The sequence below is a fragment of the Coenobita brevimanus genome, chromosome 25 (genome assembly GCF_032717465.1).
Source record: "Coenobita brevimanus isolate Jiangsu-jjx chromosome 25, ASM3271746v2, whole genome shotgun sequence".
Taxonomy (NCBI): Eukaryota; Metazoa; Arthropoda; class Malacostraca; order Decapoda; family Coenobitidae; genus Coenobita; species Coenobita brevimanus.
In genome coordinates, this window is record NC_136978.1 from 12020839 (window position 1) to 12142734 (window position 121896).

The 121896-nt window shown below is 41.7% G+C and overlaps 1 protein-coding gene and 1 non-coding gene across 2 annotated transcripts; both read right to left on the bottom strand.

Moving 5' to 3' along the window:
- Positions 1-37024: 37024 nt before the first annotated feature.
- Pdss2 (Decaprenyl diphosphate synthase subunit 2) lies at positions 37025-119981 on the bottom strand. Its single transcript, XM_080267918.1, has 9 exons — positions 119799-119981; positions 114868-115065; positions 114446-114574; positions 104680-104878; positions 73866-74004; positions 64794-64903; positions 52193-52357; positions 51312-51498; positions 37025-38232 (listed from the first exon to the last, which is right to left on the bottom strand). Exons 1-8 carry the CDS (start codon positions 119939-119941, stop codon positions 51340-51342), a joined length of 1242 nt encoding a protein of 413 aa, XP_080124044.1. The 5' UTR covers positions 119942-119981; the 3' UTR covers positions 37025-38232; positions 51312-51339.
- Positions 102477-102595, bottom strand: LOC145393932 (5S ribosomal RNA). The gene has a single exon (XR_013896283.1). It is a non-coding gene; the product is annotated as a 5S ribosomal RNA (ribosomal RNA).
- Positions 119982-121896: the final 1915 nt, after the last annotated feature.

The following is a 121896-nucleotide window of genomic DNA, read 5'->3' on the forward strand; positions in this document are numbered from 1 at the left end:
ATTTAAGGTGGCACAGGAAGCTTTATAGTGCTTTGTAGGCCCTGACAATATCCCTAATCAGTTCATAATGCACCTAACTATAAACAAAAATCAGATTAATATTCCAATCTTGCTATTACCAGATTATTTTACTCACCTTAGGACAGACCTCTAGTAATGAAGACACTAATGGAGGCTATATCTACCTATTCCAGCTTTGAAAGTCACCTATAAGGTGAATAAAAATGTCTGCTAGCGGCAAGAGTGAAGTAAAAAATACAACCGACTGAAAAGTTAAGCCTATATAATGATAGCTGGCAGTACAGTGTGCTCCCCTCAAGTTGGAGGTCACCCTACTGCTCTTCACAGAGCCAGCTAAGGCTAGTATTTTACAGTGGCATGGAAGGCTTCATGGCACGTTTAACTTAGTGAATTTCTCAGCATACTAAACATTAACATTATTGTGTATATTACTGATATAATTTTAATACTGACGTTGCAGGTGAGGGATGCCTTCATCTTCATGTAGTGGCACTGATATCAGGTGGTCCCAGTGTCTGGTTATAAGAACATCCCTCGATTCCCTTCTTATTACCCAAAAAAGAGGAAGGTGGACTGTAAGAAAAAGGTAATTTATGCCTGCAGTTTACTGTGTTCACATTCAGATAATCCTGGGGTTGCAACTAGGCTACTACTACTACAACTACTACTACTATTAAAGTGATCCCTCCGATTAGTTGGGTTCTATTTGCAATTTTCGCCCTTTACAAGGAGAGAGAAACCCTTTCTTGATTCCTATTACAGTATGTGGGAAAGAATCTGGTTTGTACGGGGAAATCCTAGAAATCGAACCCCCCCCACCCCCAACCCAAACATGGTCTGTTAAACACTGGCAGTCGAAAGTCCCTCGCGGTGATGTGTCAACACGGCCGCCAAACAGGCACATTCTTGTGTCCTCTTCCCTCTCCCTTTCTCTCCTCCTCTAAGGGACAGAGAGGCTCCTCATTTTCGGATATACCCCACCCTGACACCAAAGCACTGCTCAATCCCCCATCAAGGCAACTGATCACCGCTTATTTACCACTTTGTACACTCTAATTAACCCTTGTTACGTCAGGGAGGGGGGGGGGAGGATTTCAACGCCAAAAGAGGGAATTTGGGAAAATTTCTGGATTTCATCATACCAAATACTCCTAAAACACAGGCTTCTATGGTAATATTTGTGTGACTCGATTTCCATGGAAAAATTCCATGATTTATTTGTCACATAACTGGAGGGGTCACTGTATTACTATGTCTAACCATTCTCTTCTTTTCCTGTCACTTTTAATTACTCTTCTTTTCACTTCAGGTGGTTCTACATTAAACGAAAAGCCTAATGTTTTCCCGGAACCCAAGAAACCATTTACAATGCTGGTGGTGACCATATAACCAGATAATGGGGTGATGTGGAGCCTGCTATAACACCCCTGTTAACTGGGTGGAGACACAAATGTGGTGTCCATCTGGAAACTAAATCACACTTTTCCCCACACCTCACTGTTGTGGGGTGATGTCAATCGCAAAGGGAACAGCACTTAGCTGCATGGGATGACCATGCAGGGGTGTTCTGGTGCCGGACATCGTTTCCATGATGAGTTGTAGTCTCACACTTGTTTCTCATTTCCCATTTTTAAAGGCTCCAACATGCTTGCATGTGTCGGCCTTGGTCACCTAATAGAAGCTCTCCACGCTGCACGATCCATTGCAGCCTCCCTGTTCAGTCCCTTAACCCTGAGGTCACACTTAATGACCCTGTCCCATGTCTTTCTCGGTCTACCCCTCATAACCCCACCCCCAATATTAACACTTCTCACCTTCCTCACCCAATTATCATCCCCCATCCTCTCCACATGTCCAAACCATCTCAATCTACCTCTCCTCATCACAACACCAATACACTCCAGTCCCATCCTACCTCTCAACTCTTCCATCGTAAACCCAGCCCCTCCAGGCCTTGGACGCAGGGATGCACTGCACATCCACCTAATCATTGTCATTTCTGTACATCTGAGCCGGCGAATATCTTCCTCCTTCACTGCCCAGGTCTCACTACCATACAACATTACACTCCTAACACATGCTGCATACAAAGACCCCTTAGCACGTAGGGAGAGTCCTCTCAATGTCAGGAGAGGCAAGAGCTCCCTGAACTTCCTTCAACCACTTCTCACCCTAGCCACAGAGCTAGCTCCAGCCCCACCTCCAGCACACAACATGTCTCCCAAATAACAAAACTCTTCCACACCCTCAAGAGATTCACTAGCAAGTTCATTCTTTTCACGTCTGACAATCTCCACCTGCTCACCCTGACATGCCGTACACATAAAATCAGCATTATCTCGCAGTCTACCTATGATACCACTACATCTCTTATGCAACCATTTATCACAAACACCACACAAGATGGGATTACTTCCCACGCCCTTGTGGCAAACTGCACATGGCCACTCTCCCTCGTCTTTGACAGTACTGCCACCAACCCTAGATATCATCACTTTTGTTTTACCTGCATTTACCCTCAAGCCCTTGTGACCCATACCATCTCTCCACTTCCTTAACCTTTCCGCCGCCTCCCTTTCGTTCTCTGCAATCAACACCAAATCATCAGCATACAACAACTCCCACGGGAGTCCGTTTCTAAAGTCACGTGAAAGGGCTTCAAATACCATGATAAACAACATGGGACTCAAGACTGACCCCTGATGCACACCAACATTCATGGAAAACTCATCACTCAAATCTCCATTCACTCTTACCTGGGTGTAAGCACCCACATACGTAGCTATAACCACCCTAACCAGCCACTCCTTCAAGCCAAGCTTTCTCATTGCCCACTTCACCACCTCTCTAGGGACTCTGTCAAAGGCCTTTTCCAAATCAACAAAAACAAAATAAAGATCCCTTCTCCTACCAATATATTTTTCCTGAAGCTGTCGAACAATGAATATAGCATCAGTGGTCCCCCTACCTGGCATAAACCCAAACTGCATCTCATCAATATTCACTCTTTCTCTAATCATACCTTCTAAAACTCTCTCCATTACCTTCATTATCTGATCTAAAAGCTTTATACCTCTATAATTTCCTCTTTCCAGGGCATCACCCTTCCCTTTATACACATTTACAATTACACTCTTCAGCCAATCATCTGGGACAACACACTCATAAATAATCCTATTTATCAGGTCAGTAACTAACCTCACCCCTATATCGTCTGAGGCCTTCAACATTTCGGCAGTCCACCCAGACACACCTGCTGCCTTCCCCACCTTCATCCTGCCTATTGCTTCACTCACAGTAGCAGCATCAATCAAAGGCCAAGGGCCAGACACCGTATCTGCTGGCTCCAAACCTTCCCTGTCCCAGTCAAACTCCTCAATCAACAACCGGTTATAATGCTCCCTCCATGCATCTTTAATATCCTCACTGTTCACCACTACCCTTCCTTCATCATTCTTCACACACTGCTCACCTATAATATCTCGACTGTCCCTCTTCACCTGACCTGCCACCCTAAATATCATATTTTTCCTTTCCCCATGATTTAGGTTATCAAGTAATAGTCTCTGTGACTCAGACTATGCCCTGTATACCTCTCTTCTAGCCCTCCGCTTGGCAGCCAAATATTCCTCATTGCTATCATCCTTCTTCCATTCTCGGAAAAGCCTTCTTTTCTCCTTAACTGCAGCTTCTACACCCTCATCCCACCACCAAGTTACTTTATGTCTTGGTGGTCCTCTTGTCCAACCGCATGTTAGATCAGTAACTCTCAAGAAATTGTTTTTGAGGGCTCTGTACTGTTCATTAACGCCTCTGTCTACAGCTCCCTGTTCAACCACCACTCTTCTCAACTCGCTATAGAAAGCATCCCTTACTACTTGGTTTTTCAGCTTCCATACTGTCCTCCTAGGTACATAAGTCCTCTTTTTCATCACTTGTTCTTTAAGCACCATATCATAAATCTATAGTTTGTGCTGCTGCACACACTCCTCACTTCCTATAACTTTAACATCCCTCACTAACCTCCTATCGGCCTTCCTAACCAGAAAATAAGAGTTTGTGCTGCTGCACACACTCCTCACTTCCTATCACTTTAACATCCCTCACTAACCTCCTCTCGGCCCTCCTAACCAGAAAATAATCTATCTGACTGCTACTTCCCCCAGACTCATACGTAATTAACCTACTGTCTCTTTTCCTAAAATATGTGTTGCACACAATAATGTCTGTCACACTATTTTTACATATTACATACAAAGTGTTTAAACATAATTAACAAGTGTGTAATAAAGTGTGATGATAATCAACCAAACACCATCTTACTATAAGTGTGGCATGGGAAGGATGAGCGATCAAGACTTGCAGAGCCCAGCATTTTCTATTATAAACAGCGAGGGTAAAGGGAAGGCGATAGAGAAATGTGAACTGTATATATGTTTAAAGTCTTGGGGAAATATTTACCTTGTTGGTATACTTTACTGTAATCAATACTACTTTACTCAGGTGTATAATGTGCATTGTAAAGTTGTGAAGCTTCTTTTCGTGTATAAATCCCAGTTGTCTGAGGGTTTTGGCACCGCTGAATATGTTGACCTCATCGCCACTCCCAGAGGAGAAACCAGCCAGCTAGGGCAGAACACACTTACCATTCAAATGAGAGGGATGTATTAACTCAGCTCTCTGTGTCGCAGTTTTATCTTTCTGTGGCCAATAAAGAGAGAAAAATCTGCTCAGTTTTCAGTTCACCTGCACACGCTACCTACCTCTACAATTCCTTCAACAGGATCTACATCGATTTCCACCATTTCCAGTGTGTGAGAAAGACATTTGGTGGAGAATTTCAGCCGGAGTGACTTCGAGCAGGCGGAATGTAATTAACCTTGCTTGGAACAGCAGTCACGTCTAAGCTGACATATAAATTGGTGATCAGCTGTGGGGTTCCAATAAGCTGATATATTAGTAACCAGTTGAGGAATTCATACAAGCCGACACATAATACTGGTGTTCAGTGCTGGGATACGAAAAGGTGCTAAAGTGATTTGTGCAGTGAAAAACCCTTGCAACCGCTCATGATACTGCAGGTGAAACAGAAAATCTTACCCTCCTGTTGCAATGGGACTAATTGCGAAGCGAGTAAGTGGAGCAGATATATCAGAGTAATTAATCTCGTTCTCTCTCTATCTCTGCCTGAGAGAGATATCTCTACCTTCAAGCACGAACTGGCAATTATCTCGCTCTAGTGTGCGAGATATTGGCTCACCGAGGCCAGTGTGGTGAAGGGTGGTATCATCTAGACACATCTGGCAACTCTGGGCACGGAGGCTGGAGTGAGGCAGGGTGAGTGTGTGGTGTGTGGTGGGCCGTGTGGCGCAGTGCGGCGTCTCGCAGTTGCCCGAGGACCAGCGTGGGGAAAGGATCGTCGTGTGGTTGGAGAAGAAACCTTGCGGAGTGTGTGGACTTGCTGTACGAATCTACCAGGAACTTCAGCATCATATGACACCTAGGTAGTGTACATGCACAGTGAACCTTCAGACACACTTTTTAAGCAGCACATGTTAGTTAGGTAATGTCTGTAAAAAAAATAAAGGTTTCTCAGTTCCCCTCAATAGATACACTTTCTGTATGTCTTGTCTGTGTCCCATTCACTATTGCTAAAAGCCATAACTAATCTATTTGTGTCACTTTAATTTTTCCTGTGACTGGGAAGGGAATAAATTCTGACAAGGTTAGATGGATACAGTGAAGAAGTGGGGATGAAAATTAAAGGGAGATTCAAACCAACCACGACAGAAAGTGAATCAGACTCAGTATTGTGTGAGTGCATCGAAACTCTGGACAAGGGCATCCAAACTTTACGTAGTGAAGGACATATTGGGGCTGAAGATAGTCAGGACACTTCTGAGGAACTGGATAGTGCGGACTTTACATCTGCGTTCTGGTCATTCTCATTCTACAGTTCCTGAAAGTTCAGTTAGGTCCAAAATGGCCACTAGTCTTGCTAATGAGGGTACTCCTATACTCTTTTTTTTTCATCGAGGCAAAGATGCACTTGACAGATTGGTGATTATTGGTTGAATGCAACATTGCTTCTTAATCTAGCATTATTAACTGACAACAAATATCTGAGGGGGAAATTTGGGTTAGTAAATATTTTTTGGACATATTGCATTCAGCCAATCATCATCAACCTGTCAAGTGCATCTTCGTCACAATAAAAAAAACGGAGTATAGTGAAGAGACTGTGGATGTTGAACAGGCTACAACAGCACCCATGGTCACTCAGGATACTCAAGGTCCAATAATCTCTGCTAGCTATGCAACCACTCACACACCCACTTACACCTCAGGCATGTTCAGTACACCATTAACCTTAGGACAGCAAGGACAAGACCATTTATTTGCTAATGTTCCTTATGCTAATCCAGGGGGCATGAATACTAACAGTATTGGCATGCAAACCCAGGATCTTAATGCTACTCCATGAGGCATGAATACTAACAGTACTGGGATGCTAACTCAGGTGAATCATCCTTCTGCATGGCATGAACCTAATATGGCAACCACTTATCTTAACCAGGCCAAGGCTAAAAAGCCAAAGGTACAACGATGGTGTGTTATCCATGGGCGGTGTCCTCATTCTTCGGACTATTGCCCAATTGTTCTTGCCAATCTGGAAACACTAGGTAACCAAGCTAGTTTGGGGAAAGCTCAGGGCCACACGCAAATGTAAATAAAGTCGTACACACGTATGAAGCCTCATGAGCGGAGATGATGGCAAAACAACACAAAGGTAGTCAAGAAAAGACGTTGGAGATAGGACAGAAGGTTATGATCAACAACCATGAGAGAACTTCCAAGCTCAAACCTAAGTTCCGCAGACCATATACCATTGTGGAAAACATGCGTGGACATACTTATCAAATGAGGGATGATGCTAATGGAACTCAGGAGGCAGTACATGCTGACAGGATCAAACCAGTAAGTCAAGAGCTAGGCCTAACTAACCAATCGTCTGATGTGTTGTCCCCTCTGTCTTCGTTGCAGTCTATGTTGTCGTCCGTACCTGTCCCTAACCAAGAGTATTGCAGCAAGCTATGATCCCACAGTAAAAGCGATTAAGGGAGTGTCTTCTCTTACAGACAAGTGGCTCGCACTTGGACTCTTCTTGGGTTGCTTGGAGTGGACCTATGGAACGACGTCGGACACAGACATGACTGTGTTGATGCCAGGAGCACTGAAGAGCCCATTTGGAGAGGTAGTGGTAGTAGAGGATGCAGTATGCGTCTACTATCCAATGGAAGGATATCTCCAAGCTCCAGATATTGTTAAAGAGGTCTCCAAGGGCTTGTTTCACCTCAAACAGCAACTGTTGGAACTCGGCAAGTTATTTAACTGACACCCACAATTGATGACCTCGGACAGTGAAGCTTTGGTACAAACCTTGCATGGTATAACCGAGCTTCACACTGGACATATAGATAGGCTCACAGACAGGATCACAAAATTGCATGTCGCTTTACCTAATGCAAATTCTGATCTTTCCATGCATGTCCATGCATGTACTAAGAGAGGACTTGTGGATCTCCTAGGTATCCTGTCTCAAAAGCTCTTTGGTACAGCGCTAGACAAGGACATAGTGCAATTGGGTAGGCAGACGCATGATTTGGCATTGGCAGCTAAGACAAATAACAGGCTAATCGTACACATGTATGAACAGTCAGGTGAGTTCACTAACAAAGCTAACGAGATAATTAAGACTACCAACCATCTCACAGGAGTTGTGAACAATATCCAAACCATATTACCAACCCTGAAACTTAGAGTTAATTGCTGAGTACTTATATGCTCTCGATGAGTCAACCACTGCTCTGGAGTCGCATGCAGCCAATATGGTGGACGGCTTAATCAATGCAAGTTTGAATAGGGTTAACGCTTTATTGCTTCCTACTCACCTTTTAATCAATGCTCGATGTAACTATGGTGAAGCATGGATTTACGCCACTTTTTGGTATGAGTCAACTGGATTTTATTACCCATTGTTAGAGGCCCAACTGACCCATGATGGCATCCTGATATTGGTACCTATAAGGAATGCTGTAACATACCATGCATGGTGGTTCATTCCTTTCCCTTTTGCTACTACTAACAATACATTTGTCATTCTGAATGAGGGACCAGAGGTGCTAGTTGTGTCGGATGAAATGACTGTGAATGAATCTGAGAAGTGTATGGCCTCATTTCTTGATCTCCATGTATGTCCTGCTTTCCATTTTGTCTTCATTCCGTCAGGGGTAGAGAAATGTAATATGACCTTGTTGGACACAAACTCTTCCTCTGCACTGCAACATTGCACTTTCCAACCCATTCAACTGAAGTCAGTTTTCCATGCTCATGTACATGCGAAACAATACTTCTTTCCTGAGACAGAGGACGTAACACTCACATGTGTCTCACAAAACCAGTTCCTTACAGTAGAGGGTTACTATGTTCCACCCGATTATTGTGAGTTGCACAGTAAAGCGGTAGCAGTTCTACCTACCAAGCACCATCTAGCCTTGTCAGTGAACTTTTTTACCTTCATTCAATGTTTCTACCTTGAATGTGAAGAGGCTGTCTCATGTGCTCAAAGAGATACAGTTCCTCGCTCACCTGAACAAGACTGATTTAGAACCATATGTACTATCCTAACTCCCTTCATACCTTTCTCCTTCCTATTTTGGTCCTGGCGCTGGTCTTCTACTTATTGTGGTCTTGTCCTATGTTTGTGTTTGGGGCTACTATCTACGAGGCCAAATGAGAAACCCACTAAAACCATAGGTCCGTCCTCGCGGATCGCAAGTGGACTTGCCTGAATAGTTAGCTACCCTACACATTGGTTAGGCTACACGGTAGTTAAACAACAATGTCGACGGGGACGTCGAAAAGGTGTGGCCGAGCAATGTTCTGGTGCCGGACATCATTTCCATGATGAGTTATAGTCTCACACTATTTTTACATATTACATAGAAAGTGTTTAAATATAATTAACAAGTGTGTGATAAAGTGTGATGATAATCAACCAAACACCATCTTACTATAGGTGTGGCATGGGAAGGATGAGCAATCAGGACTTGCAGAGCCCAGCATTTTCTATTATAAACAGCGAGGATAAAGGGAAGGCGATAGAGAAATATGAACTGTATATATGTTTAAAGTCTTGGGGAAATATTTACCTTATTGGTATACTTTAATGTAATCAATACTACTTTATTGAGGTGTATAATGTGCATGGTAAAGTTGTGAAGCTTCTATTCATGTATAAATCCCAGCTGTCTGCGGGGTTTGGCACCTCTGAATATGTTGACCTCAGCGCCACTCTCAGAGGGGAAACCGGCCAGCTAGGGCAGAACGCACTTATCATTCAAACGAGAGGAACGTATTAACTCTGAGCTCTCGGTGTCGCAGTTGTATCTTCCTGTGGCCAATAAAGAGAGAAAAATCTGCTCAGTTTTCAATTCACCTGCACATGCTTCCTACCTCCACAATTCCTTCAACAGGATCTACACCGATTCCCACCATCTCCAGTGTGTGAGAATGACATTTGGTGGAGTGTTTCAGCGGGAAGTGACTTCGACCAGGCGGAATGTAATTAACCTTGCTTGGAACAGCAGTCATGTCTAAGCTGACATATAAACTGGTGATCAGCTGTGGGGATCCAATAAGCTGATATATTAGTGACAAGTTGAGGAATTCTTACAAGCCAACACGGGAGGGGGGAGGGGGGGGTGCCTGCCTACAGCTGATGGGTCTGCTCTACCAAACAGACCAGAGCTGATCAAAAACAACTATATACAATCACTACTATCAACTTTAAATCAAAACCATGCAAGAGGGTATTTGGTGTAACGTGCAGAATAAATCACTATGGAAGAGACATTATGAAATCTCCATGGCCACTTAGAATATGATCCTAAGCCTCAACTCCACCAATGCAGCTTCACATCCACTGCACCTTTTGTCCTCCACACTCAAGCTGATGCAGCGATGCTATGCCAATCTGTGTTATGGATGTGACTGAGAAGAGATTTTGTGGGGTTTGCAAGGCCATTGAAACCCCACAACTAGAGAGTTTCTTGCATTAAACAGTTGCAGCTGTCTTTTGTGGATGCAAAGACCGGCCTGTCATTAAAGTACAGTAATCACTCCAATATCCGACGTAATAGAGCCATAGGTAGATCCGGATAGTGGTTCTGTCCGGATATTGGGCCCCAGCTTATGGACTTGTACTTATGGACCCTAACTCAGAGAAACACCTATACAACTCCCTCTGGACATGCATAGCACCTATTTAAGACCCAAATCACACCAATGAGGCACATAAATGACTGAAATAAATGCAAAAGAAACATATAATGAGAGTTTAGAAGTAGGTTCATACAATAATAAACTTTCTGGTGACTGGCTCCTGGACTGGTACTTATGGACCCTAACCTGGCCTAACTCAGAAAAACACCTTCCTACTGCACATGCATAGCTCCTAACACCCTATTCACACCAATAAAGGACATTAAAGAGTGAAATGAGGTAAGTATAGTATGGAAAAAAGTACAGTATGAAACATTCTGCCTACTTACAGCAAGTCCATGGCCACCTCGATGAATAACCGCCTCCTCTCGGACTCTGACAGTAAGAAGGATTTCCTGAAGCACTTGCAGTACACTGTTCCTGAAGTCTTGCACTGAACTTAGTCAATCGCACACAGAAGCCCGTTCTCTTCACAGTGTGCACTCTTGTCTAACTAATGCTCCATCGTAACTAACTAAGTGTTGCACTTTAACTTTTCCCATTCTTCTAATAATTTTCCAAAGCCAAAACAAACAAGTCTATTTACGTTAAATTTTGTTTCAATTGAGTCTTTTCTCTCACAACTGTAAATCCTTAACACAACACACTGTTTTTTTCACTGCACAACACTCTAAATTCCCGTGTGGTCTAGTGGAGAAGTTCTTGCAATTTATTCACTGTCAGGGTCCGAGAGTTTCACTGGCAGGTGACCTAGGGGTGCATCGCTGGGTCGTGGTGATGGCGTACCCACTGCAGACGACTCTGAAGACAGCTGCAAACTCACGTCGAGCGGTGACTCCACCGTGGCTGATGTGCTGGGCTGTGACTCGGAGCATGAGGGCCTGTCTTGGGGAGGCAACGGAGTGGAGCCAGGGCTGGGCACAGCGGGGGTCACGGGCCTGAAAAAAACTGTCAATGGTTGATTGACACAATGACTGACGATTCTGACGATTGATGATGCGCTGCCTGAAAGCACGCACTTCCTCCACGAGTCCCAAGGGCCCCATCTTCCTGTCGCAGTCCGGGTGTTCCAGGTAGTCTAGGACAAACTCTAGATGTTCCCGGAGTGCGCTCAGCTTGGGGATGGCTGGAGTAGTGTCCTGCTGTGAGGAGTTCGCATCATTGTCGCCTTCCTCGTCGGAATCTTCAAGTTCGGTACTGACACCTGCAACTGAAGCGATCTCGATATCAGACAACGTCTGATACCCAGGATCGCCCTCGTCGTCATCCAACCACTCACGAACATCGTCCACATCAACATCGTCGCCGTGCGTACATAGCCATGCATGGAAGTCATCCACGTCAAAGCCTAGAAAATCGTACTCCACATCCGTTCCGAGAAGCAGACGAGACCAACCATTTTCCAGAGTCTTCACAGGGACTTCCTTCCATGCACTAGCCCAGTTGTACAGCGCAGACTTGATGTTGTAGCGGTGAAGGTTTTCCAAAGTCCGCTTGCCTCGTGTGTCCTGTCCCTCCCTGCACTCGTCCTCATCCTCAAGAACAACCATCACCTCGTCCAGGAACTTCTGACGGTATAGGCGCTTTGTTGCCACGATCACTCCTTGGTCCATTGGTTGGATGAGAGCAGTCGTATTAGGTGGCAGAAACATGCACCTAATCCGGCCATTTTCAGCAACCAAGTCCTTGTCGCACAGGTGGGTAGGTGCACTGTCGAGAAGAAGGAGGGCCTTTACCTGGTCGCGTGGGATTCCCAACGTCTTCGTCTGGTAATGGATGACCTCCTTGACGAAGTGGCGGTGGAACCAGTCTTTGAAGATCACAGCTGTAAACCATGCCTTCAAAGAATGGTACCAGACAATAGGAAGGACATCCATCACCCCACAAAGGCACTGAGGCTGCTTTGCGTGGCCAACAACAATGGGCTTAAGCCAGTGCATGCCATTAGCATTGGCACAACACAAAGCAGATATCCGTTCCTTGGAGAGCTTGCGGCCAGGTACACGCTTCTCCGTCTCCTTGGCTAGAGTGTTCGTTGGCAGCGAGTGATAGAATAGGCCAGTTTCGTCTGCGTTGTAGACTTGACCGAGAGTGAGGCCCTCCCTGTCGATCAAGCCCTTCACCTTGTGCCAAAACTCGCCAACTCCATCCTCGTTAGCGTCCAATGCTTCGCCATGAGCTTTACGGTTGGTAAGACCATGCCATAACTTGAACGCAAAGAGCCAACCCTCGGATGCCTTGAAGTCTACAGTACTCGTCAGAAGTATTCAGCGTTGTCCGCCAGGCGCGCAATACTTATGGCCCAAAAAGGATCACCCATTTTGGGGGGTAAGAATTGAGCCACAAGTTTGAGCTCCGAGCATGACGTCACGGTAGCCTGAGGCCTTCCGACGCGCTGGTTGGTTCCCGCCTCAGTCGCCCACGGGCTGCCTGAGAGAGAGGAACTCCGCCGAGTGTCCCTCTCAAATTGCGCCATTTTTTACCGAGTGTCCCGCAGTGTTCTGGCCTTCACAACTTTGTTATGGCACCTACCCGTGAACTATCGAGTGAAATCATATCCCAGATCATTGCTCTAAAGGAGGCAGGCCACCAGACAAAGGAAATTAGTGAACTGGTTGGTGTGGCACGATCGACAGTGCGTCGTTGGTGCGCACGGTTTCGGGAGGAAAACAGTGGTGCAGTTCCCACAAAGAAACCGCGGTCTGGTAGGCCTAGGAAAACTTCCCCAAGGTCTGTTAATGTTTTAAAACATGCAGTGGAGTTTAATCCTCGTGTGAGTGCAAGGAAAATTAAGGAGAGCAACCCGGAAGTGTTTGGTGAGGTGTCAGTGAGAACAGTGTCTCGTAGGGTGCATGAGCTTGGTTACACAAGTCACAGGCCTGTGAAAAAGCCTCTTCTCACCAAGAGTCAGAGAATTCGTAGGCTTGCCTTTGCTAATAAATATCTAACCTGGAGTGAGGAGCAATGGTTGTCAGTGCTGTGGTCTGATGAGGCAACGTTTAGTGTTACCTGTAACAGAGGAGCACGTGTGTATCGACGCAAAGGTAGTGACCCACTTGACCCACGGTATGTTGAAAGCACAGTTAAACATCCTGATTCACTCATGGTATGGGGTTGTTTCTCAGGGAAGGGTTTGGGGAAGCTTGTTGTACTTCCCAAGAACCTCAGAGTGAATCAGGATGTTTACCTGGAGCTTCTGTGTGATCATTTACCAGACTCCTTCGAGCTAACAGGTGCACGAGTGTTTCAGCAGGACGGTGCACCTGCTCACAAGGCCAAATCGGTCACCAATTGGCTTCGTGACTGCGAGGTATCATTCATGACAGACTGGCCAGGAAACAGCCCAGACCTCAACCCCATTGAAAACCTCTGGTACCTCGTAAAGAAGAGTCTCCAAGGGAACGACGTGAGCTCTCTGCCTAAGTTGGAAGCCGCCATTCGTGACTCCTGGGACAAAATACCCCTCCAGCACCTCAGGAGCCTCGCCCTTTCACTTCCAAGACGTCTCAGGTCCATGAAGAAACGTAAAGGCTACCCTACGAAGCACTAAAGGTAAATAAAATGCATTATTTATATGTTTTTTCAATGATGAAAGGTTTGTTTCTCAGGAGGGACGCAGGGTGCTCTATACTTCTGACGAGCACTGTAGGGCGTCGTGAAGCCTGGCGAACTTCTCAGCAGCAGCCTTCAGCTCCGTTCCACGTACCATCACACCAGCAGCACGTTGTTGTCGATACCAAATCAACGTGGATCGGTCGATTTCTGCAAACTTGGGGGTAAACATAACCTTCCTCTCCACGCTGCGTTTGCTTCTCGACGAGAAGTCAGCCGTGTACTGCATGAGTTTGTCTCGGGATCTCTTAATATCGAACAAAGTAGACCGGACCAGGTTAAACTCGCGGAGAATGCGGGAAGAAGACCACCCCGCATCTACTTTCTCCAATATCTCCCGTTTCTTCTCCAGAGTCAACACCACTCTCTTCCTTTTCTCAAGTGGCAGGGCCATCATCATGCACACTAACAGGAGGCCTGAGAGCAGCAGGAGTGCCTGCAGCAGGTAAGGCACCACCACAAAAGCGATCACGTGGGCAGCCATAATGACGAGCGTGCACTCGCGGCGAGAGACAGGCGGAAAGTGGGGAGGATGCAGCGGCGCTCTATCGGACGTCGGAGGAATGACGCGCCACAACAGTGCTCTCCCGCGCCGCATGCGGCAAGTTCAAATTACGGGCGGGAAAAATTCTTTTTTTATTTTTATTTTTTGGGGTTTTCGGACCATTTTGGGAATATTGGATCCCAGGACGATTATGTCTGGTTAGTGGGGATGTTCGGATATTGGGCATCCGGATATTAGAGTGATCACTGTACATAAATAGTTCTATCCTTTTTACTGGCTGTGTTGTTCTGCACAATTACTGTCAATTTTGTGGAGATTATATAGGTAATGTGGCAAAACAGCATTACAGTGAACTGGTATTTGTCACTCCTCACTGTAAAAGACATGTAGTTTTGGAGTCTGGGTGTAGACAAAGACATGCCAACAAGCATCCTTCAGGTCTACTGTTGTTAGCCAAATGAACAGATCTTCAATTTTGCTCTCTGCTATCTTGTTTCTGTTTTTTCTTGGATGTAACAATTTGCAGGCTCCTGGCCTTTGGTTCCTTCTTCCTTGCATTAAAAAAAAAATGCATAAGGATACCTAAGTGGTCATGTAAAATTTTTAGTATTTGATGAATTAGCAAAGGGGACCGGGGCAGGATAAGGCACTTCCTTCTAGACACTATTATGTCTCTTTAAAACAGAAACAACAAATGGTTGGGGACATCCTGAGATCGCTCACTGAATGACTTGTGCTTCCAAGTCTCCATGCAGACCTGGAGGAGTGGTGCTGGTGGGTGCAAATTAATGCATGACTGACACGGTGGGGTGCTATACTTCCTAAACATCATACAACATTTTAGCAATAGGAACACCCATTTGTGTCTCTAATGATGCCACCCCAGAAGCCATTACAGGTGCCTGTCACCTGGAGGCTAAATTTCCTCATTTGTTGCTGGGGTAGACTTCGTAGCAAGTGGCACACCACAAAGACAGTCTCATTTCAACTTAATCCTTTAGCTTTAGCTGTGCAGAGAATCGTTTTGGCTGGATATAATAGTTCGATGGTGTTCAGAATGTAACACTCTGAAATGCAAGGATTACAAAGATAGCTTTTAACTCTTAGTGCCATGGGGATTCTCTCAACTGAACAAAATTATCAAAGGCTAGCTAAAAGACAAGAGCTAAGTGAAATGTGGGTGAGAAAAGATCAAAAGTACGCAATTATTGCATGTAACACTGCTCATGATGCAGACAACACTGAAATGCAGACGGAGTGTTTTACATGTGCACCTGGGTATGATGATGGTGATTCTTTCCCATTTTTGTTTTACAAGTACTTATTTTTTACTGCTGCGACCATCATACCGACTGCCAATTATTCTTGACAGTCAGAAATGTAGAAACTAAATAGCTGTAATGAAACCAAGGAGTGACTGGCTTAATGAAATCCAAAACCCCATTATTATCCTTGCTTATATTAACCCGCCCCGTCCCGTCAACGTATGGGTACGTTGCAACGATTTGCATTTGCCAGTCCTGGCGACGTACCGGTACGTCGTGCAATTGCAAGGTCCCTAATTTTCACAATTTTCAATTTTCGCGCGTGATTTTTCGTACATATACACGGGACACCTTCCTCTATTCCTCTACAAGATGCCAAGCAGGGACAATGCCTTACACCGCATAACCTCCCCCCTCCCCCCCTCACTCCATTGTCTCGGCAATTCACCTGTTACCAGTGACCTGGTCAGTAAAGATATTCAGGGCCAGAGTGATTCCCCAATCGATGACAATGTGAAGGACAAAGTTTACATAGCATCAGAGGAAGAAACAGTCAGAAATGATGATCAGGTAATGTGGGAAAAAAAGGTCATGAATCGTGATGAGTTAGTGAGTGAAACAATGCTTATAATGCCTATATTACTGTTTAAAAACCAAAATACTCTTGTACTACATATAAATTCGTACCAAGTAAATAAACAAATACTGTTTATGAGTGGATAAAATAGTTACCCTCCCAAAGAACTCGTTTTCTTTGGTGCCAGCATGTTAGAAAACCCAGTCAGGTAAGGAGGAACTCCTACCTGGATTGAGTATTTTAAACCTCAGGTGAGCGATTTCTCTATGAATTTTCGATGTTTCTCACCAAAAGCGAAGGTTTTAGCCAAAAAAAAAAAAAAAAAAAATTGAAAATACCTCGAGATTGGGGGATGTCGGAGGTGCGGAAAACCTCAGGATGTGACGGGTTAATTTTTTCACAGTAACATTACTTGCATGTGTATGGCTTGCTACCATTCTTCTTTTCCCCTCATTTTCTCTTAAGTTCTCTTCTCCTCTCCCTCAGTTACTCACTTCTCCCCTTGCTTTCTTCTTTTCTCCCTCTCTCTCTCTCTCTCTCTCTCTCTCTCTCATCTTTCGTCCATTTTTTCCCTCAAGTTTCTTCTATTCTCCATCCCTCTAAAATGCACAGCTAAACAAGTCAGGCCGACATGTTAAGATTACATTACAGTACCTGCATCCTGATGACTGAAGGGCTTTCGAGGGTATGTGCTGTGTTCCACGGGGGCGTGAGTTGAACTGTACGTGTGGGAGCTCCTGATAGTAATAACTTTGGTGACACGGGTGAGGTTTCTGCACACCATAATGGACCTTACTTGTTGAAAGTGCTGCAGTTCTAACAGTAAAATCCTTTGCTTTTAACCTGAAACCGAAAAAGGACTGTCAATCTGTAGGTAGTAATAATTTCCCTTACTCTGTATCAAAATTTTGCTAATCTCACATTATCCTTTATCTATAAAGACCTCAACAAAATTTCAAAATATTATTAACTTCATATTTTCTCTTATCTTCAAAGCACTCCAAAGTTTTCTAATTCTGAAATGTTATTACCCCCACATTTTCCCTGATCTTAGCACTATCCACTTTTGCTTGGGTTAAAGAATATTTAGACAACAAGGGTATGTGGTGCTTCACCCTCATCTTAAAATAAAATAAATATAAACGAATAAATAAATAATAATAATCTATCTATTGCCAGGCGCCTTAACCCGCCAACTCCTGTTGACGTGTATATACGTCCGAATGTTTTGTCACTGTGACTCCCGGTGACGTATATAAACACGCCGCAATTGTGAGGTCTGTCATTTGCACATTTTTCAAATTTTGGCGTGATTTTTGGTACGTACACACAGGACACCTTCCTCTACCAGATGCCAGGCAGGGACAATGCCTTACCCCGCATGACCTCCCCCCCCACACGCCACTGTCTCGGCAATTCATCTGTTATCTGTGACCTGACCAGTAAAGACATGTCACGCCATGGTACGAAATTCAAGGCCAGAATTATTTCCCAATGGATCACAATGTGGAGGACAAAGTTTACGTAGCATTAGAAGAAGAAACAGTCAGAAACGATGATCAGGTACTGTTGTCAAAGAAGGTGAGGTATGTTGATGTGTTTGGTGAGTGAAACAATGTTTATATTGCCTATATTACTGCGTGAAAAACAATATATTATTGTACTACATATAAATTCGTACCAAATAAAAAAATAAATACCATTTATGAGTGGTGTGGAACAGTTACCCCTCCCACAGAACTCGTTTTCTCTGGAGCCTGCCTCATAGAAAACACATGTAAGGTAAGGGGTACTGTTACCTGTATCCAGTACTTTAAACCTCAGGTGAGCGATTTCTCTATGAATTTTTGATGTTTCTCACCAAAAGTGGAGGTTTGTAAAAAAAAAAAAAAATAAAAAAAAAAAAATAAAAAAAATGCCGGGATTGGGAGGAGTCAGTGGTGGAAAATCGGTTGGGACGGGGCCACAAACATCTCGCCTCCTGCCGTCCAGTCCCCCGCCATTTCACTGTCCTGCTCCCAGCTCACACACCCCTGTCATATACCTCTCCACTCCATCCCTTCATCTCATCCTTGGCCTCCTCCTCTCTCTCCCCCCTTCCACCTCACTCATATACACTCTCCTTGTTACTCTCTCTCTCTTCATATGGCCAAACCACCCCAATGTATTATAATAATAAAAATAAATAATAATAATAATAATAATAATAATGTTGGAAGGACACAAGTCAAGAGTGAGAGCAGTGGAAATGAGTTATCTAAGAGGAGCCTGTGGAGTCACATGGAGAGACAGGCTGACAAATGAGGATATAAAGGAGCGTTGTGGTGTTGATGTGGATGTGATAGGAAGCGTTATGAGGAACACATTGAGGTGGTTTGGCCATATGGAGAGGATGGAGGGTGAAAGACTGGCGAAGAGAGTGTATGTGAGTGAGGTGGAGGGGGGAAGAGGGAGGAGGAGGCCGAGGATGAGATGGAGGGATGGGGTGGAGAGGTATATGAGAGAGGGGGGTGTTAGTTGCGAGCAGGGCAGTGAAATGGCGGGGGACAGGGCGACTTGGAGGCGATTTGTTTGTGGCCACCCCAAACGGGATTGAGGCGTCTGGCAATAGATAATAATAATAATAATAATAATAATAATAATAATGAACAACCTGAAACCGTAAAACTATGCAGTATCACTACACTGGAAAATAAACTGATCTATATAGCCAGACACCATAGTCTCGTAAGAGGTGGTCGTCTGACTTTGAGTTAGGCTACTTGTTTTACAGAAAGGGGCACTGACCCTCCACCAACCCACACGCTGACACGCAAGGATCATGTTATGGACTGGTTATATAGTTACCATCCAGCACAGTAAATGGTTTCCTGGCTTATGGGAAACCATTAGGCTTGTCACTCAATGTAAAGCCACCTGAAATGAAAAGAAGAGTAATAAAAACTGACGGGAAAGAAGCCAGAAAGAAGAGGGGAGGGCAGACACAGAAAAAGAATTTTTAAAATGAAGGAAGAAGTAGGCAGCACTACATCATGTGAATGGATGATGGTCACCATCACCTACCACCAGATACATACAAATTCCCGGTGTGAGAATTATAATAAAAGTTGAATAAATACTCTAAAGGCTTACAAAGATTACTAAATGACTACATATATGCTTTAATATTTACCTTCACCAATGAGGTCATGTTTTTGCCAGTTTGTTTGTCTGTCTGTTAGCAACTTAAAAAGTTATAAACAGATTTTGATTAAATTTTGTGAAAGAGTGGGCCATAGGCCAAGGAAGAGAGGATCAAATTTGAGGGCTGATCCGGATCCAGAGTATCCCGCACAAAATCTTCAAAAGTTCTCAGTGAATGAAATTTTGTGGAAAGGTGGGCCACAGACCAAGAAAGAAAGGACCGGAGGGGAGGCGGTAACTGAATCGGTAGAGGCGGCCTGCGGTCTTAATGGATCCAGGATCTAATCCCGGCTGAGGCAGGGAACAGTTTAAGGATTTGAATTTCCTAAAAAAAAAGCAGACCTTCCTGATCTACCAGATGACCCGCCGACACGTCGTAAAAATACCCCGCTAATACCAATACACCAATCCTGTATAAGACAGCCCTAGCATGTATTCAATATGGATGGTGGGTGTTAGTGCCAAAGTGGTGACATGTGGAGATGTAGGAGGGCTACTGGGCCTCGGAATGGGTCACTGCCCCCGAGATATAGGCCCTGAAGCCTTTGCCCATAGCCGGACACGTATAAAAAAAAAAAAGATGAACACTGTGTGTGTGTGTGCGCCGTGCGAACATGCACCTCACTTTCCACATCAATTTAATGCTGTATCCACGGATCTGGATCCTTTTTAATGGCAAGGGCACTGGCGTAGGTATGCGTTCCCTGCGTGCTTTCTACAGTAGTTTGATGTTATTTTCATAAGCTGAGGACAAAATTACTTAGAGGAGAAAGATAACAAGGGCAAAGGTTGTGAAGGTCGGAAGGAAGAAGAGGCAGGTGAAATTGAGGGAAGGAAAGCAGGAATGGTGAGATGGAAGGAAGGAGGTTGTGAACAGGAAGAAAGGGGGGTAGGAGGGGTAAAAGAAATAAGGTTCTGAAAAGAATGAACAATGAAAGGAAGAAAGGACGCTGTGACAGAAAGAAGGCTGTATTAATGGATGGAAATGAAATGTGTAAGAAAAGGAGAGAAGAGGGAATGGTGCAAGGAGGAATGAAGATGTTAATAAAATGAACAGGAACTACGAAATACGGTAGAAAATAAATAAATCAGGAAGGAAAGAAGGAAGGATGGAGCAATACCAAGAAGAAATCACGAAAGAAATGAAGGGAAAAAAGTGTGACAAAAGCAAAAGAGGGTAAGCAGAGAAAAAAAAAAAATGGAAGGAGGGATGGAATGAAGCTATAAACGAAGCAATATGAAACAAAATGGAGGAAAACGGTGCTGTACGTAATAAGGCGGATAGTTTACCCCACAACAACTGTAACTTGGGCTCACCTTCCCTTAATTACGTGAAATTATCCCCATCTACCCACCCTTGCTGAAAGATTACACAACAACTGCTTAGGTTAAACAGGTCAGCAGTATTTACCATAGCTTACATTCATTAAAATGGAACCTTATACAGTAGAATCACTGAAAGACACCCGTAACAGCCACCCACCATACAGAAAATCATGCTAGGAATCCAACCCAACTGCTAGTTTCAAACCCCTAACTCATGTATCAAAATAGTAACATACCGTACATCACAATATTCACATTTCCCTTATACCACATGCAATAAATACCTCACTTGTATACGCCCAATAATATAGTCACATACCCACACTACAGGATTTTTGTACCACAAAGAACGGAAAATATGGCAAAGTTTACGCTTCAAATTAATACTGATGACCGTTTTCTCTCACCACTCGGTTTTGTTTACACTACGGAATGATGACATTTCTTGTATAGCAGTCCCCCCAGCTTACATAACGCATTAGTCACTATTTACTCGGCTCCCCAGTCATCTCCTGTGCCTGCCGAGTACCCAGAACCAACACCTAGAACCGCCAACCCCCCACCCCCTCCAACGGGCGGTTCCTTGTCCCGACACCGCCGCGCTGGACCAGTCTCTTAGACAAAAACACCCACATATCATCATTAACAACGTAACTCACTACCCTCAATCAATGCTAGAATGTCTCAAAATACTTACAAGCTAGGTTTCTCTTCAAATAAATCAACATACCTGCTTAAAATTGGCAAGAATCCACAGGCCGACACAACAGCTCAGCTTCTAGAGTATTCTCAACTTTCGGCAGGCAAGGGTGCGCGGTTTAAAACTTAACCCATTTCCCTTACATGTAGGGTACAATCCCAGTAAATCACATGCAGGGCAAGGCTGAAGAGAAACATGCAACACCAGCATGTAACTGCCAATCCCACATGGGTTGTGTTTGGTCTAGGCTGGATACAAGCTATGTTGAGGCCACACCACCGCCTACACACCCTCCCGTCCTCCATGTTGATACTTCTAATATGGGACCTCTCTAATGCAGATCGCCCTCATATTTCTGTAAAATTAATAAAGTACGTTACATACTATAATTTATAAAACGTCCTATTTTATCATATTATAGCCTATTCTCAAGTTCCAGTAAAGTCATCACGTTCATCCAACATTGATTCTGGTTGCTTAATTTTATTATTATAAATTTTGCCACAATTTTAGTGATTTCTGAAGCAATATGCTATTGCTTTTTTTTTTTTTTTTTTAACTAGATATAATGTACATTAATGTTAGGCCCAAGTGCTACAAAAATGCAATGATAAACAAGCTGTCGTCGGCAGTCAAATTTTTATACGGCCTACCACTGCAACTTTAATATTTATTTATTCATTTTGCAAGGGCCCCAGTACATGTAGAGAAAAACATTTCTTATATCTGCACCATGAATATTATCAAGTAATGAAAACACGCTAAACAAATGGTTAATTAACTAACTGACTTAGTGAATTCCCATACGGAGCAAATTGTTTCATACTTGTAGCAGAGGGACATAAAAACCAATGCAACCTCAAAAACACATTTCACAAATAACCCTTGCAGTTGTAGATGTACTCGCAATTTCTCTTGCGATATACTTGTTTCCAAAGAGCTAAGATCCCTAGTTGATAATCAAAATGTCTTTCCAAATTTCTATAAAGTTTAACCACATCAAAATGGTAGTCACGTGCAAAACAAAATCGTGTGAACAAAACTCAAACAGCCGAAGCTGATTATGTCGGAATGAGAGCTTACTGTAAGGATACCCAACAAAAATTTCTTAGCCTCACTGAGGTTCGCAGCCTACAGTACAGCCGGAAAACCAGTTACAATCTATTTTTGCACTGCAGCTCGTACGTAGGTACTCAAAATTTACGAAACTCATTTTGCTGACTACCACCACATTCCACACCAATAGTACCACCAACCACCCTATCTTCGACAGAATACGTCTGCCTTGCTGTAGCTAAGAAGTGTGTGCATCCCAGTGATAGAGTGGAGCTATATTAGGTGCAACAATATTAGGCAGCTCCACTGTTAGGGATCAGACGTACAGTGTTCTCCCAATGCTCCTTCTGGTCACTATTTTACATATAGGGCTAGCAGACTATATTTCATCACGTTGACTGGGAGGAAATTGTGGTCCTTTTGCAGCTTATTTCTTGTAGCTCAGAGGCAGAATACAATAGCATGGAACATTTTTCCGTAGAGTCTCACATAGTGTTATATTCGTCAATCTTTTGCTCTATCTCAGCATTCAAGATGGAGACTGCAACAGTGGTGGCTTCTGCGATAGGCAAATCAGTCAAATGCCCAAAGCCCCTCAAATTTGGATTATATCAATATTGATGAAAGATATATTAATACGAGTTAACTTTCTTTTAATTAACATCACAGTTAAGCAGAAAAACTGTACAACCTGGACTGTTCTGCTGCAAAGTTACTGGTATATAAACGTCATTCTCAATTAACACTTTACTGATATTACGATATAATGAACATGCAAGTGAATGTCAAGAGTAATATGTAAAATAAACCGCTTAGTATGAGGTGCAACGAATATGGGTCTCTCGCGTCGAAAGGACACCCCCGAGCAAAATAAAATCGTCTGGTGGATGAGGTATAAAACGGCTGAAATTTGTCATCGACTGAACCTTACTGGAGAGCTTTACCTTTTTAAGCCAGTGTCGCTATTTTCAGTCGATCTTTAATAAAGGTGGTTTGTTTTCACTTGACATAACTGTGCCACTACCATAACATTAAAACTAACCGTGGTGACTGAATGAAATACAATACCGTAAGTCTTGGTTATAAGCTTCGAATGTCTCCTTGGTTACTAGACAAATCAACCCTTAAGTCTGAAAGTAATTAGCCATCAACCGGATACAGCTCATTCCGTCACCAATCCGTTTCGTCACTACACTTTTAACCCGTTTCGTAACCCCAATTTTACCCATTACATCACCAAGTTTTGCCTGTTTCGTCACAAATATCCTCCCTATCGCTCTCTCGGGATAAGAATCATTTCAAACATGTACTATACCTTGAGGGATTCATACACTCACGTGCGCGCACACACACGCATGAACACGCGCGAGCGCACACACTAGGAAAAACAAGAGGACATGAATTCAGACTGAAGAAGAGTCGATGCCTCAGTGATGTAAAGAAATTTGGTTTTCCAAACAGAACTACAAACAACTGGAATGATCTAGAGGAAGAGGAGGTGCAAGCAGGGAGCATCCATGTGTTTAAATCTAGATTGGATAATAAATATTTGTAGAAAAGAGATGGGACAAAACGAGCTTAGCTCAAACCCTGACCGTTAAACACACACACACACACACAGTAACCAATTGCTCAGGATGTCGTACTGAAAGGGTTGGACTACTTCCCAGCAATAGTTCTCGAAAGAGGGTTGCACAGTCAACATGTTGTACTTTACTAAGCAACAATTTTTAAAACAACTGTATTAATATTAACAATGAACGTCAGTCATATATCACAACACAAATATTCATTAAAAATTTAAAATCATACTTTGCCTGCCTCCGTCGCCTCCAAGGACGTCCGCCCCTGTCAAGTCTAGCTGGTAACTGAGATGACCGTTGCGGGGTTCAGGGATTCAGACGGTTCGAAGAGGGTGAACTTGGTCATGAAGATTTCGAATGGCTCCATGCGTAGGCCCGTTGTATTACTGATCCTCTGGTTGAAGTCAGGTTCTGTGAGAAACGAAAATAATATTAATAATACGCTGTAGTTTAATGTGAGATACAATTCGAAATTCTGTATTCTAGACCAGAAATATCATCGTGAGAGTTTAGAACATTTTTGGCAGTCTAAGCTTCTCCCGATCATGGTACAATTGTCTTACCAACAACAGTGAGTATTTCGGAGTTAAAGGTTCGAATGTGGAGGGTGAATCCAGCTGAGGGGCTTTCCGAATGGCGGAGAGAGGCAGAATCTTCTATTGTCTCGCTCACCAAAAACGTATCTTAGCTGTGCGTGAAAAATTATCATGACCTTAATTTCTTTAGTTTTACTACGCTAGACATGGAAAGGGAATTGCAGCAACTTCCCATGATTTATGACTGGTTCTTCCTCCAAACGAAAACAACACACACACACACACAAACATCTCCTATACTTCTACACCCTATCCCTACATCTCATCCTCCCTCTCCCCCCCTCTCCACCTCACTCATACATTCTTCTCATTAGTCTATCTCCATTCTCTCTCTCCACATGGCCAAACCACCTCAGCATTTTTCCTAACGCTTTCTATCACATCCACATCACAACGCTCTTTCACCTCCTTATTTGTCTTCCTGTCTCTCCTTGTAACTCCACATACTCCTCTCCAATAACTCATTTCCACTGCTCTCTTAATCCTTCGAACAAGGTCCAAGCTTCACTTCCATATGTTAGAGGGGGTATCACAATACTATCATGTAGGGACTTTTATATTTCCATTCTCACTTCCCTACTTCATATCACAGCTTTCAAAGAACCAGAAACCTTTCTTTTCTGTTGTACCCTATCAAGCATTTCGTTCTATAAACTCCCATCCTTACCCATCACACCACCCAAGTACTTAAATGCACTCACATTTTCCATTTCCTCACCATCCAGCCTCACTGCATTCAGTGACTTCATTTCTGTTGAAGACCATAACTTTACTCTTCCCTATAGTCACCTTTACATTCCGTTTCTTACACTCTCCCAAACTCATTTACCAAGCCTTGCAGTTCCCCTTTAGTTCAGTATCATCTGCAAAACAAACAGAACTGGAAGTATCCAAACGCTGCCCTATTACATTAGGGCCACTCCAACATCCACTGCCCTACATTGTATCTCTCCATCCACATACAAATTGAACAACCATGGAGATATGACACATCCCTGTTTCAATCCAACATTCAGACAGAAAAGTTCATTCAGTCCACCATCCACATGCACTGCAACCCTCGTGCCCTCATACCCGTACATACTCTTCATGACATTCAGCACATTCCCATTTACCCTATTTATTCTTAATATTTCCCCCATTCCTTGCCTATCCACTGTCATAATTATGCTTTCTCCACATCAATGCATACTTCTTTCCCTTCTCTAGAAACTTTTCCACTAAACACCTTGGATGAGTATCTGATCTACACAAGCTCTTCCCTTCCTAAAACCTCCCTGCTCTTCAACTAATTCCTCCGTTATTTCCCTAACTGTCAATAAGTACCCTACCATATATTATTCCTGTTACACTAAGAAAACCAATGCCCCTATGATCGTCACTCACTTTTATTCCACCCTTTCCTTTGTACAGGGGTATAGTCATACCTGATGTCCAAACCTCTAGGACTCACCCTTCTCCCAGGCCAATCTGCACATCTTCCATATCCATTTTACTACCATCTCTCCCTCGTGCTTCAGCATTTCACCACATACTCAGTCACTTCTTGGGGCTGTCCTCATTTTGACTTTTCTTCATTGCTTCCACTACTATCCTACTGACCTCTCCACCTCCCAGCTATTCCTGTCACTTATACTCGTGTTACATTCATTCCCAGTGTTTCAAGTTCCTTAAAATGTTCTCTCTACCTGCCCACTTCTTCTCCCTTCACCACGAGCAATCTGCCATTTTTATTTTACTTCCCTATTACCATCTTTATCACCCTGTCTCTCTCTCTTTACCTCCGTCCAAAACAATTTCTTTTACATTCTCTCCACATTACACTCAAATTCCTTTCAAACTCCTCATCCATTCTGAAGTCTCTCTTACTGATTTTTTCATCTCTCTCATCTTCTCTACATATAGCTCTCTATTCTGTCTCTTAACTTCCTCCATGCCTCTGCTTCCCACCCACTCACTATATGTTTTCTTCTTTTGCGCCACAGCTTGTCTCACCTCATTCCATCAAGCTGTTCCTTGCACCACCTTTTGTCTTCTCTTCACATGTTGTACAGATTTCCTCTGTGAATATCATGTACACACCTTTCACCTCCAACATCTACTCGAAATCATATTTACCCAATAGCTACCCCACATCTCTCTTATGTTCTGCCTCTTTTTCATCCTCTTGCAACCTTTCTACCCTCTTTGTATGGACTGCTTCCTTCTGTCCTTCCCTCCTGTTTATCCATCGTATTTGTATCTTGATATCTTGACTTTCATCACTAAGTGGTGGTCAGTGAGTCCCCAACCTCTGTATACTTTTGCATCAAACTCGTATCTTCTCAGTCTCTCATCCATTCACACATAATCAGTCATTGCCATTTGTTCATTCAGTTCACCGCCCTCCCTTCTCATCACTCGCCATGTATGCCTATGGATCATTTTGTGCCTAAAGAGGGTATTGGCTATCATCAACACCCTTCCCACACAAATGTCCTGCAGAGCACTACCATATTCATCCACTTCTGCAGGCACACCCCACTCACCAACTACTCCACTCACTTTCATAAGCCGTACTTTTTCATTCATATCTCCAGTCAAAAACACTCTCTCACTCCTCTCTAACTTTTCTATGCATGCTTCCACATTTGCCCAGAACTTTTCTTTCACTCTGCTCACAAGGTCTTTTGTTGGCTCGTATACACACACACAACTACCCACGCTTATATTCCTTCATTTAATCTTACCCACACAATCCATGTAACAATTGATCCATACTCTTATATTCTCCTTCCATCTCTTGCACACAATACATACACCCTCCTTTGTCCTCTCATTCTCACCTACTCCCGCACATACTGTATACCCAATCCACATCCCCTCCCTCACCTCTCCATTTTGTCTCAGTCAATCCACATATGTCCACTTATGCATCCTCAAGCATAACAGTCTCTTTCTCTTTCACCTCATCATTCGCACCCCTCCCATTCCACAATGAAATCCACTCCATATACTTGTCCGGTCATTGGTCGTCATCTGAGGGTCAGTCCTGGTCTGAGGCATTTTGTATCATTTTTGTTAGTTCATTTTCCTGGGTGGGGCATTAACCTTCAGCCAACCCACTTGTTCACATATAGGGAACACATATGGCTTGGTTATAAGGTTACCACCCAGCATATTAAATAATTTCCTGGCTTACAGGAAATTATTTGGCTTTTCACTCAATGCAGGGTCACCCTGGAGTACAGTAGTACAGTACTACACTGAGTGAATGATGGGCGCTCCCACAGAACATGTATACATAGGTGTTTCACATACCAAATTCTACCCGAAATATTGGTATTTGTTTTGTTACATTTTTATGCCAAATTTTTTGTAATATTACCAGTGCATATTTATTATTGCCATGTCATAATGATGTACTGAACAGCATGCCACAGGAAAAATCATACACCTCTAGTCCTTGTTCTGTACGATTTTAATATGCAGCAAGTCAGTTCTGGAAAGGTCTTCTTCACTCTCTACTGTATTTCTCCCTCTGTCTATGACCTCCAGTCTTTTAAATGCAATGTATGCAGAGATCTCAAAATTAATACAGTATACCTTAATTCTGGCTCTTTTATTTCTATTTCTTGGAGGGAGCAACACTCCCAGCTTCCAGCCTTTGGCTCCTCCTCCTCTGCATTTAAGGAAAAGATAATACTGTCCTGAATAGCACCATGAAATTATGGAATACTGTACTGAACATCCTTAACTAATGTCCCTTCATTTATGTCAAAAATGTGTATCTTGAGTTTGCTTCCCTTCATTTATATCAAAGATTAACGAGTATCAAGTTGCTTCCCTTCATTTCTGTCAAAGATTAATGAACATCCTGAGGTGTTTCCCTTCATTTATAAGAGCATCCATCATTAATATAGTTTCGTTTTCATTCTTGAAGGCTCCAACATGCTTGCATGCATCGGCCTTGTCACCTAATGGTGGCTCTCCATGCTGCTCTATCTCTGACAGCTTCCCTAAGTGGGCCCTTATCCCTGAGGTCACACTCAATAACCTCATCCCAGGTCTTTTTTGGTCTACCTCATGCTACCCTACCCCCAACAATAACACTTCTCACTTTCTCTGCCAAATTATTATCATCCATCCTCTCCACATGGACAAACCATCTCAATCTACCCCTTCTCATCACAACAACAATACACTCCAGTCCCATCCCACCTCTCAACTCTTCCATCATAAACCTAGCCCCTCCAGGCCTCGCGCTCAGGGACGCACTGCACATCCACCTAATCATCGTCATTTTTGTACATTTAAGCCTGCAAATATCCTCTTCATGTACTGCCCAGGTCTCACTACAATACAGCATTACACTCCTAACACATGTCGCATACAAAGATCCCTTAGCATGGAGGGACAGCCCACTCAGTGCCAGAAGAGGCAACAACTCCCTGAACTTCTTCCAACCACTCCTCACTCCAGCCACAGAGCTAGCTCCAGACCCACTTCCAGTACATAACATGTCTCCTAAATCACAAAACTCTTCCACACACTCAAGAGACTCGCCAGCAAGTTCAATCATTTCACACCTGGCAATCTCCATATGCTCTCCCCAACACACCACACACATGAAATCAGCATTATCTCAAATTTTACCTCTACCACCACTACATCTCTTAGGCACCTACTTATCACAAACACTGCACAAGATGGCATTACTTCCCACACCTTTGTGGCAAATAGTACATGGCCACTCCCCCTCTTCTTTGACAGTATCCCCCCAGCCCTAGATACCATCACTTTTGTTTTATTTGCATTTACTCTTAAGCCCTTGTGCCCCATACCATCTCTCCATTTCCTAAATCCTCCCTCCGCCTCCCTTTCATTCCCTGCAATCAACACCAAATCATCAGCATACATCTCCCACGGGAGTCCATTTCTGAAGTCACGTGAGAGGGCTTCAAGTACCATAATAAACAACACGGGGCTCAAGACTGACCTCTGATGCACACCAACATTCATGGTAAACTCCATTCATCCTTACCAGGGTGCATGCACCCACATACATGGCCATAACCACCGAAACCAGCCACTCTTCGATCCCATGCTTTCTCACTGTCCACTTCACCACCTCTCTCAGGACTCTGTCAAAGGCCTTCTCCAAATCAACAAAAACAAAGTATAGTTCCCTTTTCTTTCCTATATATTTTTCCTGAAGCTGTCGAGCAATGATTATGGCATCAGTGGTCCCTTTGCCTGGCATAAACCCAAACTGCATCTCATCAATATTCACTCTTTCTCTAATCATACCTTCTAGAACTCTCTCCATTATGCTTTTATTTTTTCCTGTGGATGACTACATTTATTTATACTGTGATACGGGTAGTTTTTCTTTGTTATTTTTTAATTTCTATTGATTTATACTGTAGTCAGTCTGTGTTGACCAGACAGAGATTCAAACTACATAGCTTGGTTGATGGCCAAGTGCAGTCAGACAGGAGAGTTAATTTCACTAGTAACCAAGGAAGCTTATTCCTGGCTCATTACAAAGGCTTACTGAATTTTATGCACCCTTTAAGTAGTATTCAATTTTTAAAAGTTGCCTGGTTCTGTCAGATGAAAGCAAACCAACTATACAGTAGTTGTGCGTGTATGTTTTTATATATTACTGACCTGTAATATGATTTTTTCTACATTTATAATCCTGTTCAAATGGAATTCAGTACTTCCTCAGTTATCCAATGCCAGATCAACTGACAAACATCATTATACGACAAGCAAAATCTGGCTGAATTAAAGGAATATTCGTTTTTTTAAAATGGTATTAACTAACAGCATGCCACTAACAACACGAGAAAAATCAACAAAGACTTATATTTTACAGTGTGGTGAGTACAGTATACAGCAGCTGTATATTTTGCTGTAAAATACTGCACTGTTTATCAGAAAAACTATATGAGATTGTTTTATGTCTGAATAGTTATGCAGTACAATATAAGGTTTTTGTAGGGACAATGCTTCCCCACAAAGAAGGACTTTGGCTGAATTATGACAGATAACTAGAGATTATTGTATTCCTATAGCATTGTAATACTGTATGTCTGTCATTTTTACATTTCTATTCTTACTGGTTTGTAATATGGAAAAATGTGCCTAGGTTTTGTAATCTTCACCATGTTAAATTCTTAACTGATCTTGTGGTGCTTCACTGGACTGAAATATTTTCTTAAACTGTTGAGTTTCTAATCACAATCACCCGTACTGACAGTTCCCCCTTCCTTCCAGTTGAAGCTGAAATATTAAATTTTACAATACATTTTATTCTTTGTGTGTGAATTGATGATGAACATCTTATATCAAGATCATGCAGTTTTGGTAATATTTACCACATACTAGTAAATCTTGGCTTGGATTGTGGGTCTCCTCTGGGTTCAGCTTCTGGTGTTTTGACACCATTAACATCCCCCTCTCTTGGGCCCTGGATGAAAATACATGTAAACTGGTTGATGATGGTGGTCACAACTCCAGGTTCATCTAGACATAATCCCAGTGGACTTACTACATAAAACCTGGCAGCCCCAAAGAGTATGTTGAAGGATTGTCTGCTGCAATACTGTACATGTGGTGTGTGTGTTGTGGTGTGGGAGGAAGGATGCATTACAGTGTGGGCATGGTGGACTGTTTGTGAGCTGTATTTTGTGTTGGCACTGAATTAGAGAAAGATGACGGCTGTGTTGGAGTCTGGTTATCATTTTGTTTAATTTTTGAAGGCTCCAACATGCATGCCTGCGTCGGCCTTGGTCACCCAATGGCGGCTCTCCATGCTACTCGAACTCTGGCAGCCTCTCTGTTCAGTCTCTCAACCCTGAGGTCACACTTAATGATCTCGTCCCAGGTCTTTTTTGCTCTACCCCTCGCTACCCCACCCCTAATATTGAAGCTTCTCATTTTCTGCACCCAATTATCATCCCCCACCCTCTCCACATGCCCAGACCACCTCAATCTACTCATTTGAGTCTAACTCGGTACATATTTTTATGTTTTTGTAGTTTATTTTCACGTTGCTAAATGGAAGAAACAGAAAATATTACAGATGTACATTCTTTCCATAGCATCCTGCCCATCACAACCTTCTCTCCGATCATCAGTATGGGTTCCATCAGGAATGCTCCACTAGCGATCTCACCTTCCTTTCAAACTCCAGGTCATCCTCCTTTTGGAACTTTGGCAAAAGCTTTGCCATTGCATTTAACATCTCAATGGTTTTTGATCAAGTCTGGCATAAATATTTAATTTCCAAACTGCCCTCTTGTGGTTTCTATCATCCTGTCTGTGCCCTCATCACTGGCATCCTGTATAGTCATTCTATAGCTGCTGCTGTAAATGGTCACCATCCTGACCTTAGAGCTGTACATCTAACCCTACCCACTCATGAGCTGATGACTACACCCTTCACCTTTCCATTTGCTTTTCACACCATCCACCTCAACACTTACTTCAACAAACAAGGGATGAGGCTAAGGCACACCTAATGTCTGACTTGGTTTATATCTCTGATTCAGGTAAAAGTAAGCTTACTGCATTCGATGCATAAAAAACTTGGTTCTTACATCTTTCAACCCATCAAAATCTTACACAGGAGTATCCTCTCATTATCAGCTATATCCAACTCAACTTTGCATCAACTTTGAACATACTCGGGGTTTCATTATCTCGGGATTAATCTTGGATAGATCACATTACCTCTCTTGCAAAATCTGCTTCCAAGAGATTAGGTGTACTAAGCAGACTCTGTGCCTTCTTTATCCCAGCACATCTGGACTTTCTACAGGGGTTTTATTTGTCCATGTGGTGTATAACTCGTGTGTAGTGAGGCTCTCTGCATACTGCTCTTGTCAACAAGGTGGAGTCCAAGGCTTTTTGTCTCATTAAGTCTCCTCCTCTTGCTGGCTCCCTTCAACCACTGTCTCTTCACTGCAATGTAGCATCTTTAACGTTTTTCTATCACTACTTCCATGGTCACTGTTCCTTTGAACTGTCTGCTTGCATCCTTCCACCAGTACAGCAGGCGCATAGCACCCATCCAGCAGCAAACACTCAACTCTCTAATGAAAGAGTTAAACATTACTCCCAGTCCTTCATGTACACAACAGGTCAACTCTGGAACTGTATTCCCTACCACCTATGACCTCCAGTCTTTCCAGTGCAGTGAGTCCTGGCATCTAAAAATTAATAGAGCTTGAATCTGGCTCTCAATATTCTTGTTTTTTCTTTCTTCTTGGAGGGAACAATCCTGCAGACTACTAACCCCTGGTTCCTTCTTTCTTATAAAAAAAAAAAAAAAAAAAAAAAAAAAAAAAAAAAAAAAGGGCCAGAAAATTGGTGTTGTACCTGTGTCTATATATCTATATACAGTAAAATGTCAATATAATGGACTTCAATAGACCAGAATAGTCCTGGCATCTCAAAATTAATAGTGCTTGAATCTGGCTCTCAATAATCTTGTTTTTTCATTTTTCTTGGAGGGAACAATCCTGCAGACTACTAACCCTTGGTTCCTTCTTTAAAAAAAAAAAAAAAAATTGTGTTTCACTTGTAGATGTATGTATCTATCTATATACAGTAAAACGTCAATATAACGGACTTCAATAGGCTGGAATTCGCTTTAATCAGAATCGAGGAGCTACTGGACTAAATTCTTATACTGTATATCAGAAAACGTACAATAAAGCACGAAGCACTCCGGACTGCCTGACCACTTCAGCTATGTTCATCAGAAGGTAAATAAAAGACATGTTTATTTGCGTACAGTACAGTATTATTATATATATTATACTATTTGATTATTGGGGTGAATGTACAATACAGTACAGTACAGTACAGCAATGGTAGTGAAAACAGTTTAAAAACTGTTGGTGAGATCCGGACTAATGTCTGATACAACAGAAAAAGTCTGGGTTAGCAGGGGGATATCCGGATGTCGGTTTTAACAGAATTTCACTTTTTCGGAATGGCTTGGGCCCCAACTAGTCCGTTATAGGGAGGTTTTAATGTACTACACACACACACACACACACACACACACACACACATATATATATATATATATATATATATATATACTGTATATATATCCATCCATCATCCAATCCTACATTGCCCCATGAGGAGTGTAGAAGCCAGGGGCTAGGCAGTTGGTCCTGACATTTAAGATCATTCATTCAATTCACATTTAAGATATATATAAAATAAAACAGTCAACCAGCATCACATCTGTAACTCATATTTGCTAAACAAACTGTTATGTCTATACATGACAGGGAATCGTCCAAACGGCAAATAATCCTGAAGGGGAATTGTTCCAGAATTTCCTTTTTTTTTTTTTTTTTTTCTTTGGGTACACTTAGTCACCCAGTCGTACTGACAACGAAAAGTTCAGCAATAAATGACCTGGCAATGTTGCACCTTCGCTCGGGAACAGATGAAACAATTCAACAAATCAAACCAAAAAAATCATCAGAAATTAATCTAACGTTAATCAACCATAATAACTTATTTTGTCTGAGGGATGATGAAGGTGTGTTGTTGCACAGTCTTTTCTCATGGGACTTGATCTGACACTGCCAATATGACTGGATGACCAATTATCATCATCATCATCATCCAATCCTAAGTTGCCACATGAGCAGCGTAGAAGCCTGGGGCTAGGCAAGTTGGTCCTGAAATTTAAGATGAGAGTAACCAGCCTCACTCATCCAAGTGGCATTACATGAGCAATGATTCCAACCACCCCTTGGATATAAACCTTCACCAGCTCAATCCAACTGGAGTGCTGCAATTACCCACTAAACCACATGACGCCATAATTTGGTTATATGGTTACCACCCAGCATAGTAAATGGTTTCCTGGTGTACAGGAAACCATTCATCTTGTCACTCAGTGTAGAGTTGCCCAAAGGCAGAAGGAACACGAAAGACTGAAGGAAAAGACACACAAAAGAAGTCAACCGTAGGCAGAAGGACAAGGAAAGAATGAAGTAAAGAAAGACAGAAGAGGAAGGAAGGAGAGGAATGAACAGACACCTAAGAGTGGCACTACATTGAGTGAGTGGATGGATGACCAATTATAGTCAAGAAAAAAAAATGCGTCCCAGAACCCTCCATGATACACTTCAGTGAGGAGAAGGAGCAGCAGAAGGAGCAGCAGCAGCAGCAGCAGCAGCAGTAGTAGTAGTAGTAGTAGTAGTAATTGTTGCAGTAGTAGTAGTAGTAGTAGTAGTAGTAGCAGCAGTAGTAGTAGTAGTAGTAGTAGCAGCAGCAGTAGTAGTAGTAGTAGCAGCAGTAGTAGTAGTAGTAGTAGTAGTAGTAGTAGTAGTAGTAGTAGCAGCAGTAGTAGTAGTAGTAGTAGTAGTAGTAGTAGTAGCAGCAGAGCAGTCAGCAGATGGGAGGCCATTCGTCAACATGCACTAAGATACGAGTGATATCTACCCTCCTCTTATTTCATATCTTTTACAAGTTTTGGAAGGGGGGTTGCCCCCCCCCCTACAAATAAAGAAAGATTTTATATAGCGGGAGATATTATATATACTGTATATATATATAAAAGACAACTGACCCGAAAAGTTTCAGTAAAATCCATGTGCTCACATTCCTCATTTCTGTTCGTTTTTATTTTTGGGTAGGGGGTGGACCCCAAAGAATAGATGGGGGGTCACACTCCTCGAGTACCACATCACTGATGAAAGCCTGTTGTACAACATGTGCTAATATTATCAGTCATATCTGCTCTCCTATCACTATTTGAGAATTTTATGATGAGGGAGGCTGATCCCCCCTAAAAATCAAGGTTGGAAAATTGTATATAGTGGAATCCCTTTGGAATAACCTGATGAAATCATCTAGAAGTTTAATTCAAATCCATCACATAACCTAGGAGGAGTTAAGGCACAGACAGGCTAAATTTCGTGCAACAATATACATATAGGGCGAGTTGCCAAAATTACAACATTAAGCTTTGCAGCAATGATAAATGGTAGATAAAAGCTTACCAGCATGGGGCCAAATATAAGATTAGCAGATTTAAAGAATCTTGTACTATATCCTATTGTGCACAGATAACCTTGAAGATCCTGCTAAAGGTTGGGTCATTTGGAAGGCTACAAACTAGAATTAATTGCACAGCCAGGCCAAACAGTCCATGTCGACCAAAGCTGTCACACAATGTGGCTGGAAAGCAACCTAACAAACAAGCACAAATCAGAGCTACAGATATCTAAATCCTACAATTAACTTCCTGCATGAGTAAATTAAAAACAATGTAAATGAGTATGCCAAGCAGAATGCTGCCTACAATAGTTTAGGTAAATATACACCCTCATGTGGGCCACTGATGCTGTGTAATACCATTTCCAGCAAATGTCATAAATACTTGTCCTTGATCTGCCTTGAGATACTGGAAAGAACAAATTAACAGGCTCTCCAAGTTAGACAAACAGATGAGGATACAAACGTTGAGTTAGGAACAAACATATCAGTCAAATGAATTTAGCAAATGTGGTATATGAGAGAGGGGGGTGTGAGCTGGGAGCAGGGCAGTGAAATGGCGGGGGACAGGGTGACGTGGAGGCGATTTGTTTGTGGCCACCCCAAACGGGATTGAGGCGTCTGGCAATAGATAGATAGATAGATAGAGGTAAACAACCTTCCTAGCTGACTTAAAGAAAGAAATAAATAAATAAAATAAAAAACTTCAAGAGGGGGTGAGGTTTACAACAATGGCAGAAGTAGAGGTCAAATAACTGAGTGCAATGGATAAAAATAACTGACAGCACACAGACAGGGTTCATCATTATCTCTACTAATGGGCCCCTAACAGGTACAGTAATTGTATGAAGCTAGACCACACTGAATAATCTGCATCCCAATTGGATTACATTACTAGTGCAGTGATTTTCAAACTTTAAAACTTGGGCTGTGAAACTAACTGATTCAAATTTTGATGAATTTCAGATGTTATGAAGTGTAGGAGAAACATGGGGCACTGATAATGTTCAAAACTGTCACAACTATCAATGTGGCAGGGAACACAGATCTCTAGCTTACAGTGGATGATCATATTCAGCACACACAGTCACTGCAACTTTCATGTACATGCTCTACACATCACACTGGAGTAATACCATTTGTCTTTTACTATGGTTGTGCCAAAATTATTTCCCATACCCTAGTACGTTAGGTGTGGTGAGACAAGACTGTACAATCATTTTCCTAAAAGGTGAAAGATCACCGCTAGGAGCCGCAAAGTTTCTTAAAAATATAATGAAATGAATGAGGAACATATTTAAGAACATTTTATTAAACAAGTTCATAATAACCACTGGTAACAATCTGAATTTCAGAAAAATAGTTTTATTACAATAATTCCCCAATATACATATAACATTACCATCTACCATGCACAGACGCTCACAAAAGACCTAACATCCTAGCGAAGACCAGTGGTAACACTCTGAAAAATTGTCTTAATACAATATATTCCCCAATATACATACCGGTATAACATTACCATCTACCATGCACAGACTCTCACAAAAGACCTGACATCCTAATGAAGACCAGTGTACTATTCCTCTCCCTAGGTTATACAAAGTCCTTGTTATGTGTCAGTAATCTCTCAAAATATCACATATTTTTCCATAAAACCAATACCGTATATTGGGGGAAAATGGCCGATTAGCTATATGGGTAGCAGCAAAATTTTAAGAGGCAATTTTCATCCATCCATCCATTATCCAATCCTACATTTGCCCCATGACGGGCGTAGAAGCCCGGGCCTAGGCAAGTTGGTCTTGACATTTAAGATGAGATATTATTGTGGATACGATGGTAAATGGTGACATAAAATGGGGACAATTCATACTTCACACACAACCCTCCATCTCTCTGGTGAGTATATTCGATGGAAGAATGAAATAAATTTCAATACAGGTATACCAGATTTACTTGCGAAATACTCTGTCTGACATGAGATTACTTAATAATGTAGCTATATCTGACAACTACACAATCTAGTATATGGGGAAAACATCCAATGCAACCATGAAGTCTGAGATTTTAAGGTTGTTGTTGTTGTTGCTGCTCTACCCTGGTCTGTCTGGCCAAGTAAATCCACCAACCACAAACAAGCAAACATCAACTTGTGGCAGGCTACACCTCACCAGGATTAGAATGAGGTCCTTCCACATGGCCAAATGCAGAGAAAAAGACAAGTTACCCCCCTAGGGGATGAACTGTGTAAATGAGACATGTATGAACAGCCTAGCAGTCTCAGCCCAGACTTTGATTACATGTACTTGGTGAATGTGGGTAGGTTCCTAGCTTGGGAGTGTTGCGCACGCTCAGCTATTGGGCCTTGGCCCTTTGTCAGATCCATGGTAATACCTCTTGGGACGATGGTAACCATCCACCTACTACCTTTTTGGTGTGTCAACAGGTAATACAACTTGCACAATGGTGACCCTCAGCCAGGTACTGTACATGCTCCACCTGCATACCCAAAGAAACTAGGGCAAAATGTCTATGCTGGGCACAAAGATAATAATCATTATCGTGGTGCAGTGGCAGTATCATGACTTATGACGTAAATCTGAAGTGTACTGTTGCATGCAGCTCGACCATCTGTTCTGCCACTTGTTATTGGGAAAAGTTACTGTATGAGGGGGGACCTAAAAACTCCCGGAATCGTTAACATAAAACTTCATTACAAAACTTAAGAGCAAATCCATTTTAGTTCCCTTCAAAATACTCCCCTTGAGAAGCTATACACTCTTCCCATTCCTGGAAACATTTCCCGTAGTTGTCTTGTCACCCTGTCCAGATAATCTTGCATTTTCTCCTGGATTTCTTCCAAACCATCAAATCTTCAGCTTTCCAGTTCTAACTTAATCTTAGGAAGCAAGAAAAAAATCAGAGGAAGCGAGCTCTGGCGAGAATGGGGATAGTGGAGCAACAACATTGTTTTTGGCCAAAAATTACTGAACTAATAACATGATGTGTGATGGGTCACTGTCGTGATGCAAGAACCATTTTTGGGTCACTTCTCTGGACATTGCACCTGATACTTTCCCATAGATGCCTCAACACTGTAAAGTACAACTGTTAGTTCACAGTCTCTACGGGGAACAAATTCTTTATGGACAACTTCCTCAATGTTAAAAAACAAGATCAACATTGTCTTGATATTGGACTTACCTGATGCACTTTTTTTTTTCAGCATCAGAGATGTTGATGTCTTCCACTGACTGGACCGTTGCTTGGTTTCGGGGTCATACCAGTAAATCTAGGTCTTGTCACCAGTAATGACACCTGAAGGAAATTCTGGGTCATTTCTCAACTGTTCTTTCAAATCTTGACATATGTTCACATGATCTGATTTTTGATCCTCCAATAGAAGAAGGGGGATGAATCTTGCTGAGACTCGGTGCATCCCACAATTCTGTATCAAAATCCACCGGACTGAACTCCAAGAAACGCCTGTGGCCTCCAATAGTTCATCAATAGTGAGACAACAATCTTCCAGATTTCCTATTGAATTTTCTCGATGGTTTTGTCTGTTTGAGAGGTTGAAAGATGGTCAGGACACGAAGAGTCTTAGACTGAGAAGTTGCCTTCTTAAAACGCACATACCATTCGTAGACTCGTGATTTTCTCGTAGCCTGCTCCTTAAAACCTTACTCAAGCAATGTCACGGTCTCAGTCGTGACTTTCCCGAGCAAAAAACAAAATTTAATGCACACTCTTGCACACTCAAATCTGCCACTGTGGTTTGAGAATGAAAATCATAAAAGTCACATGCATGAACAAAGAAGAAGAAAAACTGCTAGAAATACGGATTCAACTGTCTCAGTGCGATGCCACATGGCAGAATGATTCACCAGACTGCATGCAAGTGGTACCTACTAATGCAAGGGAAAACTATTTCTTTTTCCTGTGCTCTCGATATATTCTAGAAAGTTTTGGGTCTCCTCTCAAATTAGCTACTAACTATCCCTACTCTTATCTGTAAGAGGTATGGTTGCCTATCACCAGCTTCATGTGGTATACACTGTTAGTTCACTTTGTGTCTGTGCAAGTGGAACCAATGAGGTTGTTGCTTAACATCCAGCTCCCCCCCCCCCCCCCCAAGATCAGTGCTGCCTGGGTAATCCCAGGCAGCTCTTTGGGCTAAACAGGGCTGATAAGACTTGATGGCCAGGATGCAGAAAGTGTTGCAAAGTCAGCCAATGTGCAGAAATGTTGGCACTGTGGTAACTGGTATCAGGTCACATGTGTAGACCTTGAGGATAGTGTGAATCTGACAGTACAGTACTGTGGTTGCTGTGATACCAGTACTACCAGAGAAGATATGAAGACTGACAATACGAAAAGGGTACATGTGCTTCTGAGAGGTACAACTGACAGCTTTATGATGGATATATCTTCAAGGCTGAAAGCTTTGGAGGATAAAAATCAATGTTGCTGAGGCAACTCCTCAGGAACCCTCGACATCATCTGCTGATATCTTGAAGCAAGAATCGAAGAAGCTGCAGAGTGAAAAGGACAAAACCACCAACAATCCGACACCTGACAAGACAGAACACAGTCAACATGTACTGGTGTTGAAACCAAAGGATGACACTGAGAATAATATGGCTTGTCTGACTGCAGCTAATGGGGATATGGAGCGGGCACTGAAGACTATTCCAGTTAACAGCTGTATGGAAACAAGATCAGGAGACCTTATTGTCATGCTGCTCACAGAAAGAGCTAACATAAATTAAATCACAATCTGATTCTAATACAATTTACCAATACCTAAGCCAAAGAAAATACTGTCAAAGGTGACCATGATAGGTTTTCTCTTTCCTTGGATGACACTGATGTCATTCCAAGCATTTTAGAAAAGAACAGCAAAATTAAGATGCTCATGGAAAGTGGATGTTCTCTCAACCTTCTCTTTACAAGAACTTAGAATGATACTAAAAGTGCAATCTTGAAGATGTCTCCTGAAATGCAATCCTCCATTGCAGAACAGGGCAATTATATCTTTGTAGGTCTTACAAGATGTCATGCCTTCAACAGATTTTGGGTTATGCAGTATCACCACTGCCAGGGTTCTGGTCACATGTCGGAATTATCCTAGAAACAGCATTGAACCCAAATGTGTTTTTTGCACTAGAGTCCATAAATCTAAAGACTGTGGTAACTAAGATTCTCCCAAATGTATAAAGTGCTCTTCTGTAGGACATCGGGAAAATGATGTCGATTCTCAGCCAGTGATTCAATTTGCATCTGGTAGAGTGCGTCTACTTATTATTTCCCACAGGAATAGAATAAATGAAAACATTCACAAAACTGACAGCTCCCCTTTAAGCCAGTAAAATTGTCTTCTTAACATTCATTTTATTAGAAATGAAACAGATTATATTAGTGAACTTTTAAATCAACCTAGCTTGACATTTTGTGCTTGATTTAAACTTGTTTGAGCAAAACTGATATTAATAATGTTCACAGTGCTTTGCTTAGATACATTCTATAAGTGTTCCCAGGCCTGCTGCTACCATCCAAGTGGAGATGTAGCACTCATGTATTTCATAACACACAAATATTTCTAACGTCTGACTTTATTCCACTTTCGTTTCATTTATGGACGAATTATTGTAAAAAATTTCAATCAGCAAATTATTAGAACTGCAACTGTTTATCAGCCAGGCCATCCTGGCACAAACTGAGGATTTATGGAGGAATTTGGCCAGTTTCCAGAAAGCATTTTCCCATAAATCTGGTGAGCTGATCACTTGCGGCGATTTTGGTTATTGGATTCACAACCCAAAGTTAAAACCCCTTTCTTCAGAATTTCTTGAACAGATTGACGAAAATAGTGTTTTCAATCATGTGTATCAATCGACTCATCTTGGGATGTGTCATCAATCTGATCTAAGCCCCTGCTGATTGCAGTCATATACTGGATGCATTAGATGTACAGCTTGATTCAATTCAGCCCATCATCTCTAACCATGCTTTGATTACTTTTGAGTGTGAAATCCCAAAACCACCTTCTTATAAAAGGATTACCATATTCAAAATTACAGGAATAATGATGCATTGTGAAGCTGATGATCAGCACATAAATAACACTGATTCTTCTAATCTCTCTTCCGATGATTTGGAGAATATCCCCTAGAGGTGTAGCACTCATGTATTTCATAACACACAAATATTTCTAATGTCTGACTTTATTCCACTTTTGTTTCATTTATGGGCGTATTATCGTAACAAATTTCAATTAGCAAATTATTAGAACTGCAACTGTTTCCCAGCCAGGCCATCCTGGCACAAACTGAGAAGCTTTGATTTATCTTCAACCATCATTGTCCTGAAGTAGAAATGACAATCACTTTAAGTGATAATTCTCACTATCATCCATCTATCAATTATTTGCACAGAAAACGTAGGAAAGCAGAACGCAAATGGAACTTGCAGCTGACTGAACAGATTCATTTGCGTTTTGCAATGATGAAAAGGGCTGTCATCCAAACTATAAAAACCCAAAAGGCTAAGTATTATCAAGATAAAGTTGACTCATGGTATACAGTATATCATCATCATCATCATCATAGCCATTTCAGTGTCCACTGCAGGGCTGGCCTACCCCAACCGAAGTGGGGACAATACAGCCGATGTATTCTCTACCAAGTAGCTTAGGCCGTCTGGTAGAGAATGTATGTACGGTGAGAAGTGTTTGTAAGTGTGACTGTAGTGTTGGAGTGGCTTTGGATGTGTGTGTAGTCTATGAAACAAGTGTAATCGGCCCGCGGAAGCCGATTGGGTCCAAGCATACTTTATAGTACGCAACACTGGTTCAACCACAGCACCCTTTATGTCCGCCAAAGTAGTACATAGCTGGAAGAACACTCCCAAAGTTTATTACTATGGTGGGGCGCAAACCCTCGTTCACCCATGTACGAAAACGCACACTCTACCACTGTACCACAGAGGTTCTAATATATATGAGGTGCTCCCTACAGAAGTGAGGCAAGTGAACCGGAGGTCGAAACTGAGTTATCACTTGCACCGGCCTGGAACTGGTGTACAGAGTCTCTCTGTGTAAAAATTTGCCTCGAAATGAAACCAGAAAGGTCTTTAAGGACTATATTCCTGGGGGGGGGGGGATCAGTAAGATGTAACATTATCTATCTATCTATTGCCAGACGCCATAATCCCGTATGGGGTGGCCATTTGACTCTGAGTTATTTGTTTTACAGGGAGGGGCACTAACTCTCCACCAACCCAATTAACACATAGGAAGCACGTATGGTTTGGTTATATGGTTACCACCCAGCGTTGTAAATGGTTTCTTGGCTTACAGGAAACCATTTGGCTTGTCACTCACAGTAAAGCCACCTGTAACGGAAAGAAAAGCATTAAGTAGTGACAGGAACATTATGACCAAAGCAAGTGACAGCCTAGAAAACAGTGGTTGACAACAGAGTGTATCCCAGTGTCTTGAGTGACTTGATGCAGTAGTGAGGCAAGGGTTGACCCAGACTCTGAGATACCCAAAAGTTCAACTGCTGTTTTCTCGGTTTTTTGTTGGTGTCACCTGCCTCACTTCTGCAGGGGATGCCTCATATATATGTATATATACAGTATATATCATCTAATAATCCAATTCCATGCTGCCCCCCTGAGGAGCATAAGAGCCCCGGGCTAGGCAAATTGGTCCTGACATTTAAGATGAGTGAATATTTTATATATATATATATATATATATATATATATATATATATATATATACAGTTACCTCTCAACTAACACGAGTTTAAAAAACGCGTTTTCGTTTTAACACGAGCAAATATATAAGGAGGTATGTTTAACTAACAGGGGTTTCTCGATTGAACACGACTTTACACGTACGTGATGGTTTCAGATTAGCCGCGTGCACCTTGGACAGTCCCGAGCTGATACACCGTGTGTGGCAGTTTATGCATAAATACAATTTTTTATTTGTCTGTTGCTTAAACTGGTTTTATTCGAACTATAATATTCGAAAATGAAGTTTGGCCCCATCTGAGCAATTTGGCTCATTTCCGGACAAATTTTGTCCAAGAAAGTGATGGTAGATCTAAATTGTTACAACTTGATGCTGCAGAACAGAAAGAAGGAAACCACTCAGACCAAGATAGAGCAGTTCTTTATGAAGAAGACAGAAAACTATTATCTTCATCACCAGTAGCACGGGAGTCAGAGGAAGAAGAAGGACAGCAGAGCGAGAAGGGACAACAAATTTAGGGTGGGGAGCAGCAAGAGGTGGGGTAGAGGGGTAAGGAGGGACAGCGGCAGACGACGAGTGATGCATAGATGAAGTGAGGCTGTGTTGTTACTGTTTGTGACCTACTTAGTGTAATGCAAATGTTGCTTTTACTGAAGTGTTTTTATGACCTAGTAATGCATTAATAATGTTGAGGAACTTTCACAATGCTGCAAATGAAGCAGAATTGAAAGAGAATCCACGTAAAAAATGAAAACAGTATGTATTTGGGGAGAAGCAAACAACACTTCGACCCAACTAGGGCTAAAATGTTGTTTATTTCTCCCAAGATATACTGTTTTTGTTTTTTTACATGGATTTTCCTTCAAATTAATATTGTTGCTTTTAAGTTTTGAGTAGCATAACTCCCCAAATAGGTAGACTTCCCAGAGTCCAGGAATGTAACCCCCAGTATTACCATTGTTTCCTATGGGAAAATTGTTAAAAAACGAGTTTTTAACTAACGCAACCTCTCCAGGAACCTAACCCTCGCGTTATTTGAGAGGTTACTGCATATATACAATATATATATATATAAATGCAGCCATGACTACGTACGCTGATCAATCAAGAATTTGATAAACCAACTTCTGTATCTGATACCAAATTGTTCCTCCCCCCCCCCAACCAAGCCTCACATGTGAAATGAATTAGACAAATGCTACTTTCAGTAAGGAATTCTCAACTGAATTTCAACCACGGTGCAAAATAAGCCATGTGTTTTCATCATTCCATCCACTGGATGTTAACAAAGCTAAATATTACATTAGAGCTGCCAAATGTGTATGAACATGCAGAGTAAAAGAGTAAACAGATGCCTCTTAGAAAGTAGCACTGTGCAGTCTGAGAAATGTGCCTTGCTCTGGCCCCTACTTATGATGCCGGGTCTTGATGTTAAGAGTATGTTAATATATCGTCCTATCTTAAACTTACCATTCTAGTCCAAGATTACTGAGCAGGCTATACTAGATCAACTCATGCCATTACAGGAATGGAACTGAGTTGTTCTACCTGTTCAACAGGCATATTGGAAATATCACTCACCTAAAACTGCACTAACGAAGAATGATGTTGACTTGGTTCTGCTGGATCTGTCTGTGACTTATGACACAGTAGATTATGAACTACTGCTAAATAAACTGCACTTTTATGGTGTTTGTGATGATGCTCTTCTGCTCCTCAGGTTGTATCTGTCTGACAGATCTAAGAGAGTAGTTTTGGGCAACACTTACCTAGTGCTCAATTCCCCTTCTTTTTGGAGTTCCTCAAGGATCTGTTTTACATCCAGTTCTGTTCACAGTTTATACATGTACTGTACGGTACTTTACAGTCAGGTCTTCCTATTCGACTGGGTTGTGTCAAGTGAAAACCTCTAATATAACAATTCATTGAATAGCGAGGCTGATGCAATATGGGTTCAACAGATCAGGGAGAGTGCCCTTCACCGCAAAACCTAAAATCTAAAAAACTTTACCCTTTTAGGTGTGTCCTTGGTATCCCTCGGTAGCACCATGCTTTCCACTTGGGATAGCAAACTTGCCAGACATGATTTCCAAATCACAAGTTTCAGTATCTCACAATTAAGTTATCACTTCCTTTAATTTTGCACAGGCACAATTTGTTATGCACCTGCACTGTTATCTGGTGATGGCAATAGTGTTTCACTGGCCTTTCATGCATAAAAAGGAACAAAAGACAGACAATAACAGCAAATGTAAATACTAGGCAGCAATCTTGACTCAATTAGCTGACTGGGAGGCTCAATCATCAGCTGATTGAGGAGGCTGTGTATGTATGGTTGACAGGATTTCCAAGTCACAAGTTTCAGTATTTAACACACAAAATGTTATCACTTCACTTATTACCACACACTGCACTACCGTATTTGTCAAGCACTTGCACTGTTATTTGGTGATAGCAATGGTGTTTCAATGGTCTTTCTTGCATAAAACTGAATGAAAGGCATATGACCACAGTGAATATAAACACTTGGTGGTCATGTTGGCTCAGACAGTTGACTGTCAGAGTGAGAGCCATCGCATCTGCATGAGATTCTCAGAGGTGGCCATCAGAATTATCATTCTAGTAAAACAGGGCAATTTCTTATCGTTGTCCTGAAAACGGGTAGGTGGTGGCGACCATCATCCACTCACTTGATGCAGTGCTGCCTGTTTCTTCCCTCACTTTTATCATTCTTCTTCAGTGTCTCCCCTCCTCTCTTCCTATTTCTTCCATCTTTGCTGTAACTTTTTACTACTCTTCTTTCCTTTTCAGGTACCTTTACATACTGTATAGTGACAAGGCTAATAATTTCTTTTAATCCACAAACCATTTACAATGCTGAGTGGTAACCACGTAACCAACTCATATGTGTTCCCTGCATGTTAACCCTCTCCCGTAAAGGAGTGAGCGTAAATTCTGGCTGTGGAGCGTAACTCTTGCTTGAGAGCTTTCAGAACAGTCGTGTAGAGATATTTTACTTCTGACACTCATAGGAAAATTAATATTCATCACAGAAAGGTCACTTTGGTCTCACTTTGAAGATGAAGACTTTTGCTCTGTCGTACATTGTTCAGAAAGACATTATATACAAAATGCAAAGAAAGTGAGTAGAGGTTAGCTGACATGCTAAAGAGTTACACTCCTTTTAAAAAATATTCGCCCCCCAAAAACTATTCAAGAAGTAATAATATTTTTTGCTTCAATACATAGCAGAATAAATTTCCTTTCCAATAATGCATCATTTGTTGTATTTTCTTAAATAATAACGCGAAATACATACGTGAGAAAAAGGAGCATAAGTGTTTGGGGGGAAGTCAAGAGGTGTACATCCTACCTGTGAGGAACCTCACACCACACTGAGCCAAGCAAACCAAGTGAGCATGCACGCACCAGCTGTGGCAGGCTTAGCTCCACCCACTTTTGCCCGTCATCCAACAAAAATGACGACTCCCTAAATATTTCTTTAGAGTTTACATCAGATGACGGGCAAAGTCATCATACTGATGTCAGAGGTTAACAAATGCATGACAACCCAGGTCATCATTGGTAAGTCTAAGGGTTAACAAATGGGTTGGCAGAAGGTTAGTGTCCCTCCACGTAAAAAACTCAAAGGCAAACGGCCACCCTTTGCGGGATTGTGGCGTCTGATTATAGACAGAATGATATTCCAAAAAAAGGGTATAACTCATGAATTACCACTGCGGCGATTATAACATACAGTAGCTACGGTAAGTCATATAATGAGACGATAATATTGTCTCTACTTGATGCACATCATGATTCCTATCATTTTTATGCTGAAGACACTCAGAATTTTGTTAAGATGGCAGATATTAATGATACCATGAATAAACTGGAATGTACCGGTAACACTTCATCCTGCTGATATTTATGTATGTTGCTGTAATTAATTACAGTGTTAAGTTCAGCAGTCCCTTTTCTGTCCAGTGGGAAGATGCAAGTATGTAAACCAGGGCCTGAGGTAATTACCAACCCCTAGATACAAACATTCTTACAGCCAAAGTTATGGACAAGAGAAATTCTCTATGGTGGTACTTTCTTACCGTTTTTAGGTCTTTGTGGGCTATGGATTATCATGGGCTGAGATTAATAGCAATGTCATCACAGACCTCCGTGCCCGGTCACCATATCGATTTAATCCGAGACGTGTGGAAGGACCCTGGAAACAACCAATCACCAAACACTTGATGGGGTGACTGGCTTGTTTATGTATGGATCAAAGAAAGGTCCTTTATACTAAATGAAAGTGACATGGTTGCCTTGATTCTTGTCTAATGTATGATATTACAACTATAATTTATCAACTACAAACACTATAGTACTTTGGCTGTTAGTAAACTGAGTACCTAAAGTGAGCCTAAATAGAATAAAGTATGGCTTACTGAGGGAGGATCTGACAGCTCGTCAATCCCTGTGTCTATGTGCCTCCAACCAAGCCACACATCTTTTCACTTGTCTCAATTTACCAGCCACAGTTCTTCACAGGCTAAAAAAAGTATCTGTTGCAGAAATCTGGGAAAAACTTGAATTTTTGTAACAAATTTATGCAGGAATTAAGTGGTTAATCAGAATGTATGGGTATATCAAGCATGATCTAGGTTAAATTTTCTGTATATATTTGTTAATTCTAATGACAGTATACAAAGGCCTATTATCCAGTTTTGCTTAAATAGTTAGCATCTCAGAAACTGTTGATCATTCCTTTCAAATAGATGGGGAATATCTCTGAATGCCAATTCATAGCAAAAAAGCAATCATAAGGGAAAGTGACCAAACTCATGCATATCACCTGCAGGCTTCACATATATATATTCCTTCTTGAAACCTCAAATGGTATTAATGGACAAATATAACAATAGATATATAGCTTTAACAACCATATGACTTGAACCCAAAGGGGCCACATTCAGTTGGAGCATCTTAACTCTGTACTTACCAACCAATGTAGCAAATGGTTTCCCCAATAAACTTCAAGAACTAAAACAATACAGCTATGTTTTGATTACTCTTAAATGTTTTCATCTATACTGGACCATAACTTAAAAAAAAGCAGTTTGCCCTTAAATGACAACAAAGACCATTGCACTGAAAGATGAGATTGTGTATAAAAAGAATAAACTGATAATACAGCCATCACAATAAATGCAGATCCTGTAAGCATGCTTTGCTTGTGAGTACTGTACTGTACTGTACACAAATGCATTCACTGAAATCCACTGAGAGACTAAGTTAAACTCAGGTGCTGGGAGGAGTTATTTATATGAGCTGTAACCCCCATCTCAGGAATGGGTGATAGGCTACTCCCAAAAAGAGTTTTACTGTAGTCACTGCACATCTTGGAAATATTTTGCTGCAGCTGATGGGTTAAACCTGTCATGGTTAGTGAAACTTAAAATTTGTTTGTGGTCAGAGTTGTAGAGTTATGTACTGTTACATCTCAGTAAACCAGTGGGGTGAGGAACAGTACTAACTCTTCATAGGAGTGCAATAATTCTTTCTTACATATTCATATATTGATTCTTCTGCTAAACATTCACTCTCTCAACATTACAAAAAATACTGAGATTCACTACAACAACCAAACCTCATACTCTTTAGAACCATATCACCAGCACTTAACCCGTTAACTGCGCATGGCGGTTTTTTGGAGGTGTCCATGGTGCACAGACACAGGTGTAAAAATGAAATTTCCCAAAGTCCAAATTTTGTCTTAGGAATTGAAAGAACACATGCCAAAGAATATAGTAACAAAATATTAGCTCAATATTTACCCTGGTAAAGCCATGGATGAACATCGAGGTGTCTGATTTCCTACCGGAATGTATGATTTTCGTTTTCTTTTTCGGTTTTGGTTTTGGTTTTGGTTTTGAAGACTCAAACATGCCTGCATGGGTCGGCCTTGGTCACCATGACACTATATTCCAAATTCACCTGCGCAGCCAGGGCTGTATTGAGCAGTCGCACTCGGAACAGACCAGACTGTACAGAGCAGATAACAGGTTCATTATATACCATTTGTATGTTAGACTGACATTGCCCTTCAAGAGGCTCACCAGTTCTACATCACTAAATCTGGGAGGTCATACAAGAAATTTTCAACCTGTGTTGATGCAAATCTGTTAATTTTACCCACAGATTCTTAATGAAACAGAAAGCAAGCTTCACCTGACAATGTAAACCTACAAATACGGTCGTGTACTTTGCTTCACATATATTAATGATCAACTTTTGTGCCCTCTGTTCATATCACACTATGACTAAGTAGCATTAGTCATTAAACTATTACTCTGAAAACACTTTAATGAACAATTTCCATTCAAAATTCATTTGAACAAACTGAATTTTAAACTTTCAATAACAATTCAATATCAAAATTTATATACACTGACTATGTCAAATTTTACAATATTAGTCCTGCAGTCTACCAGAAACAGTTTACTGAATACAGTAAGACAATTTTTAATGACTTCTTAGCATATCATGCATCACCACTAATATACACAGTCATCCATATTAATACTAATAATTCATATATGTACTCTCATTTTACGCAAGGACTCTGAAAACATATCAGTCACTCTACCTACAAGTGTGTGTCCTTTATATGAACTAATATACCCGACCCGTGTGCATTTCTAGGTTGTCATCTAATAAATGAATGAGTGAATAACTGAATATTTACACTTCAATTTACACAACCATCTTCATCACTACTGTTAAATTAATGTAACATTTTTAAGACCATATAGCAAATCTTCATCCACTGGAAGAATCATGTGCCCTGTTATCATGTAGAGGAAAAATTTTGTGACGAACATTTGTATTATCATCATCCCAACCACTATAGTCCCATTACGAAAGGTCTCCACTCATCCGGCACATATGCTGAGCTGATCAGCCATTTGCAGCAGTTGGCCCTAGATGTTGTGCTTTTCATAATAACTGAAGCCAATAAATATTACATTTTCTTCTATATCTAGCGTGTTTTAAAGCTGAGCTTAGCGCTTTTGAAGATTTCTACTTGCCAACACTACATGCGCCATCAGCCATCATCACTCCTGAGTGCCTGGCTTTGAAACCTTTCAAAAGTTCTGAAACTTTGTCGTGCTATTTTACGGTCATCCTCTCGTTCTCTTGATGCGCTATGACCTCTACTAGTGGAAAGCCTACTGGTTGTGTGAATAAACGCACCCGCAAGGTGCTGACTATTGCTAAAGAGTTTGAATAATTGAAAAAACTGGAGGCGGGTGTTCCTAAGAAAAAGATGCTGGAAGATTTCAGTGTGAGCTCTTCCACTATATACAACCTTAAGAAACAGAAGGCTGATTTAGTGCTTAGGGTTGACCAACAATACTTGCCAGCCACTATGATTGCACTGGGGTGACCAATCATGATTTCTAGAAGTTTTTTGGCAGGTTTTCCCGGTCATTCAGCAGTTTCTGCTCTTTTGGCACCTGCTTCATCCCAAAGATGCTGAATGAGTGGACTTTTACAGTAATTACAAGTCCTGTAATACAAACTAACTGCAGAATGATAACAGCATACCTAGCGAGCATCTGAGGCACTGTTGGCGATAATTAACAGCTCATTTATTATCTGTTCAATGTGTCAAATTCAAATCACCCATCTTAAAATCTACACAGGAGTGAAATAAACATGCATCAGAAAAGAGGTAATATGGATTGGCTGTTAAGTATTCCCTCAAATATAACTGGAATCAAATTCACGAATCCTGCACTGGGGAAGGACTTACTTTTTGCTTCACCTCTATGTCTGAAATTCTAGTAGATCCTAAGAGCATTCACGATGTTTTCAAGTGCAGTGCGGGCATCTGAAGGCTCAAAGACTTCCTGCAGGACATTTAAAGCAGACTGGGCATGAGACTGAACTAGTTCCTTGGCAGCATCCACACCATGCCCACCCATAATAAGCTGATGGATCTGCTCATGGATAAAGAAGGAACTGGAGTGAGAGGGACATCTCAATAATATCTCAGTGGGATTTAAAAAAAAAAAAAAAAAAAAAAAAAAAAATCATCCATATATATACTGTATATATTCTCTAAAATGAAAAAGAAAAACTGAGTTACATCTAGAGAAGTAAGAACAACAATTTAGTGCATCCACAGTATTCAAAGTTAGGTTGTAGAGACATATACAGTACAGGTATTTGTTAACTGTCAAACTTTTATCATCACAGAAGACAATGAACCAGAAAAGATGAAGTCACTATCCACTTCACCTTATGTCAGAGCTGTGAGGCTGGTTGCAATATGTGAGGGGAGGTGGGGGTGACATATATCCCTCTGTCATTGTAAGTAGGTAGAGGGTGATTGTTCAGCCCCTATTCCTACTGATGACAGACTAGGAATTCATGAGACATTCTGTCTTCTCTACCAAAAGCAAATACTACAACATAAGCTACAGTATCAATAAACAAAAGATAGAATACTATAACAAAGGAATGACAACAGTAAGAATAAATGTGAATGGTTACATCATCCTTGGTACCGGTATACTTTACATCATCCGGACCTCCTTTTCCACCCTAGGACAGGGATACTTTACAACAGAGGAATTTAAAAAAGGATGACAAAGTATATCACAACAGATGGGCACATGCTTATTACCTTACCTTCTTAAAATCACAGTTCTCCATTGAGTCCCCAGCAGCAGCAACAATATCCAGCAGTGAGGGGTCACACTGCAGATGCAGGATCACAGGGGCAGAGGTCAGGTCAATGGAGGTGCCAGGGGGGTGGCGGTATAGATCAGTGAATGGTTGCAGGTCACTATATGCCTGGGAAGGACAAACTACAGTGAGAGCAGGCATATATCTATTAATCATTATCATGTAGGAGTATGTGAGGCATATCTACAAAGAAAAAATAAAAATAAAATACAGTATGTGACAGTGCTTGGGCATGTGAAGTAGTATCTCCATTTCACTGGGCAAGCTGTTGATAGTACTCCCTCTTTCATGCGTTCTCTTTCCTTGTTTTCTAAATCTACCTCACCCCATCCTTAGGTAGATAAAGAGGTCAGGATGATGATGATGACCATTATACCACACTGTGAAGAACAATGTATTTCTGCTTTTAATAAGATGCATCAGACAGTCATTCTATGCATGGAAGCATTCCATACTGGTACTGGCACTTTCACAGTTTTCTTTGGGGACCCCATTCTCTATGATGGTAGTGGTACTGAAACTGCAATACTGCATTTGCCTTGTGTAGGATATGTGCCGTACGAGATGTTCAGCAGGCAGCGCTTGCAGACGCAGGCATAACGGGCCTAATGGCTCGGCAGTCAGTCTATTGCTAGTGTAATAAAGAGGTACACACCATAGAGGTCAGCTTACCCTACACCAAACTGGCTAGCAACCCAACATGGCAAAGTGAATTTGTGAAACGGGCTCACCCCAGGGACTCGATCGTCATGCCTGACTCCAGCAAGACGTCTCCGGTGCCTCCCTGAGGACATCAGTCTCATGCAGCAGCAAGGCCCAGACATCTTTGCGCTTCGCTGTCCCAGGCTCAGAGTTTGTTGTCCTCTCAGCAGATGGCCATACAGTTCCTTCAGGCAGACCTCGCTGTGGCTTCTGGGAGGGACCAAGGTGACCCACAGCCCCGTGTCCCTACCCTGGCAGTTCCCAAGAGAAGCGAAATGATGTCCTCTGCCACCTTCAGGTCATGGCGTTGGTCCATGGCATGCTGGTTGAAGCTCTGCAGACTCACGTAATCGGACGCCACCTAGCATATCCGCCTCCAGTTTGTGCCGGCTTTTCAAAGGGTGCTGGGTACCAGATATACCGCTGCCCAGTGGGAGGCTCTATTTACGAAGAAGGTCCTGGACAAAGTGGGCGCCCTCGTACTTCGTTCACCAAACCAAGCAATGCAGTGGGCAGAGCTCTTCAATGTAGTGCAAGGTCAAGGAGAATCCATTAGTAAGTACCGTATTTCGCTGCATGTAAGACGCAGCATTGTGAAAGACGCACCCTAATTCTGGCAGGGCAGTTCTGTGAAAAAAAAAAGTTTGCCCCAACCAAGACTGCAGTAAGGTTTCTTGATAAGAGCCATTACCACACAGATACACACTCACCTTTCAGAATCTATTCATTACTGATCATCAGCCTTTGGTTTCTTTTTTTTTATATACAAAGAATGGTACAGGAAGAGAAAACAATGCCCCTTCTTGACAAAACGTAACTGATATGAGCCACTATCACTTAGATACACATTCACCTTTCAGAATCTATTCAGTACTGCTCATCATCCTTTAGTTTCTTCTTTTATGTACAAAGAATTATACAGGAAAAGAGAAAAGAAAACAAAACCCCGTCTTAACAAAACGTGACTTCAAACCACGAGGCCATCTCAACTTTGTTGATAAATATGTATCAGTAAACTGATATAAACACTGTTTTTAATATTTTATGAATTTAAAACCACAAATGAAGTCAATAAACTCTGTTCTTTCATTCACTGACGAAAACATGAAGTACAATGAATGTTCACATCAGTTCATTTATCCTAAAAGAACCCCGTCATATTCCACACCTGTTACGGAATTTCCTCACATTGCCTTGACTCAAGCACAATATCAGACTACTACCATCATTAATCATGCACTCTAACTAACCTGTAATTACCTCCACAAATAATATAAAAAGGTAGCACTTGTAAATACACAAATTACAATGTTTCACAACCAAAGTTCAATATAGCAAGGCTCCTTGGGAACAGGATAGACAGCTGTTTTTACTCTCTTCTCTCAGTATCACTCCTTCACTGTCAGCTATGTTTGCCTTGCAGCATCAACAATTAAAAATGCATGCTTCACTGATCATAATTTACTATAAACATTCATTTCAAAACATACTAAGTATGGTGAAAACATCCATTGTTACACCTTAGTAACACTGCTGCCTCCCAGTCGCTAGACAGCAGTCTCTACCCCTTCCTCTCAGTATCACTTTCTCACTGTCTGCGATGTTTTCCTTGCAGCATCAACAGTTAAAAATACGTTCTTCACTGATCACAGTTTACTAAAAACAGACATTCATCTCAAAACATGTCGAGAATGGTGAAACTATCCCTTAGCAACACTGCTGCATACCAAGCGCTAGACAACTGTCTCTACCCTCTTCTCCCAGTATCACTCCCTTACTGTCAGCTGTTTTCCTTGCAGCATCAACAATTAAAAATGCATATTTCTCTTATCAGAATTTGCTAAAAACAGACATCCATCTCAAAACATTCGAGTACTGTGAAAACATCCATTTGTGGTCTTAACACTGCTGCCTCCTAGTCACTATGGTACACACACACACATGCATACATGTACACACCACATGCAACATTCGCTCGCCTCTGAAACATTTACATCAGTCAGTTTTGGAGTACCCAGTGGCTTTATTATATGCCAAACACATCAAAATGTATTTGGTTGTTCAATATAAATATCATCACTTAAGGACATGAAACATCTCAAACAATTTATTCATCCAAACATCGTCAGTGCAAGACTAAAGGTGTACAGCACCATTGATCCTAAATTTTCCTTGGTTGCATCTGTCATGATCACCTAAAACTTATATTCACTTCATATTACTGACATGGTGAAAATTTCACTCGTCTTCAAATCCTGAGAATTCATCACTACTTTCCCCAAGTCCTGAAGCATCACTGGAAGTCATCACCACGGTCATCATCACTGTTTCACTGTCACTCTCATACAGTAAATGGTCCTCAGTACCATCCACTGAATTGCTTATACCACACTTCATACGACTTTAACTTGGCACTCGTTTTAACTGAGCACAGGCGATATTCAGACTTGGGGCATTTGATACAGCCCACATTAACCTCCTCAGTACATGTTTCCTGAACTGAATAAAATCATATGGCGAGCAGGAATAAACTACTGTACCCTATAAAATACACTGCTGGGCTGAAGGGATTATAATAAGCGGATTATCAGTTCCCTAGCCTGACTCTTCCCACTCCTACTTCCTTAACTACACCCACACCAAACTCTCACCCACGCCTTAGGATTCTGGTCGTTTCGGCCGTAACGTCCAAAATGGCAAACGACTTTACAACCTAACCTAACCTAACCTAACCAATTTGGACGTTACGGCCTAAATGATTGCCATTGCCGATCATGAGAGCTTTGCTTAGGCAGCAGAGATGCAGAGAGTGAACGTTGTCAATCATTTTGATCGCTTCGTCTGCTAAGAATACAGCAGAAATGGCGGACTCTGATATGAATGCCCGTCAGGCACGCTATTTCAGATATTGTATCAGTTATGCTACTCAGTGAATTTTATCCTATTTTCATAACAAAATACTGTAATTGGGTGTGCCCTGAGTTGCATAGACATTGCTTAAGTACTTCACTTGGCTGAAAAAGTGAAGCTGTAACTTCAGGCAGTACTGTTTAACGTTACAACTGTTTTTCCTGTTTTTCGCTATTGGTATAATAAGACTGTTCACTTTTATGATACTCTTGTCAGGCATGATACAAAATGTCACTAAGAGAAGCCAACCATATGAGGGTGACTGAATTTCCATATGCAACAAAAATCAATTCTGATGACTTGTCAGGTTCGCTTGCCAGCATCTCTCCAGTATGACTGCTTTGCTAGTTATTAAGTGGATGGCAAGCAAAATGGTTATGATTGCCTTTCAGAAGGTTAGCAGACAGTTCACCAGTGAGCAGGCTAGCTTGCTAGAGTAGGGTGTATGCTAGACGCTAACCTGCTAAGTTGCTAAACCGCTAAACCCCTTGACGGTATTGGCCAGTTGAGCTGAAAACAAACAGTGAATGCTTTGTATTCTTGATCTTGCGTGTTTTAATATCTGCTACATATATACACTCACAAAATGTCACAAAAGTAACTGACCTAATTAGGGTTACTGAATTTCCATACGTGACGAAAGTCTGTTTTGATGACTTGGCAGTTTCACTAGCCAGCATCTCTCCAGTATGATTGCTTTGCTAGTTAGTGAATGGATGGCAAGCAAAGTGGTTATGATTGCCTTTCAGAAGGTTAGCAGACAGTTCACCAGTGATCATTTACGTTAGCTTGCTGGAATAGTGTGGATGCTAAACTGCTGAACCGCTAAATATCTTCACAATGTTAGCCAGTTGAGCTGTAAACAAACCCGCGAAAGTTTAGTGTGTTTATGATCTCGAGTATTTCTTAAATCTGCTGCATATACACACTAGTGTATATTATTTTTAAAAATAAAATCAAATCTGCATACTGTAGAAAACTCCTGTGGTTGCTAAGCAGTGAGATGATCATCTTTATGAGTTTCTTCTCAATGGAGCCAAACTAACCTGCCTCAGTCTAGCGTGCAGGACGCATGGGGATATTTTAATGTAACTTTGAGACAAAAAAGTGCATCTTACATGCCGCAAAATACGGTATTTCATGAAATCTGCCCAGAAAGCTGCAGATTGTGCATTTAAGTGGTCAAATCGTGACAGTGATCTAGCCAAGTATATGCTCCTATGCAAGTTCATGGTGGTTCTTATTGATCAGGCACTGAAAGGAATATGTGCCAAAACTGTGATTCATTTACGAGTGTTGACACCCTGAAGGCAGCGTGTTGCACATACAAATCAGCCCGCGCCAACACGGGCCACAATGACAGTTGGTGGGAATCCCCTAGCGCGGTAGACAGTGGCGTCCCTGGTGACGTCACCTAGGCACCCCTCACTGTCGCAGCTGCAACAACCTCTCCACTCTGTCACGCCCCCTCCACAACTGTGCAGGAACAGCGGAGGCACCCACAGCCCTGGATTGGTCAACTGCTCAGCAAGTTCTATGGTGTTATTTGTGCCAGAAAATCGGCCACTTAAAGAAGTGTTGTAGGAGGGGCAAAGTCCCTTGCCAGGGGTTACGTGGCCTCTGCCACACCCCCCTCAGACCCAGAAAGTGCTATGGCCATCGCCACAACCACCTGTCCCACCACCCTATGATCGAGGTCTCCGTCAGTCAGTACACTAACAGGGTTATTGTTTTGATCTCAGCCATTGCTGACACTGGGGCACAGGTGTGTGTGGCCAGTCCAGCTTTATTCTTCTCTCTACAGATAAAGCCTGCACAGTCAGAGTGTTGGGCCAGCATCAGAGACACGGCCAACCTACACCGGTGATGCCTGGGGTCTCCCCCCTGCAGGATAGGCATCGGCGAGCGATGGACCACCCTGGATATTTCTTTTATCAAGTCAGCTGAATGATTCTGCCTCTCCCTAGATGCCTGCAAGCCCTGCCTGCCGAACATCTCATACAGCACATACCCTACACCTTGTTATTTTCAAGAGTCAATACATCTTCCAGTGAGCTGATATGCACAAAGTACAGAGAAAATTGTATGCAAACTGTTGTATTTTGTGGTAAAACACTGTCACTGAAAATGCCCTACTTTCTTTGGTGATAGTAAATTCTCCCTCATAATGTTGGAGACATGAAAAATATCTCTTTTATTTAAAGGCCTACTGCAGATAGCAGACAGGTGGCTACCATCAACCCTGGGAGGTACTATCACGAGTGTGAACTACCATGACAGTGAAATAAGGCTGCAAGCTTAGTAGCTGGCCACACAGTCATCACTCTTGGGCAGGAAAATTTAAGCCACAAATATAGCCATTTGATGATCCTTCTTTTGAATGACTGTATACAAAGTCCAAGATGAGACGCTCACACTCTTATCAACCTTAATTGTATCATTTGTATCACTTACAAAGGTTCTAACATGCATGTGTCTGCTTTGGTCACATAATGGCTTCCCTATTCGGTCCCTTATCCCTAAGGTTACATGCTATAACCCTGTCCCAAGTCTTTTTCGGCTTGCCTCTCGTAACCCTATCCCCGACATTCATACTTCTCACTTTCTGCACCCAGTCATCATCCTCCCCACATGCCCAAACCATCTCAATCAAATCCTCCTCATCACAACACCAATGCACTCCAGTCCCATCCTTCCTATCAACTCTTCAACCATATAGTAAACTACGCAAATTCCAAAATAGCTTACAGGAACTGCTTGGAAGTAATTAGCTGGTTTTGGCACTTGATTTAGCTTCCAGTTCACAGAAAACATCAGCTGTACCATGGCTAACCTCAATACAGGGATTTTCAGAGAGGAAAAATGGCTTCATTTTTAGATTAGATTAGTACCTTACATTACATAAAAATTGATTATCAAAATTCCACTGCAGCCCATAAAGCTGGTTTGTCAGTTTACCAAACCTTACAGTACCTGCTGAATGGAAAAACTCATGACATTCTCAAACATAATCCTGACTCGTACCATGAACAGCCTCTGTATACTCCAACTTTCTTAATGTTCTTTGTGTGTGTGTGTGTGTGTGTTTTCCTAGCTGTGATATACAGGAAATGAGCTACGCACATGGGGTCCTGTCCCTGTTTCTCAATAAGTCAAATTCTGCTTTGAACTCATTTAAGTTTTTAGACTGGATGATCTCTTTGTCCAAGCTATTCCACGGGTCCCTGCATCTATGTGGAAAACTACATTTCTTGATATCCTTCAAGGAACTCGGCTTTTTCAGTTTCATTCTGTGTCCTCTTGTTACTCTTCCATCCCAGACAAACAGATCTTTCTTTCAATTTTACCTACTCTCATCATGGCCCTGAACACGGCACTCATGTCACCCCTCTCTCTCCTTTCTTCTATGGAAGGCAAATCCAGCTTTTCCAGCCTCTCTGAGTTTGACAGATCTAACAGGCTAAGGACCATCTTGGTTGCTGTTCTTCGTATTCTCTCGATCTTTTTTTATATATTTCTTTTTGTAGGGGGGCCACACTACTTTGTGGTAGATGGGAGCACTCACTATCCACTCACTCGATTTAATGCTGCTCTCGGGTGTCTGCCCTTTCCTTTCCTCCACCCTTCTTTCCTTCCATCCTCCTCTATCTTTCTTTCCTTCATTCTCTCCTTGACCTTCTGCCTATGGGTGACTTTAAACTCCCTCTTCTGTCTTTTTTTCCTCTTCGTTCTGCCTGTGGGTGACTCTATACTAGGTGACAAGCCAAATGGTTTCCTGTACACCAAGAAACCATTTATTACGCAGGGTGGTAACCATATAACCAAATTTTGGCGCCTGGTGGTTTAGTGAGTAATTACAGAGCTCCAATCGGATTGAGCTGATGAAGGGGTGGTTGGATGTTACTGTTCATGTAACGCCACTCACGGATGAGTGAGGCAGATCACTCTCATCTTAAATGTCGGGACCAACTTGCCTAGCCCTGGGCTCCTACACTCCTCATGTGGCAACATAGGATTGGATGATGGATGGATGGATGGACCACACTACTGCCGCATATTCCAACCTGGGGCAAATCATGGCCACTATCAATTTTTTCATCATCTCATCCATGTAATGAAATGCTACTCTTATGTTAGTCAAGAGATTGCATGTCTCTTAACTGTCTTGTTAATGCATTTTTCAGGTGACAAACTATCCTGGACCAGCACTCCCAAGTCTTTCTCTTCTCTCACTTTTGTGATTGGTTCACTACCCATCAAATAATTCAGTGATGGTCCCTCGGTACTTTTACTCATTTCCAAAATTCTAAATTTTTTTGCGATGAATTTCATTTCCCACATCAGGCTCCAATCATAAATCCTATCCAGTTCCTCCTGCAGCATTTTACAGTCTTCCTCAACTTCTACTCTTCTCAAGGTCTTTGCATCATCAGCAAAAAGACTTGCATAACTGTTCATTCCATCTACCATATCATTTACGTAAATCAGGAACATCACTGGTGCCAACACCAAGCTTTGAGGGACTCCACTTGTTATTTCCCTCCATCCAGACATCCTATCCTTTATTACTGTCCTCATTTGTCTGTCTCTCAAAAAGTCTCTCATCCACTCCAGGAGTTTCCCCTTCAGTACTCCTATATACTCTAGTTCCACATTAGTCTCTTAAGGGGTACCTTGTCGAAGGCCTTCTCCAAGTCTAAATACACACAATCCACCCAACTGTCTCTCTCCTGTACCACGTCAATCGCTCTTGAGTAAAAGCTCAACAAATTGGAAACACATGACCTTCAACTTCTGAATCCAAACTGACAGTCAGCCATAATATTCAGCTCTTCTAGATATTTTATCCATCTTTCAGGATTCTCTCACACAATTCTGTGACCATGCTGGTTAGAGACACTGGTCTATAATTCAGGGGTTCTTCCCTGTTTCCTCCCTTATAAATTGGTACCACATTTGCCCTCTTCCATTCTTGAGGCACTTTCCCCTCTGCCAGAGAACACAAAATTAAACTGTGAATTTTATCCGCCAGTTGTTTTCTACATTCCTTCAGTACCCAATTAGAAATTCCATCATGTCCTGGGGCTTTCCTTACATCTTGAGTTTCCAGTAATTTATACACTTCCTGTACCTCCACTTTTATATATTTTATCACTGGTACATTTCTAATCACTCCCTCCCCTTCCACAAACTTCTTTTCATTAGTGAAAACTAATTGGAAACATTTGTTCATTATTTCAGCTTGCACTGCTGCATCCTTATAGACTTCTTCTACTTTCAGTTTGGTGATTCTTTCCTTTTGTTTCAGTTTGCCATTAACAAATCTGTAAAACAGTTTGGGTTCATCCTTGCATTTGTCTAGGTGGCAACCATCATTCACTCACTTGATGTAGTGCTGCCTACCTCTTCCTTAGCCTTTATCATTCTTTTTCTGTGCTTGCCCTCCTCTCTTCACATTTCTCCCATCTTTCCTGTCACTTCTTATTGCTTTTCTTTCCTTTACAGGTGGCTTTACATTGAGTGACAAGCCAAATCATTTCCAGCAAGCCAAGAAACCATTTAAATGCTGGGTGGTAACCATATAACCAAACCATACGTACTCCCTACGTATCGACAAGTGGGTTGATGGAGGGTTAGTGCCCCTCATAGTAAAACAAATAACTCAAAGTCAAATGGCCTCCCCTTACGGGATTATGGCGTCTGGCAATAGACAGACAGATAGAAAATTCCTTTCTTCTTCTCTACATATTCTTGTGTAATCATTTCTAGTTCTTTTATATTCTTCCTTTGTTCTGTTGTTACCTCTCTTTCTCCAGTTGTTCCATGCCTTATCTCTCTCTTTTTTTGTTATCATACACCTTCTATTAAACCACTCCTTTTTCCTGTTTTCTTTCCCACTTACACTTGGTACAAATTTTTCCACTCCCAAATTATAGAGGTCTAGAAAGATATTCCACTTCCTCTGTATCTCTCGTTGATCTGAATTTTCTCCAATCCGCATTTTCGAAAAATTTTCTCAATCCTGTAAAATCTCCTTTCCCAAAGTTGTATCTTCCCTACCTATAAAGCTCGACTCTTGGCTCAACGTCCTCTATTATCATCTGGAACTCAATGACCACATGATCACTATTTCCTATAGGATACAAATTTAGTAATCCCTCTACTATCCAATGAAACAGCCAAAGGCATATCCAGACAGTGGTCCCGTCCGGAAAGTGGGCCCATAGCTCCTGGACTGGTATTTAAGGACCCTAACCCAGCCTAACTTTGAAAGCAACCTAAATAACTCCCTACCGGACATGCATAGCACCTATTTAAACCTATTTAAGACCCTATTCACACCAATAATGGACCTAAAGCATGAAATAAATGAAAAGGAACCAAAGAATGAGGAATTAGAAGTGACTGTACCTCAGCCAGGGTACTTACAGCATGTTCCGGTTTGTGGTCGGTTTTTCTAAGATTTTGACAGTGGTGAATATGCTCTTGAAGCACGTACAGTAATCCAGTGTTGTGCTGCAACTAGTTCTTTGCACTGTGAGTTACAATTGTTTAACACTGCACATTGTTCTTAACTGCACCACGCCAGTTTCAACTGCCAATTTGCACTCCACAGTGAATCCTTTGCACTCTAAATTCTAATTTCTTAACACTGCACAACACTGTAAAGTCCCGTGTGCTCTAGTGGCAAGGTTTTGCAGTTTATTCACAAAAAATGAGCACGTGCGGCTTCCATTGCGACAAGCATCTACTCGCCATCGAAGTTAGGCAATAACTGTTGGAGTGTTGGTGACGGGGAAACAAAGTTGCCAGATCGCGGAGGCCACATTACCAAACTCCTCAATTTTCATTACCAATTTCGCAAATCTTGCATTTATTCTTCACTAATTATATATACAAGTGGAAATACATGTAATCACTCTTCTCATAATTACCAGCATGATGATTATTTTCATGCTATGTTAGCTGGCAGATTAATCAGAGAGAGCAAACAATCCACCATCTCCATCCTGTGTACCCTCATACATGTGAAAAATCCGTTTCGTAATGCATTATTCTGATTCATTACCTAACGAATTTTTCATTACCAAAGTGGCCCACATTTGGTAATGAAAAATACCAAATGGCAACCCTGACAGGGGAAGGGGGAGGGGGGAGGAAGGAAGAGGTGAAGGGGCCATGGTGTAAACCTGCTGTTTGGTGCCGTGTGGCAATTTCAAATTATGGGTGGAAAAAAATTCGGATTTTGGGAGGATTCTTTTTCTATTCTTAGCCATTTTTGGGTTCCGAAGGTCCAGGTCCACAATGTCCAGTAAGTGGGGTGTCCGGAAAGTGGGCCTCCGGAAAGTATGGGGATTACTGTCCAGTATTTCAAAGAACGTTGGGTCTGGTTAGTACTTGGATGGGTGACCACCTGGGAACACCAGATGCTATTGGCATCCCTACGTGTCAAGTGGGGTTGGTGGAGGATTAGCGCCCCTCCCTGTAAAACAAATACTCTAAGCCCTTGGCCACCCCATGTGGGATACATGGCATCTGGCAATGAATGAAAAATGAATGAATTACATCGGGTTCTTTGGTAAACAGTAAGTCTAATCTTGCTGGTGTGTCCTCACCTTGGAACCGTGTCTCTTCTTTGATCCATTGCGTCATCACATTATTCACTGTTATATTTAATAATATAGTGCCCCACGAATCTTCGCTGCCTCCTGAGTCCCATTCCTCCCAGTTCACCACCCACCAAAATTATATTGCTGCTTTTCTCGATTATTTTTTTTAAAATAACTAGCCATATCTGACAACATCTCCTGGTATTCATCATCATTCCATGCTCTTGTCTTAGGGGGAACATACACTACTGCCATCTCTCTCTTGCCATTCTCTCCGGTTTCTAATTTCATATTTATCACCTCAGCCCTGCCTTCTCCCATTTCCACGATATCTACATTTATGTTGTTCTTCACTGCTATCATCACTCCTCCTGTTTTTTCTTTTCTGTCTCTTCTCCACAGTTTGTATTTACCATCTCCCATATGAACATCAATATCTTCTCTTGGTCTCTACAAAGCACATGTCATCAGATTCATGTACCCTCAAGAAATTGGTAATTTCAAGCCTTGCCGATATTAAGCCATCAACATTAGTATATACCACTTTCAAGTTATTTTTGAGTTTTTTTTATACCCTCTTCTCCCCTACTCTCCGTCGGTACCACTTCCTCAATTTCTGATCTACAACTCTCCAATAACTCTTCTTTTTCATATTCATAGCCATCCTCCTTAGTTTCCAACACTTTTAGTTCCTCACATACCACTTCCTTACTTTCATATTCATCACTCTCCAAAAAAAAGTTTTACATTCTTCCTCTGTCCTCTTATCATTTTTTTCCTTTACTTGTTCCTTCAAAGATTTTAAAACTTCTCTTTCTTCTTCATTCAAATCTTTTCTTACTATAATATTATCCATCCCTGCCTCTTTGCTTAGTTTCCAGGTCACTTTAAGTATATCATTTACTACACTTTCTGATGACAACTTGACTTTCACTGGTTTTGCTTCCCCTTTCTTATAAGGCCCTATCCTCCTCACTTCCTCTATTTCTTTTTCCCACTTGTTTCCTTCTGGATCAATCTTGCCTAATATTTTTCTCACCAGATTCGTGTCTCTCTCAAGTCTCACGGATCTAACCTTTTCTTCCTCCTCCCTGTTTCCAAACATTACCACACACATCTGTGTGGTGCATTTTTTCCCCTCTAACAGCAAAAGACTATACAAATACAAATGAGAGGCATCCCAGCAGTCAAAGGCTTCAAATACTAGTAAGAGAAACCCTTTCTCCACTGATATACACTGGAAATTTACTTAGGTCAACACCAAATGATTTTTACAGCTGAGAGAAGCCAAGCAGTCAATGGGTTAATTACAGGATACGAACCTGCCATGCTAGAGCGATCTCCTTGCCAAACTTAAAGCCTTTACTCTGCATCTCCTCCTCATGACCAGCCAAGACAAGAGTTGCTTGACAAGATTTGGCCATCAAACTTCCTGAAAATTTAAATAAAAACACAGCCTAAGCAGGACACTCAAATTCTTAACAATAAGTACAATCACCTTAAACATTTATCAGTTCATCAACATCCTAATCCAGTTTTTACAAGTGTAATTGAATTTCATGGAAATATGAATAACAATAGATGCTCGCCTGCTTTGCTCTATGAGATAGAAGGCTGTCTGCATCTTTCTGAGTGCTTGCCAGTTGGATTGCATATCCTACACCAATACCCTTGGAGATTTTTATCCCCTAACTCTGACCAGGTTCTCAAGGACAAGCCTTTAACCCTTACTAAGCTGCAGACCTCACATGAGGCACAATGAAGGTTTGCATGAGCAAAGCTGCAAGCCTCATGTGGGGTACAATTTACTTTGGTTATACAGCAATGAATAAGGAGAGTAACTACCTTACAAAAAATCAGCCCAGCAGGGGTGCTTCTTATCATATTGCATTGTTTATAAGGGTTCCAACATGCTTGCAGGCATCGACCTTGGTCACCTAATAGCAGTTCTCCACATTGCTCAATCTCTGGCAGCCTCCCTATCTGGTCGCTAATCCTTGATGTCACATTCTATGACCTCATCCTAGGTCTTTTTCAGTCTGCCTCTCTCAGTCCTACCCCCAACATTCACACTTACTCTCTGCACCCAATTGCCATCCTTCATCCTTTCCACATACCCAAACCATCTCAATCTGTCCCTCCTCATCACAGCACTAATACACTCCAGTCTCATCCTTCCTCTCAACTCTTACCATCATCCCTAGACATCACCTCCTGCTCCCCAAACCTTGCCCCCACAACATCCTAGAGAGTGGTCAAAACCCTTGGATCTGATCACCTCCCAATCATCATCACTACCAAAACCAGAATCACACCAGCTGGCCACAGACACACATACACTAATTATAAGAGAGCTAACAAGGAGGCCTTCACAACTGATACAGAACAACACTTCGAAATATTAAACAGTACACCCATCACAAACATCAACACCGCTGTGCACACTTTCAATACAATTACAGTATTCAAATCGCAGACAGAAGACGCATCCCTAAAGACAACAGAAAGAGATACAACCCCAACTTCACACCAGAAATTCAAGGCCTCATCAGTCAACGGGACACACTACAACACTCCCCAACACCCAATACACAAGACACCATACAACAAATACAAGAACTATCTATCTATCTATCTGTTGCCAGATGCCTTAATCCCGTTTGGGGTGGCCACAAACAAATCGCCTCCACGTCCCCCTGTCCACCGTCATTTCATTGCCCTGCTCCCAACTCACACCCCCCCTCTCTCATATACTTCTCCACCCCATTCCTCCATCTTATCCTCGGCCTCCCCCTCCCTCTTCCCCCCTCCACCTCACTCACATACACTCTCTTCGTCAGTCTTTCACTCTCCATCCTCTCCACATGGCCAAACCACCTCTGTGTATTCCTCCTAATGCTTCCTATCACATCCACATCCACACCACAAAGCTCCTTTATATCCTCATTCGTCCGCCTGTCTCTCCATGCGACTCCACAGGCTCCTCTTAAATAACTCATTTCCACTGCTCTCACTCTTGACTTGTGTCCTTCCAGCAACGTCCAAGCTTCACTTCCATACATTAGAGTTGGTATCACAATACTGTCATGTAGTGACTTTTTCACTTCCATGCTCACTTCCCTGCTTCTTATCACTGCTTTCAAGGAACCAGCAACCTTTCTTCCCTGCTGTACCCTTTCAAGCACTTCACCCTCCAAACCTCCATCCTTACTCATCACACTACCCAAGTACTTAAACGTACTCACATTTTCCAATTCCTCACCATCCAACCTCGCTGTACATTCACTGACTTCACCTCTCTCAAAGACCATCACTTTACTCTTCCCTACAGTACATTCACCTTTAGATTCTGTTTCTTACACACTCTCCCAAACTCATCCACCAAGCCTTGCAGTTCTCCTTCGATTTAATCAACAACACAGTATCATCTGCAAACAACATTATAGGGAGTTTCCAAACACTACCCTCTCTCATCAGGGCCACTCCAACATCCACTACCCTACCTTGTACCTCTTTTATTACACCATCTATGTACAGATTGAACAACCATGGAGATATGACACATCCCTGTTTCAACCCAACCTTCAAAGAGAAAAATTCACTCAGTTCACCATCCACACACACTGCAGCCTTAGTACCATCATACATACTCTTCACAGCAATCAACAGCTTCCCATCTACTCCATATATTCTTAATACTTTCCTCAATCCTTGTCTATCCACCCTGTCATATGGTTTCTCCAAATTCATGAAAGCCGCATACAACTTCTTTTCCTTCTCAAGAAACTTTTCCACTAAAGATCTAAGAATGAATATCTGATCTACACAACCTCTTCCCTCCCTAAAGCCTCCCTGTTCTTCTCCAACTAATTCCTCTGTTCTTTCTCTAACTGTCAATAAGTATTCTACCATACACTTTTCCTATTATACTAAGAAGACCAATGCCCCTATGATTACCACACACTTCTTTTCTCCCTTTTCCTTTGTACAAGGGAATAATTATACCTGACTTCCAATCCTCCGAGACTCTACCTTCCTCCCAGGCCAATCTGCACATTTTCCACATCCATTCTACTACTATCTCTCCTCCATGCTTCAGCATTTCACCACACACTCCATCAATTCCTGGGGCTTTCCCCAATTTAACTTTCTTCATTGGTTCCACAACTTCTATCCTACTGATTTCTTTCTGTCTTCTCACCTACCTCCTTCTCCCAGCCATTCCCCAGCCACTTATACTCGCATTACTTCCATCCTCTATGTTCAACAATTCCTTAAAGTGTTCTCTCCATCTGCTCATTTTTTCTCCCTTCTCCACTAGTAATCTACCATTTTTATCTTTCACTCCCCTGCTAACTTCACTTCCATCCTGTCTTACTCTTTTCACCTCTTTCCAGAACATTTTCTTACAGTCCCTCCACTTTACACTCAAATTCCTTCCAAATTCCTCATCCACTCTCTTCTTACTCTCTCTTACTAATCTTTTCACCTCTCTCTTTCTTTCTACATATAACTCTCTCTTCCGCCTCTCAACTTCTTCCATGCCCCTGTTTCTCATCCATTCATTGCATGCTTTCTTCTTTTGTGCCACAGACTGTCTCACCTCTTCATTTCACCATGCTGTTCCCTGCACCTCCCTCTGTCTTCTCTTCATCCCACACACCACATCACATGCTGCACATATTTCTTCTGTGAACATCCTGCACACACCTTCCACGTCCCCCATCTGCTCCAATTCATATTTGCCCAATCGTTCCCTCATTTCTCTCTTATACTATGCCTTTTTCTCATCCTCTTGTAACCTTTTCACTCTCCTTACAAACACTTCTTCTTCCCATCCTTCCCTTCTTCTATTTCTCCATTTTCTTTGGATCTTGATTCTGGCCACCACCAAGTAGTGGTCAGAAAGTCCATTCCCCAAACCTCTATAAGCTCTTGCATCCATTCCACATTTTTGAATCCTTTCATCCACACACACACAATCAATCACTGCCTTCCTTTCATTCAGTTCACCACCCACCCTTCTCATCACTCGCCATGTATACCCATGGATCATTTTATACCTGAAGAGGGTATTGGCTATCACCAACCCCCTCCCATCACAAATGTCCACTAACGCACTGCCATTCTCATCTATCTCAGCAGGCACATCCCACTCACCAACTATTCCATCCACCTTCACATTCCCTACTTTACCATTCATATCACCGATCAAAAACACTCTCTCATTCCTTCCAAACTTTTCCATGCACACTTCCACATTTGTCCAGAACTCTTCTCTCACTCTACTTGCACGATCTTGCGTTGGCGCATACACACACATACAATCCCCCAAATTGGTATTCCAACTTTCAATCTTACCCACACAATCCTTGACCCAACTGATCCATATTCTCTTATGCTCTTCTTCCATCTTTTACTCACAACTATACATACTCCTTCTTTTGCCCTCTCATTCTCACCTACTCCTGCACATATACCCCATCCATACTCCCATTCTCTCACACTCTCACCTCTCCATTTAGTTACAGTTGTTCTGCATACATCAACTTTCGCACCCTTAGGCACCTGGACAATCTCTCTCTCTTTCACCTCATCATTCGCTCCCCTTACATTCCCTGTTCCAATTACCATGTCCTTTGTCCAGTCCTTGGTTGTCATCTTTTGGTCAGTCCTTGTCCGAGGCTTACTGTTTGTCTTTTCAGTTAGTTGTTTTCCAGGGAGGGGCACTAACCCTCCGCCAACCCTTTTAGTCGCCTTTTACGACAAGCAGGGATACTGGGGGAGTGTTCTTGAAAAACCTCCCTACCCCCAGGGGGTAACAATAAAATATCAGAACAGCAAACACTAAACTGGAATAATTATCTGCAAACATTTGACCAGAAAACAAATACCAGCAAACGCTACAAAACACTAAACAGCATCACACTCTCCACCAGCAACACTACGCAATCACATGCTACCATCATAACAATCAGACACCATACCTTCAAACAAACAACAAGCAAACTCTCTCATCAATCACTTTTCACACATCAGCCATCTAAACCACCACTGCGACGACTGAAGTATCATCCGATGTAAGAGAGAGTTCCCCACAGACCCAGACTATGCACCTTTCACTTACAACCAGACAAAGCACATCATCAGCAACTTTAAACACTCATCTGCCTGTGGACCATACAACATAGGCAACATTCACCTTAAACACCTTGGACCACAAGGTATACAAGCACTCACCAACATTTCAAACTACAGTTACTAACACAACATAATACCCAACATCTGGAAGAATGGCATTATCATCACTATCAACAAAGGCCCCAAGTTACCTTCCTCACACCACCCCATCACGCTCCTCTGCACCCCCTCTAAAGTCACTGAACGACTGGTACTACAACTAGTTACACCTCACACCCTCCTAGCCCAATCACAACATGGCTTTAGGCCACTACACTCCACAAACACTCTTCTTACAGACCTTACACACAGAGTTTTTGATGGCATGAATTCAGCTACACCACCACACAGAACACTCCTAGTCACATTAGACAGTAGCACAGCTTTTGATGCCATCCCCCGCCACAACCTCACAAACAAAATATTCAACACAAACATGAACAATAACACAAAAAGATGTTGGCAAACTACTTAGCAGGCAGATGTGCATACGTAACATTTGCCAGTCAGTCTTCGAACATCAGAAACTTCACAATTGGTGTCCCCCAAGGATCTGTTCTGTCCCTTACACTCTTTAACCTATACATGCAAGACATGCCCACACCCCACACACCACAGATACACATAGCTTCCTATGCAAATGACATAACACTCACATGTACACACCAAAACGCAAACACAACTGCACACATGCTCCAACCTTACCGCAACACACTACACGAATGGTTCACCACAAACAGGCTCAAAATAGCCCCAGCCAAATCTACAGTGACCCTTCTCACAAATTGGACAGCAGAACACAGTCACAATCCACACCTCACCATAAACAACACTCCCCTACCACACACACACACACACACACACACACACACACACACACACACAATCCTTGGTGTAACATATATCAATGTCATTTAAACAACACATCACATACATTAAAAATAAAATAACACCAAGACTCAATGCCTTGAGGTCACTTGCCCATACAACATTTGGACGCAACAAAGAGGCCACCACCACAGTGTGCAAACAATATATATGTTCAGTGATGAATTGAGCAAGCCCTGCTTGGGATTCTGGCCTCACTGAAATGCACTACAACATTCTACAAACCATGCAGAATGAGGCCCTAAAAATAATCACAGGCTGCACAGCTACTACACCCACAGACCACCTACATCAAGAAACCAAAGCCCAAAAAGTCAAGGATCACCTAGACATGAGAGACGCCAAATTTCTTGCTGCAACCTCCACAAACCCACAACATCCACTACACAACATGGCAGTATATCCACACACACCAAGGAGCATCAAAACAACACCCAGCATACAATATCATACACAAATACTGTCATCTCTCCCCCCTCGCCTGCCTCTGACCAGCTTCCAGAAGCATATCCATACTCAAATCACTCGTCGTGCCATTCAGTCACTTAAAGACAACACACAGCTGCATGCAGGCCTCCTGATATCCACCCTTCTGAACTGCATCTCCCTCGTGAGGACAGAGTCCATCTGGCCAGGCTGAGATGTGGGCATCATCCAGCCTTCTTACGTTATCAGAAGAGGCCGGATGACTCCGTCGCTGATGCCTGTCCAGAATGTAACACAGCATCCCATTCTATTAAGCACATCATGGAAGACTGCATTGCACACAATCACCTACGCCAACAACACAACATACACTCCTTAAGAGCTATGTGGGAAAGCCTGGTCTCAGCCGTGGCCTTCCTTAGGAACTCTTCAACTGTAAACCTAGCCTCCCCAGGACTTGCATTCAAGGACACATTACACATCCATCTAATCACTGTCATTTCTGTATGTTTCAGTCTATGAATATCCTCTTCCTTTACTGTCCAGGTCTCACCACCATACAGCATTACACTCCTAACAAGCCGCATACAAAGAAACTTTAGAACGGAGGGAGAGCCCTTTCAATGTCAGGAAAGGCAATAATTCCCTGAACCTCCTCCAATTGCTCCTTACAGAGCTAGCTTCAGCCCTACCTTCAGCACAGGACAGGTCCCTTAAATAATAAGACTCTTCCACACAAACTCAAGAGACTAACCAACAAGATCAATCCTTTCATGCCTGACAATCTCTATATGCTCTTCCCGACACACTGCATAAATGAAATCAGCATATCTCGCAGTCTACCTTTAATACCACTGTATCTCTTATGCACCCCCTTACCACAAATACTGCACAATTTGGAGTTACTTCCCACATCCATGTGGCAAACTGTACATGGTCACTCTCCCTCTGCTTTGACAGTATTACCACCAGCCCTATATATCATCCCTTTTGTTTTATTTGCACTTACTCTCAAACCCTTCTGCCTCATTCCGTCTCTCCATTTCCTCAGCTTCCCTTTCATTCTCTGCAATCACCAGCAAGTCATCAGCATACAACATTTTCCATGGGAGTCCATTTATGATGTCATGTGAGAAAGCTTCAAGCACTATGATAAACAATAAGGAAGTTACGACTGACCCCTGATGCATGCCAACATTCACGGAAAACTCGTCACTCAAATCTATGTATGTGGGTGCGAGCACTCACATACATAGCCACAACCACTCTAACCAGCCACTCTTTAATTTCAAGCTTTCTCACTGCCCATTTCATCACCTCTCTGGGGACTCTGTCAAAGACTTTCTCCAAATCAACAAAAACAAGGTACAGCTCCCTTTTCTTTCCTATCTGTTTTTCCTGAAGTTGGCACACAATGAATATGGCATCAGTGGTTCCTTAGCCTGGCATAAACCCCAACTGCATCTCATCAATATTCGTTCCTTCCCTAAGCATACTTTCAAGGACCCTCCATTACTTTCATTATCTGGTCCAAAAGTTTTATGCCTTCACTGTTTCCTCTTTCCAGGGCATCATCCTTCCCCTTGTATACATTTACAATCACACTCTTCTGCCAGTTGTCTAGGACAACCCACTCCTACATAATCAGCAACTAATCCAACTCGTGTACCTCCTGAGGCCTCCAGCATTTCAGTAGTCAACCCAGACACACCTGCTGCCTTCCCCATCTGCATCCTGTCTATTGCCCTACTCACAGCTGCAGCATCAATCAAAGGCCAAGGGCCCAAAACTGGATATGCTGACAAACCTTCCCTGTTCCACTCAAACTTCCCATTCAGCAACCGGTTATAATGCTCTCTCCAGGCATTTTTAATGTGCTCACTGTCCACTAATAATTATAAAAATATAAAGCCATCTGATAAATTAAGTGACAACTATTTTGGTCACATGAAAGCAAGACTGCTGCTAATTTTGAGTAGATAAAGGTAAAAGTTTTAACTCCAGCTGGGTTGATTCTCTGTAAGGTAGTTTACCTTCTCACAGTCACTGTTTTATAATGAATGCAAACTGTACCTAGTATGAGATTTGCAGCTTGGCCTACAACATGAGGGTTGCAGTTCAGCAAAGGTTAAAGTATGTACGAGGTACTTCAATTTCGTGTTACTGAAATAAGCAATAATAATATGATACCAGCTCAGCTGAATACTCAAGTATGCAGAAATTTAAGAGAAACCAGATACAGTATGATAATGGTTTCAATTAATGAGTGAATATTTAAGTTACCTGTTACAGTTTTAAATACTTTTCTGTCAAGGGAAGCTATTACTAGATTATTTAAATATATTTCAGTGTTCTTCCATCAAACCACTGACATCCCATAAAGCCACTTTTACAATGCTAGCACACCTTACAGTACCGGTATGAGATTCCCCAATGGCTAACAGTATCCAAGGCAAATAGCATGAATGGGAGTACAGAGCACAGCAACTCACTGGCTGGTATACATAAGAAAACACATTTCAAGTAGTCTTCTCTGGAGTGATATATATATATATATGGAATATCAAATAATTCAGCATAAGGTACTGGAAAGACACTGCTAGAGCCACAAGTATGTCTCATTACTGAAGTTCTACTCTAATATTATACAATCATACTTTATCACTGAAATGTACTTCAGATTAGTAATCCAATGTCACTGCAGTTATGATGCACCATGATATATATATATATATATATATAAAAATGTTTACCAACCAATTTATAGTACACCCCAGAAAGTAGGGGAAAAAAAAATGTGAAACTAAACTGAGAATAAGCAAATACAGACAGATGAGTACATTATGCTGTTGCAGCAAAATAAATAAATAAATAAATAAAATAAATAAATATAATTTAACCTGCAGCTAGAAAGTTCTTCTCCTCCCAGTCCTTCATGGTGATCTTAGTGTTGGGTATGGGGTTGCCTTGGTTATCACGTTCACCGATGAACTCTGCTTCCATGAAGTCACTGATGGCCGTACTGATCAGTTCAACTACCTTATCAAGGAAGGAGGAGAGTTTGTCAGTATTTCCAACCCACTCCCAGAACATGGTAATGATGGTTATGTTGACTTCATAAAATGAACAAGTATCATCATCATCTCTTATGCCTTGCTCCCTACTGAAAACCCCCTGATGCGATGTTAATTCAATGCCTCATCCATATTAACCCTCTCAGGTGCAGGTGGTTTGAGTCGATAGATTGTTTAACAACCTGTAAAGCGCACCACGACACGAATCGGGTAAAAAAAATACCAAAATATGACACACATTGGCGGGAAACTTGTGTCCTTCTCTGTTTGACATGATGTGCATCATGATGCATTGTACAGGATGGTATTTAATGATTCGACTGGAGTCCGTGCATGAAAGGGTTAATTTGCCTATATATATATATTTTTTTTCAATCCTCTTACATCTTTCTCATAATGAAGTGTTTCTTTCTTTTATTTCACATTACAGTAAACATGGCCTCCCTCTTCCAACACTATCTTTAATTCTAATCTCCAACAGAGAGCCAAAGTGTGACCACATGACCATGACAACCGCATGCTGGTTCAAAAAACAAAGCAGATGATGCAGTTTCCCCCATAACACCAAAGAAAAACAGGTTAATACACATTAAAAATTATTCACTGTTTGGTTCTTGATTGTAATCACCAGCCTGAAGCTTTAAAGTACAGTTATTTTCACTTTTTTGCACATGAAAATGAAAATAAAGGCAATAAAAAGTAATAAGTAGAGCCAATAAAATTTCTACTTCATGTCACTACAATGCAGCTGCCATTGTTAAGGTGGTAAGAAAGTATACTGATGATGCTGATTAAAGTTAGAAAACAAAAAGAAATACGAAAACTTGTACAGGATGATGAAACAAAAGCCTGGTTAAGTGTGCCAGAAGGTCCTATTAATGTTCAACCTGCAACCCTGTTTCAGTTAGAAAAAATTATCCTTCAGACAGAGTTAACATAAATGTTAAGAGGGAACTTGGGTCTTACAAAACTGACATAAAACATCAAAGATAATATTATTCAGTCAGGAATGTATGATGTAAACAGTATTATGGGGACGACTTCTATTTTTAGCAGAGCTGTGAGATATATGCAGAGATTATCTGGTACAGTAAACAACTTTGCTGACTGGAAGTTTAATCATTCACTTTAGAGGACCAAATTTTAATGCATTTTATGAAAGCCCATCACTCTTATACTACTCTTCACTTGTCTAAACAATTTCACTAAAGTACAGCAACTGTGAGAATTTCAGTTATATTAATGGATGTCTTCACTATCTGCTGTTTGAAGACTGTATATGAGTAATTTCTGTCTGAAAAAAGAATTAAACACCTCTTGCCAGGTCTTTTATTTTATTTTATTATTATTATTATTTTTTCTTTCTTTTTTACTGTAGAATGGTTATAGACTGCAGGCAATGAAACTGCCATTGCATTTCGGAAGTGTGACTAAAGGCTAAAATTCCAGGATATCGGAGAGGGGTGTGAACTCTTCAAAGTTCAGTTTTGAATTGCATCAGATGATTTATTCAATTATGTTTGTACCTTGTACCCAGGATCAACATCTGGTAAAGCAGTTATAAAAAGGTCAGAAATAATGTCACATTCTAAGGTTGGAAATGTCACTTTTTTTTTTTTTTTTTTTACATAGTACCTCAAAGGGTTTCTAAAACTGTTCTTCCATTCCAGAGTAAAGAAGAGTTTAGTGTCATTGAAACAAAATGGCAGAAGGAATTCCTGGGTGCAGAAAACATACAAAAAGGGCATTTATGCCTCAAAGAGTAAGATACAGTACTGTACTGAAATAATAATAATAATAATAATAATAATAATAATAATAATCTGGCTTTCATGGATTTGGAGAAAGCATATGACAGGGTGGATAGACAAGGATTGTGGAAAGTGTTAAGAATATATGGAGTAGATGGGAAGTTGTTGAATGCTGTGAAGAGTATGTACGATGGTGCGAAGGCTGCAGTGCGTGTGGATGGTGAACTAAGTGAATTTTTCTCTTTGAAAGTTGGTTTGAAACAGGGATGTGTCATGTCTCCATGGTTGTTCAATCTGTACATGGATGGGGTAATAAAAGAGGTACAAGGTAGGGTAGTGGATGTTGGAGTGGCCCTGGTGAGAGAGGATAGTGTTTGGAAACTCCCTGTACTGTTGTTTGCAGATGATACTGTGTTGTTGAGTGAAGACGAAGGGGAGCTGCAAGGCTTGGTGGATGAGTTTGAGAGAGTGTGTAAGAAACGGAACCTAAAGGTGAATGTAGGGAAGAGTAAAGTGATGGTCTTTGAGAGAGGTGAAGTCAGTGAATGTACAGCGAGGTTGGATGGTGAGGAATTGGAAAATGTGAGTACGTTTAAGTATTTGGGTAGTGTGATGAGTAAGGATGGAGGTTTGGAGGGTGAAGTGCTTGAAAGGGTACAGCAGGGAAGAAAGGTTGCTGGTTCCTTGAAAGCAGTGATAGGAAACAGGGAAGTGAGCATGGAAGTAAAAAAGTTACTACATGACAGTATTGTGATACCAACTCTAACGTACGGAAGTGAAGCTTGGACATTGTTGGAAGGACACAAGTCAAGAGTGAGAGCAGTGGAAATGAGTTATTTAAGAGGAGCCTGTGGAGTCACGTGGAGAGACAGGCTGACGAATGAGGATATAAAGGAACGTTGTGGTGTGGATGTGGATGTGATAGGAAGCGTTGTGAGGAACACACTGAGGTGGTTTGGCCATGTGGAGAGGATGGAGGGTGAAAGACTGACAAAGAGAGTGTATGTGAGTGAGGTGGAGGGTGGAAGAGGGAGGGGGAGACCGAGGATGAGATGGAGGGATGGGGTGGAGAGGTATATGAGAGAGGGGGGTGTGAGTTGGGAGCAGGGCAGTGAAATGGCGGGGGACAGGGCGACTTGGAGGCGATTTGTTTGTGGCCACCCCAAACGGGATTGAGGCGTCAGGCAATAGATAGATAGATAATCTGGCCTTTTGTTTCTCAAAAGTGCCAGTTCTTCCTTTTGGGAATTCACTAGCGCTCGACACACATACATTATTTTTACAATTACAAGAATTGTGACATTTCTTGTATATAATACAAGCTACATCATATGTACATGAAAGTGGCAATAATTAAACCCCATAATCATCCGTCATAGTACCTCTTTCCAGGTCGCAGCATTTTGAAAAAAGAAAGGCTTTCAGCTGTCTCTTAAAGGATTCAACAGTAGAGAGTTGTCTTATGGACAATGGCAATCTGTTATATAATCTAGGGGCTCTATATGCAAAAGAAAGATCAGATAAAGATGACTGGTGAATGGCTCCTAGCTCATCAAGACGCAAGGAATCATCTTCACTGCGTAACATCACACCCGGGCGTGTCGATGGGAGTTTTAACAATTCAGCAAGATACTTCGGTTCACCAAACTTAAGAACCTTGAATGTAATAAGACACTGTTTAAATTCAATTCTAGCATTTACTGGTAACCAATGCAACTCGATCAGAAACGGGGTAGTTGAGGTTCTCGGGGGGGAGACCAAAGATAAGCCGTGCCGCCCTGTTCAACACAGACTGAACTTTTGTTAGTATATTATTTGGAAGACCAACCCACAGTGAATTACAATAATCAACACGAGACAAGACCACTGCATGGACCAATGTTAAGAGGCACTGTCTATTCAGGAATCTTCTCACAGAGTACAGATTTCTGATATGCAAGTTACACCCTCTTACAACCTGATTAATGTGTTCTTTGTAATTTAACTTAAATTAAAATAAACACCCAAATTTCGAACAGAACTGACTGGATGCAGCTGTGACACGCCAATGTTCAAAGCCAGGGCATTGTCAGTGTCATCGCCCCTTCTGTTTCCTCTGATGATGATGATCTCAGTTTTACCATCATTCAGCTTAAGTTTCCTCTTAACCATCCAAATCTTAATATCAGACATTAGAGATTCAAACTTTATCTTAGTATCGTTGATATCTGACATCTTAACATAGAGCTGGGTGTCATCAGCATAAAAATGATAGGACACATCATGAGCATCAAGTAGAGACGATAAACTACTTGTGTAGATAGTAAACAGAATTGGACCCAAAACTGATCCTTGAGGGACTCCAAATAGAAGAGGAGCAGAATCAGAGCTAGCGTAATCAACAACCACTCTCTGAGATCTGTCCGACAGATAAGACTTAAGGAGCAAAAGGGCACAATCATGAACGCCATAAAAATACAGATCATCCAACAATAGTTTATGATCTACTGTATCAAAAGCTGCAGACAGATCCAAAAGAACTAGGAGAGAGGACATCCCACTACAAGTGTTTGCCACCAAGTCACTCTGAATCCTTGTTAGTGCAGTTTCAGTCGAATGGTATTTTCTGTATGCTGATTGAACAACAGGAACAACTCTGTTGTGTTCCAGTAGTGGTAAGAGTTGGTCGAGTATGGCCCGCTCAATAATCTTGGATAAAAAAGACAGGTTAGAGACAGGACGATAATTTGTCATGCTCTCGACATCAAGGCCAGGTTTCTTAATTAGGGGCCTAAGCAAAGCACGTTTCTCAGACTGCACAAAATTACTTTCTAAGAAGTATCTATTTATTATGTTGCAGATAAAGTCTGCAGCATGCTCATACACATCAGGCAGTTGTGACATGTTACATGGATCGAGTGAGCAAAAGGTTTTATTAAGTTCTCTGATGTAACATTTGACTTTGTTTACATCCAGTGGATGAAATGTTGAAAGCAAATGATCCCCGGTGCACCATGGCTGGAAGTCAACTGAGTACGCTTCACTAGGAGAACTGCTGTCTAAATCACTTCTTATGCGAGATATCTTACTTGTAAAAAATGAGGCAAAATCAGATGCCAATTGGGCATCAGATAAAGAAGTTGGTTTAACAATTACATTCCTCCGACCAACCAAATTGTTCACATAAATATCAGCATGTCTCCAGTGCTATGCAGAACTCTTAGTAAAAGTGTATGCTTGAGTTGCATACCTTCTAAAGTAAAATACAGTCTTTACTAAAGAAATCATTCACCATAATATAGGCTGCTACTAATCCTAACCTAACCATGTTCAACCATGCTGACTACACCAGACTACCGCTGGGCCTATCCAAACTACGTCAAATTTTGACCTATCTATCTATAGCCCGACGCCCTAATCCTGCAAAGGGTGGCCGCAGACAAAACGCCTCCAAGTCACTCTGTCACCCACCATTTGACTACCCTCCCCCCAACTCATCCCCCCCTCCCTCATATACCTCTCAACTCCATCCCTACACATCATCCTCGGTCTACCCCTCCCTCTCCCTCCCTCCACCTCACCTACATACACCCTCTTAGTCAGTCTTTCATTCTCCATTCTCTCCACATGTCCAAACCACCTCAGTGTATTTCTCCTCATCTTCTCAACCACATCCACATCTACCCCACAACGTTCCTTCACTTCTTCATTCGTCAACCTGTCCCTCCATGTCACTCCACATGCTCCTCTCAAGTAACTCATTTCCACTGCTCTAACTGATAAAAATTGCCACTTGACCTATCTATATCAAATTATGACATAGCCTTACTGTAGAACTGCCTGTGAACAAAACCCTATGAAACCTATACAACACGAAGTACTGAAGAACTGCTTGTGAACAAAACCCTATGGAACCTATGCAACCTGAAGTATTGTAGAACTGCCTGTGAACAAAACCCTGTGGAACCTATACAACCCAATGTACTGCTACATAAACCTTAAACTGGCTACTGATCACAAAGTGTATATACAGCAGTGTGACTCAGTGAACATCCTGTTCTGTACACTCAATCCTCGTAATTTGCGTGTTCATAAATCACAATTAAGTGGTCGTCAGACTGCTGCCAACCTTAAATCACTGTTAAGTCACGAAAATCAAGGACCTAGGCACCGAAGTGGGCCTTTTCCGAGGAGAACCGCAAACCGCGGCATTCAAACTGAAAATCGCAACCCAACAACCAATCACCACGTGTCCCTGGTGGCAAGTGTGCATACTAATGCCGCCATGTTGTTGCTGTTCTTGTCCCGCCAGTCCACACACTACAGACCGTCACTGTGGAGTACGAGAGCTACCTGTCTTTTTTGTGCAACTTCCCCCCGCCTCCTTCCTGCCATGGCCCCTCCCGACCCCCCGATGAAGCGCTCTAAGCAGTATGGCATCAAGAAGCTACCGCCGTTGTCATATAGTCAACGTTAGGAGCTCATTCGTCATGTTGAGAAGGTAGAAACGTTTTCAAAGCTGACGAAAGAGTTTGGGAAGAACGAGCGCTGAGAGGTTCTAGGGTCTTCCCAACACCATCCCATTCCATTCACGTACGCAACTTCATCATAGGATTAAGGTGAGATCCCTTAACACTGCTTATTCTATTTAATACATGCACTGAAAATTCCTAAATTTGTATGTTTGTGTTTGATGGTGCCTACTGTAGATGGGCATAGGTAGGGTGCTGTGGGGGCGGGTTGGCCAAAGTCCAGACCCAAATTAATTTTTCACATAAGAGTTATTATTCATAAATCATGGAATTCGTAAATCACGGCAGTGGTCCAGACCCAAATTGCCGTGATTTACTAGGATTGAGTGTATATTCAGATTATGATGTTGAAAAGATAGTTGGTACTACAGTATCTGCTAGACTGATGGAGTTATTGCTTATATTGGGTTTCTCTTTCAAATTTATCTTGTACTGAATTCTGTTGTGCTGTCTATATGACACAGAATCAAAGTATAAAGTCTGTCCAAAAGGAAACTGAAATTTTTTAATAGCACACCAACTAGCGGGAACAGCGTGATCACAATGGGAACGCTGTGTAGCAGTGACTACATGCTTTAGTCTAACACTAGCCGCATCATGCTACATCACTTAGTCATCATGGTACAGTCGCCCCAAGAAGTGATGGCAGAGTTTCAGATTGCTTCGGTCACTCTGCACTGCCATATGTTCAATGAAAACAGTGAATATAAGGTAAACATTCAATGCCTTAATCACGTCATATCAAATAAAATATATATCATATCGCGCTAAGAATGATGTAAAACGAATAACGGGAGGCAGTGATATATTAGATTTAGAAGTTAACACTTAGTTACCTTTCCCGATTTGAATGAATGTGAAATGTATTACTCTGCGCGCGGTGGTCAGTAGGTCTATAACTCCGTGTTCCTGATTTATTTTTCCCAGGATTTCAAATACAGATGCTCTAGTTTTGAAGACCAGTTAAGGAAAATTCTTGTGACTGCAATACACTGCCTTATTTTCAAATGCTATGGTGATGATACAGCAACAATAAGGATGCCATAACAATGAAATTCTTCTTCTTAACAATGCCCTACCTGCGGTAGCAGCAAGTCCATACTGCCTTTTATTCCGTCTTCCTCCCGCCAGTAATAATTATAATTAGCAACTTTATTACCAATTGATGAAAAATTATTTTTTAGCTGTAAGGAGGTATGACGGATTTTGCCTTTTTCTCTTACAGCAGGCAATATACAGGACCAAAACATGAGTTCATAAATTCTTGCAATGCAAAAGCACACACTTTCTACTCCATCTTATAATCTTAATATCTGTCTTTTTAAATAAACTGTAATGTCCTGCTGAACAGAAAATGCTGATTTGGAAGTTTTGAGCTCAATGATTTGTTTATGAACCTCTGCATTTAATACTCTTGCTAATCAATTATGCACTGAGGATATCAGACTATGACAAGTTAGCATTCTCCAAGGAGCTCTGACTCTAAGCAAATTTCAAGGTTCTTTTTTTTTTTTACTTCTTTCACCAATAGCCCTCTGGCTTATACTAAGTAATCCAGAGATTTTCCTTAATGGAAAACTGGCCAAAGGCAGTATAATATCTGCAAATAACTGCATGTCTTTGAGTAAATGTTATCTCCTTTCGTGCGTGTTGATCGAAACATTTAAAATAGCTTACTGGCTTACGCCGCCTTCCTGCTTTCTGTCGTCGTTCACGGAGATATTGGAAACGGAAATAAATGACTTTAAATGAGTCCACAGTATTGTAACGGAAATTATTTTATAAATAATAATTACTAATTATAATTGTTTATTGAAGCTCCCTTTTGTTCAGTTTTACGCTATTAAAAATTATTGCGTTTTACCATACTGGGTTTGAACTCCACAAAATATTCCTGACTGTCCCTGAGCGATAGTTGTGAAATTTCAATTAGTTCCATTTAGGATTTCCTATTACCGTAACTAACAAACTGCTTCCTACAATTTTGAAATATTCAGGTACTCTGGCATTGATTTATTGTTTTTTGTAACAATTTTACGTATTAGGTTTCACCTCGTAGAGATATAAGGAAGAGTATGTGCACTATTGCTGACTGAAAACTTCTGGATACTCCGCTGTCTCTTCTTAGGCCGACTGTACATGCACTTGAGTGAATGCGTGTTTAGTGTACTTAGCAAATTTGCTTCTACCTCTTCTACCTGTGACCCTTTGGAGTGTTTATTTATTTATTTTTTTTATTATTTGGGGGGGGGAAGGAGCCAAATCCGGAAAGTAGTGCAGCTGGGGGACAATAGTGCCATATTTCCCTTATGATAAGACGCATTTTTTCCCCTAAGAAAAATGCACTCAAAAATCACCCTGAATCTTAGCACTCTAAGATCAAGTTGTAGAAAGGAGTTTGCCAAACCTCACAAACCCCATTAATGAGATACATGCACTCACGAACCCCAGTCATGAGATACAAGCATTCATGAATCCCAGTCACGAGCTAAAAGCAATCATGAACCCCAGTCACAAGATACAAGCATTCATGAATCCCAGTCATGGGTTACAAAGCACTCACTATAGTCATCAAAGCAGACGATGTCATCAATCTGGTCTGTGCAGTCACTCAACAGATGACACCCATCCACAAATTAACAGAATGGCTTCAAAGCAGAGACAACACGCATACACTGTTCAAGTTACAAGTACTATTGTATGCTAAACAACATAGCAACAGAGCAGCTGAGAGGCATCATGGAACACCATCCACAGAGAAAATTATTCAAGAATGGAGGAAGCAAGAGGAGGAATTAAAGAAAATGCGGACGCAAAAACATGGACTACAATATGAGGCGCTCCGGACCAGAGGGGCGAGTGTGCCATATCTCAAATTTCCAGGTTTTCTCTGAACCGAGTAGGAGAACCTGTTTTCTATCATGTGGTACGTCATGACAGGCGAAATTCGACCTTGTGAGGGTGACTCATAAGGCTTGTTTCTCTTTGAATTTGAGCCACCTTTCTCAGCCTTTGTTTACACTGACCAGCGCCAGCAATCACGAGCTCGTATTTTCTGCTGTTTTTACGTGTTTTTGGCTTGCAATGAGCTCCTCATGCATTGACAGAGTAGATGAGTGTCCGGTGGTGATGAGGAAGAGACAGAACCACCCTGAAAAGTGGAAAGAGGCTGTATGTAAGCAGAAAAGAGATAGTGGTGAGGCGTCCTTCAGCCGTACAACCAAGCAACAAGTTGCTGTAAGAAGCGTTGGTGATGATTGCAGCTGTAATGTGCAAAAGATTTTCAGTAATTACGGGGGCATACGTGATCATGATAAGCAGACGATGTATCTATATCACCGAGTGTCACAGTGTGATGTTAAGAGACATCGAGTGAATTTCTTGCCTGAATTTAATTATTTTTTATAAATACTCATTTTAAAAATTCATAATAAATCAGATTTGATATTTTGTGGGAAAATTTTGTTTCAGTAACTGTTCATATGAAGTTATCTTTCATATCAGCAAATATGCAATGTGTTCACAAATTTATTACTACTCATGGTAATTACCCTACAATTACATGGCTAATTATACAATGGTAAAATTATACTTATATACATTTTATTGTTTAGCATGAAAGTGCTACCCAAGACAATTAAAATGGTGCTAAACATGACATGCTTAAAATATATTACAGTTTGGTAATTAGATGTCAAAGTTTAACAACTAATTACCGAAAATAAGCAAAATACATGGTCACTCCTCTGGCTCAGAGTGTCTTATATAAGCAAGCAAAATTCCCACAACTAGAGGAAGTCATACAAACTTGAGTAGTCGACCAGCGAAATATGGGATATGCCATCTCAACAAAGATGATAATGTGTGAGGCTGAGAGACTGGCAGCAGAAAGAGATGTACCAGCTAATGAGTTTACTGGATCCTCTTCTTGGCGTTACCATTTTATGAAACTATACAATTTGAGTGAAGACCCGGACTGCACAGAGGTTGCCTAAGGAATATGAGGTTAAAATACTAAAATTCCACAGATATGTTATCAGTGCTCAGAAAGATATGAATTATGAAATGGGACAGATAGGGACTACAGATGAGGTGCCACTAACATACGATGTACCATCAAAAAGAAGTGTTGAAAGTAAAGGAGCAAAGACAGTAACAATGAAACCAACTGGTCATGAAAAAATTCACTTTACTGTTGTTTTGTCCAGCTGTGCAGATGGCAAGAAACTTCCACCATTACTTCACACAAAAAACTATGCCCAAGGGGAAAATCCCAGCCGATGTGCTAGTTCACCTTCATCCTAAAGGATAGATGGACGAAGGCAGCGTCAAACTGTGGTTGGAGAAGGTCTGGTCATGGCGTCCTGGTGGTTTACTTAAGAAACCAGCGTTATTAGTGTGAGATCAATTTACAGCCCAAAGAACTGAAGCCACAAAGAAAAAACTCAACAATTAAAAACTACACCAGCAGTCATCCCACGCGGTTTTCATCACAGCTACAACCATTGGACGTTTCCATCAACAAGTCATTTAAAGGTTTTATGTGTGAGGAGTGGGGTAAGTGGATGGCTGCTGGAAATCAAGACGTAACGTTGACAGGACGACTCAAGAGACTCTCTATTACACAGGTCTGTGAATGGGTGAAGACCTCATGGACTGCTGTGAGAGAAGAAATTATAGTTAAAGCATTCAAAAAATGTGGAATAGGCAATGCACTGGATGGAACCAAGGATGACATTCTCTATGAAGACAAGTGATGACGCAGTGGATGACCTAGAATCAACTGGCGACAGCGATGGTGGCACAGACAGTGACAGCAACAATGATCAACAAGATGAGTGATGAGAAGGGAAAGACAGCAGCAACACTGAATTCTCAGGCTTTATTTTAAGATGAATAAACACCAGAAAGAAGTTATTTTTTATACTAGTTGTTTGTGCAGTATTTTTATTTTCCTATTGTTACTGGTATCGTTTATACAATAATATAGCAACTGGTGACCGGTTGTATGGTATTCTCAAATGGAAACTCGCAATATGTACTGATATATTGGTATTGTGTAATAAAGCAATATATATTACGATAATGACTTTGTTGGCTGAAATGAGTGAATTCTGTTGGGGATGTGGGTTGTAAAGGTTCGTTCGGTCTACTGAACATAAAAACATTAGCTGATGGGAGCTGGATGTAAACATGCCGTTGCCAGTGTGTTTACATTCCTTGTTGTGGCAACTACAAGTTGTTGCTGATGAGACAAGGTATAAAACTGTGCTGAACTAGGTACATCTAATTAACCCCTTAACCGCGGGGCGTCACTTTCGTGACGCTTGGGAGCAAGGGATCATACCGCGGGGCGTCGCTTTTGTGATTGTGTTATTTTGAATTCACCCGGGCTTCCAAGTGGGGGCTTGTATCATCTATCAGTACTGCCAATGTCCAACACTAGTCAGCACTCCTAATCTCATCTGCACTCCCATCCATTGTTGATAATTTAGCCATTTCTCCCCGTTCTTGACTCCCCTCCCTACCCCCCCTCCATTACCCTATCCTCTCGCCTGCCCGGCCATGCTACGCTAAGTAAATCTTCCCTTGAATTTTTCACTGATTTCATCCATTGAAATAAGCCCTATGCCCTATTCTTATACCAAATAATATATACAAGAAAGAAATGAGGTAAGTGAGAGTGCCATACACCTGGAATTGGCTAATTATCACCTGACAACACCTCACGTGCACTCGTTCGCTAATTTTCGCTGTTTTTTTCCCCTTGAAATATGCCATATAATCTATTTTCGTAATAAATATACATATAAGGAGGGAAGGGAGAAGCCTAAGTGATATTTACATTCACCTGGAACTACCTAATTTATAATGTATTGTCTAGACTTCCTGCCAATCATTTCAGTGAAATACATAGCTGTTTCAAGAGCTACGTTGGTAGTACTGAATATCCCCTAAGTAGGCCTCTACCCGGGCCGGCCCTCCCTTATCAGTTCTCTCTCATCTTCCGAAGAGGAGGTACGCGTCTGTTCCTCTTGCTGACTTCAGGGCCTTTTTCACCCCCATGCAAAGGGCCCTGTGACCTTTACCCCCTACTAAACCTCGTGTGGAAAGAGGTAAAGGGCTGACAACTGATAAAAGAGTGACTACGATCTTTCTATTGAGTAAAACAGTGCAAGTGGAATTGTAAATACAGTAATGTGTAAACAGCAAGTGAAAGTAATGAATGTAAATATACGTGAACAATGGAAAATAGTTTTATAAGTTACTTCAAGTGACAGTGCATAACACAGTGTAAATAAAATAGAAATGTAAATAACGTAAATAAAATAGAGAACGTAAATAGAAATGTAAATGAGTAGTATTATAAGAATACGAGTATATACCCTAGGAGTAATGAAAGTGAAAGTTTCATTCTAGCATGTCTGAATACTATGAGTTATGAGAGTGAAGATGAAAGTAACATTCACTCTCAATGCTAGTATACAGGACGAGAAAGTGAATGCTACGTATTTTACTGAAAGAAATTGAATCCCTACAGTGACAATAAACTAATACTACTGAAGGAAACTTATGGATAAAGACTGTAGATATATATAAGTGTTATATAGTAATAGAAATATAAAGTGTGAGGGGTTTTATGAATAATAAATGACAGAGTACCAAGAGCGAACTAGTGCAAGTGCGGCGGTCAGACGCGCTCATAATTTTCATTGCTTTCACAGTTTTTTTTTTTTTTGGAGTATGGATCCCAAACTACTTGAAAATCATAGAGTAGTGTTTATAGTGTTAATATCTGGCTGTGGTAATCATATTACGGGTTGTCAGGAAGTGTAAAGTGGAGACTTCGTTACCCAACTTCAGAGGTCTCCACAAGTCCTACGGTAACTGACGAAGGCTCAACAAACATTCCAGGAGAAAGCTGAAGGTATGTGCCATAAGCATATATAATTTTAATATTCTAGGACTAATAACTGATTTTTGGCAAATATTTTTTGAGAGTCTGTCGGAGCCCGAATAACCCCGTGGCACACGCAAAACATCGGTAAACATGCCCGCGGTGTAGGGGTTAATAATAACCACAAATATTTGGTAATAGGTCCAATATATGATCATCTATTGTAACAGAAAGAAAATGACACTGCAGAGTCAGCACCTTAGACTTGCTTGTATGGTAACTATTAAATCCCCAAATATTTTTTCCTCACCAAAAATACCTAGCGTATTACAGGGGGCTTCTTAGTACTTGTGGCATCTTATCATAGGGGAAATATGGTAGCTTCATGCTTTGCCAAAAAGTCACAGATAAGGAGCAACATGTGAGCAAGTTTAGTGATCATGCAGCATTCACATACTGTTTGTCCACATCTCCGGCATCTTCCTTCGCACTGCCTCTCAGGACATTCAAGTGAAAATCTTTACTGACTGTCTGACCACAGTTGAACAAACACAATAAATGATTCCCTTCCAATTAAAAAAGACAAACAACATCACCTTCACATCTGTGTGACTCTGACATGCTTTTTTTGGTAGTGGTGACAATGTTCCAACCCACTGCAACGACTGCCTTTTTGTTTCATCATTGTAGCCATACACCCAAGTTTCATCATCTGTTGTGACATTTTTTGGAAAGTTTTACGCAGCATTTGAACAATCAAACAGCTGACTGACTGTTACATGGTTCTCTTTTTGCTTGTCCATCAGCAGACATGGCACCAAGTTTGTGGCAACACGATGCAGCTTCAGTTTTTCAGTTAAAATTGTGTGGAACAAACTTTTACAGAATGCCTACTTCTTCGGAAACTTCACAGACGGTCAGGTAACAATTTTCACAGATCACAACACACACTTTCTCAACATAATCATCATCAAACGACATGGAAGGCTACCCAGATCTGAGATCGTCTTTGGTGGATGTTCTTCCCAATCTGAATCACTGAAACCACTTGTGACAATGCATACGGCTCAAACAATACTCCCCATAGGCCTGTTGCACCATATGAAAAGTTTACCTAAAAGTTCTTCCCACTTTCAAAACAGACTTTCACACAAACATGTTGCTCTTCAAAATCCTTCATTGTTCAACTTGCAACAAATTGCCAAATGCACTAAACACACGTTGACTCAAGCATGTGTACCCTGATGACTAAGTGACGTGGTGTGATGTAGCTAGTGTTAGACTATAGCTCAAAGTCGTTACACAGCACTCCGATTGCGATCATGCTATGACGGGTAGCTGGTGCACTATTGAAAAAGTTTCTTTTCTCTTTGGACATACCACATACAGTACCATACCTCTCATCTGATGGTACAGTATAGTATATTCAGACTTCAGCTTTGCGAGTCAGGTGGGGGGTAAAAAAAAAAAAAAAAAAAAAAAAAAAAAAAAGTTGCATGAAAAAACATTATTTCTACTATCTATCTATCTATCTATAGCCCGACGCCCTAATCCCGCAAATATTAATACTGTATAAGATAACAAAAATGAGAGAGAAAAAAAAAAAATGTCGGCTTTTGGGGGTGGGGTTTGTAATAAATTAGTGGGTACAGGGTGGGTTAAGAAAAATTGCAGCCAAACCTGACAAATTCAGACACCCTAGTTTGTAGACTTTGATGTTAGTCTCCATCCACCACTGGAATAGGGAAAGGTTCATATATGAACACATGATGGTTTTTGCATTTACCCAGTACATATTGATTTCTTGTCACTGAGAAGAAACAATATATGATACAGTAAATGTAACAGTGTCAGATGTTTATTCAGATCCGGCATATCACTGCCATGGTAACATGACATCATTTCAGCTCCTTATAATGATACGGATGGCGACCTGGAATGTAAGGAGTGCAAATGATGAGGTGAAAGAGAGAGAGAGTCCAGGTACTTGAGGGTGCAAAAGTGGATGTATGTGGATTAACTGAAACTAAATGGAGAGGTGAGAGGGTGAGAGAATGGGAGTATGGATGGGGGATGTGTGCAGGAGTGGGTGAGAATGAGAAGGCAAAAGAAGGAGTGTGTATTGTTGTGAGTAACAGATGGAAGGAGAATATAAGAGAGTATGGATCAGTTGGTTCAAGGATTGTGTGGGTAAGACTGAAAGTTGGATTACAAATGTGGGCGATTGTGTGCATGTATGCGCCAACGCAAGTTCGTGCAAGCAGAGTGAGAGAAGAGTTCTGGACGAATGTGGAAGTGTGCATGGAAAAGTTTGAAAGGAATGAGAGAGTGTTTTTGACTGGTGATATGAATGGTAAAGTAGGGAATGTGAAGGTGGATGGAGTAGTTGGTGAGTGGGGTGTGCCTGCTGAGATAGGTGAGAATGGCAGAGCTATAGTGGACATTTGTGCTGGGAGAGGGTTGGTGATAGCCAATACCATCCTTAGGCACAAAATGATCCACAGGTATACATGGAAAGTGATAAGAAGGGTGGATGGTGAACTGAATGGAAGGAAGGCAATGACTGATTATGTATGTGTGGATGAAAGGATGCCAAGAATGGATGCAAGAGCATACAGAGGTTGGGGGAGTGGACTTTCTGACCACCACTTGGCCAGAATCAAGATCCAAGTAAAATGGAGAAACAGAAGAATGGAAGGACAGGAGGAAGGAGTAGATGTAAGGAGACTGGAAAGGTTACAGGAGGATGAGAAAAAGGCAGAATATAAGAGAGAAGTGGAGGAATGATTGGGTAAATATGAATTGGAGCACACAGGGGACATGGAAGGTGTGCAATATATTCACAGAGGAAATATGTGCAGCATGTGAGGTGGTGTGTGGGGTGAAGAGAAGACGAAAGGGGGTGCAAGGGAACAGCATGGTGGAATGAAGAGGTGAGACAGGCTGTGGCACAAAAGAAGAAAACATATAATGAATGGATGAGAAATAGGGGCATGGAAGAGGTTGAGAGATGGAAGAGAGTTATATGTAGAAAGGCTGTGGCACAAAAGAAGATAGCACATAATGAATGGATGAGAAATAGGGGCGTGGAAGAGGTTGAGAGACGGAAGAGAGTTATATGTAGAAAGGAAGAGAGAGGTGAAAAGATTAGTAAGAGAGTAAGATGAGAGTGGATGAGGAATTTGGAAGGAATTTGAGTGTAAAGTGGAGGGAATGTAAGAAAATGTTCTGGAAAGAGGTAAAGAGAGTCAGACTGGGTGGCAATGAAGTTAGTAGGGGAGTGAAAGATAAAAATGGAAGATTACTAGCTGAGAAGGGAGAAAAAGTGAGCAGATGGAGAAAACACTTTAATGAACTTTTGAACACAGAGAATGAAAGTAATGCAAGTATATGTGGCTGGGGAATGGCTGGGAGAAGGAGGGAGGTGAGAAGACTGGAAGGAATCAGTAGGATGGAAGTTGCGGAAGCATTGAAGAAAGTCAAAATGGGGAAAGCCCCAGGAACTGATGGAGTGTGTGGTGAAATGCTGATGCATGGGGGAAAGATAGTAGCAGAATGGATGTGGAAGATGTGCAGATTGGCATGGGAGGAAGGTAAAGTCCCGGATGATTGGAAGTCAGGTATAATTATTCCTTGTACAAAGGGAAAGGGGAAAAAGAAGTGTGTGGTAATCATATGGGCATCTGTCTTCTTAGTGTAATAGGAAAAGTATACGGTAGAATACTTTTTGACAGAGTTAGGGAAATAACAGAGGAATTAGTTGGAGAAGAACAGGGAGGTTTTAGGAAGGGAAGAGGTTGTGTAGATCAGATATACATTCTTAGATCTTTAGTGGAAAAGTGTCTAGAGAAGGAAAGAAGTTGTATGCGGCCTTCACGAATTTGGAGAAAGCATATGACAGGGTGGATAGACAAGGACTGTGGAAGTGTTAAGAATATATGGAGTAGATGGGAAGTTGTTGTAATGCTGTGAAGAGTATGTACGAGGGCATTAAGGCTGCAGTGCATGTATTTACCTATTTGTATTTACCTAATTGTAGTATACAGGAATTGAGCAATGCTCGTGTTGTCCTGTCTCCATATCCACATTTATCAAGTCTACCTTTACAACATGAATGTTTTTCTCATGCACCACCTCTTTGTCTAAGTCGTTCCAAATATTTAAGTATTTACCTAATATACCTAATTGTGATATACACGGAATGTACTATGCTCGTGGGTTTCCGTCGCTGTTTCTCAATAAGTCGAATTTAACTTTAAACTCGTTTAAGTTTTTAGACTGGACGATCTCTTCGTCCAGGCTATTCCATAAGTCTATACTTCTGTAAGGAAAGCTATATTTCTTGATATCCTTCAAGCAGCTTGACTTTTTCAATTTCATTCCATGTCCTCTTGTTGCTCTCTTATCCCATACAAACAGATCTTCTTTGTCAATTTTATCTACTCCCACCATGGTCCTGAACACCGCAATCATGTCTCCCCTCTTTCTCCTTTCCTCTAAGGAAGGCAAAGCCAGTTTTTCCAGCCTCTCTCTGTATGACAGGTCTGTCAGACTGGGGACCATCTTGGTTGCTGTTCTTTGTATTCTCTCAATCTTGTTTATATCTTTCTTTTTGTGTGGGGACCACACTACCGCTGCATATTCTAACCTGGGGCGGATCATGGCCACAATCAATTTTTTCATGATTTCCTCATCCATATAATGAAATGCTACTCTTATGTTAGTCAAGAGCTTATAAGTCTCTCCAACTATCTTGTTAATGTGCTTTTCTGGTGACAAACTATCTTGGACCAGCACTCCCAAATCTTTCTCTTCTCTCCTTTTTGTGATTAATTCATTACCCAAAAAATAATTCAGTGATGGTCTCCTGGTACTTTTATCAATTTCCAATATTTTACATTTCTTTACATTAAATTTCATTTCCCACGTCCGGCTCCAATTGTGTATCCTATCCAAATCCTCCTGCAGTACTTTACAATCCTCCTCAACCTCTATCTTCCTCAAGATCTTTACATCATCAGCAAACAGACTCGCATAACTGTTCACTCCATCTACCATATCATTTACGTAAATCAGGAACATTACTGGCGCCAACACTGAGCCTTGAGGGACTCCACTTGTTACTTCCCTCCATCCAGACATCTTTTCCTTTATTACTGTCCTCATTTGTCTGTCTCTCAAAAAGTCTCTCATCCATTCCAGAAGTTTCCCCTGTAGTCCTCCTATATATTCTAGTTTCCACATTAGTCTCTTATGAGGTACCTTGTCAAAGGCCTTCTCTAAGTCTAAGTACACACAATCCACCCAACCATCTCTCTCCTGTACCACATCAATCGCTCTTGAGTAAAAGCTCAACATGTTTGAAACACATGACCTTCCACTTCTGAATCCAAACTGACATTCAGCCAAAATATTCATCTCTTCCAGATATTTTATCCATCTGTCTTTCAGGATTCTCTCACACAATTTTGCGACCATGCTGGTTAGAGACACTGGTCTATAATTCAGGAGTTCTTCCCTGTTTCCTCCCTTGTAAATTGGTACCACATTTGCCCTCTTCCATTCTTTTGGCACTTTCCCCTCTTCCAGTGAGCATACAATTAAGCTGTGAATTTTATCCGCCAGTTGTTCTCTGCATTCCTTCAGTACCCAATTAGAAATTCCATCAGGTCCTGGGGCTTTCCTTACATCTTGAGTTTCCAGTAATTTATACACTTCCTGTACCTCCACTTTTATATCTTTCATCACCGGAACATTTCTATTCACTCCCTCCCCTTCCACAAGCTCCTTTTCTTTAGTGAAAACTGACTGGAAACGTTTGTTCATTATTTCTGCTTGCATTGCCGCATCCTTAAAGACCTCTCCTTCTACTTTCAGCTTGGTGATTCCTTCCTTTTGTTTCAGTTTGCCATTAACAAATCTATAAAACAGTTTGGGTTCATCCTTGCATTTGTCAATTATACCTTTTTCAAAATTCCTTTCTTCTTCTCTACGTATTCTTGTGTATTCATTTCTTGTTCTTTTATATTCTTCCTTTGTTCTGTCGTTACCTCTCTTTCTCCAATTGTTCCACGCCTTATCTCTCTCTTTTTTTGCTATCATACACCTTCTATTAAACCACTCCTTTTTCCTGTTTTCTTTCCCTCTTACTCTTGGTACAAATTTTTCCACTCCCAAATTATAGAGGTCTAGAAAGATATCTCACTTCCTCTGTATCTCTCTTGTTTCTCTGAATTTTCTCCAATCCGCATTTTCAAAAAAGTTTCTCAATCCTGTAAAATTTGCTTTGCCAAAGTTGTATCTTCCCTGTCTATGAAGCTCGTCTCTTGGCTCGACGTTTCCTATTAACATCTGGAACTCAATGACCACGTGATCACTTTTTCCCAAAGGACAAAGATATTCCAATGATTCTATTACATCGGGTTCTTTGGTGAACAGTAAATCTAACCTTGCTGGTGTGTCCTCACCTCGAAACCGTGTCTCTTCTTTGACTCATTGCGTCATCACATTATTCATTATTATATTTAATAACATAGTGCCCCACGAATCCTCGCCGCCTCCCGAGTACCATTCCTCCCAGTTCACCTCTTTACAATTAAAGTCACCCACCAAAATTATATTATTGCTTTTCTCAATTATTTTTTGCAAGTAGCTAGCCATATCTGACAACATCTCATGGCATTCGTCATCCTTCCATGCTCTCGTCTTTGGGGGAACATATACTACCGCCATATCTCTCTTAACATTCTCTCCAGTTTCTAATTTCATATATATCACTTCAGACCTGCCTTCTCCCATTTCCACAGTATCTACAATTATGTTGTTCTTCACTGCTATCATCACTCCTCCTCCCTTTTTTTCTTTTCTGTCTTTTCTCCATAGTTTGTATTTACCATCTCCCAAATGAACATCAATATCTTCTCTTAATTTGGTCTCTACAAAGCACATGACATCAGGTTCATGTTCTCTCAAGAAATCATTAATTTCGATCCTTGTCGATATGAAACCATCAACATTAGTATATATCACCTTCAAATTATTTTTGATTTTTTTAATACCCTCTTCTCTCCTACTCTCTGTCCATACCACTTCCTCAACTTTTGATCTTTCACAACCATCCCCCCTAGTTTCCTTCACTTCTATTTCCTTAAATACCATTTCCTTACTTTCATATCCAATACTCTCCAAAAAAAAGTATTACGTTCTTCCTCTGTCCTCTTATCATTTTTTTCCTTTACTTCTTCCTTTAATGATTTTAAAACTTCTCTTTCTTCTTCATTCAGATCTTTTCTTATTATAATATTTTCCATCCCCGCCTCTTTGCTTAATTTCCAGGTCACTTTAAGTATCTCATTTATTACACTTTCTGATGTAAACTTGACTCTCATTGGTCTTGTTTCCCCTTTCTTATAAGGCCCTGTCCTCCTTACTTCCTCAATTTCTTTTACCCACTTGTCTCCTTCGGGGTCAATCTTGCCTAATATTCCTCTCACCATGTTCGTGTCTCTCTCGAGTCCTACGAACCTAACCTTTTCTTCCTCTTCCCTGTTTCCAAATACTACCACACATCTGTTCCTTTCTACAGTTTCTCTCACTATTTTCTCTTTTTTCTTCAGTATTTTCACTACATTTTCTTCCATTTCTTTCTTGTTCATTTCCCTTTCTTCCTGGATGATCTCTCTTAAGCTGACCACTTCTTTCTGTTCTTCTTCTACGTGTGCCCACTTTGCCTTATGTTCTTCTAATACATTACTCACCTTCTCCATTTTATTAGTACTCTCTTCTAGTTTCCTCCTCAGTTCAACATTTTCCCGCTTCAAATTCCTGATCTCTTCATTGGCTGTTTCATTGGACTGGATCAGACTCTGTATGGTGGTTTCCGTATTTACTGACACATCCTTTATCACTAGATTCTCTACTTTCTTTTCGAGTTCACTAATCCTCATAATTAATGTTTTCACCAGGTCCATGACATTGGTATTTGCATCAAATCCTTGAAATTCCATTCCCTCACTGTTTACATTTTCGGCCATGTTTAATGTACCGGTAAAGTACCAAAACAGCTGTTACCGAATAAACCGCAAACATTCATGTATACTATAGCCAACAAATCTTTACATTTTTGGTAGTCTACTAACTTTCATTATTTTAAATTTAAAGAAAAACCCTAGGAGACAGGACAGACAAAATTCCTGAAACTACTCAAGGTTAGGAGCGATGGTTGGGACGTCTGCTCTCTCCGGCTGTTTGTGTGTGGAGAGTGAACTGAGTGAGTTTTTCTATTTGAAGGTTGGGTTGAAACAGGGATGTGTCATGTCTCCATGGTTGTTCAATCTGTATATTGATGGGGTTATAAAAGAGATACAAGGTAGGGCAGTGGATGTTGGAGTGGCCCTACTTAGAGAGGGAAGTGTTTGGAAACTCCCTGTACTGTTGTCTGCAGATGATACTGTGTTGTTAAGTGAAGACAAAGGGAAGCTGCAAGGCTTGGTGGATGAGTCTGGGAGTCTGTGTAAGAAACAGAATCTAAAGGTGAATGTAGGGAAGAGTAAAGTGATGGTCTTCGAGGGAGAAGAAGTCAGTGAATGTACAGTGAGGCTGGATGATGAGGAAATGAAAAATGCGAGTACGTTTAAGTGCTTGGGTAGTGTGATGAGTAAGGATGGAAGTTTGGAAGGTGAAGTGCTTGAAAGGGTACAACAAGGAAGAAAGGTTGCTGGTTCCTTGAAAGCAGTGATAAGAAACAGGGAAGTGAGTATGGAAACGAAAAAGTTATTACATGACAGTATTGTGATACCAACTCTAACGTATGGAAGTGAAGCTTGGACGTTGTTGGAAGGACACAAATCAAGAGTGAGAGCAGTGGAAATGAGTTATCTGAGAGGAGCCTGTGGGGTCACATGGACAGACAGACTGACAAATGAGGATGTGGAGGGGCGTTGTGGTGTGGATGTGGATGTGATAGGAAGCATTAGGAGAAACACACTGAGGTGGTTTGGCCATGTGGAGAGGATGGAGAGTGAGAGACTGACAAGGAGAGTGTATGTGAGTGAGGTGGAGGGCGGGGAAGGGAGAGGAAGGCCAAGGATGAGATGGAGGGATGAAGTGGAGAGGTATATGAGAGAGGGGGGTGTGAATTGGGAGCAGGGCAGTGAAATGGTAGGGGACAGGGTGACGTGGAAGTAATTTGTTTGTGGCCACCCTGTATAAGGGATTAACCAGTCTCATCCTGACTGATGTTCCACCACTGACTCCCCCTAATCCCGACCAATTTTGGAAAAAAAACTCAACCTCCGCTTTTGGTGAGAAACATCGAAAATTCATACAGAAATCGCTCACCTGACATTTAAAATACTGGATACAGGTAGCAGTACCCCTTATCTTACTGGGTTTTCTATCAGGCTGGCTTCAAAGAAAGCGAGTTCTATGGGAGGGTATCTATTCCACACCACTCATAAACAGTATTTATTTATTTATTTGGTAAGAATTTATATGCAGCATGAGAGTATTTTGGTTTTCACACAGTAATATAGGCAATATAAGCATTGTTTCACTCACCAAACACATCAATATACTTCATCTTTTTTGGCGACATTACCTGATCATAATTTCTGACTGTTTCTTCCTATAATGCTATATAAACTTTGTCCTCCACATTGTCATCGATTGGGGAATGACTCTGGCCTTGAATTTTGTACCGTGGCATGACATGTCTTTACTGGTCAGGTCACTGGTAACAGGTGAATTGCCGAGACTGGCATGCGGGGGGGTGGGGGGGTCATGCAGGGTAAGGCATTGTCCCTGCCTGGCATCTTGTAGAGGAGAGTGTCCCGTGTATATGTACCAAAAATCACATGCGAAATTTGAAAAATGTGCAAATGACAGACCTTGCAATTGCAGTGCATTTATATACGTCAACGGGAGTCACAGTGACAAAATGTTCAGGCGTATATATACGTCAACAGGCGTCACAGTGACAAAATGTTCGGTCGTATATATACGTCAACGGGAAGCGGCGGGTTAAGGTGTCTGGCAATAGATAGATAGATAGACAGATAATTTCTTGACACACTATCCATGTGGAGTAAAGATGGATGATGGGATAGCCTCAAAAGAACTACAAAGACTGCTGAAAGCGGAAAGCAATAGGATAGTAACATGTCCAGATGATGGACGAGGGGAGTTGAATGAGGTGCAGATGTACAGAGGTACCAGGCAGTCAACAGACACACTGATCACAAAAGATTGGGATGAGGTAATGGAAGCAAAACTTAGATGTAGCAGTAGACAGCCAGTGCATAACAAAGCAAGGTGGAAGAGTGTTATCAAGTGAGTCTGTCTGACCCCTGGCACTCAAAAAAAAAAATAAAATAAAATAAAATAAATAAAAATAATAAATAAATGATGATGCAGTAGAGACCTTCCTCTCATGCTTCATCATTCCTTATATTCTGAACCCCACTTCATACAGTCAGGTCTCGCTACACATCTGTTCGCTATGTGATAAATTACTATAATGACAAATAAGACGTTAGACCCATTTTTGGATAATGACGGCAAAATGATTACGAATTCACTACAACAATGACTCCTAGTCAGTACATTCAAGCTAAAATGGCCACCCAGCATTTACATTCGCTGTGATGTTCTTTCCTTCCATTCTGTGCATGAAAGGCCACTGAAACACAACTGCTATCACCAAACATCAGGGAAAGTGCATAACAAACAGTGCAGCGTGCAATATATGGTGAAGTGAAAACATTTTGTGTGTCAAATACTGATCTGTGACTTTGGAAATTGTGTCTCCCTGCATGCATCTTGCCTTCCAGTCAGCTGATTAAGCCATGACGGCCACCCAGAATTTACATTCACTGAGACTGTCTGCCTTTTGTTCCATTTTGTGCATGAAAAGGCCAGAAACACTAATGCTTTTGCCAAGTAACAGTCAAAGTGTGTAACAATTAGTGAAGTGTGCAATATTACGTGAAGTGATAACTTTCTGTGCATGAAATACTAAACCTGTGACTTGGAAATTATGTCTGGCAAGGATGCCACCCCTAGTAGAAACCACTGTGCTATCGAGGGCATCAAGGGGAAGCCTAGTTTTTTTTTTTTTTTTTAATAGACTTCATGATTATAGGCCCCTTCCCTATACCCACCGAACCCTTATTATATAGACCATTATACAATAAATCACTAAGTGATGGGTTTTTCACTTGACATAATCCCATCACACAGCAAGGTGTGACTGTATAATCCTTCAATGGAGCAAAATGGTCAATATGATTATACCCCTTAACCCCTAGCCACCAGGTGTCAGTTGGAACTGTCAAGAAATTGGTGGCCGGGCGGCGAACGGTGTCGGTAGGAGCCGCACTTGTTTTCCTGGCACAGTTTGAAGTGGCTGTCACTTTATCTTGTCATCATAAGCTCGGAGGAGACTCCCACCAGCCCACCCAGCCATATCTCAGTTGTCTCTGTGACTTTGCTGAGTGTAGGACAATCTTTTCTTGATCCTTCTCATCTGATTTCGTTCCTGCCTCATGTGGACTTTTCCCTCATCCACTACTTCCAAACCTCTTTCCAAGGATACTAGGAAAGGACTCAGTGATAGTGCCATACAGCATGCCTTGGACACCACTGTGTCTAGTTTATCCAGTACTGGAGAAGTTATCACATTGAGAGCAAAGCCATGGCCAGGGCTGAAGGCAGATGCATGAACACATCCTGTTCTCATGGCGAAAATTAGTCCTCTTCCTCACGTCATTACTAATTAATGCAACAACATACAGACCTGGAGATACAGTAATCCCGCATATTTCGCGGTAGTTACGTTCTTGTAACCCCCGCGAAAAGTCAATTCCGCGAATACTCTATTAACAATTGAAAACTTGCACTTGTGTCCACCATGCTGCCCATCACACGGTCCACGTCCATACTGATTGCGAGACAATTCGCCGTCAGACAATTCCCCATCAAAACATGGACGATTCCCCTTCAGAACAATTCGCACCCTGGACGATTCCCCGCCATTTTATAAATATACTAATCAATACTTTCATCAATATACTTATTATTAATTAATCAATACTTTAATAACTATATTTCAGGGGGATCCAGCAAAGTCTATGTTCAGTAGCGTAGGTTCTGGATATTATTTATTAGTTGCACCTTTAGTCAATAATTAACTTGTTTCTTCCTCGCTGTAGTCGCCTTTGAATTATATTCTAGCGTCACCCATAGCTATCTTCATTAATGAAGGCGAATTGTTTTGTGTTTGTTGTGACTGCGAATTGTCCCGAAACCTCCATACTCATCCCGAAATACCTTCTTACAAGATTGAAAGCACATACTCCATTATGAAGGAAAAACGTAAACACCGTACTGTAATACACAATTATCTACACATTTATTAACAAAACAGTACAAAATAAAAAGATGCATTAACTGGTGATAGCAAACACTCGCACGGTCGTTTCTTAGCTTGTCCAGTAACACAATTTTCTCTGCTAAGGTCATAACTTGATCGTTTTGTCACTTTAGAGTTCTTACTAATTGTATTATTAGCCTTTGGTGAGGCTGGCTTACGTCCTGGGGCCATGTGGAAAGCAAGTGGGAGGCAAGAGGCTCATATCATAGTGTGGTTACAACCACAACAGCCACTTAAGGCAGTCAGGCGTGGACTGAAGAATGCGGGGCAGAGAGCAGTGTTGCCATATCCAAACAACGAAATTATGCTAGGGCAATGAAAAAATTATGCTAGATTGAGCATATTTGTTCCAAGTAAAAAATGAATTATGCTAACTTGAAGCTAAATGATAAAATTCTATACATATTCGTGCAACATATTAATTATGTATTGTTTACTATGAAAATATTAAAATGAACCTACATACAGTAAGAGGATAAATATCGGTATCTACCCATACTGCTTTTTCCCACGAAACTTACGTTTTTCTGATGGATTTTGATGTGATTCGTTCGATTTTGAGCATCATTTCCGTCGGAAATAACCAGATTTTGAGATATGACCCCCCCCATCCCCCTGAAATAATGAGGGATCTTTGGGGAATCGGGGGTTATAGGGAGGGGGGGAAACACAGAAAATGGTCATTTCCGACTGAAATGAAGCTGAAAATCGAATGAATCATACCAAAATCCATCAGAAAAACCTAGGTTTCATGGGTAAAGTACAAAGCTCAAACTTATCCTAACCTAACCGAACCTAACCTAACCTAACCTAATCCAACCTAACCTAACCTAACCCAACCCAACCAAGCCCAAACTGAAAGTAACCAACTATTCAAACATCTTCTTACCTTATTCGTCTCTCTCTCTCTCTCTCTGATTTGTAGCTTTTATAAAATTATTCTAAAAATATTCCATTCCATTCTAAATTATGCTAGAATGATTCTAAAACTTCTAATATGCTAAAAAATATTCCAGACTCGAAAATTTGATCAAAATTATGCTAAACGAATAAAATTATGCTAGATATGGTAACACTGGCAGAGGGGCCACGGGAAAGGGACAGAGGGTGGCGTGAGTTTACTGCGCTACAATTGGAAGCTGCGGGAATTTCAATTTTTTTTTTTTCTGTATATTCAAGGATATTTTTGTTGAACTTATTAATGCTAAGAAAATCCGCGAGAGGGCAAAACCATAGACAAAAAATCCGCAAAAAATGCGGGATTACTGTACTGTCATTTGCAAGAAGAGGAGTTGGTGAGTAACATCGTCTTTAATTCATTTCCCCAACTGCTATAGTTTCTGACATGAAAGTTAGAAGCAAGGCTATTTTGTGATTTTTTTTTTTTTTCCGTACAGAGGTGATGCCCACGCAAAATTAAGCCCGGCATCCAGGGGCTAAGTAGAGACCAAACACTTCAGCTTACATCTGGCTACTACCAAATAAGTTTAGTCAGCTGTAGGGGATGCCCCGATCCAAAATGGTTTAGTATCTTGCTTTCATAATGCACATACAGAACACAGAATTAAGTAACAAACAAGTACAGTCACACCTCTACTTACAAAGGATCAGCTTATGAAAAATACACAGATATGAAAGATGTAATTTTCAGGGGTAAAAAAAAAAACGTGATTTACCAGTGTGGTAGGTGGGGGCGCTCACCATCCACTCACTCGATGCTATGCTGCTCTCAGGTGTCTGCCCTTTCCTCTCCTCCATCCTTCTTTCCTTCCATCTTCTGTCTGTCTTTCCTTCATTCTTTCCTCGTCCTTCTGCCTACGGGTGACTTTACACTCCCTCTTCTGTCTTTCTTTCCTTCATTCTTTCCTCTTCCTTCTGCCTGTGGGTGACTCTACACTGAGTGACAAGCCAAATGGTTTCCTGTACACCAGAAAACCATTTACTACGCTGGGTGGTAACCATATAACCAAATTTTGGCGCTAGTGGGTTAGTGAGTAATTACGACGGTCCAGTCGGATTGAGCCAGTGAAGGTTTATATCTAAGGGATGGTTGGGGTTTATTGTTCACGTAATGCCACTCACGGATGAGTGAGGCTGGTCACTCTCATCTTATATGTCAGGGCCAAGTTGCCTAGCCCCCAGCTCCTACGCTCCTCATGGGCCAACATAGGACTGGATGATGAACGAATGAAGTGAAATGTGATTTACCAATTCAAATCACACGCCAAGTACAAGCCCGCAGTCCCCAACAGATGGCGACTCAGCACTCCCACCTTCCCCCAGCTTGGAAGGCCAGAGCATTGTTGTTATCAATACAAGTAATTATCAGCTGCGATTTTCATCATTTTGACGATTATTTCCCCCATGTCTCAGAACAAAAAAGTAGTGAAAGTGGTATTGCTAGCGACAGAAAATTGCATGCAATTACAATAGAAACCAAAGTGGATATAATTATGAGAGTGGAGAGTGGGGAGAAGGTAAGTGATGTGGCACGTGTGTTTAAACTGAATCTCTCAACTGTAGGAACAATTTTAAAGGACATGGATAGTATTCTTGAATATGTAAAGCAAGCTGTACCAATGAATTCAACCATTATAAGTAAGAGAAGAGGTGCAGTCATGGAAGAGACGGGGAGACCTTTAAGTGTGTGGACAGAGGATCAGATTGGAAAATGTATGCCTCTTAGTTTGATGATGATACAAGAAAAAGCAAGAAGCCTATCTGATGATTCATTCATTCATTCATTGCCAGACGCCATGTATCCCAGACAGGGTGGCCAAGGGCTGAGAGTTAATTGTTTTACAGGGAGGGGCACTAATCCTCCACCAACCCCACTTGACGTAGGGATGCCAACAGCATCTGGTGTTCCCAGGCGGTCACCCATCCAAGTACTAACCAGACCCAACGTTGCTTAACTTCGCTGATCGAACGGGAAGCGGTGTACTCAACGTGGTATGGCCGTTGGCATGCTGAGGCTAAATATGGTGAAAGTCCAAATGGAAGAAACATTTAATGCAAGTATCATGGTTGGTGGGGATGCTCACCAACCACTCACTTGATGTAGTGTTGATTTCAGGTGCCTGCCCTTTCCAGCCGCCTTTTTGTCTAATTACTCTACGCGAGGTTTCTCTCCACGCTAAGCTGGCTTTAGGACACCTGCGTTATCATTTGACAGACGTACCGCCCCAGTCAAACTCCCCACCTGATTCTGTCCTCGAAGCGGATCGCAGAGAGCCCTGGCGATGCGGGGCGAAGGGCAGGCACACCTCGACCTTTTACTGTATTTTAGACTTAAATTTTTAGGTTAATTTGTAAACTGTTTTTAATGTGTTTTAGTCACAGGTGGGGTGAACATTGTCCTTTTGGGGTACAGTTTAGTAAGTTTGACTTTTTCCAGACTTATACTTGACAATTTTCATATTTTCTTTTTGGGTTTAGGTGAGTTATAAACTGGTGAGTTTTACTAGCTTAGTTTAGCTTGTTTGAAAGCTATCTGGGGGTTTAGGGTTGCTGGAAACTTGTTTCTGGACTCACTTGGGGGTTCAGGATTTGGTTGGGGGGGGGGAGGGGGACCTCAAGACTCAAAAACACATCCGTATACTTTACATGTTAAATCTACCCCAAGATACGACACCCCGCCTAACGACGGGTTTTTACTTAACCAATTGCATCATTAAACTGGGGTATACCTGTATAGGATTGGCCTGTGTTCCTTGATACATAAAATACAGATCAATAAGCAAAACAGAACTAATGTTAGCCCTCTTTTTCAATGCACAGGTGATCCCTTACTTACAACTTGGGTTACATTCTGATAAACTGATCTTAAGTAGAAGTTTTCCTAAGTCAAGAATGTATTTAATACACATAACCAATCAAACACCATAGCCTAGCCAAGCCTATCGTGAACATGATTAGAACACTTACATTAGCCTACAGTTGGGCAAAATCGTTAACACAAAGCCTATTTTATAATACAGTGTTGAATATCTAATGTAATTTATTGAATACTAAACTGACATCGTCGACTGCAAGAGTCCAAGTTCACATGTGATGGCCATTACAGGCTTAGTCCTGGTTGTTTCGGTCTTAAGTCACTTAGGCCATAATGTCCAAATAGGTTATGTTATGTCATGCAGTTTAGGCCATTTTCCAGTTTGGACATTATGGCTAAAATGACTTACGACCGAAACAACCAGAACCCCACGGGCTTGCCGCCTTCATGCTGGGCAATATTCTAGAGTTTCACCTCAAATAATCACCTTCCTCTTCTTCTTCTCACCAGTAGCAGGAGAGACAGATGGGAATTTCATAAACATGACAGATGTCCAAATAGGTTATGTTATGTCATGCAGTTTAGGCCATTTTCCAGTTTGGACATTATGGCTAAAATGACTTACGACCGAAACAACCAGAACCCCACGGGCTTGCCGCCTTCATGCTGGGCAATATTCTAGAGTTTCACCTCAAATAATCACCTTCCTCTTCTTCTTCTCACCAGTAGCAGGAGAGACAGATGGGAATTTCATAAACATGACAGATGCACAAAACGCAACACAGATGCAGGGGGATATAATAAAAAAAAAAAGAAAAAGAAAAATGCTGGCAACATAGAACACTGCAGAGTACTGGAGCATCGATAGTTTATACTAGCGTCCGCCCGGGCTGACTGGGACTCAACCCACTGCCTCTGCCCAGTATCACTAGAAAGTATCGTACTGCATATCACTAGCCTGGGAAATGATCAAAATTCAATTTCTGAAGTACAGTTTCTACCATCGTAAAGTTGAAAATTCGTAAGTCATCCGTTCATAAAACAGGGACTGCCTGTATGATAATGAAAATAAAAGGATATACTGTACCAGGCCTCGGTTTGTTATTTAACAAATCTGTCCAGTAAGTTACCGGAAGTATGCCCTATACCAGACATCGGTTCTGTATATAACAAAAGTTGTTTGGTACATCGAGTCCGTTATATCCAAAGTCCTGTATAAAGAGGTCTGTTAAGGCATGGTTCTATTGTACTGGAAAATAAACACAGATAATTAACCTTTGTGTTTCTGAGAGCAGCTAGTCCTGTACAAGCGTTGGCCAGCAGATAATCTCCAGAGAGGATAGCAATCTTATTTCCGAACTCCATGTCTTGTAAAGTGGTACCATCAAACACAGTAGGGGAGAGGTTCACTACACCTTTGTGAATCAAGTGCGCTGTGTGGATCATCTCTGTTATCTCTGCTAGACTCCTCTGACTGTAAAGAAATGAAATAAATGAAAACGATTTACTTTATCAAAATTTGATAAGATCTGGATTACCAAGCAACAGGTTAACACTGAACATTCTTTAATGTTTTAAGGACATAATTTAGTGAAGAAATACATAATGAAAGCACTGCTGGTGACACTGTATAGACACAGCAAGTAACATTTTGAGCTCATGTAATACTGGGAGTGCAGTTATTGATTTGTATAGTGACCAAAGTGGCCTGCAAATTATGGTAAACAGTGTCAAAATAAATCAATAACCCACCTTGCCTCTCAACAGGGAAATCATGAAGAAAATCCATTAAATACGCAAATGCACCTCTGAGAACCCAACATTTATCACATAAAGTATCCAAAAAACTTTTAAATCTCTAGAAACCTTAGACAGATGGTCCACATAAAGTTTCAAACTATCAGTTCAATACTTAGGTCCAAATGCCACATCTGCCTTGGTGGACATTTTCAATAACTCCGGCCTGAATTACAAAAGCAATTTAGGTACAGGCAACCAGCATACCAGAACATAATCCTGATGCTAAAACCAGATAAACCTTCGAACCAACCCTTACCATACTGCCCCATATCCCTTTTCTCTACTGAGCAAAAAATTAATGGAGAAACACTTAACATCACAAGAATTAAACAACACATTTCCCTTTCCCCACCCAACATACCAGCAAATTTAGATAGACATTCCTATCCTAACACATGTACATGGTTGTAACTCCCCCCCCCCCCTCAAGCCAGACCAGCATTTTAGCCTATTCGTTCTCATCTGAGAATAGACTAGCCTTTTAGATTTTGAGAGCTCACTCCTGATTGGTTGTCAGAGTGCATTTATTGTATTAGGAATGAGGCATTTAACATTATTTTTATTAGAAGGGTTACCATAATCATTTGGCAATAAGATTTCCCAAATAAATTATTATATATAATTATTTCTCTATCTATCTATCTATTCCCAGATGCCTCAATCCCGTTCAGGGTGGCCACAAACAAATCGCCTCCACGTCGTCCTGTCCCCCGCCATTTCACTGCCCCGCTCCCAACTCACACACCCCCCCTCTCTCATATACCTCTCCACCCCATCCCTCCATCTCATCCTCAGCCTTCCCCTCCCTCTTCCCCCCCTCCACCTCACTCACATACACTCTCTTCATCAGTCTTTCACCCTCCATCCTCTCCACATGGCCAAACCACCTCAGTGTATTCCTCCTAACGCTTCCTATCACATCCACATCCACACCACAACACTCCTTTATATTCTCATTTGTCAGCCTGTCTCTCCATATGATTCCACAGGCTCCTCTTAAATAACTCATTTCCACTGCTCTCACTCTTGACTTGTGTCCTTCCAGCAACGTCCAAGCTTCACTTCCATACGTTAGAGTTGGTATCACAATGCTGTAATGTAGTAACTTTTTCACTTCCATACTCACTTCCCTGCTTCTTATCACTGCTTTCAAGGAACCAGCAACCTTTCTTCCCTGCTGTACTCTTTCAAGCACTTCACCCTCCAAACCTCCATCCTTACTCATCACACTACCCAAGTACTTAAACGTACTCACATTTTCCAATTCCTCACCATCCAACCTAGCGGTACATTCACTGACTTCACCTCTCTCAAAGACCATCACTTTACTCTTCCCTACATTCACCCCTAGATTCCGTTTCTTACAAACTCTCCCAAACTCATCCACCAAGCCTTGCAGTTCCCCTTCATCTTCACTCAACAACACAGTATCATCAGCAAACAACAGTACAGGGAGTTTCCAAACAGTACCCTCTCTCACCAGGACCACTCCAACATCCACTACCCTACCTTGTACCTCTTTTATTACCCCATCCATGTACAGATTGAACAACCATGGAGAAGTGACACATCCTTGTTTCAACCCAACCTTCAAAGAGAAAAATTCACTCAGTTCACCATCCACACGCACCGCAGCCTTAGCACCATCATACATACTCTTCACAGAATTCAACAACTTCCCATCTACTCCATATATGCTTAATACTTTCCACAATCCTTGTTTATCCACCCTGTCATATGCTTTCTCCAAATCCATGAAAGCCGCATACAACTTCTTTCCCTTCTCTAGAAACTTTTCCACTAAAGATCTAAGAATGAATATCTGATCTACACAACCTCTTCCCTTCCTAAAGCCTCCCTGTTCTTCTCCAACTAACTCCTCTGTTCTTTCTCTAACTCTGTCAATAAGTATCCTACCATACACTTTTCCTATTTTACTAAGACCAATGCCCCTATGATTACCACACACTTCTTTTTCCCCTTGTCCTTTTTACAAGGGAATAATTATACCTGACTTCCAATCCTCCGGGACTCTACCTTCCTCCCGGGCCAATCTGCACATTTTCCACATCCATTCTACTACTATCTCTCCCCCATACTTCAGCATTTCACCACACACTCCATCAATTCCTGGGGCTTTCCCCAATTTAACTTTCTTCATTGCTTCCACAACTTCTATCCTACTGATTTCTTCCTGTCTTCTCACCTCCCTCCTCCTTCCAGCCATTCCCCAGCCACTTATACTCGCATTACTTCTATCCTCTATGTTCAACAATTCCTTAAAGTGTTCTCTCCATCTGCTAACTTTTTCTCCCTTCTCCACTAGTAATCTACCATTTTTATCTTTCACTCCCCTGCTAACTTCACTTCCATCCTGTCTTACTCTTTTCACCTCTTTCCAGAACATTTTCTTACAGTCCCTCCACTTTACACTCAAGTTCCTTCCAAATTCCTCATCTGCTCTCTTCTTACTCTCTCTTACTAATCTTTTCACCTCTTTCTTTCTACATATAACTCTCTCTTCCGCCTCTCAACTTCTTCCACACCCCTATTTCTCATCCATTCATTGTATGCTTTCTTCTTTTGTGCCACAGCCTGTCTCACCTCTTCATTCCACCACGCTGTTCCTTGCACACCCCTCCGTCTTCTCTTCATCCCACACACCACATCACATGCTGCACATATTTCTTCTGTAAATATCCTGCACACACCTTCCACGTCCCCCATCTGCTCCAATTCATATTTGCCCAATCATTCCTCCACTTCTCTCTTATACTCTGCCTTTTTCTCATCCTCTTGTAACCTTTCCACACTCCTTACAAATACTCCTTCTTCCCATCCCTCCCTTCTTCTATTTCTCCATTTTCTTTGGACCTTGATTCTGGCCACCACCAAGTAGTGGTCAGAAAGTCCACTCCCCCAACCTCTATAAGCTCTTGCATCCATTACACATTTTCGCATCCTTTCATCCACACACACATAATCAATCATTGCCTTCCTTTCATTCAGTTCACCACCCACCCTTCTCATCACTCGCCATGTATACCTGTGGATCATCTTGTGCCTGAAGAGGGTATTGGCTATCACCAACCCCCTCCCAGCGCAAATGTCCACTAACGCACTGCCATTCTCATCTATCTCAGCAGGCACACCTCACTCACCAACTATTCCATCCACCTTCACATTCCCTACTTTACCATTCATATCACCAATCAAAAACACTCTCTCATTCCTTCCAAACTTTTCCATGCACACTTCCACATTTGTCCAGAACTCTTCTCTTACTCTGCTTGCACAATCTTGTGTTGGTGCATACACACACACACAATCACCTACATTTGTATTCCAACTTTCAATCTTAGATTAATTTAAAAACGAGGCCATACAAAGTTTATCAGTTAGCCTAGATACGTGTTAAATTTTGAATTCACGGGCCAAATCAAAACATGTCCAGGTAGTGTTTTATGAGTACAGTACTTTGATTTTTCCCTCTATGTTCAGACAAATTATGGTAAATTATGTCATTACTGTAGTAGTTTGTAAAATCTAACATAGTAAAACACCAGAACTCCAATGAAAAAGGACTGGAAGACGGGTGAAGATGCAATACCCGCATGTCACCGCCACTTTTATATATCCCGCAGCCCATAACTTGTCACATCTCTACTGTGAGTTGTAACTATACAATTGAAACTAAAAAGAAAGAAAACTTACTAATGCAAAAGTAGAAAGCATATTAAAAACTGATGTGACAGCAAAATGCTCTCAAGTAAATCTGAATATTCATCTGCTTAGTCCAATGGGACAACCCAGAAGTGGCTTACCCTCACCCCACCCCTCTGTATCTACTGTTCATAAAAAATGAGGGAATATGTCTTATTTCATTGGAATTCCGACATTTTACTAAGTTAGGTTTTACAAGCTACTGCAGTAATGACATAAGTTACCTTAATCTGTCTGACATGTTTTGATTTGGCCCAAGAATTCAGAATTTAACACATATCTAGGTCATCTAATAAACTTTGTAAGGCCCAGTTTATAAATTAATCAATGCAAATAACCACAGATATTATTTGGGCAAACTTGTCATCAAATGGTTATTGTAACCCTTATAATAAAAAAAATTTAAAATGCATTATTAATATTGAATGGTTTTGCCATGTGGAAAGGATGAAGAGTGAGAGACTAAGAAGGAGTGTGTATGAGAGTGAGGTGGAGGGGGAGGCCAAGGATGATATGGAGGGATGGAATGGAGAGGTATATGACAGAGGGGGGGGGGGTGAGCTGGGAGAAAGGCAGTGAAATGGCGGGGGACCGGGCGACATGGAGGCAATTTGTTTGTGGCCACCTCTTATGGGATTAAGGTGTCTGGCAATGGACACACAGACAGAATAACGAATGCACTCGAACAACCAATCAGCTGCCAGCTTTCAAAAGCTAAAGGCTCATCTCTTCTCAAATGAGATCAAACAAGCAATAGATACAGTAACCTCTCAACTAACATGAGTTTAAACAGCGCGTTTTCGTTTTAACACAAGCAAATATTTAATAAGATATGTTAAACTAACAAGGGTTTCTCGATTTAACACGACTTTACACGTACGTGATGTTTTCAAATTAGCCGCGTGTGTCTTGGTCAGTCCCGAGCTGACAGACCGTCTTGGGGATGGTTTAATTTATTCAGTTGAAATATATATATATATATATATATATATACAGTATATATATTGTATCTGTTTCATTATGGTAAATTATGTCTTTACATATCAGGAAAGCAGAGCGAGGAGGGGGGAGCAGCGGGAGGCCTGGAGGTGGGGGAGCAGGGTGAGGAGGGACAGCAGCAGTTGACGAGTGATGAGTAGATGAAGTGATGTTGTGTGTTGTTATTGTTTGTGACCCACTTACCGTAAAGAAAATGTTGCTTTAACTGTATTGTTTCTATGACCTACTAATGCATTAATAATGTTGAGGAACTTTCACAATGCCGTGAAAGAAGCAAAACTGAGAGAAAATCCACGTAAAAAACGAAAACTACTGTATATAATTGGAGAGAAGTACACAATGCTTTGGCCCAACTAGGGCTCAGATGTTGTTTACTTCTCCCCAAATATACTGTTTTTGTTTTTTGCATGGATTTTCTTTCAAATTAATTTTGTTGCTTTTAAGTTTAGAGTAGCACAACTTCTCAAATGGGTAGACTTTCCCAGAGTCCAGGAATGTAACCCCCAATATTACCACTGTTTCTTATGGGAAAATTATGTTTAAATAATGCGTTTTTAGATAACGCGACCTCTCCAGAAACATAACCCTCGCGTTATTTGAGAAGTTACTGTATACTGTAAACAAGTCCCTCAATGCATTCTCTCCCTCAAAATTATCCAAACAGATATTCATATGACAAAGCTGCTCATAAACTGTCAAGTATACATGGTACATCAAGCAAAGTCACACAAAAACAACAAAACTCAAGCACAAAAATACACAAGACCAACCATTCTTGTATGTCTGGTGTACATTGCTGCCAATGAACAAATACTTATGAAAGGACTAGAGCAAAGTGACCTGAGGTCACATCACCCCACCCATGCCCCAAATTTGCACCCCCCCCCCACTCCCACCCTTCCTCAGTTCCTCATAACCAACACATGTGCAAAGTTTGAAGATGATCCATTCACTGGTTCACGAGATAATCGATGCACAGACACCCTTACCCCTGGTGGATTTTCACCAAAATCGAATCACTTCCTCAGTTCAACATACCCAACATGTGTGTAAAGTTTAAAGATGATCCATCCATTGGTTCACAAAATAACTGATGCACAGAGTCACAAATAATTAAACATCAAAGATCACATACACCCATTCAGTAATGAATTGCGGGCGAGATGAATTTTTTTTTTTTTTTTATGCGAGGAAGAAGGAACCAAAGGCCATGAGCCCGCAGTAACAGTTCCCTCCAAGAGAAAAACAAAATACAATAGAGAGCCAAATTCAAGATCCGATCATTTTGAGATGCCTGGACACACTGCTTTTGAAAGACTGGAGATCATAGGCAGCAGGAAATACAGACAGAGGGAGACAGTTCCAGAGCTGACCTGTTGCATAAATGAAAGACTGGGAGTAACGGTTAACTCTTGCATTAGAGAGTTGGACAGAAAAGGGATGAGAGTTTGCTGCCAGGGCAGATTGCTACGCGCCCGTCGTAGAGGTGGAGGAATGCAAGCAGACAGTTCAGAGGGAGCAGTGACCATTAAAGTAGCGATAGAAAAGAGATAAAGATGCAACAGAGCGGCGAAGAGACAGAGGTTGAAGGGAGTCAGTAAGAGGAGGAGAGTTAATGAGACGAAAAGCCTTTGACTCCACCCTATTGAGAAGAGCTGTATGTGGGGAGCCTCCCCACACATGAGAGTTGTACTCCTCACAGGGGCAGATAAAACCCCTGTATAGAGTCAACAATTGCGCAGGGGTAAAGAAAGAGCGGAGTCGGCTTAGCACACCCAATCTCTTGGAAGCAGATTTTACAAGAGATGTAATATGATTTTTCCAAGATAAGTCCCGAGTAAATGAAACCCCAAGCATGTTCAAGGATGATGCAGGATTAAGCTGAATATTATTAAACATTAGTGGGTATACCTGTGGAAGATTTTGTCGGCTTGATAGGTGTAAGAACTGAGTCTTAGATGCATTAAAGACAACCATATTATTTTTACCCCAGTCAGAGATACGAGACAAGTCAGACATTAGGTGTGCCATAGCCTCATCCCTTGTTTGTTGAAGTAACTGTTGAGATGGGCGTTAGGGAACCGAATGGAAAGGTGAAGGGTGGAGTCATCATGTATGAGTGGATAGGGTTAGATGTACAGCTTAGAAGATCATTGATGAATAAAAGGAAGAGAGTTGGTGATAGGACAGAGCCCTGAGGAACACCACTGTTGATAGATCTAGGAGAAGAACGATGGCCGTCTACAACAGCGGCTATAGAACGACCAGAAAGGAAACTAGCGATGAAGGCACAGATAGAAGGATAGAAACCGTAGGAGGGCAGTTTGGAAATTAAAGATTTATGCCAGACTCGATCGAAAGCCTTTGAGATGTCAAGTGCAATGGCAAAGCTTTCGCCAAAGTCCCGAAAGGAGGATGACCAGGAGTCTGAAAGGTAGGTGAGAAGATCGCCAGTGGAGCGTCCCTGACGGAACCCATACTGACGATCGGAAAGAAGGTTGTGATAGGAAAGATGCCTTAAAATTTTTCTATTAAGAATAGACTCGAAAACTTTTGAAATACAGGACGTTAAAGCAATTGGACGATAGTTGGAGGGTTGGGAGTGGTCACCCTTCTTAGGGACTGGCTGAAAGAGAGCAAACTTCCAGCAAGAAGGAAAGGTACAAGTTGACAGACAAAGGCGAAAGAGTTTACCTAGGCAGGGTGTAAGCACAGAAGCACAGTTCTTGAGAACAACAGGAGGGACCCCATCAGGCCCATATGCCTTGTTAGTACTGAGGCCAGTGATGGCAGAAAATACATCAACTGAAGAAATTTTAATATCAGCCATGAGGAAGTCAGAGGGGGGAAGTGTTGGAGGAACAGCACCGGAATCGTCTAAGGTGGAATTGGAGGAGAAAGTCTGTGCGAAGAGATCTGCTTTATCAGTAGAGGAAATAGCTACAGAACCATCAGAGTAGAAAAGAGGAGGGAAGGATGATGAGGTAAAGTTGTTAGAAAGATTTTTGGCAAGGTGCCAGAAGGAACGGGAAGAATTCGAGTTGGAGAGTTGAGAGCATTTAGTATGGATGAAATTATTTTTAGTAGAGCGAAGAACAGACTTAGCACGATTCCGGGCAGAAACGTAAAGACGATGTGATTCAGGCGTGGGTTGGCTCTGTTACCTTTTGTAGGCCTTCTCCTTGTTGCGGACAGCATTAGAACAAGCGTGATTAAACCAAGGCTTTCTTGCGTTAGTCAAAGGATATGAGAAAGGAATGTATGCTTCCATGCCCGAGAGAATAACCTCTGTAATGCGCAAGGCACACTCAGATGGCTCACGGCCATGGAAGCAATAATCATTCCAGGGAAAATCAAAGAAGTACTGCCTGAGGGCCTCCCAGTCCGTGGCTCCAAAATGCCACAGACGACGCTTCCCTGGAGGGTCCACAGGCCGTACCGGAGTGATAGGACAGGTTAAGGTAATAAGGTTGTGATCGGAGGAGCCCAACGGAGAGAAAAGATTAACAGAGTAAGCAGAAGGATTAGTTGTGAGGAAGAGGTCAAGTATGTTGGAGCTCTCTCCAAGGCGGTCAGGGATACGGGTAGGGTGCTGTACAAGCTGCTCTAGGTCATTAAGGATAGAAAAGATGTAGGCTTGTTCACCAGGTGGATCCGTGAAAGGAGAGGAGACCCAAAGGTGGTGGTGAACATTGAAATCTCCAAGAATGGAGATTTCAGAGAAAGGAGAAATGGACAGAATGTGTTCCATCGTAGAAGTAAGATAGTCGAAGAATTTTTGACAGTCGGTAGAATTAGGGGATAAGTAAACAGCACAGATATATTTAGTCAGAGAATGACAGGAAAGCCGAAGCCAGAGTGTGGAGAATTCAGAAGAATCAAGTTCAGGAACACGAGAGCAAGATAAGTCGTTGCGTATGTATACACAACAGCCACCTTTGGCTTTGAAATGAGTATAGAGAAAGTAGGAGGATACAGAAAAGGGTTTGCTGTCAGTTGCCTCAGACAGCTGAGTCTCCGTTAGAAAAAGAAGGTGAGGTTTAGAGGAGGAGAGGTGGTGCTCAACAGAGTGAAAGTTAGATGAAAGGCGCAGAATGTTGCAGAAATGAAGAAGAAGAGAGTCAGACAGTGGTTCCAGGCACCTCGAGTCGTCACCGGGAGAGGGGCAGATGGCGGGGGCATTTATGGTCGCCCCCCCTGGGGACTCCGAGGCTGGATGAATTGACGCCATTTTTGTTGAATTTAGAATAGGAAGTGTAGTGTGTACTGTGCATGTAGTTTGGTGAAGATAGTTAGAGAAATTGTACTGGAGAGCATGCTGGCCTACTCTCTGTGTAACTGAGACACTGAAAAAGTTCAGCAAAGGGGGATGGTCAGGAACTAGTCCTGAGGGCTGATGAAACGGGAGCTCCAGCACTCCCTGTCATCAGCTTTCCATCCACTTCGGGAGTACTGCCCTGCTTAAATGTACAATAGGTGTATAAATAAACATACAAATATGTGTTCCTTGCAGACTAACCTGAGTGAGACACCAGCTGGTTGGTCCTGCTCAAATTCTTCAGGGTTGACATGTCCGGCAGCTTTAGATATGAGCAAAACAATGAGGCCACGTGTCTGCATGTTGGTCCGGCCATTGTATATGAGGCGTCTGGCATAAAGTAAGTCAATAAAAATCAAGCAGAGCTGGTGTTTCAAGTTGAAAGTAGATCTATTTAGCTAGCACCATTAGTCATCAATCTGGGAAATTAGCTATGCAGGAACATATTATTACTCTCTAGCTACACTGCACAATTCAAATGTATTCAGTGACTCATGTAACACAAATAGCAGATTCAAATACCAAATTTTTCTAAACATACCCTACATCACTTGATACAATTTAAAATATGCTATGAAAAAAAAAAAAAAAAGTACATTATTTCATTACTGTACAGTACTTACTTTGCAGTTTTAAGAAGGGGATGTGAAGAGCCCACCAGCTTCCTCATGTGGACAGCAATATTAGACATTTCATCAGATAAAAGGGAGCGGAGAGTAAGGTAGGAGGTAGGATAACCAACGATTTTCTCTGCATCACTCACTGCTCTGTTCCAGTCAGGCTTTTTCTGTGGTATTGTACTGTACACACGCCTTACTGTCCTGTGGAAGATATTTGTACAAGTTATTTGCAAGAGATTCTTTACTACAATAAACACAACAATATAAGTTTCTATAGAGCAGATGCCTTTGTTCAGTACTTAAGCATTATATTAATACCAGTATCAGACAATTCCAGATACTGTACACGACAAAGTAATACACACAAAATTAAGAAACATACATGACTGATTTCCCTAAGAATTATGAAGGGGAAGTTCAAGCCTCCAAAATGAGAAAGAATGAACAAAAACCAATAATCCAAAACACAAGTATATACCATACATACTTTAGTTAAAAAAAAAAAAAAAAAAAAGCCCAAAACAAGGCAAAGGCCTATACTGTATATTTACACCGTATGTTGAGAGAGAGAGAGAGAGAGAGCATCTGATGCAAGTACAGTCATGGTAATCCCTTGGTTATAACAGTGTTCATAATCACCTCGAGATCAGAATCTGCACTTCTGCAGTTACAATGCGTTTTTCTGCTCAAAATATCGTTCTCACAAACCTGAGCTGGTTTCTGTTGAAAATGATGGTACAATATCTGTGGTTTCTCATGGCTTTGAAGAATTCAATGATGAAGCCCTATTCGAGGGGTTACTCCCAGGTGGTGGAAACCTCCAACTCTCCAACCCCAGCATCAGAACCCCTTAGCTCAAGCCCATTTCGGGTCTCTCTATGGAATGTGTTACTCCCTTATTGTAGCTACCCTTTTCATAACTTCCTATTACCCTAACTATGCCCATGTGTGTGTTTCTAGCTTACCATAACAATATGTTATATATTTACTGGGCCAAAACTGTTGTAATGGAAAATTTGAGCTTGCACTTAGTGTGCCTGGTATATACCAATTAGAATAAATCCCATAGGTTCTGTGTCTCTATTATCAGGCATCATGTTTGGTACCTACTATGCCCAATAACCAAGGGCTCACTCTACAAGCTGTATTTGAAGCTATAAGGGCTTCATTTTTGAAAACTAAACATCAACTACTTACATTAACTGAAAAAGAAATATACTACAGCAATCTAAATTTTCTGGGTACAAACCTGTGCATTTCTTGCATTTAACAGTACAGTATATACGGTAGGTCTGTAATGGAAAAATCTGTAAATTTATTGCTGTTTCCTTCATACCCATCAGTACTGTATTAACAGGTGTAGCAGCAGTTATACGGTCAGCAGTAGTAGCTACTGCTACACATACATTGCTGATAGTCCAGCATCAGTCCAGCACCTCTTTTAATTTGACCAAAATTATGAGAGGGCACTTGAAATTTACCAGATGGCCACAGATGACATTGGGCACACTCACCTGGATTCCTCACAATGAATGTCATGGTGGTGATGCCTGTATTTTATCAGATTCTTAGCTCAATCTACTTACAATTACCTAGTAACTCATGCCATGGCATCTAAGAAAGATGTAAGTGTCAGTGGTGGTGTCAAATGTAAACACCTGTCTATTTCAACCCTCCCTGATCACCCACCAATCTACTGCAATAACAAAAAACCTGCAATATCCATATAACGCAATAAATGGGAGTAAATATTACTTGTTCAGGGCCCTCAAGTTCACACTCACTTTTTTTGCCTAATACCCGAATAATAAGCCCAAAAAAGACTGGAGGGACTGGATCATCAACGTTTATGCCGATTCCGCTACTCTTGATCATGAACCAGACATCCCTTTTCTCTCATGTTTCTCCTAACTATGTGAGCCAGCATTACTACCAATGAACTTTTTCTGGGAATACAAAATTCTCATAATCATTCCTAACCACCAATTTCTGTTTTTGTGCATACGATAGCTACTTCTCATAACATTTCTCATTCCTTTTACCCTTAAATACTATATCACCTGTTCAGTTTATTTTGAATTACTACTACAGTCAAATCAAAAGCAAATTTCCAAATGAACCAATGATGGACCTCGACAGACTCAACCCAAAAAGACCCTTTGGCACACATTTTAAATTCACAAATGAGGGCCTGACCTGAGGTCACCCAGACCAATGCAAGTGGAGAAACTGCATGCAATTACAACATGCTGTCCTGTAGTGGGTGTTCCTTCTCTTTTTTCAAAATCATCTCCACTGGTTACGAAAACAACGCAGCAAGTTTAGACCTCTTCCACTGCCATGGTGTAATACCAACCAAGGTGAAGTGTGCAAATTGTGGTAATTCTTGCTGGTACAGGGAGTGATGTGGTGATGAAGCATGGCACTCCACAGTCCTATCCACCAAGTTGCTGAGACGGCCGAATATGCTGAAAACAACACCTCCCCTAAGGTAAGCTGCTTTCACAGTTGTTCATGGAGGGTTTTGAGCAGCTCTGAAGGTTAAGATTAGTGATGATCTGATAGTTAATGTCACTGAGGGTCTGGGGCATGAAGCCCCCACTTAGGCTACATTCCTTCATTAGTCTAGTCAAATTTTTCTTTTTTGTATTATTATTATTTTTTTTTTACACTTTTCAGTTAATGGGATTATTTTAATTCTTATGTTGACAAATTTTATGTTTTCAATATCACTTCATATTCCGATAAAATATGAGGATTTTTCTTCTGTATATAACTTCACCTACCAAAAGGGGTATGGGTAATTTGTGACAGAAGTTTCAAAACTGATTGAAATACACAAAAACACTTAATTTAAAAAATCAAACATGACTGTACTGAAGGAATAAAACTGAAGGAATAAATTCTGAAAAAAACAATAGTGGTAGGTGGTGGTGACCATCATCCACTCACTTGATGTAGTGCTACCTGCTTCTTCCTTAGCCTTTATCATTCTTTTTCCGTGCCTGCCCTCCTCTCTTCCCATTTCTCCCATCTTTCCTGTCACTTCTTATTGCTCTTCTTTCCTTTAGGGTGGCTTTACATTGAGTGACAAGCTAAATAGTTTCCTGTAAGCCAAGAAACCATTTACAACGCTGGGTGGTAACCATAAAACCTAACCATACGTGCTCCCTATGTGTCAACAAGTGGGTCTGTGGAGGGTTAGTGCCCCTCCCCATAAAACAAATAACTCAAAGTCAAATGGCCACCCCTTATGGGATTATGACGTCTGGCAATATATATATATATATACAGTACCCTCGCATCCAACACGCGTTAGTCCAGCACGGAGAGCAAATAATTAGTATTATTTAATACGATTTAATTACTGCATCATGAGTTTGTTAGCCTATCCTTATCTCATTCTAGTAGTTCAGTCACTCTTCTAGGAGCTGCCTAGCATGGGCCAACCGGCCTACTGCAGTTATCCTCTCTTCTTATGTTCTTATAACACGCACAGAGCTCCGAGAAGTGGGTGAAATCCGCAGAGTTCACCTCTGGCACGATCACCCCCGCTCCAACACGGTCATACTGGACATTCCCAAGATGATAGCCAATGAAAACTTCTGATCAAGTAGCCTTCCCCGCCCGCTATCGTGACGTGATCGTGATGCCGCCCAATTAAAAACGCTTCTGCTGTCACGTGATGTTTTGTTTAAATTTCTCCCGCCACAGTGCCACTCAGTAGCATAATTCGCATTGGAAGGTGCTTTTTTCTTGCTGCGTTTTCTGCCCTTGTTACTGCATTTTACCCTGCTCACGATGGTGAGGAATTGGAAAATGTGAGTACGTTTGAATACTTGGGTAGTGTGATGAGTAAGGATGGAGGTTTGGAGGGTGAAGTGCTTGAAAGGGTACAGCAGGGAAGAAAGGTTGCTGGTTCTTTGAAAGCAGTGATAAGAAACAGGGAAGTGAGCATGGAAGTGAAAAAGTTACTACATTACAGTATTGTGATACCAACTCTAACGTATGGAAGTGAAGCTTGGACGTTGTTGGAAGGATACAAGTCAAGAGTGAGAGCAGTGGAAATGAGTTAATTAAGAGGAGCCTGTGGAGTCACATGGAGAGACAGGCTGACAAATGAGGATATAAAGGAGCGTTATGGTGTGGATGTGGATGTGATAGGAAGCGTTATGAGGAACACACTGAGGTGGTTTGGCCATGTGGTGAGGATGGAGGGTGAAAGACCGACGAAGAGAGTGTATGTGAGTGAGGTGGAGGGGGGAAGAGGGAGGGGGAGGCTGAGGATGAGATGGAGGGATGGAGTGGAGAGGTATATGAGAGAGGGGGGTGTGAGTTGGGATCAGGGCAGTGAAATGGCGGGGGACAGGGCGACTTGGAGGCGATTTGTTTGTAGCCGCCCCAAACGGGATTGAGGCGTCTGGCAATAGATAGATAGATAGACAATGTAGGAGCTGACCCCATATTTGTTTTGGTGTGACGTCACAATCCAGGATCACCCAGCTCAGTCTACCTTGGGGAGGTGGACTGCCTCAGATCAATCTGGGATCATCTATCACTCCAATACAGAACCAGGACTGTGCTTCACCAAAACAGGATCAGCTGTCAGGATCGACTTTATCTCAATCCGGGATTAAACTTTCTCTTGCCAAAACGTGCCTTAACACCAGTTTATACAATAATTACTAAACATTATGAGCAACCGAGACACAGTTTGTTTTTGCAGGTGGGACAAGAACAGAACAGAATTTCCTATCAACAAAAACATATCCGAGTTATGAGAAGGAACTGTTCATTTGTGGCTGGACCTCGCTTCCTCGGTCTGGGGCCTATGGTTCCGGTCTGGTTAGTTTAGTTAGCCCAATGCACCACTCTCATAGTTTCTGAGGGCTGTCACTATTTTACCTATGTGAGGAGGGTTACAGGTGACCTACCTGTGGAGTGGTGTGGTGGCGTGGCTTAGCGGGGTGTGACCATCTGGCAGAAGTAACTGTTGTTGTGCAGTCGCCGCCCACCTGCAGCCCATCCGCACATACCTCATAGAAAGAGCCCCAACATTCATTTTACTATAAATCATCAAAACATTCTCCTCACCAGCAAAGTATCTGAGTTATAGCGAGCCGCTTCCAAGAATTTCAATAATTAGTATAGAAATAAAACAATGCGCATGTGAGGGGCCGTGTAGCTATAGGAACACAACCCACACCCGACCGACCAAGCAGCAATACTAGACTGCCGTGAGAAAGTCCAACAAAACTTTCCCTCTCCTGCCGCCATAATTGCCAACTATGCAATATTTTAACTATTAAAATTAATTGATTTAGCAAGCATACGTGACTCTCTGGTATGTTTAAAATTTTCAATACATTGTTGAAGCTTTTAGGACTAATTTTCATTAATCGACTGTCCCGAAAAGAACTGTAATTTAATTAGCTACTTGTCAACTACTACCTATAAACATCCCATCCGAATCCTCTCCTGTACTCCTGTAGAACTATACTGCTCGATGAGGTGTATTTCAGTGTAAATGCCTGTAAGTTATAACGAATGATCCTAATCATCTACTGAGGGCTAGTTTATTATATGACAGAATTATGCGAGGAAAATTATATAACGACTGATCTCGCATTAAATCAAACTGCTCCTCATGGACGTCCCCCCTAAAAAGTAATCGTTATATCGTGCTGGTCTTTCCTCGAGCTAGAAGTAACCAATGTATCAACTGTGCATAAAGGCAGCTCTAATAAGTTACACGCCTAACAATCATCATTATGGGGATTCACACACACACACACACATACCGTCTATATATATATATATATATATATATATATATATATATATATATATATATATATATATATTGCCAGACGCACACACACACACACACACACACACACACGAGGTGCTACCAAAAAGTTCCAGTAATTTGAATCAGGGCCCATATACATATGGGCCCTGATTTGAATATTGTAGGAAAATTAAAATGCAGTATAATGCTACAGAGGACGACCTAACACCCCCCAGAAGGAGCCCACAGAGGAGCACCGACAGCGTGCCGGAACGCAGGACGACAAGGACATAAGTCCGCCCGGGTCGCGCGCCCCTATGGCCGGGGGCTCGCCCGCCGCCACCATAGCAGGAATACAAGACTACCTTCCAGGCGAACCAACCCCAACCAACACTGAGGTGGAGCTGTTACTCCAGCTCCAGTCAGCACCCCTGAGACGGCCGGTAGCCGATCAACCCTCCTACAGGAGGCGGCCTACAGCCGCTCTGGAGGAAAACAGGAGACGGCCTGTAGCCACTCCTGCCTTGTCAGGAGACGGCCTGTAGCCGCTCTGAAGATGCCCCTAACGAGACGGCCTGTAGCCGCTCAACCCTCCTGCGGGAGACGGCTTGTAGCCGCTCCCAAGGGAATCAGGAGATGGACCGTAGCCGCTCCCGCCTTCATCAGGAAATGGCCTGCAGCCGCTCTGAAGGTGTCCCCAATGAAACGGCCTGTAGCCGCTCGACCCTCCTACAGGAGATGGCCTGTAGCCACTCCAGAGGCAAACAGGAGATGGCCTGTAGCCACTCCCGCCTTCGTCAGGAGACGGCTTGTAGCTGCTCTGAAGGTGCCCCTCGAGAGACGGCCTGTAGCTGCTCTGAAGGTGCCCCTCGAGAGACGGCCTGTAGCCGCTCAACCCTCCTGCAGGAGATGGCTGTAACCGCTCCAGAGGGAATCAGGAGACAGCCTGTAGTCGCTCCCGCCTTTGTCAGGAGACGGCCGGTAGCCGCTCTGAAGGTGCCCATGAGTCGGCCTGTAGCCACACCTCTCCCCAGGCCATGGCTAGCAGCCGGGCCTTTGCGACAGCCTGCAGCCGCGCCCCCAAAAGGCCACGGCCAGTAGCTGGGCCCTATGGCAGGAAGTGGCCGGTAGCTGCTCCTCCATCAGGTGCTGACTCATGGTCATCAACCTAAGACCCAGAGGGAGCTCCCAGCCTGGAGGAGTACTGGAGAGGCCCCGTGACTTCCACTGGGCTCTTCTCC

Bases quoted from the DNA above. Each gene is read 5' to 3' on its own strand.
- Pdss2 (XM_080267918.1), bottom strand. From the start codon at position 119,941: ATGATTTATAGTAAAATGAATGTTGGGGCTCTTTCTATGAGGTATGTG. The intron at 104,879-114,445 runs GTTAGTCTGCAA...ATTTCTTTACAG, and splicing joins CCAGCTGGTGTCTCACTCAG to TCAGAGGAGTCTAGCAGAGA. The intron at 74,005-104,679 runs GTTAATTATCTG...TTCCTTGATAAG, and splicing joins CTGCTCTCAGAAACACAAAG to GTAGTTGAACTGATCAGTAC.